Source organism: Mytilus trossulus, chromosome 3 (genome assembly GCF_036588685.1).
Source record: "Mytilus trossulus isolate FHL-02 chromosome 3, PNRI_Mtr1.1.1.hap1, whole genome shotgun sequence".
In the NCBI taxonomy this organism is placed as follows: Eukaryota; Metazoa; Mollusca; class Bivalvia; order Mytilida; family Mytilidae; genus Mytilus; species Mytilus trossulus.
The window spans coordinates 75,939,782-76,059,370 of record NC_086375.1 but is presented as its reverse complement, the minus strand read 5'-3'; the positions used below and the strand labels follow the sequence as shown (position 1 = coordinate 76,059,370).

General features: G+C 32.2%; 3 protein-coding genes and 1 long non-coding RNA gene across 4 annotated transcripts; 3 read left to right on the top strand and 1 right to left on the bottom strand.

The window, feature by feature from the left end:
* Positions 1 to 1,748: 1,748 nt before the first annotated feature.
* Positions 1,749 to 21,034, bottom strand: LOC134709731 (acid-sensing ion channel 1C-like). Its single transcript, XM_063569877.1, has 8 exons — positions 20,844 to 21,034; positions 12,081 to 12,633; positions 9,957 to 10,055; positions 8,785 to 8,935; positions 7,934 to 7,990; positions 4,345 to 4,495; positions 3,552 to 3,646; positions 1,749 to 1,982 (listed from the first exon to the last, which is right to left on the bottom strand). The coding sequence occupies exons 1-8, from the start codon at positions 20,969 to 20,971 to the stop codon at positions 1,807 to 1,809; spliced, it is 1,410 nt and encodes a 469-aa protein (XP_063425947.1). The 5' UTR covers positions 20,972 to 21,034; the 3' UTR covers positions 1,749 to 1,806.
* Positions 21,035 to 30,310: 9,276 nt separating this feature from the next.
* On the top strand, positions 30,311 to 33,985 carry LOC134709730 (uncharacterized). The gene is made up of 2 exons (XM_063569876.1): positions 30,311 to 30,410; positions 32,790 to 33,985. The coding sequence occupies exons 1-2, from the start codon at positions 30,323 to 30,325 to the stop codon at positions 33,137 to 33,139; spliced, it is 438 nt and encodes a 145-aa protein (XP_063425946.1). The 5' UTR covers positions 30,311 to 30,322; the 3' UTR covers positions 33,140 to 33,985.
* A 9,130-nt stretch (positions 33,986 to 43,115) lies between these two features.
* On the top strand, positions 43,116 to 62,301 carry LOC134709729 (trafficking protein particle complex subunit 1-like). The gene is made up of 4 exons (XM_063569875.1): positions 43,116 to 43,242; positions 48,275 to 48,345; positions 49,456 to 49,594; positions 61,665 to 62,301. The coding sequence occupies exons 1-4, from the start codon at positions 43,144 to 43,146 to the stop codon at positions 61,791 to 61,793; spliced, it is 438 nt and encodes a 145-aa protein (XP_063425945.1). The 5' UTR covers positions 43,116 to 43,143; the 3' UTR covers positions 61,794 to 62,301.
* Positions 62,302 to 111,108: 48,807 nt separating this feature from the next.
* LOC134712443 (uncharacterized) lies at positions 111,109 to 113,572 on the top strand. The gene is made up of 3 exons (XR_010106285.1): positions 111,109 to 111,352; positions 111,896 to 112,030; positions 112,513 to 113,572. It is a non-coding gene; the product is annotated as an uncharacterized LOC134712443 (long non-coding RNA).
* Positions 113,573 to 119,589: the final 6,017 nt, after the last annotated feature.

Genomic DNA, 119,589 nt, shown 5'->3' with positions numbered 1-119,589 from the left:
TATTTGTTAAATGGTCAAAATGATATATCACCCATTTTCACCATTTTCCCGCAAAAATTTGGGTTTTAAGGCAAAATATTTTTTTTCCTCATCGTGACCTATATTTTTTATTGGCTCATTCTTTGAAGCTTTAGTCCAGCTTTTCATATTACAGTTTTGGACCAATTGTCATAAAACGTTTTTTTTTTATATTCCGATAAAAATACGTCAACACCTCTATTTTCCCTATCATTTCATTGAACAATGGTCCCTTTCACATACCTGTTTAAAAGTAAAATTTTGAGCTTAAATGGTCTGTGACCCCCAATTTTGTTTAGACCAATTTGATTCATTTTCTTTTAAGAATAAAATAACCAAAAATACGGCACTTCTGATAGAAACTTCGAATAGGCCCGAGCCACCTTAAGTCATGCTAAATCTCTGAAATCTTCACAATTTTAGCATTTTAGTTAAATTTTAGACGGTTTTTGTCTTAAATGAAAGTGGCCGCATTCGTGTTCATTCATAATATTGAAATATAAGTTGTATTTGATAATAATACATAACATGTATAAAGGTTGAGGATGAATACGGATGCGGCCCTTTTATTTTTGACAAAAAACACCTGAAAATTGACATTTCTTGGCATATTTGACAGATTTGTCATATTTTAGCTTGAATCAGAGCGTTTTTAATAATTAAATCAGTTAAAATCTTACACAAGAACTAATCGAATCACTTGAAATAGACACTTAAGTGTTTAAAAAGTGTTCAAAATATTTCGTTAGATGAACCTGAAATTTGAGGCCAAAATTGGCCCTAACCGAACCTACTTCTTTGCTGAATCCTATCATACCAGTCGAAATATTTAGTGTACTTGTTGGTCTCATGAAAAACCATGAATTTCATAAGGTCACTGTAGATTATTTAGACCACCAATACTTATAAAACAACGATACAGGAATCCTTTTTATGCTTCAAGTTAATGCAATTGTTGTTGTTTTTTGTGGGATTTTGTCTGATGCTTGGTCCGTTTCTGTGTGTGTTACATTTTAGTGTTGTGTCATTGTTCTCCTCTTATATTTAATGCGTTTCCCTGGGTTTTCGTTTGTTACCCCGATTTTGTTTTTTGTTCATGGATTTATGAGTTTGAACAGCGGTATATACTACTGTTGCCTTAATTTAAACTAGACAAAGATGGTGTATCCGTTGGTATGGAACGCTAGCTATAATCTGTTATAGTGTAAATGTTTTTGTGTTTTATCGCTTTGTCTTTACGTCATGTCATTCCTTCTTTATATTAAATGTTATTTGTACCGACACTGCATCTCTGTGTTAATTACTTTTTTGTCAAACAATTATATGATATGTCATTGCTATATTTTGTTATGTGCAATATATAAAACATTATGTTGAATGTTCTTAAACGTTAAAAGTTTTGATACATCTTTGTTCTGTGAAAACCTCATTATATCATATTTTAATGGCTTTATGTTTTGTTTATACACATGTACCTTCTGTGAAAAATTATATGTCATGGTTTAGGATGTGTTAGCTGAACAAACCATACTATGTAGGACGGACGGGCGGACACGGTTTAACGATGTGCCAGACATTTGCAATAGGGGCATTCAAAAGATATTCGCCCAATGAGCAATACAATTTCATCAGAGAGAAACCGACAAGCATCCTTTGATTAATCTCAAGATTGACAACTTCGAACTCTGATTTATTGTTTTATCATAATTATGTAATATCAAGAAACTAATACATTCAATATGAACTATAACATACTAATTTAGACAAAGCATTTATATAAACATAATATTAGTTCTTCTGTTCTTGCTTTGATAGACATATTTTATTCCCATTGTAAACTACAACGTTTCGCTTAAACAGGTTGACTAAAAAGTACCACATGACAAACAACATGAACTCGCCTAGTTCAATAACTGTTAATATGCTAGCTCCAAGGAACAATCCAATCTGTCCGCCAACATTGGCTGAAAAAAAGAGTAATCTCTATAGATTAACATGGTAAACCACTCCATAGTTTGTAACATGTGCCTGCTCCCAGTCAGGAACCTATAATTCAGTGGCCTATATCGCTTATCGTTGTCTGTGATATCTTTTTTCGTGTATTGTTTGACCATAAATCAAACTGTTGTTTTTCTATAAAAGGAAATGTGTCAAAATTTGTCATATATTTGTTATAGCGTACTGAACGGTGAGAGTTTACTCGTTGTTGAAGGCTGTATATACGGTGAACTCACTAGCGGATAGTTGTCTCATTGACAATCAGACCACATTTTCTTTTTATATTGATTTTTGAAATGTACTCCTGGGAAAAAGAAATTGATATAAAAAATAAAGTGCGTTTTTATCTAAATGTGATCGCTGTCCAAAAAAACGAGTTCAACTTGTCTGCAGTGTTGATGCTAATATCAAAGATACCAGGATTATAATTTAGTACGCCAGACGCGCGTTTCGTCTTCATAAGACTCATCAGTGACACCATTATCATATATTTATAAAGCTAAACAAGTACGAAGTTGAAGAGCATTCAGAATCCAAAAAAATCAGGATCCAAAATTCCAAAAAGTTGTGCCAAATACGGCTAAGGTAGTCTATTCCTGGGATAAGAAAATCCTCAGTTTTTCGAAAAAAATAAAAGGTTTGTAAACATTATTATTTTTTAAATGACCACATAATTGATATTCATGTCAACACCGAAGTGCTGACTACTGGGCTGGTGATACCCTCAGGGAAGAAACGTCCACCAGCAGTGGCATCGACCCAGTGGTGTAAATAGCTAACAAAGGTACCAGGATTATAATTTAGTACGCTAGACAGGCGTTTCGTCTACACAAGACTCATCAGTGACGCTTATATAAAAATACCCTCTGGGACGAAACGTCCACCAGCAGAGAGAGATCGAGAGATCCTCGTAAATTCTTTAATTTGACAGATAGATAACCAGATGGCCACGTTTAGTGATAAATAATACATACATATATGCACTTAGTGTTCATAAAACAACATTAGTATAGTCCCTGTTAAATTCATTTTCATGTTTTTATTAATTAACATTGAGACATTTTGAGCATCACATGTAATATAGTCACCTGTCTATCGAAGACCATATGTTGACATGAAGTCTTTTACTTTTTGTGTCGATGGGAATCTTTTTCAACAATCTATGCCCACCACCACCCTTTATCCATGACAAGATAATAATATATTAATATCATCAGAATATATCATGCTTGTTTTTATCCAGTATGAACAGTATGGATATGGCATAAACTGTATGGTATGGATTTGCTTATTGTTGTAGACGGTACAATGACATAAACATGCCTTCATCCACTTCATGTTTCAGGAAAATTCAATTTCAATCAAGAGATTTTTTTGATTTAATAAGAGCTGACATTGCCGGTGATGCAACCAATACCACAAAACAGCCGAGGCAAGCAAATACCAATAGGTTATTATGGGTTTCGTCATATAATATCTACACACATATTGAAAAGTTAACAGAACAAAGATATGAGATACACTGAAATACTTACAAAATATATCTCCAGCATTTTCGTATTTAGGTTTTTGTTCAGTGATTGTTGTCTGCAAGTTTTTATAATATATTCTAAGACTTACATAATTTTTTCTGAAACAAAAGATGTTAATGATTTGCTTGATATTAAAGATATTAATAAAAAAAGGTTTTAAGCTTATTTTAATCATCTTTTTATATATATATAAAAGGATACTTTCCTAAAAATATATTTTCAGTTTATTGTTGGAAAAAAGGAACAATTACCCCGAAGAATTATCTGCAGCGATCAAAACTAGTGTGTGGAAACCAAATGGAGCAACATAGCACCAAACAACCTCATTTGAATTTGTATTCTTTGTTTCAAGCTTTAATCCGAGTAATGATGTTTGAACTGCTTTTGGTTTATTTTGTTTTTAATTTGAGTAGTTCGAACAAATGCTATGTAAATGAACTGGAATAATTTATATACATTGACGATAAACACTGTATTTATCTAATAGTATAGATGTATATCATCGAAAACTATAAAGTTTTTTTTCGAACGAGCTTTTCTGTTTGGTAGCAAGGACACATGACGTATATATTTTCCAACAATGCTCCTATACGATTTTTATTCTGCAAAGTAACATCAAGACGTTTTTTATATATTGCACACGTTCTAGAAAAAAAAACATGATTTCAATCGTAAATCTTGAAGCTTCGAGAATTAAGATCGTTTTTACCATGAAAGTATTATATTTTACTTCCATGTTCATACAAATATTTTGTGTTCATACAAATATTTTGATCACATAAATATTCATACATACTTGATGTGTTCCTCCGTCTCGTTCAGTAGTTTAACCAATGATTTTGACATAAAATCAGACGGAAATTTTCCAAATGATAATTTTGTATCATAAGTTGTACTCTGACATGCAAACGGACAAATACATTTACTACCTGTCTGCAGAATGTCCCCTGAAATATAGACAAATACGTGTACTACCTGTCTCCAGAATTGCCTCCGAAACATCAACAGGCAAATACGTGTACTACCTGTCTCCAGAATTGCCTCTGAAACATCAACAGACAAACACGTGTACTACCTGTCTCCAGAATTGCCTCTGAAATATAAACGGACAAATACGTGTATTACCTGTCTCCAGAATTGCCCCTGAAATATAAACGGACAAATACGTGTATTACCTGTCTCCAGAATTGCCCCTGAAATATAAACGGACAAATACGTGTACTACCTGTCTCCAGAATTGCCCCTGAAATATAAACGGACAAATACGTGTACTACCTGTCTCCAGAATTGCCCCGGAAATATAAACAGACAAATACGTGTACTACCTGTCTCCAGAATTGCCCCTGAAATATAAACAGACAAATACGTGTACTACCTGTCTCAAGAATTGCCCCTGAAATATAAACGGACAAAAACGTGTACTACCTGTCTCCAGAATTGCCCCTTAAATATAAACGGACAAATACGTGTACTACCTGTGTCCAGAATTGCCCCTGAAATATAAACAGACAAATACGTGTACTACCTGTCTCCAGAATTGCCCCTGAAATATAAACTGAAAAATAGGTGTAATACCTGTCTGCAGGATCTATCCTGAAATATAAACAGAAAAATACGTGTAATACCTGTCTGCAGGATCTATCCTGAAATATAAACAGAAAAATACGTGTAATACCTGTCTGCAGGATCTAACCTGAAATATAAACAGAAAAATACGTGTAATACCTGTCTGCAGGATCTATCCTGAAATGTAAACGGGCGAATACATGTCATACTTGTCTGCATAATCCCCCCTGATATTTAAAGAACACATTCATGTCCTACTTGTCTCCAGAATTGCCCCTGAAATATAAACAGACAAATTCATGTCATATCTGTTTGCAGAATCTTCCATGAAATGTAAACGGGCGAATGCATTTCATATCTGTTTGCAGAATTTCCAATGAGATATGAAAGGACAAATACATGTTATACATGTCTGCAAAATCTCCCATGAAATATGAAAGGACAAATACATGTCATACCTGTCTGCAGACTATCCCCTGAAAGGTGAAAGGACAAATGCATGTAATACCTGTCTGCAGTATCTCCCCTGACATTTGAAAGGTCAAATACATGTCATACCTATCTGCCAAATCTCCCATGAAATGTTAAAGGACAAATACATGTCATACCTATCTGCAAAATGTTTAAGGACAAAAACATGTCATACCTATCTGCAAAATCTCCCATGAAATGTTAAAGGACAAAAACAGGTCGAATCTGTCTGCAAAATATCCCCTGAAAGGTTAAAGGACAAATGCATGTCATACCTGTCTCCTGAATCTCCCCTTTTAAAAGGACAAATGCATGTTATACCTGTCTGCAGAATCTTCTCTGAAATGTAAAATGACAAATACATGTCATACCTGTCTGCAGAATCTCCCCTAAAATGTTAACAAACAAATACATGTCATACCTGTCTGCAGTATCTCCCCTGAAATGTGAACGACCAAATACATGCCATACATATCTGCAAAATCTCCCATGAAATGTTAAAGGACAAATACATGTCAAACCTGTCTGGATAATCTCTACTGTAATGTTAAAGGACAAATACATGTCAAACCTATCTGCAGAATCTCTCCTGAAATGTGTAAGGACAAATACATGTCTTACCTGTCTGCAGAATATCGCCTAATATGAAAATGGGAAAATTTATGTCATACCTGATGTGTTAATAGAAAAATACATGTCAAACCTGTCTACAGAATCTCCCCTGCAATGTGTAAGAACAAATACATGTCATATCTGTCAGCAGAATTTCTCATGAAATATAAACAGACAAATACATGTCAAACCTGTACGCAGAATTTCTACTGAAATGTAGACAGACAAATACATGTCATACCTGTCTGCAGAATATCCCCTAAAAATGTTAACGGAAAAATACATGTCATACCTATCTGCAAAATTTCCCCTGACTGTCTGCAGAGTTTCCCCTGACATGTAAAAGGACAAATACAATTCATACCCTGCCTGCAGGATATCTCCTGAAATGTTAAAGGACAAATTCATGTCATTCCTGTCTGTAGAATGTCACCTGAAATGTGAAAGGACAAATGGTCTGGGACCACAATTGTCGTACCTTGATTTTCGTTGTTCACAAATATAGTCCCTAGTTTTGACAGTGGGTTACTTGCCATTAATTTTTATACCCCTTCCAAATATATTTCTCTATGTTTAATACCTCAAATTGCAAGTAGGGGGTGAAATTACACTGTAAAAAAAGTTGGGTCCAGAATTTTAAAGGAAAGTAGTGATTTGGTCCAGCTGAAAAAGGTTTAAAATTAGCACTTCAAAATGCTGTCAAAAGATTTCAAGACGACCTAAACATAAACTTGTCCATATTTTGAGTTAGAGACGATGAAGTTTTCTATAATTTTGATATAATTTGTCCCAAAAGTAGTTACTTTTACACACTGTAAAAGTTTCTTTGAGAAAGCGCAGGTGGGATTTTTTTTTAATTTTCTTTTATGTTTTAAAAGAAATGCGCTACGAAAAAATTATGGTTTCTTACCAAATTGTACCACATGTCATATCTGTCTGCAGAATCTCCCATAAAATGTAAAAGGACAAATACATGGCATAACTGATTGCAGAATCTCTCCGATACATTTGTTTTGCCCCTGAGATTTCATGATACAAATCTTAGTTTTTGATATATAATCAATATGTTTATTTCTTTTAATGAAATTCATGATTAGACATTGGGATTATTTTTGGGGAAAACTAAAACTTTATCCTATAATCTCCGGATATAGGATATCTGAAAAAAAAATAATGGGTCTACTGAAAATGACTAAATATTATTACCAAAGAGAAGTATTTTGAGGGAAAAACTACGAATTATCATTGAAATCTCTGAAAATAGGAAACCGGAAAATTTATCAAATGTAACTCTATTTTAATCATAACAAATAAAACTGAATACGGAAACTGACCAAATTTCCTTGAAAGAAATAAACTATATTGATAAAATATCAAAAATTAAGATTTTTTATCATGATATCTCAGAAAAAAACCATTTGTATCGGAGACGGTGTCATAGGCAACGCTGAAAATTTAAATGTTTTAAATAAAATACCCGAATCTGTTCAATGAAGGTACAGTACAATTACAACCAATGGCAATCCAATGTTCGTCGTTGAAAGGTTAGCTACTTAATACAAACCCTTTATAAAAAAGAAGTTACAAACCCAAATGAAAACAAGGAATACCAGGTGTGTAATACTTGTTGGTGATGAAAAGTGCTGAATTATGTGCTTGCAGATTGACGAATATATTGTGGTATCATACTTTTCAGTTATGTTGCTGATGTAGTTTTATTTTTTTCATTCACTTACAAATAGCTGGACCAACACACTCTGCATATCTTTCTTTTGAGCAATATTTTCCTGTGGCTGAAAAAGAATTGAAATTCTTAACAATGATATAATCCTTTGTGTCATATATAAATCAGCGATTCTTGTTGTTTTCTAAAATTTTCATTCAAAACTCCCTACCACACCAAGTAGGGAATTGATTTATTAAATGTTGACAATCTGTTGGTTTTTGAAGCTCATTTTCTAATATTTAAGCGGACAGTATTTGTCGAATGTAAGATGAACTAAATACAACACAAAGAATGTGTGCTTTGTTATTACTTTATTGTTGTTTAGTCTGTAGATTTTTATGCTGGGTCTTGGTTACTATTATTTGTCTGTTTATCTTTTTCTTTTTAATCCATGGCTTTGTCATTTTCGATTTAAATTTTCCTCGGATTTCAGTATTTTTGTAATTTTACTTTTTAAATGCTGATGTTTATTATTAATAAGAGGCTTCGTTGGGCAAACGACAGACGCAGCGCTGTTACACACTTTAAGAACATTTATGTACGTTGGTTCCATAAAGAGACAAGAAAGATAATTTTAAAAGGTTGATATTTCTAAAGAAGAAAAAACCCAGATCTATGATTGGTCAGTATTTCTTAATCAAGAGTAGCTTGTTTCTATGTGAATTGCCACAAAATATTCCATAGTTAGCAGTTTATTTAATGTGATCTATCACAAAACCTTTAGTTTTAGTGGCTTTTTCTGCGAAGACAAGTATTGTGTGATTACTATATGGCGTTTTCTAAAACAACTTTATTAATTTTGGTGTGAATATAATTACAGCACACATTTTTTAAACCGTTGACGTATTGTACATAACTTACGACTTTCGAACATAAAATCAACACAGCCACATTTCTGCATGATTGAATCTCGTAAACAGTCATGTCTACATTTAGATTCACTATAATGGGATGCACTCTCTTCACAGATGTTATTCTCAAAAGCTTTGTATGGTGATGGTAAGTATTTATTCTGCACAACAAACAATAGTAGAACATAAATAAGATTAATTTCAAACTATCAAAAAGTAGAGTAACAAACAAATACCAAACACCAAGGAAGATTGAAAAAGAACGTCCTTTATCAAATCCGAAAATCAAACTGTGAGTTATATGAATTTCGGATCATCATTGTACTGTGGATTATAAAAACTTCGTGCACCGTTAAAACGTTCACCCGGTGAACCTTGAACAACAAAACTAGACAAATGATGAACTGTTTTTTATATCATTTATATAAATATATTGCTTGTTTAAATTGTATCTGAAAATAATAATAATAATAATAATAATAATAATAATAATAATAATAATAATAATAATATTTTTTTTATCTAGCTACAAAGTTTGTAATAAATTTTTCTGATGGCATCGATTTTTTTTTTAAATAAGATTAAAAATTTAATTTGTAAAGAAAGGTTTACGTCCTTCTCATTCATTCACTATACTTGTAGTAACAAATCAGGAATATGACAGTTCTTGTCCATTCGTTTTTTATGTGTTTTGTTATTTGATTTTGCCATGTGGTTATGGAGTATCCGAATTGATTTTCCTCTAAGTTCAGTATTTTTGTGATTTTACTTTTTAGATGGGTTTGGCTTTTATTCTAAGGTATACTATGATCATATATAGTTTTTCACGTGTTTCGGTTCGTATACGTCCTTGGATTTTAAAAAGTTTGCTTAGAAGGTTTTTAATTCATAAAAGTGTTTCGGACGCATACAATTTTTTACAGTTTCGTTCTGAAGTTGAAAATGAATTTCATTGGATATTGACAACATCTTTTAAAACAACTCACCAACGAAACCTGGGTGATATAAAAGAGAATTGATCTATTTTTGTATGTGATCTTATCTGACTGTACAACGAGACTATTTCTAAGTATCAAGATAGATTGCTTATTCATTAGAATTCGTTAATGGTTAGAAGCACTTTTTGTTTAATTGTCCGGAAAATTTCGGATAAGGAACATCAATTAATAAAGGTCTGCATACCTGCTTTCTAGTAATTTCTACGGAAGCTTCAGATGCAGGTGGGACAAGGAACCCGTTATTTACCATTAGTACATCCTCGTTTTGGTCGTGCACAGCAACCTGGATAAGTAGTAAATTTATCAAAACTGGATCTCAACACTGAAGTGGTTGATTATTAAGTCAAATTTGTCACGAAAAATGTGTATTAAATCAGGATTCTGTCACCTGTCTCATTGGTCTGACGAATATATAAACAGAAACAGTTTACTCGATAATAACAATCTTAAAGTTATCCAGACTGATGGTTTGAATCAATCCTTGTTTGGGTTCGTTTTGATCATTTTTAAATTTTCCATTTTGAATTTTGTAGACTGATTTGTGTCTTTTCGTCGTTATTCGTGCTTTGTTTCCCTTAATTATCTTCCGTTTCTCTCTTCTCTATCAAGCAAGATTTTCTGAATGTTCAGAGTTCATCCACTTTGTTAATCAGTTAATAAAGGATTCATAAGATAGACCATGATTAGCCGATAGTTATAATGAAATACATATCGATGAACAAATGCATCGGCTACTTTCTAGTATTGTCTTATTTCCTATTATTAATTTTCCTGTACTTGATGGCGATTTTAAATGGAATAAATTTCATTGCGGAAAGATATGATTTTTTTTTAATGTGCAGACTAATGTTTTTAAAACTTTATTCTAATAAATACCAGACACAATGACTGATCAGCAACGTTATTAGTTTACCTATATACACAGGAACCACCAATCGTCTTAGAAAAAAAGAATGCAGAAAAGTAAAGTCGGTCGAACAAATGTCAATATTTTAGTAACGTAGAACAGTTTTTCGAGAATTTAAATTGAAAATTTATATACATGTATATAATTTCTTGCATTATTCATATGCAATTGTTCATGCTCTTGTGCATGCAAATTTGTATAAAAATTGGAATAAGGTAAAACCTTTAAATACACAGAAAGCTTTAAGGATAATTCTTTAACTTGTAGCGTTTAAATTTTATAAACTTACTGTTGAAAAAATTGTGAATCATTCGAAATACTAAGAATTTTCTTGTCCCAGGCATAGATTACCTTAGTCGTATTTGGCACAACTCTATGATGATTTGGGTCATCAAAGCTCTTCATATTTGTACTTGTTTGGCTTTGACTATTTTGATCTTCAACTTCGTACTTGGTTGGCTTTATAAATATTTTGATATGAGCGTCACTGATGAGTCTTATGTAGACGAAACGCGCATCTGCATGGCGTACTAAATTATAAACCTGGTACCTTTGATAACTATTGATCTAAGCGTCACTGATGAGTCTTATGTAGATGAAACGCGCGTATGTCATATCAAACTCTACCTGGTAACTTTGATAACAAATAAGAACAGAATTTGATTATCAAATAGTTTGTGATGGAAATATGTCACTGAAAGATAATAAGGGTAGAAATGCGAATCCGGTGCAGTTAAATTGGTCCCGCTTATGTTATTACGAATATATCTATTACAACCATGAAGATGTGAAATTTTTTTCAATGAATTTATTTCAGATTGAACAATGGTGTTTAAAAAAATAACTCTGACGTTCATCCACTGATTACAGAGTATTCGGAAGTGTTTTTTTTTTTACCAAAGTGTTAGTACATATAGCTTATTTACACTATCTGCAATAATTTTTTGCTAGGTAATGAATGGTTTTTACTGATGTGCACTATCGCGATATATTTTTAATCGCTTTATATGCCTGTGCAGTAGAGTTATGTGCTTTTTTTGCATTGTATTTTTAGTATCTTTATTATTTAAATTGTACAGACTAGTTAAAACGGGGAGAATTGAGATTGCATCAACTAGTTTAACCCCTCAACATTACATATGCCCGTTACATGTTAAACAGCCATTTGCTACGATTATATCGCATTCAACATATTGGGGAATTATGTCTTGCCCTTAGGAAATTGGTAGTCTCTATTAAATTTATAAACTACATGTTTTTAAAATCATAAAGAATTTTGGAGCTTGAAATATTCAATAGACACATAATTATCTAGTGTTTAAAGGTATGAAACTTTTTAATGTCTTTATTTCATAAAATGAGTAGGAAATGTTTATTCGACGATTGTATATCTAATTTTACCTTTAATCCAGATGAAAGATAGTTTTCAGGATAGTAATCATCATCAAGAAGAAGATCTATATACACATGTAGATTATAAAGTCCTCCAAACATGGGAGTGGTAACAGGGCTACCACCATTGAATCTTACACACAGTCCAAGGTCTGTTGCAACTGGTGTGTAATTCAGATAATTAGCTTTCAAATCAAATTCATGGAACTCTATAAACTGAGATAATTGTTTAGATTCATTGTAAAGATCTTCAATTGTCTGTTCATCAAAAAAGCCTTCTGTAGAATAAAATGGATCACTCCAATTAACAGGTGTTTTTTCAGCAGGTTTTGGTATACGAGTTATTCCATAGTAATAATGCTCTGTGCGGTTATCGTCTCCAAACGTGCTTCTGTTCTTTGTGGAAAGGTTACAGATCGTAATGGCGGGAAATTGTAGTTCCTCGGCATGCCTCATAGACACTGTTGTGAATGTAGGATTGCTGTAGTATGATGATAACTCGGTAGTTACGATATATATCAAGTAAGTAGCTGACGCCAACCATAAAACAATCCAAAAAACTCTGTAACAAAGTAGAATATATTATAACAGAATATTGTTCTAACACAAATATAGTTTTATTAGTTATTTACCAATTTATTTTATTTTATTTTATTTTACCTTATCTTATTATATTTTTATTTTATTTTGTTTGTATGTTCTTAGAAATGGTTTTGATAACTGCTCCAGTTATCAAAAACATTAACTGATGAGTCTTATGTAGACGAAACGCGCGTCTGGCGTATAAAATTATAATCCTGGTACTTTTGATAACTATTTACACCACTGGGTCGATGCCACTGCTGGTGGACGTTTCGTCCCCGAGGGTATCACCAGCCCAGTAGTCAGCACTTCGGTGTTGACATGAATATCAATTATATGGTCATTTTTATAAATTTTCTGTTTACAAAACTTTGAATTTTTCGAAAAAAAACTTAGGATTTTCTTTCCCCAGGAGTAGATTACCTTAACCATATTGGCACAACTTTTTGGAATTTTGGATCCTCAATGCTCTACAACTTTGTATTTATTTGGCTTTTTAACTATTTTGATCTGAGCGTCACTGATGAGTCTTATGTAGACGAAACGCGCGTCTGACGTATAAAATTATAATCCTGGTACTTTTGATAACTATTTACACCACTGGGTCGATGCCACTGCTGTTGGACGTTTCGTCCCCGAGGGTATCACTAGCCCAGTAGTCAGCACTTCGGTGTTGACATGAATATCAATTATATGGTCATTTTTATAAATTTTCTGTTTACCAAACTCTGAATTTTTCGAAAAAAAATAAGGATTTTCTTACCCCAGGAGTAGATTACCTTAGCCATATTGGCACAACTTTTTGGAATTTTGGATCCTCAATGCTCTACAACTTTGTATTTATTTGGCTTTTTAACTATTTTGATCTGAGCGTCACTGATGAGTCTTATGTAGACGAAACGCGCGTCTGGCGTATAAAATTATAATCCTGATACTTTTGATAACTATTTACACCACTGGGTCGATGCCACTGCTGGTGGACGTTTCGTCCCCGAGGGTATCACCAGCCCAGTAGTCAGCACTTCGGTGTTGACATGAATATCAATTATATGGTCATTTTTATAAATTTTCTGTTTACAAAACTTTGAATTTTTCGAAAAAAACTAAGGATTTTCTTACCCCAGAAGTAGATTACCTTAGCCATATTGACACAACTTTTTGGAATTTTGGATCCTCAATGCTCTACAACTTTGTATATATTTGGCTTTTTAACTATTTTGATCTGAGCGTCACTGATGAGTCTTATGTAGACGAAACGCGCGTCTGGCGTATAAAGTTATAATCCTGGTACTTTTGATAACTATTTACACCACTGGGTCGATGCCACTGCTGATGGACGTTTCGTCCCCGAGGGTATCACCAGCCCAGTAGTCAGCACTTCGGTGTTGACATGAATATCAATTATATGGTCATTTTTATAAATTTTCTGTTTACAAAACTTTGAATTTTTCGAAAAAAACTAAGGATTTTCTTACCCCAGGAGTAGATTACCTTAGCCATATTGGCACAACTTTTTGGAATTTTGGATCCTCAATTCTCTACAACTTTGTATTTATTTGGCTTTTTAACCATTTTGATCTGAGCGTCACTGATGAGTCTTATGTAGACGAAACGCGCGTCTGGCGTATAAAATTATAATCCTGGTACTTTTGATAACTACTCCAAACGATATCTAACAAAAGACTTAACCTTTAAGTGCTGTAAAAAGTGTTGCAATTTCCAGCATTGCAAAACATAATTATTCTAATTGTATAAGATTGAATTGTCGGTTCAGTGTATCTTCTTATAAGCTTATATATTAAAATAAAATCGGTCTTTCTGTCATTTTGAAAAGCTATAGTGTTCATTTTGATTTTTTTTTATGATTTCGATTTTAAGGAAGAACAAGGACACACGAAAGTAATTTTTACTCTTATAACGTTATTTTGTAGGATATAACATTTTTATATAACTCTTGATATATTAAAATGCAATCTTAAAAATATACCAGAATTTGATATTTACAAACCAAAATTTTCATCAGAAAAGAGAGGCAGAAGAAATGTAAAGGGATAATCAAACTCTCAGGTCGAAAACAAACCGAACTATGCCATGACAAATCAAAATAAAAAACTACCAAAACGTAGCATATAAAACTAAAGTCCGAGCAACACGCGAACCCTATCGGAAAACTGGGGGACGATGTTATGATGATTGAAGCCTTCGAAAAAGTATAACATTTTTATTATTAACAATAGATCTAATCAGCATAACATGATAGTTTTAATATTTATTGTTAAAATGAATTTCAGTGTCGTTTTAATATTTGAGAATGTTTTGAACATCGTTTTTTGCTTCTGCTGTTGAATCTCGGTTTTTGTACAAGTCTTTTAAATTTTAGTAAAATTTTAAGATTGTCATTTTGAAGACGTGGATTGTCAGGTATTGTTATTATGGAGACACACACATTCAATTAGAACTAATCGTTTCCAGAGTAAACTTCCTCAGAAATGATCAAGACAAAAGTGTTTTTCGATTTTAACTTTTGATGGAACAATCTATCGTCAACTTTTCCTTGAAAAATTGAAAAGGAAAATTCCAGTCCTACATTTAATTTAATTGACAGAAAAAAAGAAGGAAACATATAGGCAACATTAGTATATACTGGTGTTTAAAAGTCGTAAATCGATTGAGAGAAAACAAATCCGGGTTATAAACTAAAACCAAGGGAACATCAACTATAAGAGGAAACAACAGGAACACTAAATTCAACAAAAACAAACGCCTACTTACATAGAAACAAACTATTTGATAGTAACTCCAATTTTCCTAATTTGGTACAGGACATTTAAAGAAAATGGTGGGTTGCACCTGGTTTTACGGCTAGCCAAACCTCCCTCTTAAAAGACAATGTTTAAATATATCGTTAAAATGACAACACTACAGGACAGAAATACAACACAAGCACACGAAAGAACAATCATCATAGAGAAACTTATTAATATATAAAATAATAGTCACAAAACAACATGCAAACTGGTGTACACATGCGAAAATCGTCCATTAAAAACAGACACGAAATCACAAACAGAGACTCATTTACATTATGAACATGCAAACCCGAACTTTATATAATTTATTTTCACAAAATAACCTGTCCAAACAATTTTCATGACAATGATGATAGTATAAGTCAATTTGACAATAATTTGGACGACAAACGATAAGATACGACCAATATACAAGTGAAACAATAACAGAAATAACAAAAATGAATACATGAATGTTTGATGTGCAAAATACCGAGACACGTTGTATAACAACTTGGTATAACAGTCATATTTAGGTTACAGATTTGGTATCTTTTGTTACATATTCTGTCATCGTAATTGGACTTCTTTTGAACCGAGTTTGTGCGTATTTCTGTGTGTTTGTTGTCTCCTCATTGGTTGAAAAAAGGAGATATAAAAAATCATGTTTAACCCCGCCGCAGTGTTTGGGCCTCACCAAAGTCAGGAGCCTCTGGTGTATGCTAGTCTTTTATGATTTTCACTTTTAGTTTCTTTTATATATTTTAGTTTAATATGACGTCCATTATCACTAAACTAGTACACATTTTTGTTTTTTGGCAAGTTGAAGCACGCCTCCTGGTGCAGGATCTAAACGCTGTATAGAAAGCCCTTTGGTGGCCTTCGACTGTTTTCCGCCTAATTGTTTGGTTTTTTATCCCTTTGATCCATTCCCGAATTCCATTCTCAATTTTATTTACGTTCGGTACTTAGCACACAGACGTCATAGATATTTAAAAAATGCAATCTAAGACATGGTAAAAATGTCATTAGTTAATTTAGACACAGACGCATCGTAAAAATCAGCCTATTCGTGATGGTGTCTATAAGATTTAAGGAGAGTTTTTGCCACCTTTGATAACTAATTGATCTTTCCTCCTCAACATTGATGGATCAGTTTCTGTGTAAGTATAAAACTTCTATATATTATTTCAGCATAGTGTGAACATGCAGGAGCATAACGGCAAATGTGATATACAAACACTATACGACGGTGCAGAGGGTATGTAACTGTTGAGGAAATTGATAATTGGGAAGTTTGAATCATCACGTTTGTCATAGATTTTAGTTTGAAGTCGTCCATCTGTGTTAATATTGAGAAAAAGAAGATCAAAGTATGAATTAGTCGTATTTGTATCAGTAGTATTCTTAATTTCAAGTTGACTGAGATATATGTGATGCAAGTACTCACTGAAAAATGGGTTATTCAGTGATAGGACATTATCAATATACCTTAAAGTAGAATTTAAATTTTTGCAAATTGCTTTTTCTTTTTGTATTCTAGAAGATTTAGAATGAATTCTGCTTTATACTAGTACAAGTCCATCAGAGGGATGCACACTTAGTACCCTTTATTACCGACTGTCTGTTGGAATATCAATCCTCCAAACTCAATACATATATTGTCGATTAAAAGTCAAGCATTTTGATAGTATTATCTTCACTGTGTTTTATGATAGAACCAGTGCGGTTCTTCACAAAATACCAATATTTATAACTCAAAACAAGAAATGTTTACCTTCGATTCCCATTTATATAGAAAAAGCTCTGTTTAATGAGATTGTGAAGTCGACAACTTTTTGGAATTTTTGGTCGTCAATGCTCTTCAGCGTTGTACTTATTTGGCTTTTTAACTATTTCATCTGAACGTCACTGATAAGTCTATGCAAATTTTTTGTTCCCCCCTCGCCGGGATTCGATCTCATGCTAATAAGATATCGTGACACCAAATCGCCTGAACTGTGTCCGACGAGCTAGACCACTCGACCACTCGACCACCTTGGCTTCACAAAAACAAAGCTTCCTGTGGCCGGGTGTTACCTTTCATGGTCAGTTTTTATCTAGCGTCGTAAGACAGTACATGATATAATAAAATCAACGGTACCAATTTGTTACACAGGATGCGCATTTCGACAATACATGTCTCTTCAGTGATGCTCGTGGCCAAAATATTTGAAATCCAAAGCATATATAAAAGATGAAGAGCTATAATCCAAAAGGTCCAAAAGTATTACCAAATTCGTGAAAGGAATCAGAGCTTTGCGTGAGGGAGATACATTCCTTAATTTTAAATATTTTTTAATATTTTGTAACAGCAAATTTTAATAACACAAAAAATCCGTATTTTCATGCCAGTACCGAAGTACTGGCTACTGGGCTGGTGATACCCTCGGGGCCTAATAGTCCACCAGCAGAGGCATCGACCCAGTGGTAGTAATAAAATCAACGGTACCAATTTTGTTGCACCAGATGCGCATTTCGACAATACATGTCTCTTCAGTGATGCTCGTGGCCAAAATATTTGAAATCCAAAGCATATATAAAAGATGAAGAGCTATAATCCAAAAGGTCCAAAAAGTATTACCAAATTCGTGAAAGGAATCAGAGCTTTGCGTGAGGGAGATACATTCCTTAATTTTAAATAATTTTTAATATTTTGTAACAGCAAATTTTAATAACACAAAAAATCCGTATTTTCATGCCAGTACCGAAGTACTGGCTACTGGGCTGGTGATACCCTCGGGGACTAATAGTCCACCAGCAGAGGCATCGACCCAGTGGTAAAAAGTAAAATCACAAAAATACTGAACTCAGAGGAAAATCAATTTGGAAAGTCCATAATCACATGGCAAAATCAAAAAACAAAACGCATCAAAAACGAATGGACAAGAACTGTCATATTCCTGACTTGGTACAGGCATTTTCAAATGTAGAAAATGGTGGATTAAACCTGGTTCTATAGCGCTAACCCTCTCACTTTAATAACAGTCTCATCAAATTCCGTTACATTTACATGATGCGTTAAATAAACAGTCACAATCAATAAAATAGTCAAAATATGGGAACATCAGTCATCATCGTATAACAATTTAACAGGACACAACAACATCTACTATCTACGAACACATGGATTGATTTGAGTGTCTGACGTCAGAAAAATTATATACGTCACATAAATTTGTCGTTTAAAACAGGCATGAAGATGGAATTGTTACAGATAAGCTGAAATATATATACTTAGTATATATAAAATTCCTGGTTTGCTTCTTCTCAACAGCCTAGTAGTCAGTGCTTCAATGTTAACATGAACTGCCATTTGTATGGTCATAGTCATAAATTAACTGTTTGATTTTTTTTAAATACTAAGGCTTTTCTACCTTAGAAAGATATTACCTAAGATGTATTTGGCAAAAACTTTTTGGAATGTTTTATCCTTAATGTTCTTCACTTCGTACTTTATATGGCCTTTTATTTTTTTTAACTCTTTGAACTCGAAACTGATGAGTCTTTTGTAGACGAAACGCGCGTTTGGCCCAAACATTAAATTTCAATCCTGGATTTCTATGGTGTGTTTATTTTCTACTTGTCAATGTTCATTATTTGATTCAGATCTTTTTGCCAATTTCATGGATTAGTAAAATATTAATGGTATACCCATAGATAACCCCAAATCGATGTTATCTTCAAAATAAGAAAAGTTTTTACTTCCTCTAGTCAAATTAACCTTAAATGTATTTGGTCATATATATCCTTTTTATCATACAGCTCTTAACGTTTCCAAGAGTACTTACTTTTCTGAAATTATCCGTTGATTAATTATGAAACTATTAAAAAACGAATGTTCAAAATTCTTCAGGCAAAATTAACCTTAGAAACTTTTAAACCGATGCATGCATTCCAGAACGTTAATTGAGAACAATTAAAAAGATGGTGGGATTTCAGATGTATGTGTGCATAAATAAACTATGACAATTGAAATCTTATCAGTCAATGCACACTTGTGTTATGTTGATTAAATATTTAAATTTTCATTACAGAAGACAAAAAAAAAGCACCATGCAAAAATCCTAAATTGTTGAACAAAATATCAACTCAAAGATTACTAGTTTTCAATCAACAAAACAGTAGGAAAGATATAATCATCTGATGTCATTATATGTTTCCTTTTATTCTTTAGTTTCACAGTTCACATGAGGTCATGTTAACAGAAACCAGGTAACGTACGCTGTAACTTCACGAGAAAATTATAGGACTTGAATGTTTTACATTTGTTTAAGCTGCATCTGTATTAACATGTATTTATTTTCGCGGAAAAATACATACCGCGACATTCGCGAAAACAAACACATCGCGGAAAAATTCACACACAGTTTATGAAAGTTGATGGGGTAAGGTTGAAACCCCTATTGTTTTTTTAATAATTTGTCAATATAGTTTACATCATGCTTTTATCAAAGCAAATAACGTGACTCACCGGACTTAATTGTTATGCAACATGTTGTTATAGATTATGCATTGGCTATTTACAAATCCAATTTTGTGGGATACAAAAAACCCATCCCACCATATACTTTAAAGACATGCTCTTATAACATGCTTTCAGATGAGGAAAAAAGAAACATGGGGTCACTGGACTTTGTCACCTAATCAGTGCTTTGTTTTTTTTTATAATTGAGAGATGTCTCAAATAAAGGCAACAGTAGTATACTGCTGTTCAAAAATCATAAATTCATGAACAAAAAACAAAATCGGGGTAACAAACTAAAACAGAGGGAAACGCATTAAATATAAGAGGAGAACAACGACACAACACCGAAACGCAACACACACAGAAACGGACCAAGCAACAGACAAAACACCACGAGAATAACAAATATAACATCAAAACCAAATACATGAATTTGGGATAGACAAGTACCGTGCCACGTCTTATCTCAATATCTCAAAAATAAGAGAAAACCAAACGACTCAACGTTAAAATGCAACACACACAGAAACGAACAATATTATAACAATGGCTATCTTCCTGACTTGGTACTTGGTACTTGGTAAACTATAATAGAACCATAACATTATATTTTGTATGTATCATGTTAAAACTACCATCTCAAATTATTTGATAATAAAATTTTGAAACATGTCAGAAAAGGCGAATTATTGTAACTATCGAGGAAGCAAATAAGGATGTGTTTCTGATCTATGGTTTTCATTTGTTAAATAGTGAAAACCTGGAGAAGCCAGTAAGCTGATATGACGTCATGTATATAATGAATAGAGTACCAACCTTAATTTATGTTTGAATTATTCTTACCATCAGACTGTATTATGAATGTGTCTTTCACTATATAACTGACTAACTTACGTTCTTGCAAGTGGATGCTTCCGTCCAAAATTTATTTTATTCACTGCATGGAATCCGGTTGATTCTATATAATCATCCCAAATATTAGCAAACGTCAGTCTTTTGGGCTTTTCAGATTTGTCTGACATTTTTGTATTTACTGATATTTTATGAACAATATGTTAAACTTTTGAATTTTTTGTATCTGTATCTTGTTTTAATCCACTATCCCGTAATTCCTCAAGTGTACAATGCCTTTTGATAGACTTGTTGATAGTTAATGACATTTTAAAAGTTACAATGGAATCAACCAATTCACACTAATGGCTCTTCTATTCGTCAGTTAAACAACTATTGATGAGTTTTAATTATCATTCAGATCAACTATCATGAAATCCATATTTATTTTAGAAAAAGCAAATACCTTGTTCTTCCGAAGCAAACAACATTTGAGTAAAGAGAGAAGTTGATGCAATGTACTTGCAACCAAAAAAAGGTAAACAGATAACACTTTGATAAGGATTTAACACAGTTAGAAAATTCAATCAACATTATATCAGAATTGACTGTTTTATATGACGTTAAAAAATTCAAATCACAATATATAAATAGATATCAAAGGTACCAGGATTATAATTTAGTACGCCAGACGCGCGTTTCGTCTATATTAGACGCATTTGTGACGCACATATTAAAATAGTTATATCGCCAAACAAGTTCAAAGTTGAATAGCATTTAGGATAATTCCAAAATTCCAAAAAATTGTGGCAAATCCGGCTAAGGTAGTCTTACATAGATACAAATATCTTGTCTTAAAGAGGGATACATCCTACTTTGTAAAGGATCACTCAGATTCAAAAAATATTCTCTGAAACTGATATTATCAAGATGCTTGATTTCTTGATTGACAACATATTTGTTACGTTCGGAGATAGAAATCGTCGGTATTCCAATGAGAAAAAACTGTGCCCCTCTACTTGCCGACTTGTTTCGTTATTATTATGAGGCTGAATTCATGCAGGAACTTCTTATGAAGAAAGACAAGAAGTTAGCAATATCCTTTCACTCTACTTTCCGCTATATAGATGATGTTCTTTCACTAAATAATTCAAAAATTGGTGACTATGTGGAACGCATCTATCCCATCGAACTAGAGATTAAGTATACTACAGATACAGTTAAGTCGGCCTCATATCTTGCATACATCTAGAAATTGACTTTGAGGGTCGGTTGAAAACAAAACTTTACGACAAAAGAGATAATTTCAGCTTTCCAATTGTGAACTTTCCATTTAGTTCTAAGTAGCAACTTTCCAGCAGCACCTGCATACGGGGTATATATCTCCCAATTGATACGATATTCCCGTGCTTGTATTTCCTATCATGATTTTCATGAGAGAGGGTTGCTGCTCACAATGAAGCTATTAAACCAAGAGTTTCATATGTTGAAGTTGAAATCATCCCTTCGTAAATTTTACGGACGCCATCACGAGTTGGTTGACCGTTATGGAATAACCGTTTCACAAATGATATCGGATATGTTCCTTACGTCGTAACTACAATCCCCTTCCCTTTCATGAATGTGACCTACCGAATTAGACTATTTACCGGAATTGTATTCATATAAGAAACACGACGGGTGCCACATGTGGAACAAGATCAGCTTACCCTTCCGGAGCACCTGAGATCACCTCAGTTTTTGGTGGGGTTCGTGTTGTTTATTCTTTAATTTTCTATGTTGTGTCATGTGTACTATCGTTTGTCTTTTTCATTTTTAGCCATGGCATTGTCAGTTTGTTTTAAAATTTATGAGTTTGACTGTCCCTTTGGTATCTTTCGTCCCTCTTCTACACCTGGGATTAGAAAATCCTTAGTTTTTCAAAAAAATCAAAGTTTTGTAAACAGGAAATTTATAAAAATGACCTCATAATTGATATTCATGTCAACACCGGAGTGCTGACTACTGAGCTGATGATATCCGCGGGGACGAAACGTCCAACAGCAGTGGCATCGACAAGACACTGATAACTCCAAGGTAAACAAAAGGACAAATACAAAAAAAGACATTCCCGATAACAAAACATATACATATATATAAATTTGAATATATAATACGTTTTGGTTTTGATGTATTGTTATATATATATTTTTCTCTAATTCTATGGAAATTTATCGCTTTCCGAAACCATTGTATAACAAAAAATTTAATCAACGTGTGGTTGCCGGTGATCTCAGAACATCATTGGATGATTTTAAGGGTCATGACCTTTTCAGCTAACTGGATGAATCAAAATATATGCTAACAGGTGTTAATGTAATCGACAACTTCGTGCAATGTCGGGCAATCGAAGGGGATTTTCGGTTAACTAAAAAAGAAAATTTTTTTTTTTAATCATTAGAGAAACAGATTCTTTCATAGTTACTCGTGAATTATCGGATTTATCCAATCTCGATAGTTAAATTATAAATTTTAAAGTCCTCGCCGAAGCGGCTCGGACTTTAAAATTGATAATTTAACTATCTCGATTGGATAAATCCGATAATCCACTGGTACCAATGTAAGAATCCAATGTAAGAATCTATATATATATGGATCTTCTGTTTTCTTTGTTCATATTTTTGAAATAGCATCCGTTGATATAGTGTATCACCCGTTTGTCCTACATATATATTTTTTTTCACATTTTGTACAATTAATTGCAAATACTACGCCTACAGTTTTACAATATATATAAAACAATACATCAAAACCAAAATGTGTTAATAAACACCAACACACCCACACAAACAAACAGACACATATAAAACCTTTTCTTACAGAATCTATAGAATCCCCCCCCCCCCCCCCCCCAAAAAAAAAACAATCACAAAGAAACAACAATAAGAAATGATAATTGAAATATAGAAGAAAAGATAATGACAAGAGTAGAATGATTAAAAGACACAAAGTGAATCATTATATGGAGTTGAATTTACTATAATCGCACCCTTGATGGTTTATGCATTTCATTTCGTTTACACAAGTGGTTATGTTTTAATCTATTTAATAGCTTGCTTCTAGTCTTTTTGTCTAATCATCTTTGAAGAGTGAATATATAGAACATGAAATAAAATGGAACGATTCTAATCGTTATATTGGTAAGTATTTCAACAAAAGAAAAAGAATATGAGAAAAGATGATAAAAAATGTCGCATTCTAATTTAAATTATATCTGTTTCACTCCGCTCTGTTGAATTCATTTTATCAGTGAGGTAAGATCTGACCATGTACTTGTTTAAGCAGACTGAGGGAAATTTATCATTATTTGGATTGCATAACGTAGAATTATGAATTCTAATCAAACATGGAAATCCCACAAATACACCTTCAACATTCACGAACGATTTTAAAAATCACAAATTCATCCTTTTCTCGTTTGGTATGTTAACATAAGAGGAGTTCTCTCTTCTTTATACAGGCTAACAAAATTGCACCAAAAACGCCTACACATGAACAGTAGAATCAGCATATTTCTTAAGTTTTCAACACCATTCTTTCTTTAGGAAACTATTGTTATGGTCTGTTCAAACAGTGGTGTCAATTTAATATGTGGATACTCAAAACTTCAAAAATACATTATTCCAAGATATTCAGTCACATTCATTACAATTTTTAAGTCATCAAAATCATTGATTTTATTAGGCCATTTATCGATGATAAAATTACTTATTCTCAAAATAAAAAGCAGCACTATTTATGAAGATTCAAATCGAGATAAAAATAAAACATCCGAGGGAATCGCATGAACTCTTAAAATAGCCATAATTGATTAGTTTGTAGGGTAATCTTCTTCTAAAATGCGTGCTTCGGTTCCATGTTAATTCAAATTTTAGAGGTCTATCCAAATCTTGGTTGAAGTTGACAGATATCACGCAACAGCAGTCCTATACACTCTCTAAAAATATAATTGCATATGTATTTGCTGCAACTCATGCACAGCCCTCCTCCTGAATGACTTGAATTGCGTTATTATAGACTTCTTTAATGCTTTCAAAGTACTGTACTCAACTTCGAACCATAAACCATGGAATTGTAGAATAAAAGCCACAAAAAATACTAGATGGATCTTTAGTTTTCAAAAGGAGAAACAACCATCAAAAGTGGTTAAAGGAGTAATATATGGCTTCAAATATGTTTAATCAGGTGTACCACAGGGTTCAAGCCTCTGTCCCACTCTTCTCGTTTACAAAACCATGAACATGCAAGAAGGAGTTCAACCCGTAACAAATATATTAATAAGCTAGCAGACTGTGTACATCGATGGCTCATAAAGATCAACCAAGATAAATACAATGTGATGACAATTGGCAAAGAAGAAAAAAATCCCATTATGAAAGATTGCATCCTACATGTCCATGTTATTGAGAAAGTATAAGCTGCAAACTATCTAGGGGTAACTATCAGCTCAGACCTAAATTGGAGTACCCATGTATATAACATCTGTCAAAAAGCAAAAAAACAACTGCTGTTTATGTTCCATCATCACAACAATAAGAAAGAGGGGCTAAGTATGTCATATCGTAGTAAATCATGAATAGACGCCATGCTCGAGTCGCAAAAATAAGACGAGATAATGGCATCAAAATTATGTGCATGATGTATAAAATCACAATTGGTCCCAGCATTATAGATGCAACACCTAGGTTTATTCAAAGAAACCGGTCACCAAGAACAGCTTGTACTGGACTGGTTCCCCTATGTAGAACTAACATAAGGAAAACGTCGTTCTATCTTATGTGATAACAAATCCGGTAAATAGTCTAATTCGGTAGGTCACACTCAAAACAATCACTGTTTTAAAAGAATTTAAAGTATCTCAAAACGGTATATATTTCAATTTTTTTGGCATTCATGCGCAACACAGTGGCAGAATAAACATACAGCTGATTTTGATCGCTTACTATAAAAAAAAGAGATTCACTAACTGGTGATATAATGAGATAACTAAGCTAATTTCATGTCAAAGGAGTTGGCAATAATAGCGCATCTTGAATAGGAGACTTGATTCTGTATTGTAATGAATCACAGTTCTAGGCAAAATTCAGTAAAACTCTGTTGTTAATTAGTTCCACTTCATAGAAAAATTAAATAACAATGATATCTTGATGATAAATCGGCTTTGATAAATCAAGATCTATGTTGAACTGACTTTAAATTTAAATAAATCTATTAATAATACACAAAGCAAAAAAAGTCAAAAAAATAATGGTATTTCAGATATCCAACTCGTTTGCTATACCGTCTATGTGGGAACTATTTAGATTTCAATGCCCGTAATCTATGTTTATTCGGAAAACTATTAAGTCAAGGAGTGTGTTACCACCAATTACTTAAAACTTTTTTTTTAGATGTTATGATTTGTTTTTTAAGTTTGACTGTACCTAGAGATACATAATTACAACAGTTCGTACTACTAAAAAAACTGCATTGGTGAATATAAACTCGAACCGATAATATTCCTGTTTCACTAGTGTCATCTCGTATGTATCTCAACGGCATTACTATGAAAGGAAGACGGAATTATGACTAAGACACATTTAAAGAATTTCTCGCTACATTGAAGACCTGTTGGTGACCTTCTGCTGTTGTTTTTTTATTTGGTCGGGTTGTTGTCTCTTTGACACATTCTCCATTTCCATTCTCAATTTTATTTGACAAATATATTCCATTCTGGTCCTTCAAATTATGATGGCGCCAGCAAAAATTATAAAGAGATGACTTAAACTTTACTCTTGAGAATCCTTGGTTCAAACGCTACATGTTAAGCAACAAGGCATCGGTAAATGTGTTTCACTCCCCAATTATGCCAATTTCTACTCTTTGTTCGGGTCGAATTCTCTTGACAAATTACCCTTTTTCATTCTAAATTTCATACTCAAATGTATTATCTGATTCAGCTCAGTAGCCAGTGCTTCGATAATGATATGCATTAATGATGCTCTTTTTAAAATTCCCCGTCGATAAATTGTCAAATATTATGAAACTTAGGTTCCAAATGTCTATTAATTTTTCCATAATGTATCGGCTACCATAATTATTATAAACAAAAATCTCAATTTCCTTTCTTTAAGTATGTATTAAACTCATCATAGACGCCAGGATTAAAATTTTGTACTTCAGACGCGCGTTTTTGTCTTCCAAAATCTCATCAGTGACGCTTGAATAAAAAAAAATTAAAAGACCAAATGAAATACGACGTTGAAAAGCATTGACGACTCAAAATACAGAACGGTTTTGCCAAATTCAGTTAAGGTAATCTTCCTGGTGTAGAAAATCCTAAGTATTTTGAAAACTTTTGTAAACAGAACGGTTAAGAAGTTTATAATTATAACCATTTCAATGATAGTTTTATTCAAGTTAATTATGAACATTTAACTTTGTAACGAAACACAAATCAAGCATATGTTCGTGACAATTGATACTGTGATTAATTTCCTTTATGAATATCAAAATACACTGATACACTGCAATGTTATGAGTAATAGTGCATTCATTGAAATCCACTTACTTCCTGATGTGTTACAGGTAAATACGTTGTTAAGATAAAACTACCTTATTTGATATCACAACATTAGTCGGTACTGAGGTTTTTCAAAATCAACACTTCTATAAATTCTGTCTAAATGTAGATAGATACTCAGAAAAAGTCCGCTTGGGTCACATTCTTTGTTGTACATTAGAGTTTTAAAAAGATAGGGTTCCCCCAAATTTATGCTTTCCTATCTCAATTGATAAACCTGATTTTAACCGTAATATTAAGCTGTACTAAAAAATAGTAATGGATAATTATTTACCACTTTTCAAAACCGACAGAAACAAATATTTCCATCAATGGATCCAAAAACATCATATGAGCAAACATAAAGTTGCAATTGTACTGCTAACATTGTCAGCTTTCTCTCTTCTTGTTGGATGCCTAATCCTGTTGCTCGAAATCCAAGGGTACACACCTGAAACTGATGGTCAAGTCGAACAAATGATGAACAGTATAATAATTCTGCCTTGCAATGACAGCAAATTACAAATGTGTATGAAAAAAATGTTTCCTGCTATTTCTTTGTTATTGCAGTTGGTAAGTACTTCAAATTTTTATGATTAGGAGTATTTTTATTATTTAACTCACTCTATAATGCATTTTTTTTAATATTGATTTCAAGATATTGAAATGGCTATAACGTTTGGGAAAACACATATATTGTATTAAATAATCTGAAATAAGGCCTCTTCTCCTAAAACTGATTTTTATCTATAGAATACAATTTGGAATCTATATATAAAATAATATAAGATAAGCAATTTTCACATTTGTAATGTTATAATTATTTTTGCTTATCAGCTTTTTTCACTGACTTAAATAAAAACAATCAACTTATTCATTTAAAGTCATACCATTTAGTTACAAAGAAAGTTACGCCGGTGCTAACATCAAATATAAATGTCACGACGCCAAACTGTGACATATCGTGAAAATTCGACTGTTTTTTTGTATGATTTGAACTATTTGATTCGAAAATTAGTACATGGAACCCCCTTCATTGAAGTGGCATTAGGTCTGATAACATATGAAGATTATTTGCAACAATTTTAATGAAAAAGTCAATACTGATTTTTTATTTATTTTGTAAATATACCTCAAAATCCCGAGTTTGTTAAAAATCACTTATTTCCAAAGAATTGTGAAACATATTTTTTACAGAAAATTTTCATAAAGGTTTTACAAATATCCGCTTTATTTGTTGAACTAAAAAAGTAAAGTGTGTCTATCCAATAGATAGAAATGTAAAACAAAACCGACATTTTTAGTTAATGTCTATAACCCCTTTAATCCCTAAAAGTAGCACATAAAGGTATATTTTTATTATCCCAGGCAAAGATTACCTTAGCCGTATTTGGCACAACTTTTTGGAATTTTGGATCCTCAATGCTCTTCAAGTTTGTAATTGTTTGGGTTTATAAATATTTTTGATTTGAGCGTCACTGATGAGTCTTATGTAGACGAAACGCGCGTCTGGCGTTTGATAACTATTTATTAAATAATTGAAATGTAAAGGTTAGAAATAGCATGTATGCAAAAAATATCATTGTAAGATCGGAACTGTATCGTATGCACTTAACAACTGACCAATTTCTGAACACTTTTCCACGATAAGGCCTTAGGCTTAGAAGTGCTTGATTGTTTTTTTACATAGGAAAGTTTAATATGTCTGCTATGAAATGCCTCTCAAAACTTTTGGTCATGGGAAATCATGAAGAGAACACATGTCGTGAGCAAAGAAATTATATCGGTACTCTTTTTTTTTAATAATTTTAATTCTCATCGTGGCTAATTATCATGATGAAATTCTCTCCTCCTACAGTTATTAATTTCAATAAAAGAAGTTCATTTTCCTTTTATTCTGATTACGAAACTTTTTCGACATCTATATTAATTTGTATTATCAGCATATCTTGTTTTAAACCCATTTTAGATCCTGGAAATTTGACCCCTATCCCAAAATGACAATAAAGTATGTTACATTTGATATTTTGTCGTCAAGATTTTGAATTATTAACCGGGAGTTGACGACAAGATTTTTCAAAGTAAGTTCATGGTAATAGTTTTCTAATCCTTCCAATTTTACTTAATATTTGATTTTGAATGATCGGGAAATTATATCTTATTCCTGTTATTTTGTCTTCCTAACAAAATAGACGGAATACGATAATGTTTAAAGTGTACATCTACTGTATTTTCAATGATTGTGGAATTATGCTTTATTGAATTCCAAACAGAGCAACTCGACGCAAAGTATACCCTGCATGTACAACTTTACTTGCTTCGTTTAGCCTTTTTCTGTTTTGACGAACAATGACTTCTATTTTATACTTTTAATTTGCTTATCCTTCTGAAATCTACCCTCTGTTTTAAGGGGGTTCGTGTTGCTCAGTCTTTAGTTTTCTATGTTGTGTTTTGCAAACTGTTCTTTGTCTTTACGTCGTTTTCGTTTTCGATCGTTTGTTTTATCATTTTAATAAGATTTAATGTGGTATCTTTTACTTCACTTTTCAGATCATCAGGAAAATGGCAGTTGTTATCAAATAGTTCGTTTGTATGTATGTAACAGCGGTTTACTACTGTTACATTTATTTATGGCATTGAGTGGATCATAAACTATTGTCGTGAATCTGAAATTACAATTATCGGGGGTTTTTATTTGAAGGAGGAATATTTTGCTGAAAATTTTCTTTTTTTTTAAATTTTCAAACAACACAACATGTCTTGTTTCATTTTCAGTTTTTATCGCGAATTACACAACTTTAAGCATGCAGGTAATTTGAACAATGATTTCGTTGTTTGAATAATGATTTCGTAATGCAGGTTATTTTTTGAGGAAGTTTTTTCTTTATTAGTTTTTAAAGTATTGTTATTAGTTTATTTATTTTTATCAACATGTGATCACGTTTAAAATGTTTATTTTTAGATGTCATTTGAATTCCATAGGAACAATTCCACCATAGATAAATCAGATAGAAGTGGAACTTGTTACCTGAATCCTAGATCCATAAAAGGTATGGTTTGATAATTTGAATTTCATGAAATTAAGAACAAGTAACAGGCTTTCCTTATTTCTGTTTCCAAAACATACTAATCATACGTTTTTTGATTGAGTTAAGTCTGCCAATTGATATTTTACCGTATGTTTTTCTATGTTGTGATGTTATGCTATTGTTTCAGAAAAAGGGAGAAGGTTTGGGCCCATTAAAACGTTTAATCCCGCTGCAAATGTTTGCACCTGTCCTAAGTCAGAAATCTGATGTACAGTAGTTGTCGTTTGTTTATGTAATATATACGTGTTTCTCGTTTCTCGTTTTGTTTATATAGATTAGACCGTTGGTTTTCCCGTTTGAATGGTTTTACACTAGTAATTTTGGGGCCCTTTATAGCTTGTTGTTCGGTGTGAGCCAAGGCTCCGTGTTGAAGGCCGTACTTTAACCTATAATGGTTTAATTTTTAAATTGTTATTTTGATGGAGAGTTGTCTCATTGGCACTCACACCACATCTTCCTATATCTAGTGATTCATTGGCTGATACACCGTATTGTCCGTCAGTTTAGAATTTCTGGTAAAATGTCAATATTATGAATCCTTTCTGTGTTTTAGGACAATATATATTCATTTCGTTATTTTGTCATATCAAGTTGGTACTATGAAGCAACACAAAATTTTAAAACTTAATATTGGTGTTTCTTTTTAAGTCAATCTATTAATATAGAATGAAAAAATAATGGTGGTTATGAGTTACTTTGACAAAGAAATATTTGTTTCTGCTTGAAGAAATTCTTTCTGAAAAAATGTTATAAACATAACTATATTAGTAATATATTTTCATGTTGGAACAAATAATCCTTATCCTAAACAAATACTGTAATTTTCTTAGATTGGAAATAATATTCCACAATAGTGCATCTGATTGGAATAAAAGATTTGATATTCCAGAACAGCTGTATATATTACCAACATATTTGGTATCAGACAGTAGTGAAAAAAATGACATGTATAACAAGATTATATTCAGTAATTGTGTTTACATTTTCCCCTTATGTTGTTTTGTATACTGTATGTAACGTATATTTGATTTATTTTGAGGACCATCAAGAAAACTAGCACTGACTGGTATATGATGCATGGATATAAAGGTGAATTGATGCAATTTGCGGACGTGTAGTTCATCAAATTAGTACAAGAACATTGTCATTATTATAACGTATACATCTTGGTGATTATTTTGTTAAAAACAACATACACGACATTGTTAGAAGTGATTTTCTATCTATATGTGTGTATATATGTAACACTCAGAAACGTGTCCTTTCCCCCAAACGTGTCCGATTCCCTCAAACATGTCTAGTTGAAAACTGCGCCAAAGCGTGTCATTTGTTAAAATTAACTGTTTGCAATAGTGTGAATTGTTTTATATAATATGAATGTTCTTATCCTGTGCATACAAACAATGCCGTATTTGGCAAAACCTTTTCAACTTTTGATCTTCAGTGCTGTACAATTTTGTATTTTTTTCGTCACTGGTGAGTCTCGTGTGGACTAGACGCGTTTTTGGCGTATTGAATTTTAAACCTGATGCTTTTTGTTATCTATTGATCATGCTTTTCTTTGTCTAATATGTTCTGCTTTTTATTTGTATTGTAGTCCTGTAATTTTTTGTTTTCATTTTAATGTTATATTTAACTGTGCCATTAAAGTGCGAGGTTTGGCATGCCTTAAAACCAGGTTTAACCCACCACTTTTATTTCCCTTTAAAAGTGTCCTGTACCAAGTCAGGAAGATGGCCATTGTTATAATATTGTTCGTTTCTGTGTGTGTGTTGCATTTTAACGTTGAGTCGTTTCTGTTTTCTCTTATTTTTGAGATAAGACGTGGCACGGTACTTGTCTATCCCATATTCATGTATTTGGTTTTGATGTTATATTTGTTATTCTCGTGGTGTATTGTCTGTTGCTTGGTCCGTTTCTGTGTGCTGTTGCGTTTCGGTGTTGTGTCGTTGTTCTCCTCTTATATTTAATGCGTTTCCCTCGGTTTTGGTTTGTTGCCCCGATTTTGTTTTTTGTCCATGGTTTTATGAGTTTTGAACAGCGGTATACTACTGTTGCCTTTATTCATGAGATTATCCTCTTGAAATAATAAAAATGTTTTATGTAAACCTTTATTGTATGCTGACCTATCCATGTCTTTTTGGTGTTTGTGTTGTTGTGTTTCTGTATCATTGCCGTCAACAGAAAAATCCTGATGTTTCGTGAGGTTCTTACGATTTTAGATACTCATAGAAACAAAGAGAGAGAAAAAAAACACTAATCAAAACACAGTGTTAATAATATAAATGTCTTTGATAGAAACTCGGATAAGATAAACTGAATTATTGTCTGTTATTTTAGGTGACCATTTAAGATGGAAAAGCAATACCGGAGATATCATATGTGATCAAACTAATGGATTAAGTATTCCTTCTACAGGAATAATGTTAATATTCAACATATTACAAATGAAATCCAACCATAAAACGTTTGACGATTGTATAATACACACAATGAAAAGAGGAAACACAACTTTATTTACCAAAAGGGTGAATTTTAAGCACAAACAGAAGGAGGTTTTCGAGAGTAGTTATTTTTTCATGGCTGTGAGACTTGAGAAATACCAGACTATTGAGGCTTCACTGTCAGATGTGTCACTGTTATATCCAATGAAGAAAACAAACGTGCTTGGATTTTACAGCATAAGTTAAAAATAACTTCTGGAATATCAGCTGATAACCTGACACGAACATTATTAGTGGTAAAATCACCGTTCATAGCATAGCAGCATAATTGGTTTATGGAACTAGAGTTTTTAATCGATTTGTAAACCAGTTACTGGTATATGATGCATGGATATAAAAGTGAATTGATGCAATTTGCGATCGTATAGTTCATCAAATTAGTACAATGTCATTATTATAACGTATACATCTTAGCGATTATTTTGTTAAAAACAACATACACGACAGTATTAGAACTTATTTCCTATATATATGTGTGTATATATATGTTATTTAGTTTGTTAAGAACAACTAGTTATAGGTAGCGCGGAAGTATACGAAATGTGACCACAATCTTAATTGGAAAAACTGCAACCCAAAATGGAACTACCTCAGATATAAAAATGGCTTTTTAAACTTATTTTCTATTTACAAAAAAAGTTTGATAAATTCCCTTCTCAGGAGGGATAACTCAGGCTACCGCCAAACAATTGTGCTTGTTAATTTCCATTTTCAATTGGAGAATTGGCCATCTTTTTCTATTTATTTTTTCAAAAATTGTTGATAATTCAATTCCCACATATATAACTTCAAAGTTGTATGATGTTGTATTTGTTCTGTTCACATTCGTTTCTATATACAATCCTTATAAAACGAATAACCTCCGTCCTAGAACATTGTGATTCGTTTGTTAAATGAACATATGTAGTGTTAATATACATTTCATTTTGGATATATATACATAAAAAAACGAGTAATGATATTTCTGTCTATAGTCCAATACTACAACAATACCTCTTTGGTTAAGCTCTTTAATGTAAGCAGCATGTTTTACTTCGCCTTTATTGTTGTTTTTGTGTTCTAATAAATCTTTGATATCTATTTTTTTATTGTTTAAGAATTCAATCTATCTTGTTTTATACATATTTTTGACAGTTTTGCACATTATTTCAAATCTCTTTTAAAAAAAGTATTACAAAAATACCAAACTCCATGGAAATTCAAAAAGGGGAAGTCTATATAAACTTACAAAATCAAACGTTTTCTATCAACGGAAAAAGTGGAAAACATTTTTCAAGGAAAGTGGTATAACTTGTATGTTTATAGGTTCAGTACATTGACCACATTGGGCGGTAGGTCATTTTCACAATAATTTGGAGACAGCAGCCCAAACTATGCAATAATTCATTACACACATAACATAGAACAAACATGTCTAAACAAATCAGCAAACAAATAATAAACTCATCAAAGATACCAAGATTGAAATTTTGAATTTGCGCCAGACGCTGATTTCGTCTACAAAAGACTCACCACTGCCGTTGAAATAAAACAAAAGATTAATATGGCGAATAAATAACAAAGTTGATGAGCACTGAAGACCACAAATTCCAAAAGGTTTTGCGGAATACAGTTATCTATTCCTGATGTAGAAAAGCCTTCAAGACAAATTATTCAAATAAAGACATCAGCAAAAAGTTGTAGTATATAGATAGTTGATTTGACTATGACGTCAACAAAAAAATGTTGGCGTTCATAAAACATACCGCATACTGTACAAACTCTCCCGATAGAGCAAAAAGTACATACATATAAATACAAGAGTAACAAAATAGAAAAAAATATGTAAAAATCCTTTGTGTCCGATTCACAGATCAGTACCAGCATGTTGCCTATTGTGTCTGTTTGTTTTGTTTACGCATCGTTGTCAATATAATGGAATGTGATGAGACTGTCGTACAAGTGAGAGGTAAGGAGCTAAAAACAAAAAAAAAGGTTCAATCCACCATTTCCTACATTTGAAAATACCTTTACCAAGTCAGGAACATGACAGTTGTTGTCCATTCGTTTGATGAGTTTTATCATTTGATTTTGCCATTAGATTAGGGGCTTTTATTTGATTTTTCCTCGGAGTTCAGTATTTTGGTGATTTTACTCTTTGCAGGTTTGACTGGAGTTTAAAGTTAAAACACCCAATGGATTATGCATGTATACCCAGTCACGTCAAAAGATATAACATCAAATAAACATAATTATAGCACGATGACTAAAGTAAAATAAAAAGAAACCCCATCATCTTGTATCTATAACTCAAGAGCATTTTGTATTATTTGTGAAGTGGACACTGAATATAAGTCTATTAGGTCTAGGTCACGCCTTTTTCCCCCCAATATTTGTCAAATACAAAAGGCCTAATTGACATCAATCAAAACATTCAAGCATAATATGAATGGAAAACTTTGAAACGGAATCATGATTTTATCATTTGATAAACAGACAATATTACAACATAAGTCAAGTCTATAGCAAATTGAATTTCAAAATATTGTTGGTCTTGTTTGAAGAATGTTAGTACAACAGTTTTATGTGAAAGAAGAGAACATTTTCTGCCTTTGAAAAATGTCATAAAATATGAAAATAAACTCATAGCAGATGCCAGGACTAAATTTAGTATATACGCCAGACGAGCGTTTCGTCTACAAAAGACTCATCAGTGACGCTCGAATCCAAAAAAGTTCAAAAGGCCAAATAAAGTACGAAGTTGAAGAGCATTGAGGACCAAAATTCCTAAAAGTTTTGCCAAATACAGCTAAGGTAATATATGCCTGAGGTAGAAAACAAATGTTCTAAACATGAAGGAAAAGAACATATGTGCTATAAAATTAGCGACAACAGAATCAAATTTCATTAACCTATTAAGAAGATTAGAAAAATCCTACAAAAAAAGGAATCGCATGAACAACAGACAGAGTTTGACATCGTCAAGTTTGTCATAGGTTCTAGTTTAAAATCGCTCATCTGTGTCAACAAATAAAGGATCAAGATTTAAAGCCGACTTGCTAGTAGATCACGTTTACTGGCATATTCAAAATACAACCACTCACTTACATGTGGGACATATTGACTATCAAAACATAATCAATATATCTGATTATAGTTATCAAAGGTACCAGGATTATAACTTAATATTTCAGACGCGCGTTTCGTCTACATACGACTCATCATAGATGCTCAGATCAAAAAAGTTTTAAAGCCAAACGAGTACAACGTTGAAGAGCATTAAGGACCCAAATTCCAAGAAGTTGTGCCAAATACGACTAAGGTAGTCTCAGGAATAAGAAAATCCTTAGTTTTTCAAATTTTTGTAACAGGAAATTTATAAAAATGACCTTATAATGATATTCTGAAACTGAAATAGAACTTTGCGAAATACTTTGTCATATTATCTTTGAATAAGTACAGTTTTTGTTTAATATGAGGGTGAAAAAACACTACAAGTTAGCCAGTAGGGACACACCAGTAATGTCATTGGAATACCAACTGTCTGTTAGAATATCAACCAACCTCAGTCAAAAAAATAAGCTATCCTCTAAAAAGTCTTGAATTTTCATGATATCCTCTTCACCGATTTTTTTTAAAGCTACAAAACCAGGTATAATCCACCATTTTCTACATAAGAAAATGCATGTACCAAGTCAGAAATATGACAGTTGTTATCCATTTGTTTGATGACCTTTTGATTTTGCCAATACTGAGGGAATCTGGAGCCTTTTAGAGTAGATCTTTAGAATTGTTCATAATCCACATGTTGATAACGCCACTGGTTGAATACATCACATCACAATATTTCTGAAGGCAATGTTTACTAACATGAAAAAAATCCAAGTCTGCTATACAAGAAAGAAGAATATATTTGTTACACATGATATGAATTTGATGCCATTTAGATACATTGCTGGTATCATTAATACTTTTGAAGCAGGGTATCTATAATCTCAGTTACAAACTCGTTTTAATTGCATGGTCAGAAGTAAGACGTGTGATATCACTGCATGAAATCAAAACATTATCTTTATCATGATCTGGAAGGAAAGACAAATTCAATGCTAGATATTTTTCTTATTGGTCTGTTATGATCGTTTTTGATATATTCTATTTAAAATCAATGCTACAATAACTCGGTTACACGTTGTTTACAATTCGTATCCATAATGAGCATGATTAAGGATGTTTGCTAGTCATGTTTTGGAATTTTTGTCACATTTTCGAAATCCTCTGGTTAAATCCATTTGAATGGCTTAAGAAATTTGCCCATAGACCCCCATTTTTCTTTTTATATATTTTTTACGTGTATAATTATAAGTCATTTGTAAAAGTCTTATAAAATTTTACTTATTTTTTAATAGTTTTTGAAAACTTTAACTGGTCAATGATAAAGCTATGAAAAGACAAGAGAGAACATTTTCCCGCCAAAATTCCAATGGCTTATATCTCAAAAACAAGCACATTGATCCCTATAGTTTTTTGCTTTTTTATGCCCCTCTACCACCTACGATAGTAGAGGGGCATTATGTTTTCTGGTCTGTGCGTCCGTTCGTCCGTTGTGCCGTCCGTTCGTCCGTCCGTTCGTTCGTTCGTCTGTCCCACTTCAGGTTAAAGTTTTTGGTCGATGTAGTTTTTGGTGAAGTTGAAGTCCAAGCAACCTGAAACTTAGTATACATGTTTCTTATGATATGATCTTTCTAATGTTAATGCCGAATTAGAGTTCTGACCCCAAATTATACGGTCCACTGAACATAGAAAATGATAGTGCGAGTGGGGCATCCGTGTACTGGGGACACATTCTTGTTTATTTCTTAATTGATACTCTATCAATTCATTTTTAATTATTTATTTATATAAGTTTGAATTTTTCATTATTAATTAATCATTTTGAAATTTAGCTTAATCTTACTTTTCATTAATTTGTTTGAAATCCGTGATAAAAGAATTATGTTTTATTATTTGAAAGTGACTTATAGACCCAATGGGTCGGGTGTATTTTATTGTGTATGTAATATATTTGTACTTTATTGAAATGTGATTACACAGGTCACTATAATAAACATTTACTTACTTACTTACTTACTATCATTACTAGTACTATGTACTAGTGTTATGGAAAGCTATTTATTTTGAAACTGAAAATCGAACTTGCTTAAAACAAGTTCTCGATAAAAGTCATACAAGTTTAGTTCGTTATTTTTGAGACTGCAATCTGTGTTTTTTTAAAGGCACCAAAGATACCAGGGAAGTGCTTATTATTTCGCAGATTGATCCACATTTGACTCGTCAGTGGCGTTCGAATCAATACAGTTGGGAGAACAAATCAATTGTGAAAGTGAGAGCAATGAAACACATTTTTTTTTTAAATGTGCCTAATCAGAAAAATCAGAGGATAACATGACGGTTTGTCGATGTTTCAATCTCGTAAATACATTAAATAAATACTGTGATGTTATGCTATTGTTTCAGAAAAAGGGAGAAGGTTTGGATCCATTAAAACGTTTAATCCCGCTGCAAATGTTTGCACCTGTCCTAAGTCAGGAATCTGATGTACAGTAGTTGTCGTTTGTTTATGTAATTTATACATGTTTCTCGTTTCTCGTTTTTTTTTTATAGATTATAGACCGTTGATTTTCCCGTTTGAATGGTTTTACACTAGTAATTTTGGGGCCCTTTATAGCTTGTTGTTCAGTGTACTTTTTAAATTGTTATTTGGATGGAGAGTTGTCTCATTGGCAATCACACCACATCTTCCTATATCTATCTAAAGTAAAAACAATTGAAGTAATCATATGGACAAGGGGCTTTGTCTATTTTTAAATGCAATACCGTGACCTATAGCTTTTTTCCCTTTATGTCATTTTGTTTCTGATAGAGAAATGTCTCAAAGGCAATTATACCACATCTTCTTATTTTTATATCCAAAATTAAGTTAGTAGATATAGGAAGATGTGGTATGAGTGCCAATGAGTCAACTCTCCATTCAAGTAACAGTTTATAAAAGTAAACCATTAGCTATGGAAAGTCACTAAGATTAGCATCCTCTGCTATACATGTATTAACCTGTCGGGCGATAAAATAGTCATGGTAGAAAATATGATATAATCAATTTTGCAGATGAGACGATTATTCTGATGTATTAATGTCTCGTGAGTTATGGCTGGTGACCGTATAACGTATTTGAATGCAGATTGTAGTCATTCCATGTGTGATCATGCAGAAGCACGCGCATTTCTTATCAACTGATATGTATATATATATAAATATAAACGCCATACTATGTGACAGAAGGTATGCAACTACAAAGAAACGGAAAGTTGATAATAGGGCACCTGAACTCGTCCCGTTTGTCAAAGATCTTTTTATATAGTTTTACGTAGTTAGCTATGTCAGTTTCACGAAAAAAGGTCCAGATATGAATCAGACCATCTAGTTTCAGTGGTATCCTAAATGCCAGGTTAAATGTAACATAGTTAAGAGATGCTAATACTCGCTTAACTTACATAAATTCTATTTTCATCGGTCATTTTATATTTTACATCCCATTCCTGTAATAACAATGGTATTTCGTTTTAACAGAGGAAACGACAAGCAAGAAAATCGTTTATATCTAGTCGTCTGTCCAACCGTACAAAGCATTGTTAACTTTAACGCAAAGAAAAAATGCAAAACTAATAAAACAAAACAAAATCGTTAAATCAAAAGTTAAAAGCTTCTGGTCGTGAATACTTTAATGCAGCACTGTATGATAGCAATCCTGTATTGACTTTTTTTCTATCGCATCTTTCGAAGCATTGAAAGCAGTCCGTCAGATACTCCCAAGCCATTTCAAAACAAAAAACAAACACGTAGTCGAAGAGCTGGAACGCAGAATCTTATGAAGATCTTTGAAGCATGTATGAGTGGTTACAATTCTACAGGATGTATTTATATTTCACGACTTTGATTGTAAATATGAACAGAGATTCAGAACACTTGTAAAATTTCTTTGATAATAGATTTTAATATTACGGCGAAGTTGTTTTTTTTTAGGAGAGAGTTTTATTCATATTTGAAGGCCTCCGCAAACGTGAGCCAATAGTTACTTTTCATTATCAAAAAAATCCGTTTGAATGCTATCCTTATCACCATTCTTTTCTGTGGCTCACGTTGGCGGAGACCTTTAAAAACTAAGAATTTCAGTCCAAAAATCAACATTTTCCTATCTTTTGACGAAATTAGAGAACTTAAGCAACCCACCAAAATCAGGTTTCTGCTTTACCCAAAATTAAAATCCGCATGAGCTACTAAAGAACAGATGTGTGCAAATTATTTCTGATTATAATTTCGTTTATTTCCTGAAAAAAAATGACAAAAAAAGAGGGTCAACTACGGCCTTTAGTGTACCTTGTCCTTTAATGTTCATGCAGAAGATAAGATTCGGAAATCTAACAATTTAAATAAGGTAGTGAAAAAAACATAATATATGAAAAAAATGCGAAAATAAGTCGACCAAGTGGTGCATTCATCATATCGTTCATATTTAGGCTAAGATTGAAAATAAGTAAGGCGACATTAGTTTTCAAACATTCAATCTCACAAATCGATTAAGAAGACAAATCAAAGTAAAAAAAAACACAGATGGGTTAACAGACTAAACGTCACCGATTTTGCATGAAAAGCCCGCCATGCGAATCTACATACAGTCAAAAAGAATTGTGAATTTAATAAGTTTCAGGTGGAAATTTACGGTTACAGATATCATTTTATTGTATCATTCTTTGGGGGGGGGGGGGGGGGGGAGGACCAAGAACTAATTTTGTTTTGAACAATTTTTTTTTCTTCATAATTTTGAAATATTAAGATGTGGACAGATTAAAATTTTTATATGATTATAAATGTAGACTTCCCTAAACTAAATCCTCTAGAATGAATAACTGTTCATGTTATACTAACATCTATGCACAAGGAAAATAAATATCAATTCAAATATTATTGGTTCGTGAATTGAATGCTGAATCCATTTTTGTAATCAAGAAGTACTTGTGTGTTTTAACGTCTAGGATAAATAAGAATTGGTGTTTTATCCTGGTAGGCGAAGTTTTTTTTTTTACCAGAACTTACAATATCAGCAGCAAATGACAAAGAGCAAGGACAATCGTGAATTAATTTTCCAACTTAGTAGATCTGAATTTTGGTGCATTGGTTGTGCATTTCCAAAGTTATATTTTTAATCTCCATTGTACATCATAATATGTATGAATTATAATAAAGAAATTACATAAACGGTACCAACGTTTCTACACTAGATGCGCATTTTCGACAATCAATGTCTTTTCAAGTTCAGTGTTGCTCGAGACAAAAAATATTTAAAAAAAACCAAAAGCTTATCAAAAGGATGAAGAGATATAAACTTAAAAGGATAAAACAGGTTAGCCAAAGTCGTGCAAGGAATCCGAGCTTTGCATTAGGAAGATGTATTCTTTACTTTTAAACTTTATGTTCAAGAACGAAGATTCTAATTTATTATAGGATTAAACACATTTTTTTCTAGAAGTTATTGATGTGATTAACTCACAAACTAAATAAGACTTTTATGATGAGTTTGTGAGTAAGAGCCCCGGTTTACACATAAATAACCTCTAGAAAAAATGTGTTTAATCTTTATAATTCTTCAGCCAAACATTTGGAATATTTAACAAACATTTTTTTTGTTGATGGCTACTAAATATATTTACCATCAAAAGCACAATGGCAAGTCGTAACAAGGAGTACGCCGCCTTCTTGACTTTCTAAAAAACATAAATGTCCGATAAACACTACGGAATCTTAAATGAAATAGCACTACCTAAAAAACTTTATTTTAATTAAATGTTATCCGAATTTGAAGCGTACACGTAACGAAATAATCTTTCCATTAAAAATGTCCATTTGTATGACGTCGTGTTTTGCCATGACGTAAATTCGACAAACGCGGAATTTCATTTAATTTTATTTTTATACATTTTCGAAGCTTTAGTACATTAAATGTATTGCGTTGTTTGTTATATATGCACTAGAATAGTCATAACTGTTATGCAATTGTTTTTAAATCTCAATTTGCTGAAAATCCGGGATCACTGCAAGTGCAAGCTTGTTGTATCGCGCATGAATAGATTACAAAAGTAGTTTCGGAAACATGGTTTATCGAAGTGTAAAGTGTAAACTTAGAGAAAAATTCTAATTGACCAATCCAATTCAAGTATTTATAGATATGCAAATCATATAAGAATTATTAGATTGTGACAAATGCATTTCTGGACTTGAAATGTTTCCTTTCTAAATTTTATCTTAAAGGTGATTTGTTCTTTGGTAGATATCCTTATAAGTCTGGTTTTGCGACCTGTTTTTGTTTAACCAGTTATCTTTAAACTTTCCAGTAACGTCAATATAACACATTTTATACCCAAATGAATTTGGCGACTACTTATGAATCAAGAGAAGGGTTTAAAGATCATTTCAAAGAATGAAATACATTATGAAAAAGTCAAGAACAAATTGTCACGGTAAATCAAACCGTGAGTTTTAGTCAGAGCATAAGAATCTACTAAACATTTTGGATCCCACGAAAACCGATGAGAATAGGCACCACAATCCCACATCTAATTATATTATAATGAAGCATATAATAATTACATTATCATTAAAATAAAATTATTAACCAGTTTATTCCGTTTTTTAGTTTCTTTTTGGTTTCTCCTTTATAAATTTTCAGATCATATAGTAATTACTTTCAGACGTTAAAAGTTGTCTGGATTGAGTTGAAAAATCTCTGTATTGTGATACCTTAAATTCAAGTTTGTTACATAAGTGACTCATAAGTAACAACACACATAAGTATTGACCCATCTAATGATCGACTTTACTGAGAAAAGAAACAGCTTACTGTACAGAGTTATTAGTAGCGTACTTTTGTAAACGATACTCCCTAAGCCCATGGTGCAACTATTCATAAATGGTTTAATTTTCAAGAAGTAAAGTGAGCAAGTATTGTCTCAAATAAATGGAATGGAGCGAAGCAGCAAGTCCACAGCTTTTTACAAAGCTTAAACTTTTTGGCACCTTACATCCGTATTTCAAGTTAGGCCTAAACCTACTTTGTTTCTATTCTAGTAATTTTTGTGTATTTCCGGTTTAAACTATCAAAAATGACAATTTATAATTTACATATATTTGACAGAAATGGGACATGTTTGTATTATGTAGAATGGAACAGAAGAAAATCTGCAGGGATGAGCCAGTCAGAGGTAAATATGTGTGTATTTCACGCAACACTAACGTTCTTTATAGGTTGTGCAGCAACATCACTGTCCTTTTTGACTGTGACTTTTTATCCTGTGACTTTCTATCCTATATTCGTGAATCGTCCCAGGTCAGGAGAGGGTTGAGTGCTCACAAATATGTTAATCTCTGTACCTATCTCAACAGCCTGTTGATCAGTAGATGTCGTTGGTTCATGTCTGTCATATTTATTTTTCATAATTGTAATAAAGTAGGGTGTAATAATTTTCATTTTTTTCATGTCAGTGCCTGTTAGTGTTATAGCCGTTAACTGACAATAAGATATCGTTTTTCTCATTGTTGAAGGTCTGACAGTTGCGTATAATTGCTTACACCAACTTCATTTGAACTTTGGATAGTTGTCTCATACATACATGACATAGTTTCTGGAATCAACGTCTTTCAGCTGAAAAGGACGTCAATTTTGCACGCCTGTATGACGTCATTTACAAGACAGAAATCGTGCCTGTATCTCTGCTCTATTAAAATTTTCCAGCACTTTCATAATAGTCATTCTGTTTGGTAGTAGAAATAATCTATGTTCCGCAAGTGTTTAATCTTGATTCATGTACGATAGACATGATAGAAGGAGGGTGACATCTTATTAATTAAATCTTGAAATATTTTTAGCAGTTTTCAATGAAACTTTTCACCCATTTGCTCAACATGTGTTGGTAGTGACAATGCTTACATTTGGGTCTTGTCATGCTAGTGGTGATGGAAGTCTGTTAGTCACATGACAGATTCAAGGAAAAACCTTATCCTGGAAGTTGGAACATACATGTATATGTACAGGCATTTTATGTACTACATGTACATCTCCTTATTTATCATGTTTATATATATCTATTTTTTTGTTTACCACTTTATGGTTATAGTATAAATCCGATCAGGCTGTTAATTTTGAAATGTTTCACATATACATTTTGTCAGCTTAGGCCACAATTAAAAGAATGTATGTTTCCCCAAACCCCTACCCACATTTTTGTAGGTGGGTAGGTAGGTAGGGTTTTTTTTTTTTTTTTTAATGTCTTGATATTTTTTTTTTATATCCAACAGAGCAAAACAAATCGATTATGTGTATGTCTGGCATATATAGCCATCTGTAGCAACTTAAATGTACGTGTTAAATTGTCTAAATGTTTGTAGCTCTCTGTGTCAGGTGTCAACTTGACATTAATTTTATTTGATTTTATTTGGATTTGTATCTCAGAATTGTTCATGACTGATTTTTTTCCCTCTTTGACAGTGAGTCTGACTACTAAGTAGCAAACTGTTTTAAATATATATATGCATGTACTGTAGTTGTTCAACCTGAAGAATGTTCCATCAAACAATTTACCCTCTGACAGCTCAGCACTCAGATTTTGCTTCTGACATTGAGGAAATCACCAATATTAATAAAAATCAAATTTTCTTGCTTTCCTCTGAATTTCTTATTGTGACATCTAAAACAACGACAACCATGCCCAATGTCTTTACATAGAAAGAAAACATCTTTTTGGAGATCATTGGAAAAGATGCATATTGTCTACATTTGAGAAACAGATTCCAGTGTTCTCCCCAGGATTTTTGGATAGCGCTGTGGTAAGCGCGTGATTTTCCACAATTCTCAGTAACTTTGTCGCGTCGCGCGGTTGGTTTGTTATTGATTTTTAGAGGTTGTGTTTGATAATTCTATAAACAATTGAATACGTGCCACCAGATAAGTTCTTCAATCTTCAATCTTTGTCGTGATGACAGAGTAATCTCTCTTGTAAATTATCCTCTCTTGTAAAATAATGAACACAAATGTAGTTTCTCCTTTGTACTTATATATTGTAGGTGGCGCTTTAAAAATATTATAGAATTATTGTATGAAGTGAAATAAATTTAAAAAATGGTTTATTAGGTTATTGAAATGGCATGAAAAATTAAAAAAATATAAAAAATTTAAAGAAATTTGTATCAAATTATCCACTAAAACGGTTTGTTTCCTCTATGTACTCCGCTTATAGTTGATTGATTTTTTCTGCATTTGGCAAATTGATTGTTAATAAATTATCTAGATCTGTTGGAATTTGTCCTGTTATGAAGTATATTTGATGAAATAATTTGTCTCGGGCATCTGAATACATGTCACATTCAAAAAGGTAGTGTTGTACATTTTCTTTTTGTTTTTTGAAGATTTGACAATACTTCTTTTAGGTCTTTCCCTCCCAAATTATCTCCCTTACTGGCTGACATAACTTCCTGTTTACATTTGTGGCCTTTTTAGCATTAAATACTATTCCTAATCCAAGCCATCCTCTGTTTACATTAAATTTAAAGCAATATTTAAACAATATATATTGATGATTGGTTGACAAATATCGATATTTCATATATATCTACACAAAATTTTCGTTTTGTCTTATTCCCTTCTCCATTTGAAAAAGAGCCACGGATGGACGAGTAATCGTAATATACGGGCTTATAATGAATCTCTTGATAACAGGGTTGCCTCCTTCAAACAATGCAGGTTTGACAGTTCGGTAGTAAACGCGAAAAAGTAATGATATAGTCATAGATGGTTCAATCAATGGTCGAGACCACGTTGTCAGAGAAGGGGGTAACACTTCCCTTATATTTTTTTAGAAATGAACTTTTCAGCACCTGAGACATGCATTAAATGTCTCTGTCCATTCCTTTCTTAAGTTTCGGTATCTTTTAAAAGCGAAAAATTGGAGGAAGGAAATGTTAATTTGCACAGGCACTTGTTTCTGTCAATATGGGGTTTACTATCAATACCAGTATAAAAAAAACACAAGGTAGCTAACGGGAATTTTCAATGTGTTCGCTTCAACCAATATTTTATTACTTTCCCTTGCCCCTTTCACGAATAAAAGTACACCAGTCTTTCGGTAATTGATTTATCTTTACAATGAAACAACTCTCACGTACCTTGAGAATACCCCTCAAACAGAATAACACACTTGAGATGAGAATTATTGACCTTTTTCCAGACCATTGAATTTGGAAGGACTAAACTTCCGGTTTACTTAGGAAGTTAATATAACACAGCAATCTGATTGGTCGAATTCATCTGGTTACCTGTTTATTTATATTAGTTACCAGAAACCAGAAAAATGTGACCAATCAGATTACACAGTTTTATTAACTTCCTAAGTAAACCGGAAGTTTAGTACTTCCAAATTCAATGGTCTGGAAAAAGGTCAATAATTCTCATCTCAAGTGTGTTATTCTGTTTGAGGGGTATTCTCAAGGTACGTGAGAGTTGTTTCATTGTAAAGATAAATCAATTACCGAAAGACTGGTGTATTTTTATTCGTGAAAGGGGCAAGGGAAAGTAATAAAATATTGGTTGAAGCGAACACATTGAAAATTCCCGTTAGCTACCTTGTGTTTTTTTTATACTGGTATTGATAGTAAACCCCATATTGACAGAAACAAGTGCCTGTGTTAATTTGGCAGTAAAAGTTTTGCAAATGGCGCCATTTTGATCATTTATTGAACTGGTCCCTACGATATTTGACATGGGTGAATTAACGATCTCTCGGATAAATAAACCAGTCGATCACGTGATCGGAATGTGTTCAAAATAATACAGGATGTTTGAAATTCAAAAACAATACCGCTGATTTTTGGTCACCATAAAATGATCATCGGCACTGGAAACAACCCCGAAAAATTTCCGGAAATAAAAAAAAAATGTTGCAAAAAAACGGAATAAAAACTTTTGAGTCGGCGGGATTTCTCTGAGTCGGTCGGGCGAGGGGAAACAAACCATATTTTTATTTTGGCCTTATTGTCATTTTATATTTTGTTACTATTCAGTATGGATTTCCTCATTGTTCATGTTGTTGAAGCCTGAACAGTGACCTGTAATTAGGTTCTGTTAACATGGTTAACATTTAAACATTATCTGACTGAAGTTTGTATTTTTTTTTAGGGTTGATGGTACATACATTCCAAATAATGACATCTTCAATTAAATTTCAATTTTTGCTGTGACTTCTTACTGCCAATTAGTTAGGTTGGTGGTTAAAGGGGAATACAACTTTTGTTTATTAATGCCATGGACCACAGGAGGTTATTATTGATTAAAATAATTAAAATGTACATATTTTCATTTTTATGAGGAGAAAAGAGTAAGGATACAAATGGCATGTGATTTATTTGCTTTACCATGTTGACAGTGGATCTTTTATAATTTTGAGATAGAAACTTTTCATCTCGGTACTGATCAGCAATTTCAAGGTTTTCTACATGTAATGTGTAATGGGCTCTGATGGCCAAAAAGTCCTAAAAACACTATGAGGGGATTTAAGAGGCCCATTAATATCATTATGTGTTGTTGTCAACCATCCAGTATAAATTCAGTACATTGTATAAGGTAAAAAACAGTTTGATTAAATGCAGCTATGAAGTGAACTATTAGATATAGATACAATGTATTGAAAATTAGATTTCATATTTTTGCTGAACATTGAAATGTGATATATGTAACTACGTGCCAGCAGGGCATGATTGTACATGTACATATATTCTTATTTGAATAATTTTTAATTAATTATTAACTGCAGTCTAAAACTTTGCAAACATATATATTGAAGAAGTCGCCTTTATAATGTTAAATGCATTTGTATGATGAAAAAAAATGTACATCATGTACTGTTACGTACATGTAGTATAGAAAAGTGTTTATCGCTATTTTGTGCATTTTTCCTTTGATCTTTTTTTGTGATAATTTTCATATCATGCTACTCGCTTGATATGGAAAAATTATTGCTAGAAACTAAGGAGGTCACATGGCGTTGCTAACGAAATTGACATTTAAATTGACAACGTCTCATATATAGGTAAAATGGCGATAAACAGATTATCATTGGTCATCTCAACTCGATTCCTTTTCTCACTTTCGCTGTTCCAGCTCAAGCGAGAAAATCAATCTCGTTGAGATAATCAACGATAATCTATAATTATTGCACAAAATGTAATGATATATATATTTTGCAGGAGTTTAAATTGATGTATGGTATGATACATTCCATCAAGTCGTTTGTCAGTAGGATATCACCAGCAGATTTGTATCCTTATAGAATTCAGGAAAATTACTTTATCATTTAAATGTTCAATGATTCTTTATTAAACTAACCCCAACATGTATCACTATGCAAGAAGGCAAGACTTTTAAATATACATCAAATGCCAGTATTTCAATTTAAAAAACCTTACATGTACAATGAATGAACATATTCTTCTTTAAGGTGGTACCCAACACTTTCACTAAAATTAATTTGGCTTGTTTAATTTTCATAAAATTTGGTCAAATTATTTACTTTGACCCTTTAACGAAAATATAAAAATTTATGAACCAACCGTTTTGTCAGAAAAATTACACTGTTTATATAGCAGTTTGACAAACACCAATTTTGATCATTGAGAAGCTTAATATTCCTTTTACAACACAATGTAATTAAAACGTTTAGCTGACTTTACAGAGTTATCTCCCTGTAGGGTTAGGTACCACCTTAAAGTCCTATATTATATAGCTAGCTATCCTTGAATAATTGAAGATTATTAACATACTCCGAGAGCGTTGTCTCTTAATTTGATTTTACAATTTATAAAATACCATCCCAATTGAAAAAAATATATTCAAAAAACAAAACAATATACTATAGAAATATTCTTGAAATTTTACTATGGAGCTCAGATTTGTTATGATTAACAGTCAACAATTATAGACATGAAAATAATATATTAGGTATGATTGCCAATGATACAACTTTCCACCAAAGACCAAAGGAACTATAGTTCACAATAGTGCATTCAACAATTAGCAAAACCCATACTAACTGCATAGTTTGTTATACAAGCTTGACATGGCATGACAAATACAGCTGCCCAGACCTCCCTCACTAATGACACAACATTTATTGTTAAATGGTTAATTCATTCTTTTTACCTGTTTCACTGAAAATGTTGGTTAAGTTTTATATTCTGGATCCACTTTTGAAATGTTAATTGCAAACAATTCAAAACCAAAAAACAAATAGCCTGATTTATGTAAAAAAAAATAAACATCAAGCACTTTTCTTAAAAACAACCCCAAATTTAGAAAAAAAACAAATTTTATTAATAATGTGTCATGTCTTTTATATATTGTATACTTGATTTCCTTGACTTATAACTAGAAAAGATGGATTTTTGAATTTTAAGACAAACAAATACAAACTCCATTTTTATGAAACCCCATCTGGACTGAAGATCGTGATAAATACAGACCTTGGTGTTGGAAATATTAGGGACACTCTTCATCAGATATACAGTAATGTAAGTATCACTATCGGGCTTCTGATTAGGGACACTCTTCATCAGATATACAGTAATGTAAGTCTCACTATGGGGCTTCTGATTAGGGACACTCTTCATCAGATATACAGTAATGTAAGTATCACTATCGGGCTTCTGATTAGGGACACTCTTCATCAGATATACAGTAATGTAAGTATCATGCTTCTGATTAGGGACACTCTTCATCAGATATACAGTAATGTAAGTATCATGCTTCTGATTAGGGACACTCTTCATCAGATATACAGTAATGTAAGTATCATGCTTCTGATTAGGGACACTCTTCATCAGATATACAGTAATGTAAGTATCACTATAGGGCTTCTGATTAGGGACACTCTTCATCAGATATACAGTAATGTAAGTATCACTATAGGGCTTCTGATTAGGGACACTCTTCATCAGATATACAGTAATGTAAGTATCACTATCGGGCTTCTGATTAGGGACACTCTTCATCAGATATACAGTAATGTAAGTATCACTATCGGGCTTCTGATTAGGGACACTCTTCATCAGATATACAGTAATGTAAGTATCACTATCGGGCTTCTGATTAGGGACACTCTTCATCAGATATACAGTAATGTAAGTATCACTATAGGACTTCTGATTAGGGACACTCTTCATCAGATATACAGTAATGTAAGTATCACTATCGGGCTTCTGATTAGGGACACTCTTCATCAGATATACAGTAATGTAAGTATCACTATAGGGCTTCTGATTAGGGACACTCTTCATCAGATATACAGTAATGTAAGTATCACTATAGGGCTTCTGATTAGGGACACTCTTCATCAGATATACAGTAATGTAAGTATCACTATCGGGCTTCTGATTAGGGACACTCTTCATCAGATATACAGTAATGTAAGTATCACTATCGGGCTTCTGATTAGGGACACTCTTCATCAGATATACAGTAATGTAAGTATCACTATCGGGCTTCTGATTAGGGACACTCTTCATCAGATATACAGTAATGTAAGTATCACTATGGGACACTCTTCATCAGATATACAGTAATGTAAGTATCACTATCGGGCTTCTGATTAGGGACACTCTTCATCAGATATACAGTAATGTAAGTATCACTATGGGACACTCTTCATCAGATATACAGTAATGTAAGTATCACTATGGGACACTCTTCATCAGATATACAGTAATGTAAGTATCACTATAGGGCTTCTGATTAGGGACACTCTTCATCAGATATACAGTAATGTAAGTATCACTATAGGGCTTCTGATTAGGGACACTCTTCATCAGATATACAGTAATGTAAGTATCACTATAGGACTTCTGATTAGGGACACTCTTCATCAGATATACAGTAATGTAAGTATCACTATAGGGCTTCTGATTAGGGACACTCTTCATCAGATATACAGTAATGTAAGTATCACTATAGGACTTCTGATTAGGGACACTCTTCATCAGATATACAGTAATGTAAGTATCACTATGGGACACTCTTCATCAGATATACAGTAATGTAAGTATCACTATCGGGCTTCTGATTAGGGACACTCTTCATCAGATATACAGTAATGTAAGTATCACTATCGGGCTTCTGATTAGGGACACTCTTCATCAGATATACAGTAATGTAAGTATCACTATCGGGCTTCTGATTAGGGACACTCTTCATCAGATATACAGTAATGTAAGTATCACTATCGGGCTTCTGATTAGGGACACTCTTCATCAGATATACAGTAATGTAAGTATCACTATCGGGCTTCTGATTAGGGACACTCTTCATCAGATATACAGTAATGTAAGTATCACTATCGGGCTTCTGATTAGGGACACTCTTCATCAGATATACAGTAATGTAAGTATCACTATCGGGCTTCTGATTAGGGACACTCTTCATCAGATATACAGTAATGTAAGTATCACTATCGGGCTTCTGATTAGGGACACTCTTCATCAGATATACAGTAATGTAAGTATCACTATAGGGCTTCTGATTAGGGACACTCTTCATCAGATATACAGTAATGTAAGTATCACTATCGGGCTTCTGATTAGGGACACTCTTCATCAGATATACAGTAATGTAAGTATCACTATCGGGCTTCTGATTAGGGACACTCTTCATCAGATATACAGTAATGTAAGTATCACTATCGGGCTTCTGATTAGGGACACTCTTCATCAGATATACAGTAATGTAAGTATCACTATAGGGCTTCTGATTAGGGACACTCTTCATCAGATATACAGTAATGTAAGTATCACTATCGGGCTTCTGATAAGGGACACTCTTCATCAGATATACAGTAATGTAAGTATCACTATAGGGCTTCTGATTAGGGACACTCTTCATCAGATATACAGTAATGTAAGTATCACTATCGGGCTTCTGATTAGGGACACTCTTCATCAGATATACAGTAATGTAAGTATCACTATCGGGCTTCTGATTAGGGACACTCTTCATCAGATATACAGTAATGTAAGTATCACTATCGGGCTTCTGATTAGGGACACTCTTCATCAGATATACAGTAATGTAAGTATCACTATAGGGCTTCTGATTAGGGACACTCTTCATCAGATATACAGTAATGTAAGTATCACTATCGGGCTTCTGATTAGGGACACTCTTCATCAGATATACAGTAATGTAAGTATCACTATCGGGCTTCTGATTAGGGACACTCTTCATCAGATATACAGTAATGTAAGTATCACTATCGGGCTTCTGATTAGGGACACTCTTCATCAGATATACAGTAATGTAAGTATCACTATAGGGCTTCTGATTAGGGACACTCTTCATCAGATATACAGTAATGTAAGTATCACTATCGGGCTTCTGATTAGGGACACTCTTCATCAGATATACAGTAATGTAAGTATCACTATAGGGCTTCTGATTAGGGACACTCTTCATCAGATATACAGTAATGTAAGTATCACTATAGGGCTTCTGATTAGGGACACTCTTCATCAGATATACAGTAATGTAAGTATCACTATCGGGCTTCTGATTAGGGACACTCTTCATCAGATATACAGTAATGTAAGTATCACTATCGGGCTTCTGATTAGGGACACTCTTCATCAGATATACAGTAATGTAAGTATCACTATAGGGCTTCTGATTAGGGACACTCTTCATCAGATATACAGTAATGTAAGTATCACTATAGGGCTTCTGATTAGGGACACTCTTCATCAGATATACAGTAATGTAAGTATCACTATCGGGCTTCTGATTAGGGACACTCTTCATCAGATATACAGTAATGTAAGTATCACTATAGGGCTTCTGATTAGGGACACTCTTCATCAGATATACAGTAATGTAAGTATCACTATAGGGCTTCTGATTAGGGACACTCTTCATCAGATATACAGTAATGTAAGTATCACTATAGGGCTTCTGATTAGGGACACTCTTCATCAGATATACAGTAATGTAAGTATCACTATAGGGCTTCTGATTAGGGACACTCTTCATCAGATATACAGTAATGTAAGTATCACTATAGGGCTTCTGATTAGGGACACTCTTCATCAGATATACAGTAATGTAAGTATCACTATAGGGCTTCTGATTAGGGACACTCTTCATCAGATATACAGTAATGTAAGTATCACTATAAGGCTTCTGATTAGGGACACTCTTCATCAGATATACAGTAATGTAAGTATCACTATCGGGCTTCTGATTAGGGACACTCTTCATCAGATATACAGTAATGTAAGTATCACTATCGGGCTTCTGATTAGGGACACTCTTCATCAGATATACAGTAATGTAAGTATCACTATAGGGCTTCTGATTAGGGACACTCTTCATCAGATATACAGTAATGTAAGTATCACTATAGGGCTTCTGATTAGGGACACTCTTCATCAGATATACAGTAATGTAAGTATCACTATAAGGCTTCTGATTAGGGACACTCTTCATCAGATATACAGTAATGTAAGTATCACTATCGGGCTTCTGATTAGGGACACTCTTCATCAGATATACAGTAATGTAAGTATCACTATAGGGCTTCTGATTAGGGACACTCTTCATCAGATATACAGTAATGTAAGTATCACTATAGGGCTTCTGATTAGGGACACTCTTCATCAGATATACAGTAATGTAAGTATCACTATAGGGCTTCTGATTAGGGACACTCTTCATCAGATATACAGTAATGTAAGTATCACTATAGGGCTTCTGATTAGGGACACTCTTCATCAGATATACAGTAATGTAAGTATCACTATAGGACTTCTGATTAGGGACACTCTTCATCAGATATACAGTAATGTAAGTATCACTATCGGGCTTCTGATTAGGGACACTCTTCATCAGATATACAGTAATGTAAGTATCACTATAGGACTTCTGATTAGGGACACTCTTCATCAGATATACAGTAATGTAAGTATCACTATAGGGCTTCTGATTAGGGACACTCTTCATCAGATATACAGTAATGTAAGTATCACTATAGGGCTTCTGATTAGGGACACTCTTCATCAGATATACAGTAATGTAAGTATCACTATAGGGCTTCTGATTAGGGACACTCTTCATCAGATATACAGTAATGTAAGTATCACTATCGGGCTTCTGATTAGGGACACTCTTCATCAGATATACAGTAATGTAAGTATCACTATCGGGCTTCTGATTAGGGACACTCTTCATCAGATATACAGTAATGTAAGTATCACTATCGGGCTTCTGATTAGGGACACTCTTCATCAGATATACAGTAATGTAAGTATCACTATAGGGCTTCTGATTAGGGACACTCTTCATCAGATATACAGTAATGTAAGTATCACTATCGGGCTTCTGATTAGGGACACTCTTCATCAGATATACAGTAATGTAAGTATCACTATCGGGCTTCTGATTAGGGACACTCTTCATCAGATATACAGTAATGTAAGTATCACTATAGGGCTTCTAATTAGGGACACTCTTCATCAGATATACAGTAATGTAAGTATCACTATAGGGCTTCTGATTAGGGACACTCTTCATCAGATATACAGTAATGTAAGTATCACTATCGGGCTTCTGATTAGGGACACTCTTCATCAGATATACAGTAATGTAAGTATCACTATCGGGCTTCTGATTAGGGACACTCTTCATCAGATATACAGTAATGTAAGTATCACTATAGGGCTTCTGATTAGGGACACTCTTCATCAGATATACAGTAATGTAAGTATCACTATCGGGCTTCTGATTAGGGACACTCTTCATAAGATATACAGTAATGTAAGTATCACTATCGGGCTTCTGATTAGGGACACTCTTCATCAGATATACAGTAATGTAAGTATCACTATAGGGCTTCTGATTAGGGACACTCTTCATCAGATATACAGTAATGTAAGTATCACTATCGGGCTTCTGATTAGGGACACTCTTCATCAGATATACAGTAATGTAAGTATCACTATCGGGCTTCTGATTAGGGACACTCTTCATCAGATATACAGTAATGTAAGTATCACTATAGGGCTTCTGATTAGGGACACTCTTCATCAGATATACAGTAATGTAAGTATCACTATAGGGCTTCTGATTAGGGACACTCTTCATCAGATATACAGTAATGTAAGTATCACTATAGGGCTTCTGATTAGGGACACTCTTCATCAGATATACAGTAATGTAAGTATAGGGCTTCTGATTAGGGACACTCTTCATCAGATATACAGTAATGTAAGTATCACTATAGGGCTTCTGATTAGGGACACTCTTCATCAGATATACAGTAATGTAAGTATCACTATCGGGCTTCTGATTAGGGACACTCTTCATCAGATATACAGTAATGTAAGTATCACTATAGGGCTTCTGATTAGGGACACTCTTCATCAGATATACAGTAATGTAAGTATCACTATAGGGCTTCTGATTAGGGACACTCTTCGTCAGATATACAGTAATGTAAGTATCACTATAGGGCTTCTGATTAGGGACACTCTTCATCAGATATACAGTAATGTAAGTATCACTATAGGGCTTCTGATTAGGGACACTCTTCATCAGATATACAGTAATGTAAGTATCACTATAGGGCTTCTGATTAGGGACACTCTTCATCAGATATACAGTAATGTAAGTATCACTATAAGGCTTCTGATTAGGGACACTCTTCATCAGATATACAGTAATGTAAGTATCACTATAGGGCTTCTGATTAGGGACACTCTTCATCAGATATACAGTAATGTAAGTATCACTATAGGGCTTCTGATTAGGGACACTCTTCATTAGATATACAGTAATGTAAGTATCACTATAGGGCTTCTGATTAGGGACACTCTTCATCAGATATACAGTAATGTAAGTATCACTATAGGGCTTCTGATTAGGGACACTCTTCATCAGATATACAGTAATGTAAGTATCACTATCGGGCTTCTGATTAGGGACACTCTTCATCAGATATACAGTAATGTAAGTATCACTATAGGACTTCTGATTAGGGACACTCTTCATCAGATATACAGTAATGTAAGTATCACTATGGGACACTCTTCATCAGATATACAGTAATGTAAGTATCACTATAGGGCTTCTGATTAGGGACACTCTTCATCAGATATACAGTAATGTAAGTATCACTATAGGGCTTCTGATTAGGGACACTCTTCATCAGATATACAGTAATGTAAGTATCATGCTTCTGATTAATGGGAGAAAAAAACCAAAACATGTGCCTAATGATTTCTTTTAACAAATAAAGCTATATCTGCACTTTTATGCATGATTTCTACATTAGCAGATTATTTTAAACACTTGCTTTCAGTAACTTAGAACATTCTGTGATATGATATGGGTTATTATAGGTTTACTTGCAGGTGTGTTAAGGTGGATCGTGGGTACAAAAATTTTAGCAAAAAATTAAACCTTAATTTTTTCATTACAAATTTTATTTGTTACACTATTAGTTGTTACTTTATGATATGGTACAAAAAACAACCCAACAAAATTATTTGGTTTGGCCCCAGATGACTTTAAAAATTGAAAAAGCTCCAAATTATCTCCCTTTGGTGCAAAAATTCCATTTTTTGGCCTTAAATTTGAAATATCTTTTTTAACTCATCGGTGACCTATATTTTTTATTATTGTTTTCAAATAAGCTGTACATAAACTAAATAATTGTAAAATTTAAGCGATTTCTTATATTAGGTTATTTTTTTATTTTTTTATTTCCTCTTTTTCTCCTATTAGTTCAACAGAAAAAAAGGACATTAACAAAAATGTATGCTTCTCCCAGAGGCAGATTTTAGCTTAAATGAACGGTGACCCCATTTTTTTATTTCATTTTTCGTTTAAGTATATGATAAAGTTCATTTATGAAAAAATATAGCTAAATCCTATATTAGAAAAAAAAATTCATTTATACCCAGGAGCCCCCTTAAGGTCATCTGTAGTTCGAATATTAATGTGTTTAAAATATTTTAATGTGCATTTTGTTATTTTACCAATCATGCTAATAGAACAATTGGTTAAACCAATCAATAATACAGTGCATTTCCTGGCCCCCCTTTTGTTGGAAAAAAAGTTGGTTGGTTATATAGGGAATTGCTGAAGCATGACTGGCCCCCCATGTAGGTCAGTCAGTCAGTCAACTAAGAATTTAGTTTTAACCATACTAACAGGAAGGATGTATTAAAGGTCCTTTACATATATGTATAAACTTTCTAGCCTTCTAGTCGGTGGAAAAGTGCCAAATGCAATTTGGACTTCTCATTGAATAATTTGTCTAAAAGCTTGAGGTCATTTATTAAAAGAACAAAGCTGTCTAAAGTTGAATAAGAAAGAATTTATCTTCTATGGAGTAAAAAGGGGCCAATTGGTTTTTATACGACCGCAAAATTTGAAAAAAATTTCGTCGTATATTGCTATCACGTCGGCGTCGTTGTCTGCGTCGTCGTCGTCCGAATACTTTTAGTTTTCGCACTCTAACTTTAGTAAAAGTGAATAGAAATCTATGAAATTTTAACACAAGGTTTATGACCACAAAAGGAAGGTTGGTATTGATTTTGGGAGTTTTGGTCCCAACATTATAGGAATTAGGGGCCAAAAAGGGCCCAAATAAGCATTTTCTTGGTTTTCGCACTATAACATTAGTTTAAGTTAAAAGAAATCTATGAAATTTTGACACAAGGTTTATGACCACAAAAGAAATGTTGGGAATGATTTTGGGAGTTTTGGTTTCAACAGTTTAGGAATAAGGGGCCAAAAAAGGGCCCAAATAAGCATTATTCTTGGTTTTTGCACAATAACTTTAGTTTTAAGTTAATAGAAATCTATGAAATTTAGACACAATGTTTATGACCACAAAAGGAAGGTTGGTATTGATTTTGGGAGTTAAGGTCCCATTTGTTTAGGAATAAGGGGCCAAAAAGGGACCCAAATAAGCATTTTTCTTGGTTTTTGCACCATAACGTTAGTATAAGTAAATAGAAATCTATGAAATTTAAACACAAGGTTTATGACCATAAAAGGAAGGTTGATATTGATTTTGGGAGTTTTGGTTCCAACCGTTTAGGAATGAGGGGCCCAAAGGGTCCAAAATTAAACTTTGTTTGATTTCATCAAAATTGAATAATTGGGGTTCTTTGATATGCCGAATCTAACTGTGTATGTAGATTCTTAACTTTTGGTCCCGTTTTCAAATTGGTCTACATTTAGGTCCAAAGGGTCCAAAATTAAACTTAGTTTGATTTTGACAAAAAATGAATCGGTTGGGTTCTTTGATATGCTGTATCTAAAAATGTACTTAGATTCTTGATTATTGGCCCAGTTTTCAAGTTGGTCCAAATCGGGGTCCAAAATTAACCTTTGTTTGATTTCATCAAAAATTGAATAAATGGGGTTCTTTGATATGCCAAATCTAACTGTGTACCGGTATGTAAATTCTTCATTTTTATACGACCGCAAATTTTAAAAAAATTTTCGTCGTATATTGCTATCACGTTGGCGTCGTCGTCGTCGTCGTCGTCGTCGTCGTCGTCGTCGTCGTCCGAATACTTTTAGTTTTCGCACTCTAACTTTAGTAAAAGTGAATAGAAATCTATGAAATTTTAACACAAGGTTTATGACCATAAAAGGAAGGCTGGTATTGATTTTGGGAGTTTTGGTCCCAACATTTTAGGAATTAGGGGCCAAAAAGGGCCCAAATAAGCATTTTCTTGGTTTTCGCACTATAACTTAAGTTTAAGTTAATAGAAATCTATGAAATTTTGACACAAGGTTTATGACCACAAAAGAAAGGTTGGGATTGATTTTGGGAGTTTTGGTTTCAACAGTTTAGGAATTAGGGGCCAAAAAAGGGCCCAAATAAGCATTATTCTTGGTTTTCGCACAATAACTTAAGTTAAAGTAAATAGAAATTTATGAAATTTAAACACAATGTTTATGATTACAAAAGGAAGGTTGGTATTGATTTTGGGAGTTTCGGTCCCAACAGTTTAGGAATTAGGGGCCAAAAAGGGACCCAAATAAGCATTTTTCTTGGTTTTCTCACCATAGCGTTAGTATAAGTAAATAGAAATCTATGAAATTTAAACACAAGGTTTATGACTATTAAAGGAAGGTTGGTATTGATTTTGGGAGTTTTGGTCCCAACAGTTAAGGAAAAAGGGGCCCAAAGGGTCCAAAATTAAATTTTGTTTGATTTCATCAAAATTGAATAATTGGGGTTCTTTAATATGCCGAATCTAACTGTGTATGTAGATTCTTAATTTTTGGTCCCGTTTTCAAATTGGTCTACATTAAGGTCCAAAGGGTCCAAAATTAAACTTAGTTTGATTTTAACAAAAATTAAAACCTTTGAGTTCTTTGATATGCTGAATCTAAAAATGTACTAAGATTTTTGATTATTGGCCCAGTTTTCAAGTTGGTCCATATTGAGGTCCAAAATTAAACATTGTTTGATTTCATCAAAAATTGAATAATTGGGGTTCTTTGATATGCCAAATCTAACTGTGTATGTAGATTCTTAATTTTTGGTCCAGTTTTAAAATTGGTCTAAATTAAAGTGCAAAGGGTCCAAAATTAAACTAAGTTTGATTTTAACAAAAATTAAATTCTTGGGCCTCTTTGATATGCTGAATCTAAACATGTACTTAGATTTTTGATTATGGGCCCAGTTTTCAAATTGGTCCAAATCAGGATCTAAAATTATTATATTAAGTTTTGTGCAATAGCAAGTCTTTTCAATTGCACAGTATTGTGCAATGGCAAGAAATATCTAATTTCACAATATTGTGAAATAGCAAAATTTTTTTTAATTAAGAGTTATCTTTCTTTGTCCAGTATAGTAAGCAAGAAATATCTGCAAGATTTTTTTTTAATTGGAGTTATCTTTCTTTGTCCAGAATCAACTTAAATCTTTGTTATATACAATATACAATGTATATTCACTTTTTACTACCAACTGATAAATTTAAATAATCTTTACCATTCAGTGATAACAAGCAGTTTTTTTACATCTTAATATTTTATGATGTATTTAAATGAGTAGTAATTGTTGCAAACTCCATTAGAATATTTTAATTGAAATTAGTTTTGGAATAAGGGAAAGGGGGATGTGATTAAAAAATTGGGTTCAATTTTTCTCATTTGAAATTTCATAAATAAAAAGAAAATTTCTTCAAACATTTTTTTGAGAGGATTAATATTCAACAGCATAGTGAATTGCTCTAAGAGAAAACAAAAATTTTAAGTTCATTTGAATACATTCATTCTGTGTCAGAAACCTATGCTGTGTCAACTATTTAATCACAATCCAAATTTAGAGCTGAATCCAGCTTGAATGTTGTGTCCATACTTGCCCCAACCGTTCAGGGTTCAACCTCTGCGGTCGTATAAAGCTACGCCCTGCGGAGCATCTGGTTGGTCCTGTTTTCAAATTGGCCTACATTAAAGTCCAAAGGGTCCAAAATTAAATCTAAGTTTGATTTTAACAAAAATTTAAAGTTGGGGTTCTTTGATATGCTGAATCCAAACATGTACTTAGATTTTTGATTATGGGCCCAGTTTTCAAGTTGGTTCAAATCAGGATCTGAAATTAATATATTAAGTATTGTGCAATGTGCAATAGCAAGTCTTTTCAATTGCACAGTATTGCGCAATGGCAAGAAATATCTAATTGCACAATATTGTGAAATAGCAATTTTTTTTTTAATTAGAGTTATCTTTCTTTGTCCAGAATAGTAAGCAAGAAATATCTAATTTCAAGATTTGTTTTATTTGGAGTTATCTTTCTTTGTCCAGAATCAACTTAAATCTTTGTTATATACAATATACAATGTATATTCACTTTTTACTACCATCTGATAAATTAAAATAATCTTTACCATTCAGTGATATTAAACAAGCAGTTTTTTTACATCTTAATATTTTATGATGTATTTGAATGAGTAGTTGTTGTTGCAAACTCCATTAGAAATTTTGATTGAGATTAGTTTTAGAATAAGGGAAAGGGGGATGTGATTAAAAAAATTGGGTTCAATTTTCTCATTTGAAATTTCATAAATAAATAGAAAATTTCTTTAAACATTTTTTTGAGAGGATTAATATTCAACACCATAGTGAATTGCTCTAAGAGAAAACAAAAATTTTAAGTTCATTAGAACACATTCATTCTGTGTCAGAAACCTATGCTGTGTCAACTATTTAATCACAATCCAAATTAAGAGCTGAATCCAGCTTGAATGTTGTGTCCATAATTGCCCCAACCGTTCAGGGTTCAACCCTGCAGTCGTATAAAGCTACGCCCTGCGGAGCATCTGGTTCTAAAATGGACAGGGTGTCGAGAAATAATAGCAGATCGCCATACCACACTGAATCATCCTGTAAGAAACACTAGGGGGTAAACTTGCAAGGTGAATGATACATGAGTATCATCTATGCTTTAGCAAAATTTCTAGATGTTTTAATCTTTGAAATTTTGAGCAAATATACTGCTTAGATAAAAAATTAAACAATTATTATTCAATGTATACTAACTGCACTTATTTTCTCTATTGTCTATTTCAGATATATGTGGAATATGTTGTACGGAATCCAGTATGTGACTTAGATAAACCAATAACAAGTGAACTATTTCAAACAAAACTTGATGAATTTATAAGAGGACTACCATTTTTTCCAAGTAGAATAAACTAGTGAACTTATTTACCTAATAGCTAATTGATTTTTTGATGTGCAATAAACTGTTATATATAAATTGTCATATGAAATCTTGTATTTATTTAAAACTAGTGGTTCAGATTTGTGGAAATAAGATGTTCACATAAAACACAACATTATCAAAAGGCTCAACAGACAATATTCTGTTTTCCAGACAATTAAACCAATTAATGAGCAGGCAGGTCATCAATTTATACATTACATGTAGCTACACATATTTTCATTTAGATTTCACTGGGAAGTAACTATTTATGATCAACTACTTTTGAATGAAATGTATTGTAGCTTAACAATCAAATTTATTTACTAATTACAAATTTATAACTACATATGTATTTAATTTATTATTTATCAAACATGTAAACATGCTGAATATACAAAACATACTAGGTAGGGATTTACATGAATTTGTGGATAAAGGAAATATTGTTTTAATGGCTACTTGTTGTTGTGGGTGGGACAAATCCTGCATATGCATATAGGTTAATGGGAAATTTGTTCTTCTTGAAAGATTTGAATTTGTGGTTCATTTAATTTTATACTTACAAAATCCATGAAATCTAGTACCAAAAGAAAAATAATGAATCCACAATATCTATCTTATCTTACATGTATGTATAGCTGGTTTGCCCAAACACCAAGTGTAAAAAAGTTTCATCACCAAAAGACTCATCAGTAATGCTAGAATTTAAAAAAAAAACAGTTAAAAGGCCAAGTAAAATACAAATGTACAAACTTGAGGAGCGTTGAGAACCCAAATTCCTATAAGGTCAACATCTATCATAGTTGTACATTAATTTTTACATCAATCTCCTCTGAAACTACAGAGCGAAATAAAAAGCATACTTAGCCACTATCATCCTAAGGGGTGGGTATCTCTGTTATCTGTTCAGTTATCCAGGACTACTGTGTCAACAAACATAAACTTGTGGATGGAAATGGGGACTGTGTCAACAAAATAATAACCCGAATAAAAGGCAATAAACAGACAAAAGAATGGACGTCATATTAAACTCCAAACTATAAATGAACTAAAATTAAAAAAAAATAAGACTAAAATAGGCCAGAGACTTGGGACATGCGCTCAAATCTGGTGGTGTTAAACTGGAGATCTCAACCCTACCCCTATACTTAGCATATGTACAATCCACAAACAATACACAAAGTTTAATTCAGATCAAATGAAGTCGATAGTCTGATGTCAGAATAGGTAACAAACGAAATTAAGTTGAAAAGACAATGATACATACATTAATATTTACAACGGACGCCTAGCAGTTACTGACATGCCAGCTCCAGTCCTCAATTAAACTAATTAAAGATTCTGTCTATTAATTTATTGAAAATCAAGCATCCCCCCGTAAGTGGTTTTGTGATTTATTATTACAAATGGTGTATTTGAATCGATTTAGTAATTTTGTGAGTGCGGACAAGATTGTGATATCGAATACCCTGGTTTGATTATTTTTCAGTAATACAGCGATTACTGTAGCTTAAATCAAATACTTTATTACATACACAAGCAAATCGAACATATCGACATAAATAAATAATTGACAATCAAAATGTTTAGATTCAGCATATCAAAGAACCACAAGAACTCATCATGCCAACGTTTAAAATCAAACAATTATAATTTGGACCTTTTGTGGCCCAATTTGAAGACCAGGCCCATAATTTACGTTCTTGAAATAATTTGAATGACTGGTGAACAGTGGCGTGACGTCTTGAAATAATTACAAGACTATTATTCTTACCACAGATTTTTAAAAATCGTATTTAAAAAAAACACCATAAGAGTTAAATATATTAAACTCATTGGCTTTAAATATAGCTGGTATACTTCCTTTAAAAATCTCAAAACAAAGTTAAAAGTCAACTGTTAAAGAACCTCAATCATTTTTGATAAAAACGGACAAAAGTTTAGTATAAGACCCTTTGCACGTTACTTTGAACCTATTTGAAAACGGGGGCCCCAACTATAAAATCTTTTACAACGGTAATTATCCACAATCATCAATTTTTTTTATGAATTAACGAAGGCAGCAGTATTATACCGGTGTTCAAAAGTCGTCAATCGATTGAGAGACAACAAACCCGGGTTATAGACTAAAACCGAGGGGAAAACTTCAAATATAAGACGAAAACAAAGAAACAAAAGTAACACTGGAGTGCAACAAAACAAACGCCAACATACATAGAAACGAACTATTTGATAGCAACTGCCTTACTCCTGATTTAGTACAGGTCGTTTTAACAAAAGAAGTGATGAGTTGAACCTGGTTTAATGGGTAGCCAAACCTCCCACTTTATGACAATGTTTAAAGAATATGACCACACTACGTGACAGGAATACAGAACAAATACAAGCAAGAACATTCATTACAGAGGAACGCACCAAAAGAATAATATAGTATTCGACTCAACATACAAACCGTAGAACAACAACGAACATATTACATCACAGACAGACACCACAGAATCACAAACAGTAACGCACCTACGTATCTTACATGTTATCTTAAACATTATAAAATTATTTTAACATTACTCGCGCAAATTGTGTTCATGGCAATGGTGGCATTGAATATCAATTATATGGTTATGTTCATAAATTTCCAAATTTCCAAAACTATGATATATTCGAAAAACTAAGGATTTCTTATCCCATGAATAGATTACCTTAACTGTATTTGGCACAACTTTTTTGGAATTTTGAATGCTCAATGCTATTCAACTTTTGACTTGTTTGTTTTATAACTATTTTGATCTGAGCGTCACTGATAAGTCTTATGTAGGCAAACACGCGTCTGGCGTATTAGATTATAATCCTGGTAACTTTGATATCTATTGAAAGACAATTTTAAAATAAGCAAATGCCTGTACCAAGTCAGGACTATGCAGTTATAACTACATAATGTATTCGAACTACAAACGATAAGACATATTACATTATCTAAACTAACCCATAACAGAAACATTAAAAAATAAATAAATAAATATTTGATGTACAAAATACAGAGACACGTCGTATAACAATGAAAAAGCACACTCGGTATAACAATCATATTAGGGAATAGGTTATGTTTAGTACTTAGCTGACAGATGACAAAGATGTTAAACAACAAAAAACGTGGTAAAAGTTTCATTATTTTGTTAGTTTAGACACAGACATATCGTATAGATCACCGAATGCATAATAGCCCCCCCCCCTTTTTTTGGGGAAAAAATTGGTTGCTTATATAGGGAATCACTGAAGCGTGACTGGAGCGGGCCCGCTCTTAGGTCAGTCAGTGGGACCCACTTATGAAAATTTATGGATCCGCCACTGTATACTGAATCTATTGTCCGGAAACCAGAAACCTTGTTTTTGGTCGTTTATTAATAATTCCTTCACGGTTAGAACAATAACAAAACCAAAAAAAAAAACACAACCTGAACCTTCCTTTTGTGGCATAAAACTTGTGATATAATGTCAAAGGGGTCTATACACTTATACAAATAAAAAAAATCCGACGACGTTGGCGGCGACATAGACGTGCCATTATACAGCCATATAAAACCACTTGTGTTTGACCTTTTAACTTGCCAATTTTTCCTTTTCGAATTTCTATTAGAGTTCAATATTTATGTTATTTTCATTTTAATTTACAGTGTTGATTTCCTTCTTTAACTTTGTAAAATGTATTAACTAGTTTTAGGTTATATTTTGGCAAGCATCTTATGAAATACAATTTGTTTAATTCCAATTTCATACAAAACAAAAAGACATTCTATTCAAGGCTCAGTGATTCCTGACATAGTCTCTTTAATACTTATGACTTTATAAAGGAAGTATATTTTTACCAGCTATATGTATAGCCAATGAGACGTGAATGTATTGGAGTTATATTTAACTATTATGTTTATAAAAAAATACGATTTTTAAAAAATCTTTGGAATGGATAATTAACCTGTAATTATTTAAAAACGTCACGTCACTATTGAAATTATTTTGAATTCATGTGTCGTTAAAAAAATCCAACTAACAAACAATTACAAATACAAGTTATATTTAATATTTATGCAACTAGTACTATTCTAAAATGGGAACTACCAGTAATTGAATAAACAAAATTCCAATTTAATTTTAAAAAGTATGCAACAATTTTGGTTTATAAAAGACTACAATCGGAAAGACAAATATCCTTTTTGAAAAGATGGGAAAGAAGAGACCTCAGAGCAAAAAGCCTAATTCGTCACAGATTAGCACAAACCAAGCAAATGGGCAAGTGAAAAATGGAAAGAAACAAGTAAAAAATGACAAGAAGCAAGAAACAAATTGCAAAAAGCAAGTAACAAATGACAAGACGCAAGCAACAAATGACAAACAAACAGACGGGAAGATTTCTCAGAAAAGAGAGAACGATGTTAGCGAAGATTATGTTATGAAAGCAGTTTCTAAACTTGGACTATCAAGTGTTCAGTGCTTTGGATACCGATATTTTATACGGATCTTTCTTGGATATTTTTGCGATATCTTGGCGTTTACAGTTACCGAAACTACTGAAAGAAATGATGCTTCTACATGTCAATCTATGCAAATGTTTCTGCAAATTGTGATGATAGGTCATTTGACTATTTCCCTTTTAAAATTATTCGGAAAATCTGTCAAATACGAGGATGCAAGAGAATGGATGACTTTTTTTAAGTGTGTTACCATATTAAACTGTGTCCGAATCTTATTGTTTGGGGAATTTCATCTAATTATCATTTTATATGTAGTTGACGTTATCTGGAATCTTTATCACTGTACAAAACATTGCATCGGAATTCTATAATTCAAAAGAATATTTTGAATTCAAGTAAAATGATCATGTTTACAGTCACGTCAAAGCGCAAGTATACTATAACAAAATAACACAATTTCAGTCGTTCTTCTGGATTTACTGTAACTGGAGATTTGTCAGATAAAAGAATTGTAGTCTTGTTAGATTCCAATGTAGTTTAATTGAACGGAAATTTCTTCATATTTATTTCAAAAATGGGAAAACTGATGTCAGTTTACTTGAGAACTGGGGGTATATATTCTTAAATTAAAACGTATAGTTACTTTTTTCTATTATTCTGTTTTTTTAAGCTATTTCCACAATATTGCAACACAAAATCATACTACCTGCTAAACCAATTATTTATCATGTCCTAAAGATGAATTACATTTTACATTATGTAAATAGCATTTAATGTGTTGCTGATATTTTAACCAGTATTGCTTACCGCAAACGTAGTTGTTTATTCAGACGGATTGAACTTTAAAAAAACCACAGTTTTACAATAGTTGAATAAGATATCTTTTCATAAGAGATATATGATAGAACCATACATTATATTCAGCATATACTCATTGCCAGATTTTTCTTCTAAGTATTGGTCCTAAACAGAAGTTCAATATTCTTCTAAATAAAGTAAAATATAAAAAAAAACACCGAATTCCCAGGAAAATACAAAACGAGAAATCCGTTATCAAATGGCAAAAATCCATAAGCTCAAACGCATCATATGGATGGAAAATAACTATCATATCTCTGATTTTGTACAGGCACTACGTTCATCAATGCGGTATTGGATGAAGAAATGGCTTTTCTATCATTTGACAATTAATTAACTATTTGTGGAATTAACTATTTGTGGATTCCTATTAATTCTATATATAACTTTTGGACTAGTTTAAATCTCAGTCTATTTCTGTAATCTATTCTTACATACTTTTGATTTTTAAACCTGTATGCTAACATTACCTATGTAAATTTTAAAATTGTTTGTAAGCACATTGAACGACAAATATTTGTACGTATAAAACTTTCTGACGTCAGACACTCAAGTCAATGAATGTGTTTGTAGATAGTAGTTGTTTTTGTGTTCTGTTAAATTGTCCCTTTTACAAGGTTAAATTGTTATACGATGATGACTGATGTACCCATATTTTGACTATTTGATCTATTGTATGTGTTTATTTAACGCATCAATGTAAATATAACGGAATTTATGAGACTGTCATTAAAGTGAGAGGGTTAGCGCTATAAAACCAGGTTTAATCCAACATTTTCTACATTTGAAAATGCCTGTACCAAGTCAGGAATATGACAGTTCTCGTCCATTCGTTTTTGATGCGTTTTGTTATTTGATTTTGCCATGTGATTATGGACTTTCCGAATTGATTTTCCTCTAAGTTCAGTATTTTTGTGATTTTTCTTTTTATCGAGCGACATTATTTTAATTTAAAAAAAGGATTTGTTTTTCTGGTAGTTTCTATTACTTGAAGACCAGATTGCACGGTGTTTCATGACTTGAAATTTTCCCCTCTTTGTTTCATTTCCCTTCTTCATCTACAAGGATATCTAGGGATCTCAATGTTCTCATCAGAATTCCTCACTTCTTATAAACAGTTAGTTATGAAAACTCATACAATTGATTTGTCTGGTATCTGCAAATTGAGGACAATGATCACAGTCGCTATCTGTCCTTGATCTATATACTAGTATATGTTTATGGGATACCTGCTTGATTACGTCACATTCCATAGATTGAAATTGACCAAGACTTATGTGAAGCATACACAGCACCTGTAAACATTATATTTCTTTTCATGAATTTCTTCAACTTCAATCAAATACAATTAAATATCCGGAGAGTGGAGAAAATTAAAAAAAAATCAAAGATTTACCATTTGGTTTGTTTAAACTTTCAGTAGATATAAACAAATAGAGTTTGATTGTACCTGCAGACACTGTAGACAACTTATTTCAAAAGGGTAAGAAAATCCGAACCTTTTGGATTATAGCTCTTCATCTTTTATATAAGCTTTGGACTTCAAATATTTTGGCCACGAGCATCACTGAAGAGACATGTTTTGTCGAAATGCGCATCTGGTGCAATAAATTGGTACCGTTGATTTTATTACTACCACTGGGTCAATGCCTCTGCTGGTGGACTATTAGTCCCCGAGGGTATCACCAGCCCAGTAGCCAGTACTTCGGTACCTGCATGAAAATACGGATTTTTTGTGTTATTAAAATTTACTGTTACAAAGTATTAAAAATTATTATAAATAAAGGAATGTATCTCCCTCATGCAAAGCTTTGATTCTTTTCACGAATTTGGCTATACTTTTTGGACCTTTTGGATTATAGCTCTTCATCTTTTATATAAGCTTTGGACTTCAAATATTTTGGCCACGAGCATCACTGAAGAGACATGTTTTGTCGAAATGCGCATCATGTGCAACAAAATTGGTACCGTTGATTTTATTAACGGAGAAGGTGTTTACCGAGCCTGGAAATTTAGAAACGATCCGGGAAACTTATCGATTCGTTAAATAAACTTGTTCTAAAAGATTACCAATTCAAGACTGTAATTTATAGATCTTTGATTAATGTTTCCATTATATCAATGTTGTTATCAGTAAATTAAAATCAAACTAGAATATTATTGTAATATACATATGCACATCATGGCTCTACAATCTGTCGATAACTCTGACTGTTTATGATTCAAGTCTTAACACTGACTCCATTGGATGTTTGTTAATTTATTTGTTGATGCAGCGTTTGTTTTATTTGTTGTTATTGTTTTTGAACTTACTGTGATAAATTGCGAGTAATTGGGTTCTTATGAAAACAAGCCGTTAGTTTTCTTGTTTAAATTGTTTTACCATAAAAAAAACCACTAAAATTCTTGCAATACGAAATATTGCAAAAATCAGACAGAATATATATAATTTCAAAAATTACTGTTGGTCATTAAGACACATTTATACAAACTTCATTACATTTTCTGAAAAAAAGGCAAAGAACTGATACATTTAAAAGATGTAATTGAATACGTTGTTGCAGATTACTAAGAACCAATAATAATAAATTTTGTTGATTGCTTTATAAATTAAAAAAAAAAGCCCCATTATAATACGGGATTTCCTCAAGAAATAAAGACAATGTGTCGTAAATATAAACCGCAGAATACAAAATTTCATTAATTCATAAATAGTGATGTGTCATAAATTTTGATTTAGAAAGAGACTATTGAACTGTGTATCTAAAATAATTTACTGTTCGAATAATCTTTTCTTAATTTCAGGGCAAATAACACGTCAAAAGTTGGTAGCTCATGATTGAAGTCATTATTTATTTTTACTGGACTGCTTCGTATTTGTTAAGAGCTTTTCATTTTTTGGAACAACATAGATTTACATCATACGCATTTAAGTTTATGTTGCAAGTGAGTCGGTAGATACACACTAAAATGAAAATAAGCTCTATATTTCTCTACGGTACATATATATACACAATAACTGAACATTAGTTCAAATTTCCCTTACAATTACAGTGAAATAACTCACTAACAAACCCACTCAGTATGTTCTAAATTAAACCAACAATACATAAAAATAGAAGGTACAAAAGACAGATAAAGTGAGAAATAAAATACTTTATACAAACCACACTGTGCAGGAGGGTGTAACAATGCTAAAAATTGCACGTAAAAGGTTTTAACTTAACCTGGATTAAAATATTTTTTAGAAATTATTCGAATCTATTCATGTTTTCAGAAGATAAAAGATTTTAGGAAATGCAATATCATGGTCCTTATAAAAAACTGAAAAGAAAAGTATGTTTTGAAAAGAAGTATATGTCGCATGGAAAGATCTTTTAGATATACAATACAAATCTCAAATTAAAACATGATATATATATAAGAATTATCAAATAAGATTGGTTATCAATCAATTCTATTTACGATTGGACAACAAAGGGCTCGACTAATTAATGTGTTAGTAGACGGATGTGGAAATTTCAGTACTTTTGATAACTTAAAAATGTATACAGTATTAAAACTTATTCCTCAACAGAGACATATATGTTTCTTTCCTTAAATATCAAGACTAAATTTCTGCAATAAAAGGTATTTAGAAATATTATATATGTCCCAATGATTTAGTGAAAGAAAACGATCCAGTTTTTGCCTTCAGTCAAAAAAAATTTCTTTAAATCCCAGAGAGGTTAAAAGATATGTAAAATGGCTCTTCAACTTCGTACTTTATTTGGCCTTTAACATGTTTTTTTTTCGAGCGTCACTGGTGAGTCTTTTGTAGACGAAACTCGCGTTTGGCGCAAATCAAATTTCAATCCTGGTATCTTTGATAAGTTTATTTACAACCATCCGGGTCGATGCCACTGCAGGTTTTGTTTTTATTTTCCGAGGATATCATCAGCCCAGTAGTCAGCATTTCTGTGTTGACATGATTTAACATTACTATGGTCATAATAATAATAACATATTTACACCTTTGTGTTTGTTGCATTGTCTTTGGTTGGTTTTTTTTTTGCACTTTAGTGTTTCTGTTGTTTCGTTGTTTTCCTCTTATATCTGATGTGTTAACCTCAGTTTTTGTTTGTAAACCGGTTTTGTTTTCTCTCAATCGAGTTATGACTTTCGAATAATGGTATAATACTGTTTTTTTTTTTTTTTAACAACATAATAATATTTATTCATCTAATCTTGCTTGTTACAAGTTTCACCAAGAGTCCAAGCTTCTCTTGATTTACCCTGTTACACTCCACTGATTATCCAGGGAAATAAACAGCTGATCCAACTTATTAAGTAATAAAAAATAATATAAAGTTGTATAGTTGTCTCATGCAGAGATTTATCAATGCTAAAAATTCTTTTTAATTGACAATAATATTGGACATCTTGATTTATATGCATCTAATCTTTTATTAAATTCATTTTCAAAAATGCTAAAGACATCAACAGTTTTTGTTCTCTGCTCGGATACATAGTATGACTTATATATAGAAAAACTTAATACTGTTAGTATATAATTCAGAAAATAATAATTACTGTCTGTGATTTTATATCCAAATACCAGATGTTGCAATTTAATATCAAAATCTATTTTACTTCTTCTAAAGAGTTCATAGATTTTTTGCCAAAATTTATTCAAATATCTACACTTCAAAAAATAGTGAGCATAATCTTCTTCTTGCTTACAAAAATTACATTTATCTGTCTTAGTTACTTTCCACTGCAATAACAGTTTTTTAGTTGGAACAATATAATGTAATAATTTCCATCTAAATATTTTTAATTTATTTTCAGTCATACATGTATATTCAAAAATAAATTTGTACAATGAATTCATATTAAGAGTTTCTTGTATTGGTAGGATTTTAAGCCATCTGTTTATCCCTATTGACGACTCTAGTTTTGTATTTACCAAAGAGTTGTATAACATTTTATTTGTTAATAATGTAGTCTCAATAAAATTATTTTTCCATACGATTTTATTTCTCTGAATATTAATTGTAGTTTTGACAGAATTCTCTTTTTGAACAATTTGAATCCATTCTGCTGGTATAGATTTTTTTAATTTTTGAAATTCGGTGATCCAGTTTATTTTGAACTTTAATTTGTTAAGAATGTAGATTTCTGATAATGACATTTTATCATTTAAGATATCATTTATGTAAATTAGATCACTCCTAATCCAGTTCTCAAATATAATAGGTTTATTATCAAATTTTATAGATTTATTTCCCCATATTACTTGCTTTCTAATATCAAAAAATGTGTCTGGTTGTTTTGTTTGCCCCCCGCCAGTCAAATTCCAAGACTTTATTACTTCTTTATAAAACACAGGAATATCTTTAAGATATCTTAAAGATTTGATATCACTAAAATTCATATTAAATATTGACAAAATATTGTTTGAGACATTTAAGTATTTAAATGGTATAAGCTTCCAAGTCTCAAGTTTACCATTTACCAATCTATTTACCCATGATGCTTTTAAAGCCACAAAATAACTTTTAAAGTCTACCATTTTAAGACCCCCCTTCTCATATGGACCAATCATCATGTTTCTTTTAATCTTGTCTGGTTTTCCATCCCAAATATATTTATAGCTACTGTTTTCTATTTCTTTTATATAATTTTCTGGGGTTAGACATACGCTTCCCAAGAAAGTAAACAAAGGCAATATTAAAGTCTTTATAATTAGGATTTTTCCTAAAATAGAAAGATTTCGTTTTTTCCATATCATAAATAATTTATTCATCTTTTCTATTTTACTATTCCAGTTTAAATTTTTGCATTCTTCTTTGTCATGTCCGAAAAACACCCCTAAAGCTTTAATAGGTTTATCTCCCCACTTAATCCCAACAATTTTATCTTTACAAGATTTCAATTTTCCAATCCATAATCCCTCTGTTTTATTTCTATTTAGTAGTAAACCTGAAAAGGAACCAAAAATTTCTATTTCGTTCATTGCAGCTACCACATCGTTTTTATCCTTGCAAAATAGTGTTGTGTCGTCTGCTAATTGTGAAATCTTGATACTATGACTTTTCCCATCTAATTTTATATTAATTCCTTTTACATTTTTATTATTTCTTAATCTCTGGGCCATAATTTCAACAGCCAAAACAAATAAAAGAGCCGATAAAGGACAGCCTTGTCTTATTCCACGTGAATTTTTGAAAGTTTCTGATACCCACCCATTGTTCATAACACATGTTTGTATATCTGTGTACATTGCTTTAACCCAGTTAATAAATGAATCGTTAAAACCAAAATGTTTCAATGTTCCAAACATAAAATCCCATTCCAATGAATCGAACGCTTTTGTAAAATCTACAAAAACTAATGCCCCCTTAATATTGTATGTGTCTGCGTAGTCTATTACATCTTGAATTTGTCTCAAATTAAAACCAATAAATCTATTTTTAACATAACCAGTTTGGTCTTCATTTATAATTTTTGGCAGTACCTTTTTTAATCTTTGAGCTAGAACATATGACAAAAGTTTAAAATCTACATTTAGAAGTGAAATTGGACGGTAGTTTTCCAAAAGTAAAGGATCTCCTTTTTTAAATATTAAAGTTAATATACTGGTACGTTGTGAGTATGATAAACTTTGTTTATCGTAGCCTGTATTTAGAACATCCACAACTAAAAATTTAAGTTTATCCCAAAATTGTCTATAAAATTCAACCGTTAGACCATCAAGCCCTGGTGATTTATTTAGTTTCATTTTATAAATGCCTTGCGTGCATTCCTCTACTGTAACTTTTCCATCGCATATCAGTTTATCCTTTTCGTCTACTCGATTTTCTAGTTTTGTGTCATTGATATATTTTTCAGTTAAATTTTTATTTGCAGATTTTACATTATACAAGTTTTCATAGAATTTTTTTATTTCATGGAGTAAATTTTCTTGATTAGTAATTAATTCCCCATCCTCTCCTTTTAGTTTGCTTATTGATTTTTTCACTTGCCTCTTCTTTTCTAGACCGAGGAAGTAGGAATTGTTCTTTTCCCCAAACTCAACCCATTTTTCTCTAGATCTAATTTGTGCCCCTCTTGCCTTTTCGTCATAAATGTTACTTAATTCTTTTTCTATATCTTTAATTTCTTTTTCCAAATTTTGATTTTCATCATTATTTCTCTCATCTATAAGTTCCATCTTTTGTTCCAGATCTTTTTCTAAACTACGCCTTCGCTCTCTTGTTAACTTCGCTTTATTTCTACAGTAAGTTGTAGTTACTTCCCTTACCTCGATTTTAAATCCATCCCATAAAAGCCTACAATCTATTGAGTCTTTTTTAAATGTATATTTATCAATTAAACATTTTATACATTCTTGATAATCTTTATTTTGTAATACTGAGTTATTTATTTTCCAATACCCATTTCCCCTTTCTGATAACCCTGGCTTAAAATTTAAAAATACACTTTGGTGATCAGTTGACTGTATAACAGCCGGTTTAATTTTACACCATTCTATAAGAGGTAAAAATTCTGACCCAATAAAAATCATGTCTATTCTACTAGCTTGTGATTTATCCTTTCTTCTCCATGTAAATTGCTGTTTATTTGTGTTTAAATTTCTCCAAACATCCGTTAATTTGTTAGTTTTTATTAATTGCTTTATTTAATCCGTTAACAGGTTGAATAAATTTACCAGGACATAAAGACTTTCTATCGATTGGTTTAAGTGCATCATTAAAATCTCCCCCTAGTATATGTATACCAAGACTGTATTCTTTCAAATTATCGCTTACTTTTTTAAAAAAAGAATTTCTTGAAGTTTTACAGTTCGGTGCATATATGCTGGAAAATGTGAAAATAGTATTATTTAATTGCACATTAATAAGTACAAATCTCCCTTCACTATCACTAAATTTATTTATAAATTCAAAGCTCAGTGACTTTTTAATTAAAATAGCTACACCCCTACTAGCTGTTGTACCGTTACTGCAAAAAGTTTCATATTCTGTTTTATTTTTAATTTCTCTTTCAATATTTTCGTCAAAATGTGTTTCTTGTAAAAATGTAATTTGACTTTTCTGTGCTTTTATCCATTCTACTACTCTATTCCTTTTTCCTCTAGAACCGATGCCGTTTACATTGAGACTACATAAATTAATTGTATGTGCTAAAGCCATTATTAAAGTTACAAATTAATGATCTTATTAGCTTTGATATATTAACTATAGCATGTATAGTACTGCTCATATTTACTATAAGATTGACATAAATATACATCATTTTAATAAAGTCATATTTATAACACAATTTTCTATAAAATAAAAACATATAATATTTACCAGTAGGTATACCCTGGTGTGACCTCCACATAATTATTGATACGCTACTAAACCACGGGTCTATCGTGTGCCCTTTAATACATGTTGATACATACCAATAAAGATAATTGGCTAAGTTCGGAAAAAAGACATACATAAATTTTATACATTCCCTGTGTGAACTATGTGCTTTCGATTGTGTATACCATCTATTTGATATTTTATTTATCCACGCATTATGTATTCGATTAAGTTGTGTAATGGAATATCTTTGTGAAAGTTCGAAACAAAAAGATTCTTCCGCTTCGTGTGTGCATGATGATGTAATTGTATTTACAAGTCTGCCAATTTTATAAGACAAAATTTCAACCGGGATTAAAGTTATTTGTGTATTATACACTTCTACACTGCTTTGCATCTTTAGCTCAAAAAAATGAATCTGAAGTTTATCAAGTGTTGGATTGTATAAATATGTGTGCGGTTTTTCAATCAATTGTTTTGGATTATGTAACCATGAGTGGTTCATGTGACCATATCTATATTTTGCAGGTAAGTAACTATTTTTTATAAACATTTTATTATCGTATGTTTTATTGAATTTCAGGTGTTGTTGAGAAAATGTTGTACTGAGACTAACGAATCTCGTGTATGGCTTAGCGTTGATTGACACTGCGTGTTGTGTTACTAAAAATAGCATAGGTAAAAACCCAAATAGTCTACTTGTTTTGATAATATTGAACAGCTGATTTCTAAAAGTTTGTTCTATACAAGATTGTTCTATGCGAGAGTCATTACTATAACTTTCAATAGTTTTGTAGCAATTTGTACATATTGATTTTACTACTAAGTCGTTAATCTGTCTAAAGATTGTTATACCCGTACATAGAAGGCATATAGTATTTTAACAACTTTTAACACATTCAATTTCATCACATTCAATTTGTTACATTTGTTATACACTTTTCTACAACATGATTGAACTCTTTCAAAGAGCTTAAAACTTTTATATACTTTTATTAATTTTTTTTTCATGTATTTGATATAAAATAAAATTTCAGCAAAACAAAAAAGTAAGCTGAGACATATAAAACATTCACTAATGTTTTTTATGTATGATTGGTTAAATCTTAATCTGAGCTTGAATTTGTTGTACATATTTTAAATATTTTTGTAGTTTAATTTATATGATAAAACTATAATACAATCTTTAAATGTCATTAAGATATTAATTTGAACATTTGATTATGCTTTAGTCTTTTTAGTTCCATGAACTCCAGTAGTTTTCTCATGTAGAGCTTCAGTTGGTGTTGGTGGTGTTCTGTCTCCTGCATTAACTGTTCTTCTATGTGGTGTTCTGACAAACCTCTCCATAGATGGTTGTGTTTTGTCTGTGCTACCACTATTGCCAAGATTGGTTTTTTGTTGTCCTGACTTGTTTGCATGTTTCTTGCTACCACCTTTTGTGTTTTCAGATGTTTTTGAAGAAGGAGATTTTGTTGGAATATTTGTAAGTTCTACACTCTCCTCCTGTACATTGTCATCAACAGCCTCAATGCAATTCTGCTCTAATTGCTGATTATTCTCATCTTTGTCCTGGAAGTTTTTTTGACAGTCAATCATTTTGTGTCCACTCTCTTTGCAAATTTTACAAGCCCAATCATTAGGGCACTGGAACAGCATATGTCCCGGTTGAAGGCATTTGTGACAAATTCTTTCTTCTGAATTGTTATTTCTGTTTTCGAATTCAGGTTGGCCCGAATGGAAAATTCTGCCCATGTATTTTCCAATTTGCAAATTTCTAGGTATAGGTTTATCTAGTGTCTTGCTAATCACTAGTCTATCACCAGTCTCACAGTTGGTTACTTTTCCGTCTATGCGCAAACGCTCCCTAAACAATCCCTGAATTTTACAGCCTTGAAGGGATAGGGCTCGATGTATTTGCCCATCGTCCGCAGAAAGGGGGATGTTCTTCACCTTTATGCGGATTGTGTCACTTTGTAACGTAGATGGATTGTGAGGGTTTTGTGAGAGAAGGGGTACTTGCCTGCCACGTAAGTTTAACCCCTGTACTAACAAAGACAGTCTGTCACCCTCATTGTCCATGTATATACGCCACATCTCTCTTATTCTCTGTATCCCCTTAATGCACTCTTCTGGGACTTTAGCACCAATTGACTTGTATATTTCGACATTTGTGAGCCATTGGGCGCGAGGAGGTTTGACCGAGCCGTGAACATCTTGATCTTTCAAGAAAATAGGTTTTACAAAATCGCCCGGGTCACTTTGTTCTCTTGGTGCTTTATATTGAGTATTGTTCTCTGTATATGATTGATCAGATTGAATGTTACTTTGATTTTTGTGAATATCTGAAACTGCCTCGGCGTACGTCGCCATTTTGTCATTGTTTACATCTGAACTGACCGTCGCTTCATTTTGTAATGTAAATGTATCAGTACCCTGTAGTCCTTCTATAAGCCTTTGAAGGCGATCCTGAGTAATTTTTCTGCATAATGCTTCTACTTCTGCATTCATTTTCAGCTTTTTCCAACTAGTTAAATCACTTTTTGTATGGAGTATTGTACGATACGTCTTAACATATCAAGGGACGTTACTCAAAATACTGTTGACTCTATTTAAAAACTTTGAATTTTTTAAATACTATATAAGACGTTACTAATTCAGGAATAGATTACCTTAGCTGTATTTGGCAAAACTTTTAGGTATTTTTGGTCCTTAATGCTCTTCAACTTCGTACTTTTATTTTGGTGTTTAATATTTTTTGTTTTGATCGTTACTGATTGGTCTTTTGTAGATGAAACGCGCGTCTGGAGCAAGTATAAAATTTCAATCCTGTTATCTTTGATGAAAAAGTAAAATCTCAAAAATACTGAACTCGGAGGAAAATCAATTGGAAAGTCCATAATCACATGGCATAATCAAATGACAAAACACATAAAAAATGAATGGACAAGAACTGTCATATTCCTGACTTGGTGCAGGCATTTTCAAATGTAGAAAATGGTGGATACAACCTAGGTTTTTAGCGTTAAAACTCTCACTTTGTTAACAGTCTCATCAAATTCCATTATATATACAATGATGCGTGAACTAAACAGACATAATAGACAATATAGTCAAAATATGGGTACAGCAGTCATCATCGTGTAACAATTTCAAAAAGATCAATAAACAGAACACAAAAAACATCTATCTACAAACAAATTCATTGATTCCCGTGGCTGACGTCAGAAAATTTTATACGTCACAAATTTTTGTCGTTCAATGGTTATATAAACAATTTTAAAATTTCGCATTTATTCTATTTATTCAAATAGCAAAAAGTCAAACATTAAACAAAAGAATGTGATAACCAATTTCTCAGTACAGATAACAATTCGAAAAATAGTGGTTTCGACACAGAATAATATATCGAATTTCAGGTACGAATGAACCTCTCTTCAAATAGAAGTGAAAGGTACAAAGAAGTACAGTTGTGTGTGTGGAGGCTTGCGAAAATAGAACATACATTCAGTACTTGAACGTATGGGATATTTTAAAAGACAGAAAGAGCTCGCACTTACAATAAAGATTTGATTATATCTTTTTATGATAAAAATGACATAAGAAACTTAATAATTCTATATATATTCATAGAAACAGTTTATCATTGAAACAAACCAATATAAAAGCGTTAACATTAATTTAAAGGAAAATTTATAATAGAAAAATGCATATATCTTAAAAATAAAAGACTCAGTAGTCAAAAAACTGCTGCAACAGAAGATATACAACAGATATCCATTTTGAATGAATCAAAAATATGTAGTATCTATCCAATCAGCCTTTGTAATATCATAATATTCTGCAATGCATTTAACTATTGGCTGTGTTTATTCAACATAACTTTCTTAAATAAATGAATAGATGGTTGTCTATTAAAAATCGTTGTATATATTTTGCTATCTATTAGATTATACATCAAAAGTGTATAGTTTAAGATTATGGTCATGTGCAAATAAAGAGAAACTCTTTATAAAAAAAGAAGATGATCATTAAAAATGTGACAAGGCATAGTGCATTCTTAATACATGTATGAACTTAAACATGAGAATGGTTAAAACTAAATAATAAAATGAACAAAACGTTGACAAGAGCATGCATTTAAAAAAGCCAAGATGGCTCTGAAACTACAGAGCCAAATCTAACAACACTTGACTACAATCATTATTAAGGTATCTAGATTATAAAATCTTAACCTCGCCTTCCAACCAAAATGACCAACATGGCTTAAAATCGAACAAGAGGGGTAAAATGCAAGGTTGTCTATTAATTTTAAAACTGTAATAAATATGTTGAAAATTTTATTCGAATGGTCTTTATCGTCAGTCGACTCCTCATGAGAGTAATTGCCCTTTGATGACGTTGTTTTACCATATTATTGTGTTTGTGCCTCATATCTTTAAAATTGAAAAAGATTGATAGAAACATAAATCAGGAAAAATGATCAGCAACACACTGTGGATGACATAGTTTGACGACTCTTAATTGGAGTAATTGACCTTAATGACGATTTTTACCATCTACAATAGTGATTTTTTTTTCAATATTGTCAGTGACTGTCACTCTGGTTTTTTTTTTAGGATTGTCGTTAAATGTCGAATTAACGAAGGCATAGGAATATAATGTGTGATTTCCAATGTGACAATTTTTTAACAGAGACCAAATAAAATGAAAGTTTACAATTTCATGTCACCGTTAAGCCTGCAACAATTACCAATACAAAATAACAAACGTAAAACAATTCTGAGGAATAACAAAAACGTTTAATTTGTGTTCTAGCAATAATCAAACCAAAAAGATATGCAGCAACAAACGACAACCGCTTAATTACATGACTAGGGGTATAACTGTACTTTATAAGAACAAATTATAAAAATCAGTTGAAAAATATTAACTTATCAGATCGATACAAAGTACATAAAACCATCAAAAGAATACAAAACCACAAAGAACAAGTCTGAGTGTCGGAAAGATTATCCAGGTCTTCTTTCTCTTGTTTAATCCATTGTCTTGCATAATCTTCGACTGACTCCATTTGTAATTAAGGACTGTGATTCAAATTTATGAAGTATTTTGTCATTGGTTAACATATTTCAAAAAGAGAAGTGTTCTCGACAATGGTCTTTTCACAAGTATTTGATAAGTTGTTTTCAAGATAAAAGACAATGTTTGATTTTTCTATTTTTAAGGTCTATGTTTTTAGATTTATAAGTTTGACTGTCCCTTTGGTATCATTCGTCCCTCTTTTAAGCAAGTACAGCTATACTTGATGCCATAAGGATTATTCAGGTCAATCTACAAATTGTTTCAGAGGATGTTTGAAACGACGACGACGGTATCGAAGTGATGGCAATTGCTACAAATTATTATTATAAAGAAATCTTCAAAGAACAATTTCTTTTTCTAAATGTTGTGCTTGCATTTATTATAAAGTAAAATCAAAAAAATACTGAACTCAGAGGAAAATCAATTTGGAAAGTCCATAATCACATGGCAAAATCAAAAAACAAAAAACAAAAAACAAAACGCATCAAAAACGAATGGACAAGAACTGTCATATTCCTGACTTGGTACAGGCATTTTCAAAGGTAGAAAATGGTGGATTAAACCTGGTTCTATAGCGCTAACCCTCTCACTTTAATAACAGTCTCATCAAATTCCGTTACATTTACATGATGCGTTAAATAAACAGTCACAATCAATAAAATAGTCAAAATATGGGAACATCAGTCATCATCGTATAACAATTTAACAGGACACAACAACATCTACTATCTACGAAGTATTTTGTGTTTGTATTTGAATACCCTTCACCTATAGAAAAACATATGTTGCTGAATAGTCTTAAACCCAATCTAATGACGTAAGCATAGTTTTTACATTAGCATCTGTTATTTGCTTGGTTTTGCAATATTGAAGAGGATCCGATTTAGGTCGTCAATCTGAAGAAACTTAAATCGTGTAATTGAAATATTTAGCTACTTATGTGGTATGTGGATCATAGTAGCAACCAAGATTTTTTTTAATGATTTTTCCATTTAATTTTTAAAGACATTTAATATTGATTTGTGATTAGTATCTGGTATATTGACAAAAAAAAGAGAAATAATGTATTCCATTATTATTGAGTAATGGAGCGTATCACCCCGATAGTTTCAAATATTTACCGAGTGATAATCGTTGTACAGTATACAACTAGAATTTAATCGCTGGACTTTGTTAAATTACTTCCTATTATTTAAAAATGGATTTAACAAAAACATTTTTAATTATTCTGTATCAGATTCTGTTGTGCGATGGAAGCTACAGATACTGGAGTCCTGATGGTGTTAAAGATCTTTTGTGTCAGGAAAATTGCTTTTCTGAACCGACAACAATTAGAACGAATCAGTGTTGTGCGTGTACAGCAAAGCCTATTTGGGAATTATCCTTCACAAATGGGTCATACCACCAACTTGATTTAGAAATATTTGATGTGCAATTCCACAGAACAAAACTTTTAAGTGACAACAATTCTACATATTTTAGTTTTGAGTTTGTAGCTGGGAAACTGGAAAAATTTCCGGAGAATTGCTGTGACTTCAACATAGTCAAGATAAATGTCACAAGTAACAAATTTAGGGAGATTGTTAATTTGAATTGTTTATTAAATCTTGACACTTTGATTATGGCAAAAAATATCATAACGCATTTATCTAATTATAGCTTTGTCGGGATGGACAAACTGAGAGTGTTGGATTTATCATTCAACCGCATTCAAACAATGGATTTAAATATCTTGACTAGTAATGGTGTGCTCAGTTATAATTTTGAATCCAATGAGTTTCTTGAAATTGATACATCTAATATTGTAGCTCCTAACAAAACAATGTGCAAGGTTATATATAGAAACAATAAAGTGCAAGATGTAGAAGTTACTAATAACTTAAACTATAAACTTGAAACAGGAACAATATGTAATGATGTTGACTTTTCCGGAATGAATCCTTCCCCGAACGTTCTAATAGGTGCAAGGGGTGACATTGAAACGAACCAGATGTTAAAGCATGTACCATGTGGTACATATATGTATAGAGGATCCGGGGCCATATGTGACTGTGAATTTGTAGAGTTTTTTGCACTTTCGTTTTCTGACATTATTAGACTTTATAATAAATCACTATCTGAATATTATTGCCAGACTCCCATAAGTTTATTTAATATAAGCATTGACGTGGTGTATTCAAATAAGAACCTTATCGATCAGATGACATGTGATATAAAGGACTTCTGTCACAGTATTGAATCCGTTTGTGAATGCACTTGTATTTCTCAACCAAGTCAAAAACGATTAGTAGTAGACTGCTCGAATCAGTCTTGTACTGATTTGCCACAGAAGGTACCAGTTACTAGATACGGCATAATTTTGAAAATGAACAAAAACAGCGTTCAATTTTTAAATGCGAAAGATTATTTTCACAGAATCACACTTTTAGACCTTACTGAGAATCCTGTGAAAATTATCAATTCTGATATAGCTAGTTTGAGTAATAATCCTGAAGTTATTGTCACACTTTATGATCATGACTTACAAACCTTACCAAAATCAATTCAGAAATTACATCCAGATATGTTTCGTTTTGGAACCAATGGTATTATATGCGACTGTGGAAACATATGGATTGGAGAGTGGAGAAAATTCAAAAAGGCTAAAAAGATGTATCCTTTGGTGTGTTCAAATTACAACAATGCATTGATAGAAGACATGGTTGATCAGATGAAAGGATGCAAAGATGAGGAATTCGATAATTTTTCGAAAATTGTGCTGCCACTTTTTCTTCCTGTTGTGATTATCGGAATCATTGTTTTCTTTCTCTTTCGATTTTTTGTATATCACATATTACTTCTAAAAAGAAAAATTACAAAACAAAAAAGACAGAATCCGAATTTCTGGGAATTCGACGTATACCTTTCGTTTGATGACGACAATGATAACGTAAGAGTGTTCATTCTTCAGACATTAGAACCTATGTTAAGAAAACATAAATTAAAAACATACTGTCCTTGTCGGGATGACTTAATTGGTTCTCATACCGAAGAAAATGTCATATCAAATATCAGAAAATGTAAATATGCACTTATTGTTCAGTCGAATGATATGTACAATTCTGATGTTAGAAGTTCTACTTTCATCACCAATCGATTAGAGTACAAATTGGCGTGGCATTTTTTTATCGATGAAAAAATTGAAAAAATTCTCGTTGTAAGCTTTGACAGTCCCGATTTTGACAAATTTCAATATAAAAAATCTAAAGCTCTGAATCGTTTCGGAATGGGATTTATCCTAACTAATCGAAAGCTTTCATTCAAACAAAAATTATTAGATACATTCAATAAACCTTTATTAAACAATAGGAAAAAAAGAAAAGTCAGGAGAAAATAAGAAAAACTTCATTGCAAATAAGATATTTATACCCACATAAATGTGTCAAAATATATATTACTATTAACATATACGAACAAAAATAAGTTACTACGACGCATACAAAAAAACCTACAATGCCTAAAAAAAGTTTCATTATGTCGAAAATAAAATTTCCAACAAATATTGTTTTGCTTTTTTTTTCTGTGCCACAACATGTAGAAAAAATCTAGAGAAATTTTTTTTAAATCCCTATATAAAATTGAGAAAGGAAATGTGCCACAGCGACAACAACCTGACCATAGAGCAGACAACATTATATTCGTTACATATCTGAACTCTGTCCACTGAAGGAGTTTGTTAAATTGAGGGTACTTTCCAATCTGTATCAAACAGTAAAATAAAAAAAATACCAAAGTCTGAGGAAAAATTACCTCCGCTAACAATGGGTTATGATCCACTTCCGTCCTCTCCACCCTTGACAAATTAATCCAACATTTGTGATAACAATGTTGCGCCATCTATTGATAGATTAAAGTCACGCCCATTCCGAATACATTATGGTTGACCAATAGATGTACTCTTCAATTTGGAGGTAAAACATGGTAGCGTCCAGATTCTACACACTTGGTAAAGCAGAAGACGGAAATATACGTTGACATTCATGCATTATAGATAAAACGCGAAAAATCTGACAAAAAATCTTTGGACATTTTTTTAGTTCAGTAATGAACATAGTTGATATACTTATTCAACATTTTCAGGAACATTTTACTATTAACAACAACAACAATAAACCTATTTCTCGTATCAAACATAAACTAAAAGAACTAGCCAAGGACTTTGATTTTGTCCCGCTCGATAAGTCAGCTAATAATATTATTATTGTTTGACGTTCATTTTACATTGAGGTTCTGAAAAAGAAATCACCAATTCACCAACATTCCAACTGACTTCATTTTCAGAAAACGACATCTGTATTATTTTGATATGAGCGTCACTGGTGAGTCTTATGTAGACGAAACGCGCGTCTGGCGTACGAAATTATAATCCTGGTAGCTTTCTTAACTCCTGAAACAAACATAAGCTTTTAGCTTCCTCTTTACAAGCAGAACCAAATACAATGAAAGTCTCAACTATATATTGGCTTCCGAAGCTACACAAAACACCTTACAAATATTTTTTTTGGTCTTCAAGCCATTGTTTCACTACTTAATTGGCTATTATTCTTAACAGTACACTTGGTACAATGAAAAACTTGATAATAAATTGTTCAAATAAAGCCTTTAAAAATAGTGGAATTAATTACTTTTGGAGTGTTAAAAACTCGTTGGAGGTACTTGATAAATTGCATGCTTATATTGGTGATTTTGAATTTGTTCAAAGTTTTGATATTTCTATCCTATATACTTCATTGCCTCACATTTTTATTAAGAAAACAATCGTACACTTAATTAAATGGGCATTTGAAAAGTCAGAATGTGAATATATATGTTCAAACTCTTTTAGGTCATTTTTTAGCAGCAATAAACAAAATAACTATGTCAATTGGCCATGCCTTGATAATATATCTGCCCTTGAATTTTTACTAGATAACATTTTTGTTCGCTTTGGATATTCCGTATATCGCAAGGTTATTGGAATTCCAATGGGAAATAACTGTGCACCACTTATTGTGGGCCTGTTTTTGTGTTGTTATGAGTTACAATTTAATACAAAAATCAGCAAAGACCCACCGAGACAACATTTGATACAAAAATTTAATAACACTTTTAGATATCTGGATGATATATTGGCTCTCAATAATGACAACATCAGTATGCAAACTAAAGAAATGTATCCTGTTGATCGAACTTACTTTAAATAAAGCTAATACCAATTCTAATGACCACTGCCCTTTCCTCGATCTTGATATCTTTATCATTAACATGGAAGCTTAACACTAAATATGGTAAAAGAGATGATTTTTTATTTCATATCGTAAATTATCCATTTTTAGATAGTGACGTTCCCTTGTCACTATATCGGTGTTTAGATATCCCAACTTGTACGATTGTTTATAGTATTTCCTTTCTATTTTTGCAGAGTGTCACCATTGCATCCCTCATCTTTTTCCCGTCCAAGTTTAATTCACCATTTTCTACATACAAATATGGCTTGTATCAAGTCAGAAATATGACAGTTGTTATCTATTCGTTTGATGTGTTTGAGCTTTTGATTTTGCCATATGCTTATGAACTTTTCGTTTAGAAAGGTCCTCAGAGTTCGGCATTTTCGCTATTTAACTTTTTGATAACTACAACCTTTAACGAACAAAACAAATTGAAACAAGATATCCTGCTTTATTTTGTTTCTTTAAAACAAAATGAGTATATATAATCCCTACTGTGGACAGTTTGTCACTTGCCATTTTTCTAATACCTCTTACAAATGTATTTCTTCATGTTGTATGCTTCAAGTAGCAAGAAGGGGGTGCAAGTGTACTGTAAAAGAATTGGGTCATAAATTATAAAGTAGTGATTTGGTTTAGATGAAAAAGGCTTAAAATTAGCACTTTGGAAGCTGTAAAAAGATTTCAAGACCTCCTTAGCATGAAATTGTCTATATTTTTGATATGATTCGTCCCAAAATTAGTACAACATACTGTAAAAATATTATTGAGAAAGCAGGTGGTTTTATTTTATTTTCATGTTTTGTCTAAAAGAAATGCACTAAGAGATAACTGTGTATTCGGACCATCTATCTAAGATTATGTAGTCATATTTCTGTGTGTTATCCCCAGATAAAATAGGGTGGAGAGTTATTCATCAAACAATTAGATTGCCACAGAAGAAATAAAGTTTTGTATCAGTTTTCTAGTTGTTTTTTTACAGGAGGGTTGCGGGACAGTTATAAGATTTCATAATGTTCTAATCAGTTTTCTGTTTGTTTTCTTACAGGTGCAAGACAGCTAAATGAGTACAATTTTGTCAAACCATAAGGTACCAGGGTTGTGATTTAATACGCCAGATGCGCGTGTCGTCGACATAAGACTCACCAGTGACGCTCATATCAACATAGTTTTAAAAGAAAAAAAACAAGTACAAAGTTGAAGAGCATTGAACATTAAACATTTAAAATTTGACAATCATTACATCAAATTTCATAAGAATATAGTTACACAAGTTATTCTGATTCTGTATATCGGCTGTTAAAATATCGATTGCATAAAATGTACCTGCTATTCTTAATCTCAAGTTCAAGCAAAATGAGTAGAGGTGGAGTCGTAAATATGCGCTGAAGGGTAAGGTAGAACTGAATATGCGAGATAAAAATATATGAACACTTTTGCCCAGTAGGATCTTCTTTATCCCTTGCCTCAAATCTAACAATGAACATTTAATTAAGAACAACAAAAAAAAAGATTTTACTTTACAAATATTTTTGTTTTCATTTCTTTATAATACTTTATAAAAATACTTATATATTGCATTACGATCGAGTACAGTTGACAAGATAATTATACTACAAAATAAAATATGTCGAATCAAACGACTGTCGAATTAGACCAGCGGTAGAATCCAAAAATATTTTTTTTAGTGCACCCACCGAACACACGGCTAAATTATATATCATTGAAAAGATAAAATTGTTAACTTTAATATTAATGATGCCGTAAGCATGAGAAGTGGTCGGAATTTTGCATAATTGAGATCAAAGGTCAACAATTGAATATTACAAAATTTTGTCTTTACTGTCTGTTTTGGGCTACATTTAGGATCATAAAACATATTAAACAATCAGGGGACAATATTTCATTCAACATATATGAAACCTGTAGTGAATACCAATTTTTTTCTAAACACGTCATTTTTAACGTTAAAATTGACGTTTTTCGTTATATGATACATTTTGTTTATATATGACTTCATTTAGTTTTCATACAAGGATGACCTTGAAATTTGGTAATATTTTTTTTCGATAAAAATGAAGTCTGAAGACGACTTGCTACTATACAAAAGGTTAAAGTCAGGTAAAGAAGGGATAAAAGTTAATTTCATTAATTTCAGTTTCAATGGTCATGATGGTTATTTTCGTAAAATGTTTACATTTTTTTTTCAAATAAAGGCTGCCATATATATTTTTGCTGTAAAATCAAAATGTATTCAAATAAGGTTTATAAAATATGTTGGCATCATATCAACGTTTTTTGACGTTTTTTAACATTCGGAATGCCCGATCGTCCTTCCATAATAAACGGAAATAGCTTCAGTGTCAAAGTTAACTAAACGTATATTAAATCATTCTGTTTTTACTTTTTGGGGTGTTTTCAGCAGATATTTAGTTATACAGGCCGAATGATAAAGGTCATTTCAGGAAAATTTTCATGTAAAACCGTTGACTCAATTTCATGATCCGATTTTTTTCTAGCTGCCTCAAGTATATTCTTAATTCTGTCTTCTGATTTCACTTTGTGCAATTTAGCATCTTTTTTTGTAAGTTTTGTTCTTACAAAAAATACAGGAATACCACTCTAATCGAGTTGTGATTCTAGATGTGCTTGCAGCAGGTGAACAAATGCTAGCACCACCTATATTCTCCTCCGTTTCCATAAATTCTTGTTTATAACAAGATAGATTCTGCTTACTGGTGTAAGATTTACAACAAGATCTATGATATTTAACATCAACATTTTCCGAAAAAAAAATGATTAATAGAAGACAACTCTTCTACAATCTTCAAATAGATCTCATCTTTCCGTATTTTAGTAGCTTCAATAAAACTAACTTTGCCTTTCTCAGTGAAAATATATATTTTTTCCGGGCTTTTAATCTGACAAATAATGCATTCCAGCCAATCTAAGGAAGACTTCCCTCTCTTGGCACCTGTTGGGGTAAGTTTTAAAGGACTACCGAACTGTGACATTATCTGGAAAATTTTCACAACAGATCCGGAATATTTTTTAAGCGATTACTTAACACAATGTAAACAATGATAAAAAAAAACCAATATATTACCACTCTGGGTATTCAAAATAACAAAAAAACAATGAAATCAAAAACAAAGCAAATATAAAACTAGTGTAAAGACAAATATAAAACCTAAAATTGATATTAATTAAACAATTTCAATGTGAAATGTAATCGACATTTGGCTTGTGCAGTGATAGAACTGAATGGAGTGAGGATTAAACAAAAAATAACGTCCCGGACGGTAATTCCAGATTTAGATAAATTGTGTAACAGATTGATGTGTTATATTCAAATTAAAAATTTCTTGTAAATCGAATAAGAAATGTTCCAAACGAAAGTTGTTTTGTATAAAGTAAATATCGAAGTGTATATTTATGCCAAATAAACACAAATGAAGTGTTTTATAATTATCCTGTTATTAACGGAAACCGGTAAGAATCGTTTTAACCACAACTACTGAAGTAAAACGGTTTTTAAAATGTTGATTGTAAATATTTTAAAAACAATTATTGACTAGTTTTATCGTCATTTATATATTATTACATTATAAAATTAAAAAATAGCCGTAATATTGTAATTTGTAATAATAATTTACATTTTAGTGTATCAGTGAATTTTTTTTTATACACTACATAACGCTCTAAAAAGCCATTTTTACGGAAATTCGACCATACGATTTTCTTACGGCATGTTTAAAATACAAGTTTAACATGTATTCTTTCATTTAAAAAAAATCCAGGTGTGTGTTCTTTGGGTGCATTAAACTCCTTAACTAAGCGTCTTTTCAGATTTCGCCGCTGCACTAAATACTGTACCATACTCATACATTGAAGTAGTTTAAAATCTTTATACGGTCATTTCATCATTGAGGAATACATCGCTTTGTGAATAAAATGCCTATGTATCTACAGAAATTCCAAGATTTTTTATTTTATCAAATTGTTCAGTGTTTCTATGATTTCAAATGGAGTTTAATTTACATTTACAAATGTGTGCTGCAAGGCAATTAATTAAAACGCATTAGAAATTTTCGAATTTTAAGTTATTGCCCTTTGACAACCAGTTTTCCAGTGAACACATTATTTTAAGTGATTGTCGCATCGAATAATTAAAAATTGCCGTCTTTCATAATCGATCGATTGTGTACAATTGCCTTGCAGACCTTAAAAAATTATAGATTATGATATTCATTTTCTTTTTTCGCGATTCGTTTAATTTTTAAAATCATAGCTATAATTTCAGCTATACTTGAATTGCATAGGTATATATTTTAGGGGGGTGATTTTAGGTTAAAAGAAGCTTCAGAGAGGAACCTTCTTTCAAATAAGGGTCTATTTGTGGGCGCTTTCGAAATTCTTAATATACTACAGTAAATACCTAGTTAAGGAGCAAAATGAAACAACTCGCTATCTATTTCCTTCATCCATTGTAGATATTTTTTGTTTGTAGCACTGCTATTTTTTCTTTTTTCGATTAATTATAATTGCTGCTAAACACGTATTGTTTATGCATAATACGTAAGTGAGTAAATAAACTCGTTAGTTATTTCAACTTGGCATATATAATATGTACAATCAAAATGAAACATAAGTTCTTGATTGATTTTTATTGAAAAAATATTCTGCGGTACAGTAATCATGTTCTTGCATTATGAAGATCTTTGCTAGAAACCTTGACACAGAACACGCAATAAAACAAGATTGATATACATCAGTGTTCTTTACACCATGGCTATGTCTTAAATAAAGAGTGATGCAAATATACAGATCTAAAATTGAAGCTTTAGAAATAATTCAGAAATTCAAACTGTACTAGGTTTTTTTTGCTGGTTATGTTCTAGTTTTCAAATTCTAAAAATCACAATGACTCATTCATCATTAATTAATCAAAAATACACTCCTTGTTGACTAATTATGAAGTGGCAGTTTAGCTCATTACTACATAAAAGGGGTTGATATTATATTTTCCTGTTAATTTTGTGTTTATACGAATTTCATCAGAAATTAACCATCCTTCGAAATTAAGAAGGAAACTCTTGATTAAAAAAAACATAATAATAATACATTACACCACTTTCTATAATTCTTAGCCAATTGAATATTATTTTTCATAAACGTATGGTTCGATTAATCTCAGTTCTTCATTGGTCATAATTGAAATATGACCGTCACATGCTCTTGCTTTCATCTTCTTGAGCTATTGTGACGTCATGAAAAAGGTGACTCCGATACATAGAACGATATCATTGCAGAACATTGGAAAATAAGATAAAGTTTGCCTTCATTGCTTAAAATTAATTAGAGATTATACCTCAGTAAGGCATGCATATTAGATATTTATAGATCGTGAAGTTATAAACATTACATGATTCAACTGCAATCATTTCTTCTTGGAATGAACACAAAAAAAGAAAAAAAAGAAGCACATGTAAAATGTTAATCACGACTCCTGATTTCACAAATAACTTGACATGAAATTATTATATTTAATCTCTTGAACCCTTGACTGTTCAACAGACAATGCCGTTTACGAGACTTGGTGAATCTCAACAAACTGAAAGAATAAATCAACACCTTATGAACATAATAAAGATCCGCAATTCAGGGTTATTTATAACCATTTAAAACCATGATCCTAGAGCAAATGTATCATCACAACAAAATCCTTATACTAAGTACTCCTTTCTGAGAAGATAGAGACAATTTTTGAATAAGGGAACAAGTAAATGCAATTTTATATAGTTGAACTGATAACATCAGAGAAGAAGCAAATTTGTCAAGTCCAGCTTGCAGTGATCTAAATGTATGGGCTTTTGTAATACTATTTCAAAACACAAACGAACGTAAACATATATAGAAACATTACCTTTGTCTAATGAAAAAAAAAGTCTTCAAAATCTAGACCGCCCTCTAGGAGCTTTGATTATCTTATTTTACATCTAAATCATTCGAATCGGTTGCATTACATTGGAATTTTTTACAGCCTGTTTAATTTCTAAAATATTTGAGGGAATATACACTTGACAAAGGAAGCATAAATACATTTTCTTAAATATACAGAATGGTCAGTATAATTTGTAATGTAGCTCTTTTATGTCTTTTAAACGAGGGAGAGAGGACATGCCTTTCTGATCAGTTTACCAATCAAGGAATTGACGCAATCAACATCAGCAACGTTCTACATCACAATGAGGAAACATCTAGAACTCCACTTTATTATTAAAATGAGTCTATTTCTATTAAATATTACAATTACACCAAAACGGTTGCACTTAAAATATATAGCTATAAGCAGGTATTGCGGGACCTTGATTTAGAGCAATACATAAAAAAAACTATATGATATGGGACTGTTCCCACTTACTTTATATTTACAGTACATCTGGCAATGTTATTACTGGGATCTAAACATGATTCAACATGAACTTTTCTAAAAGGTGATATCGTATGGTTTTTAATTAATAAGTGAATCCAAACACATCATTTTCATTTTTAAACATATTTTATAAGAAGCTTTTAATACAGTTCTATGAAGGTTGTAACGAAAAAATATTATTTCTTTTTATGTGGCCGTCATACCAAACTTTGATAGTTGAATATTTTACTGAGGACTATAAACGTTACCAAAATAACTCATTGAAACACAATTTCCTGCTTATGATTTTTTGAAACAAAAATGGTCATCTATTACACAGATTATTGTTGATTATCATGGACATCTATTTAAGTATATTAAATCATATATCTGTGTGTAATCAAATATTTTGTTCATTTATCCAAGGCTTTAAAGGACAGAGTGTTTTTTACACACTAGCAATCAAACAATAAGATTGGAGGATACTTGCATCAGAATGAATAATGTTTTATATCCACTTATATTAATGGAAAGATGGGGTATGATTGCAAATGGGACAATTCTTCGCAAGATACAAAATGACATAGATATTATCAACTACAGATCACCGTACCGCCTTCAACAATGAGAAAAGCCTATACTGCATAGTCCATAGTCAGCTTTAACAGTCCCCGAAATGACAAATGTAAAACAATTCGAACGAGAAAACTAACGGCTCATTAATGTACAAAAATTGAATGAAAAACAAATATGTAACACATCAACAAACGACAACCAATGAGTTACAGGCTCCTGACTTGGGACAGGCACACATGTAGAGAATGTGGCGGGGTTTAACATATAAAAAGGATCCCAACCGTCCACATAACCTGGTACAGTGGTGAAACAGTACAACATAACTCTATTACAAAATTGAGAAGGAAAATGGGGATTGTGTCAAAGGGACGACAACTTGACTAAACAAAACAAAAAGCATACAACAGATCAAGATTACAAGCGAGAAAATGTCACACTCAGAGACGGGCTTCCGTTTGCTTCTGAACAAAAGTGGGTATGAATTCAGCCTAATATGAGTAAAGGAACTATTCGGCACGAAGAGGCGCAGTTGGTTCCAATGGGAAAGCCGATTGTTCGTTAAAGAACGAATAATAAGTATCTGGTCAAACAAGAAATCAAGCATCTTGGTGATGTCAGTTTCAAAAAAAGGAGACAAATCACCGGTATTTAAGCAGAAAAAAATTATGCTACATCATCACTTTTTTGTCTAAACATTATTATATTTATTAATAATCATGAAATCCTTTCTTTTGTCTTTTACTTTCTGTTATGCCCGCGTCACACTGTCCCGATTTTTACGCCGATGGCAAAACGATTATAGAAATTTTCAAAATCGGGACTGATCGTAATAGATCGGACTATTCGTAGTGCCATCTGTAACAATCATAGAACCATCGGCCACTTTTTCTAGCCTTCGGGGACAACTTCGGGAAGGGTTCTAAATTTTTTAACATGTTAAAAAATCCCCGAAGGTGCGTCCGATGTTGAGGGTTCGTATTGAGTTCGTATCACCATCCTCACCATCGTAATATCACCGGGAATGCATCCTTGAACATCGTATTGCATTCGTGTTTCCATCGTTTCCATCGGGCAATTTTGACATTACGATGTCTACACGAATGAATCACGAAGCTACCCGATGGCAACACGACTTCGTGAAGACCTCATAATCCCATCGTGTTGCCATCGAATAAAAGTACGAAGGCGACAATATGGAACTACGACGGCAATAAATCCAACTAAATTTAAGTTAACTTTCGCGCTAAAATACATTTAAAGTACCATGCGCGATATGCAATGGTCAGTCTAATACGACAGTTAAGAAAGAGCTAGGAGCTCATATCATATGATTCTATGAGAACAAGAAAGGCGATAGCGTTGTTTCTATTAATTCAAATGGAACAAAAAGAGCAGCTATTACAGACTCAGGATTTACTTTTACAAGTAAAATATTATTTTTTGTTATTTTTTCATATCAAGTAACATAATGAAAATAACGCGCCTCGTACACCAACACTGCAGGTACACGTACATAGGGAAACCAACTTTTTCTTCATTATTCTGATTTTTTTATGTATCGTCTAGTTGTTGTCACACGAATGTTTACTCCATAACCATTTTGTTTTCTATATGTCATATTTTGCCGCATTTGTTGATTTCCCCACATCCTCCTTTTGTCTATTTTATAATGATATTCTCCTGGAAAGAGCTCTTTTTGAATAAAAGGGATCAACGAACCCATTACCTTACCGTTAAGATAGATCAGTAAACATGGGCATAATTATGGGTGATTATTTAGACACACATTTTACAGTTCAAACAAGGCAATGCCGAGCGTGGCATCCCCTCGTATGTAACATATTGGGGACAAATATGGACACTAAAGACACACTATATTTGTAATTTAGTAATTGAATATGCATTTTTGATACATAAACTATTTTTTTAGAAATCAACCAAAACATTCAGTAGAACCAGCAGGTAAAAAAATGAGCAACCAATTTCCTGTGTATTATGCTATTTCAAGGAGAAAAAAACAAGTCCATCTCCATGACCTTGACCTTTGGCCTTGAACGTAAAAAATATCAGATCAGTACCAAGAGGAACAAAATACCAAATGTGGTTAAAATCTTTTGAAGCATATTGGTTTTAGAGTGTCCACAATGGTGATATTGCCTTGTATTACAACTGCCACTGTGACCTTGACCTTTGAACTTGCGCTTTTAAAAGATATTCTTAACGAGTAACACCATACCAAGTTTTGAGCACTTTGGTTCTAGAGTGTCCATAACAATTTTATCTACAAGCAACTTACATGTAGTAGGCGAGGGGATAATAAACTAAGTTTTATAAGAATTAGACAAAAAGATCGATTTGCCGCGATGCATGGCAGACTTATAGAGAAACGATTTGTTGTCGAAATTCTGTTCGTATCGTAAAAAAGTCCAAAACAGGTAGAACGCTTTTGTAGATCGTTTGTATTTTCTTACAATAAAATCTATATTCAATATTGATCAAACAATTCAAAACGCGTGATGCCTTCGGTATATAATTAAAATGCATCGTAAGATGACGACGTCTTTTAGACATCGTATGGCCATCGCGCCATCATCGTAATCCATCGTGTAGCCTTCGTAATCCATCGTGTAGCCTTCGTGATCCATCGTGCAGGCTTCGGCTGAGATATGAAGCTCAAATACCCGTTTTCGGGTAACATTCGTCTGTCCATCTTTTGCTATCGTATATAATTTCGGCACCATCTTGTAGACTTCCTTATTCATCGTACCTGCTTCGGTCACTTTTTTGTATTTTAACGAGATCACTTACAATTTTAGCATTCGGGTGTCCATCGTATATAAAAATCGGGACAGTGTGACGCGGGCATAAATGAAAGCTTTTCAATGCTGAACCGTGTCGGCTTCACTAATGTACTATGAAACTTAGAAAGACAGCTCAAGCAGTACCATCGGAGGACAAGTCGTAATATGTGAAAATATGATAATAGGTTAGAAAGAACTGATTCCATCTATATACCGACGAGCTAATAAATAAAATATGGACATTTCTGAACCAATAGGGACTTCTTTATTCTTGACTCAAATCTAACAATAACCACTGAGCTACGAACGAAATATAAACATTATGACAAGATTTGACTTTCCAAACAGATTGTTTTCTCATTTCTCAGTATGAGTACTAAAATACTTGCATATTTAAAAAATCTTTACACAGTCATTTCATCATTTGGGAAGACATCAATTAGCAGGTGCCAACAAATCTATAGAAATTCTTAGATGTTAACGTTTATCAAGTAAATATGATAGCAGATTGTTTAGTGGTTTTATGATTTCAAATGAAGTTTAATAGGTAATTGCAAATGTGTGGTACAAGGCAATCAAATATCAAATTAAAACAAATTGATTTTTTTTTTTTTTTAGTTATTGCCCTTTGACTACGCAATTTTTCAGTGAATAAAATTTTGTTTAAGTGATTATTGCATCGAAGAATTAAGATTCGTCGTATCTTAAAATCATTCGTATGTACACAACTGACTTGCAAAGACCTTAAAAAAATCATAGATAATGATATTCCTTAATTTTTTTCGCGATTTGTTTAATTTTTAAACATCGCCATAATTTCAGCTATCAAGCTTACATTGTAGAGGTAAGTATTCCAAGTAGGGAAATCTATCAGGTTGAGGTAAACTTGAGAGAAGAACTTTCTTTCAAATGAGGATCGATTTTTGAGCGCTTTCGACCTTCTTAATATACAGTAAATACCTGGTTAAGGAGCAAAATGAACCCAAACTCACTATTTCTTTCCCTCATTCACAGTACACATTTTTTGTTTGTAGAATTCCTATTTGCTTTAAACATTACTCTTGCTTGCCAATGCTTGCTTTATATACCTTAAACAAAGTGTGATGATAATATACAGTTATGATAGGAAAGCTTTAGAGCTTAGTTCCGAAATTCAGAAATTCAAATTGACTAGCTTCTTGTTGGTAAATTTCTATTTTTAAAATAAAACAAAATTAGAATGACTCATGCAGTATTTTCTAAAAAAAAATACACTCCATGTTGTCTAGTTATGAAGTGGTAGTATAGCTTAATACTACATAAAAGGAATTGATTACATTTTCCTGTTAATTTTGTGTTTATATGAATTTCATTAGAAATGAACAACCATCCTTCAAAATTTAGAAGGAAACTCTTGATTTAACAAAAAATAACAATCAAGTTATAGTTCTTTGTTTATTTGTTTTCAATTGGTTCAAATCATACATTATGTTTAAGTATTCATAATTCTGTGTATTGTCTTAAGTGTCCTTTAAGCACCTGCCCTTGGTGACTCCTAAGTATTAACAACTATACTATTTGTTCATATGCATCAGCCACGAGGAGGGACTTGACTAACAAAAAGCTATTTTTATAATGCATGTGAGGCTGCTCCTGGTGCATGGCCAATAAAAACTTAACATACTGGTTTACATTTATTATGATTTACTAACTCAGTTTAAATTTCATTTTTTTTTCTTTTTCTTTTCTATTCTTTTGTATTGTCTGTTGTAATTGTTTGATATAAAAAAAAATCAATATACTGACTACATATAAGCCTATAATGGGTAAATAAAATTTATCTTATCTTATTATAATCTTATATTAGGACCAATACAATATACCACATTCTCTAACTCCTAGCCGATCTGTAATTGCCCCGACCGGTTGAACTGTGTTTAATAATAAGCGTGTATCTCAGTTTTTCGTCTGTCTTGGTCGTCATCTTTTCTAGCTATTGTGTCGTCATGAAAAAGTTAAATCCGTTACATACCACAAATTAATAATTATTATAGGACATTGGAAAATAAGATAGAGTTTGTCTTCGCCCCTTAAATGTTATTATAGACCTAAGTAAGGCATGCGTTTAAAATAGGTATGCTCTCTATACCTCAAAGTTATAAGTGCGATCGCATCCAGTTTTTAGGTGGGGTTCGTGTTGCTTATTCTTGAGTTTTCTATGATGTGTCTTGTGTACTTTTATTTGTCTAATTGTCTTTTTCTTTTTTAGCCATGGCTTTGTCGGTTTTTTTATTTATGAGTTTGACTGTCTCTGGTAGGTATCATTCGGTCCTTTTTTTTATAAACGTTACAGTTACACCAAAACCATTGCACTTATATTTAACGATAAGCAAGCATTGCAGGACCTTGATTTACAACAATACCTAAACAAATCCTTCTGATATGTGACTGTTCTCACTTACTTTATATTGACAGACCATCTGGCCATGTTATTACTTGGGATCTTAACATAACTCAACATGAAAATCTCCGAAAAGTGATATATGATGGTCCTACGTTTATAGAACCTTAAAATTGAGAATGGAAATGGGGAATGTGTCAAAGAGACAACAGCCCGACCAAATAAAAAACAACAGCAGAAGGTTTTTTTTAACACATCAATTGGAACCATAACTTCAAAATAGTTAAGGGTTCCATCGAGGACTACGTTAACACATGGCTAAACGGGAAGAAGTTGAACTAGACACATTGTCTGAATGGGTCAAAACAATAAGATATCTGATAAAACGTCTTATTCATAAGTTGAAAAGCTGTGTGAATGATCAACCACAGTCCGTTTCAAAAGACAAATAGGCTATGAAATGTTTATCATCTCTTCGCGATAAGAAGGTTGTTGTTTCCAATAAATTGTATATGTAGGTAAATCTCGCATTACTACGAGTGTTTTCAAAAAGAATAAAGAATAAACAAACACTCAAGTAATTCCACATACAAATAAAGGCAACAGTAGTACACCGCTGTTCAAAATTCATAAAACGATAGAGAAAAACAAATCCGGCTTACAAAACATATCATTTTATAAAGATGAGATTTTAGCGAATTCCTTCATGACTCCAATGAACATTGCATTGAACATCAAATCACACTACTTACCTTGTTTGTATCGGATACCATCATAAAATTCTTTAAATTATGGTACATTGCCTGCTCATCTGCATGACAAAAGAATTGTCTTTTAGATTGACAAAAATTCTGACCGCAGTAAAAGATGGTCTTCAGAAATACTGTGAAACTGTTAACTCGCGAAGAGGTATTAACTGTATGTGGATTCTAAAAAAAATGTAAAGTACTTTTGGATTATTTTAAATGGAGATCTTTCTGAAATAATTTCGAATATTTTTTTTTAATTTTTCGACCTTGTATGCCACCATTCCCCATGTGAAATTAAAAAATCGTTTAAAAGAAATAATATACAATTCTTTTTAACATAAAAATGGTAGCATACGCTATAAATGTCTTACTTTTAAATACCAAACGGCATATTTTGTTAAAAATGAACGAAAAGTAAAACATGCCACACAGAGGAACAAGTGATCGGTATGCTGGATTTTCTCATTGACAACATGTTTAATTTGGAGACTTTTCAACAAATTATCGGCATTCCTATGGGAACGAACTGTGTACCTTCCTTGTTGAGCTCTTCTTAATTTCATATGAGACGGAGTTTTTTCAGACACTTGCCAAAACCAAGAAGATCATAGAAGGCAGATAATTTAATTAAATGATATACCTCAAATTTGACAAATGCGGTCATCTCAGTACCAGAGTCTATGACAAAAGAGACGATTTTTAATTTTGAAATTATCAAATTATTCTAACTTAGTAGTAATAATGTGGATTTGATGTCATTATAACAGAATTGTGTGTGACTGTCATACAAGTGAGAGGTTATGCTAAATATAAACCAGATTTAATCCACCCTTGTCTGCATAAGAAAACGCATGTACCAAGTTTTGTCATTTGAATTTCCTAGAAAATCGGGTTTTTTTGTGATTTTATTTTTTTTAATATTTTTCGTTGGATGACAATTTTCGTGTACTTACTTGTTACACAAGTTTTCCTCAATCCATGCAAATTGGTACCAACGAACATAAATGAATACACAGTATGCCATTTCACCTGCGTATATCGGGTATATTTCCCAACTCATTTTTGGTATTTAAAAGAGCTTGCAGCTGCTACTCAGACTTTGACAAAAAGTCACCAGTGTCTGAACAGAGAGTTGATGAACCATTGTTATATCAAAGATTGTCATCAGAAGATACCAAGATATTGTTGATAAATATTCCGTATCAATTTCCCAAATAATACACAATGGTCTAGTATAGATTCCAGGTACTGACGTTGTTTATTATCTTAATAATGTGTTATAGTATTCTTTTACTGTTTAGTCTATGTTTTGTAAAATCCAAATGACTTAATACTTATACATCCCGTCATTGTGTTATTGAGCTATTCTAATATGTTGCATCCTCGTCTTTTGTTTTTGCTAATGTGAATGTGCAGCTGTCTATTTTTTTGTAATCCATTTGAAATGGCTCAATATTTATACATCCCGTCATTGTGTTATTGAGGTATGGTATTTTTTTGTATTCTCGTCTTTTGTTTTTGCTAATGTGCTAGATGACATTTTGCCTTTTTGCTTTTCTTTGTTGACATTTTTCTGATTTTATATTGTTAAAGTTATTTACACAATGTTGACTGGTGTTCCCCTATTTTTGACATTTAAACTATTATGTCTGTTTTGTGCACACATAATTGCCAATATAAATGAATTGTATGCGACTATCATGCAAATGAGAGGTTCGGCCAGATATTGAACCAGGTTTAATTCACTACTTTTACATCAGTAAATGCCTGTATCCAGTCAGGAATATGACAGTTGTTATTTATTTGTTTGATGTGTTTGAGCTTTTGATATTGCCATTTGCTTAAGGACTTTCCGTTTAGAATTTTCCTCGGAGATGTTTTTTTTTTTAAATTTGATATAAATTGCAAAAGTTTGGATATCATTTTCATTTATTGATTTTTTTATTTTGCTTCTTTGGTCTTCTTTCAATAATTTGTGAATATAAACAGCCATTATATATGTAAACGCCTCAATGGACATACATGCAAGCCGCGGATGTAGAAATTGCACCATGTATCCCAGTAAGGCATCACACTCTCGTTGACTTCAACCGCGTGAATGATATGGTAAATATGCGTGGATGACACAAGATTCTGGATAAAAGAACTAAATCTTCGTCCTTCAGAAAGAAACAGTGGAGTCTTTTAATGGAGATATTTCAACTATTATTATTATGGCTGAATATAATTGTGTGTAAGATTTTTTTTTTACGTACGCTAAACTTTTACGGTGTTTTATGTATATAGTTCCTTTTAAATGGTGATATAAATATATAAGTTTAAATGTCATAAATTACAAAATTATGAAAGTAGAGTGATTGGAATGCTGAGATTTGGTTTATAAGCTTGAAAATCTTTGGGTCAGTTTTGTGTAATCCTTATTACCATGTCATATTTGATAAATCATCGGTTTAAACCATCAAGACACAAGTCAGTACGTCCGAGAGTTACAACACAACATCATTCCAATCCTCAGATTGCGCGCGATCTATCCAGAACAAATTATGAATAGTAACTGTTGTCCTTACTGTCCAAATACAATTCTTAGCAGGTATAGTTGCTGCATTTGAAATCTATACATCTTGTTCTTCTTATATCAATTTGACTAGACAATTGGTGTCGATGTCATATACGTTTGAATGCCCTCAAATTTAATACTGTTTGCTTTTCAGATAAATTCACTTATATTAAGCAAGAATGGCATCGGTTTCATGTACTGATGTAGAGCTAAACGAAGACGTTAACGTAAATAATCATTTTGGAGTGAGACCCATGATGCTTTGGACATGAATTTATATGAAGGGTCATAATTAGGTCTTTCCACTTTTCGTGGAAAGACCTTTTGTTTTTCTTCTGATTATATTTTTTTGTTTTCGTTTGTCTTACAACATATCGAATGGATTTTTGGCAAATGATGTTGTACAGTAATGCTTCAAAACCCACCCTGTGTGACCGAACACTTATTCTTATAGGAGTTATCTCCCCGCGTCCCCTTTTTCTTGTTATCGCTATATCTCTAAAACCGTAAAAGATTTTGGCAAACTGTTTTCATCTAATTGTTGGTCTACTCTTAAGAATGATTTACTTATTTTGACTTGAGTGATCGGAAGACATCTTATTGAAGTTATTTCCCTTAGAAAATATAAGATAGGCGATTTTGTTGGATAAATTCATACGTTATAAATCGTAGAGGCATACAGTCTTTTGATATGAAGTCCATGGTCCATATGAAGAAAATTGAGGTCAAGGTCAGAAGTCAAAGTTAAAAATTTTGATTTTTGCTTGTTATCGTTATTCCAAAGAAACTGTGACAGTAAATGATATAATGTGTTTGTTGACAAATAACTGTTTGCAAAAAAGGCGCAAACTTCAACCTATTTAAGTCGAAGAGTTTTGGTTAACCCTTATAGGAGTTTCCCCGTTGTGTATTTGAAATCAGTATTACTCCACAACCATACAAGTGATTGACCTGGGGTCTTTTGATTTGAAATTTGAGATCACTGACCTATGACCTCGAAATTGAGTCAAGGTCAAAGGTAAATTTGACGTTCTTGATTTTGACCTTTGCGTAAAATTCTTTCTGGTTCATTATAAAACAATGATGTCTTCTGCATAAACCTATTATACTTTGATTTACCACATTACATCAACGCGGAGTGACATTTTCTAACATCATTTTTTTTAAATTTCATTCTTATTGTCGAGGTGGAAAGAGCTTAAATTGTTCTTTGAAGAATTGGTTTATGATATATATTTGTATTAATAACACACAGACCCTTCAAACACCTGGTAAAACCAAAATCAAAAAAAATCACATTGATTTCTATAGATTTTATAACCTTACATTCCACATAATGGCAGTCATGAAAAAAGCTAAAATAATACAATTTTTATATTTGTTAATCATTTACATTGCATGTCAAGTCTACTCCTGTACTGTGGACAATATATGCAATTTATTCATGCAGATAGATCTTTAACTTCACCGATTTTATCTGGGTTAATTGAACTTTTTTTACTTAGTTTTTCTTTCTCTGTTTTCCTTCAACTTTCCAATTAATTAGGTCAATGACTGCAATTATATTGAGCTATTTTACCTATTCAATATAAACACGCAACATTTTAATTCATGAAACTTTTCAAAATATGGAAGTCCAAAATTGGGTGTATAATTATTTGTTACGTACCACTGATCTTACTAAGGTGTAAAATATCAATGAAAATAACTTTTATTTAAACATATATCATTTGCTCTGAAACTGAACCACTCTGTCCATCTGTATATGAATGCTGCACTTGGAGTTTCTCAAGATAAATTGATATACATACCTCGGTGCCCCAGTGGTCTTATAGTAGTTCATCTAATAATACGAGGTAGACTAGCTTGTTACACCTATGCGAGATCATTTTTTATAACATTGAAAACTGCATTAATTGTGTAAGTTTTGTGTTGAATAAAAGTGCACATGCTTAGTTCATTATTGACTAAAGTGTGATGGAGGTTTACAGTTATTTGATATGGGTTTCAATAGCCGAGGATATATAAAGTGCTATGAAAGCCTACATTAACATATTTCATTTAAAAAAAATACGAATTTATCATGAAAATATTATTCATGTCTTTACCATTAAACTGTATATATGTATTCCTACTGTTCATATAAAGAAATGTTCAAGGTTTATTGATCGCATACTAGATCATATTGAATTTGATCTGAACATTAAAACTATATATATACAATCGATCCTTTAAGTTATTTTGTGATCCAAATATATTGAAAGGTTAAAAAACTACTTTATGGTATTATTTCATAAATGCTGAAAGTTTTACTAATTTTAAATTTGTGACCATTAAACTTATTAATGTATATATCACCGTATAATGTATTTCAAAAATGGAGAAAAAAATATCACATATTTTTGAACTAGGAGACTTTCATCCGTTCGTTTAACAAACGATTTTGGTTATATTTTCCACGAGAGATGTTTTAAAACTTTTCAGGAGATAATATCAACTTGTGAAAGTGAATGAAGGTGTCATTGCATTCAATATTTTAAATTGCTGATTTGATGATAAATTATGTATCGAATCATTGTTTTGTGAATATTCTTGTGTTATGTAATTGTTGTGTATAAATTTTAAATATTTGAATTAAACTGAAAGAAGTTGTTTTTCGAATCCCGCACAAGGCTGGTGCGTTCTATCCACTTTTCTTTAGCTAGGATTGTCAGATATTCTGCACAAGGTTGGTGGTTCTCCCCCGGACACTCGGGCTTTCTCCACCAATAAAAACTGACTTCCACGATATAGAAATTAGAGCTGATAAGGCATTTAAAACCTACAACCATAGACGTATTGCATCTATGCAACAAGCAGTCAAACAATCCGTAGTTCTTGAAAGTCAAAGTCAGTCGTTATGTAAAACTCGTCTGAGATTTACCTTTATATTTTAGTAAGCCAGGTGTAAATTTCATTAACACAAGATGTATCATGGTGACACTCGAATCCAAGCAGTTAGTTTGTCATTCAAATACGAAATTGAAGAGCACTTCAACTAAAAGGCCAACAAGTTTGGCCAAATGTGGCCAAGGTAATCTATGCATAGGGTAAAAACCCTTAGCGTTCCGAATAATTTGTCGTTTTATAAACAGCACAAAAATGAAATGACAATAATTTGTCCCAGTGTCAACACAGTGTTGACTAGTGGGCTGGTGATACCATCGAAGACGAACCGTCCAACACAATTAATTATAAAAATTCATATAAGATATATCAGTGCTTATATCTTAGTATTTGAGCTTGATGTATGTGTGTTGTAACAAGACATGAACAAATGTATAATATCTGTTATTATAAAAATTATTAGATTAGATCTACGATTGGTAGTTTCATTTAATGACTGACTTGTAGACAAAGTTTACATAACAGTGCTTGTCTTTAGTTATATCTTATATTTATTTCTCATTAAGAGAATTGGTGTTGATGGTGAATCTTCGACTGTCCTATTTTGATATATTCACACTTGGGGCGTCACTTATTTATTGTTAAATACTGTATGTAGATACCTAAATGTCCTTTGATTGTTATATGTTATTTCTCATTGGCGTATACCACACATCTCCTATTATTTACTTAAGTAACTTTTACAGCGGTGTAAGTATGATCGAGTATGTTCAACATTTCGCCGAGGCCATGTTTCATCCAATATGGCAAACATTCTGGCCAAACAGTGATTTTGTATATAACTCGAAACTATCCATAACATGTTTTTTTGCCTTTCTCGTCATCTTAAATTAACACATATTACAAAATTAATAGTGAAAATAGAAGCGCTCAAAGTAATTTCCTCGAGTTCAGAGGAACTCAAGGTTAAAATAACCTCTCCGCACTGATTAACTAACCTTCATATATGTCGTCAAATTTGTTTACCGTGATTTAGTACTCTGAACAGAATAAACTTTCAAAATCAGCATATGAAAATTAATATAATCGTATGCCGATAGCCCATTCGGTCTAATACGTATGCTAATTTATACTTCGTAGGCCATAAAATCAAGTAATCGTGCGATTAGACAAATCATTCATTACCATTGACGTTGTTAGTGATACACCTCAGAAATAGATATTACGTACATCCAAAATTAATCTTAAATCTAAAAAAATATAAACTTTTAAAAATGAATTCACTCAGTACGGTTAGCATTTCTCTATGAACTCTAAAAGTGAGAAAAAAAATATGTATGAGTCATTTAAATTATAATAATAACCCTGAACATGTCGGTTAAAGCTGATGGACTCTTATGATTTGAAAATTTGGAGATGTTAGAATATACGAATATCAGATATCGGAGAGGTTTGCATTGTGTGTGATGTAAAATGTTGACTAGTCAAATATCTTCAAGGCCGCCTTGTTTTGTTAGGCTATGTGAGACGAGTTATACGCAATCAATGTTTGGTTGGATTTATTCATATTTTTCGAAAAACTCACGAATACAATTCGTGTACATGTGTCATTATGATATTAAAGGGGTATTCTACTTAAAAGACGATTTTCAATTTTACAAGCAATATCAACAGTACTATAAAGTACTGTAGAGATGTGAAATTAACAATAGTATAGTAGAATCAGGCCCGTAGCCATGAATTTCCAAGGGAAAAGGAGAGAGGGGTATTTGGACTCACGTACTCAACTTTAACAGTCACAACTTTAACAGTGCTTATTTGTTTTCAAAGGGGGGGGGGGGTCGTACGCCTCCCTCCTGGCTACGAATATGAGAATAAAATAAAATATTTTATTTTCCAAATTACAGGGCTAATAAACAGCTTATGAAATCAAGTTCAATGATTCAAGTAGTATACATAGACTGCAAAGATAAACACATGCAAATAAATTCAAACAAATTACAAATCACTTCTTTTTCTCTCTATATAATTTCTACATTCAAGGAAATTAAAATGCACCATCTATGGACATTAGAAAGCTTACATGCAACTGGTCATCTAGGATATCATAACAGATTCATCGTTTTTTGAAAGACGATCAAACTCGACAATTAGAAACATGCGTTCTCAGCAAAATTTGGTATTTCAAATTACCAATAAGCAACGTACCAGCAAAACGTTATTTAATGTTAAGACCAAATACTTTGTTTCGTATGTAAAATTAAAAAAAAAACGTATTAAAAAATGTAGAAGGAAAGCTGATTTCCTGTAATGACTAGACTTGTGTTTATTAAAATATATTTGTGAGTAGCTTATGGTTAGGGAAAAAAACAATCCCTCATTGTAACAAATATTTTAAAAGACAAATCATCATTCCATCCATCCTTCCTTGTAAAATCAACAGTTTATTTCTTCCTCTAAAATGACTAACACATCTATTTTCGTTTCGGTGAATTAATTGCCTTATATGATTATCGTAAACGTAGATCTAAAATATGAATAACTTATAATAATATAATAATTATCATATTATGTAGGTGTTTGAGTAATGTTTTAACGAGAAAAGGTGTACTTTTACATCAGCAAAATAAAATGAAAATCATTGATAAAACGGATATCATAAATCTTGAATAGTACATCTTATACTGCAACCGTTAAGTCCTTTAACCGGCACAAGTCGTGATTTCACTCTCATATATTAAAGTTTAAATGAAACGCTTTTCTCATATTTTGACCATCTACTTTTTTTTTTTATATAATTCAATATAATACCGCTATTGCCTTCGGAATAATTTAAAGCTAGTCGAGTCAGCAAATCTGAATTTCATAACCGATTCCTATCAAGTATCTTATATATCTTCAGGCTATATGGTTTAATAGTTATTTTAAAGTGTTTGATCTTTTTAATTCTTATTTGTAATTTATAGGTGAGGTGACCGTTTAAACACCTGTATTATGTTAAAAGTCAAAGTTTCTATAAATCTTTATTCGACATATTCGAACGATATTTTCAAGATCATACAATTACTGTCAACAGTGTGGCCTTGTACATTTTATTTACGTCAATTGTTATACTTGTTTATTTCAATAAACAGATATAAACAACTGCATGTGAACCCACGTATACCCTTTGTTTATCAAAGATTTTGTTGATAGCATACCAAGTAGAACTGACGTGATTTTGGTTTAGTTTAAAATCGCATGTTATAAGAAATCCGAGGTTATTTTAATTTTGTTCCATACAAAAACATAAAGAATAAAATTTCAACTGAACATACTCTACAAAACTGTATATATTTAATTAAACTTTAATTCATCTTTTGTTAATTAACACATTTAAAAAAGAAATGACGATAGAAACTATTGCAAATTACCTGTCTAGAAAGCAAAGAAACTTGAGCTCCCCTACAAAGAGTGTGGTTGAGGTTTACTTTGGTGCGGCATGTTTTATCATTTTACTTACATTTGTGCTGAAAGGCCGACAATACATTATCTATTGAACCTCATTTTAGTTCCATTTTCCAAAAACCATTTCGAGCCATTTCCTTCATTTGGCACATGTCCGTCGTCCGTTAACTTTAACAGAATAAAAAGCTACAACCAAGCTTGGCCATAGTAATCTTTATGATATCAATTTTTGAGTTGTGTTTGATAAACCCACCTAACCAACAGCCGTTATAGACCTGATAGGACAACAGTATTTGGAATGGTAAGATCTATCTACTGTGTGTTTTAACCCAAGGAAAAAGCAAAACGTATACTAGTATAAAAAAAGTTTATCTTGATCTACAAATAGTTCAATAAAATTGAAATTGGCAATAGAATCCAGTTGTTGTTGTTCTTTTCATAATGGCTTGTTATTTGAACATCTTCAAGGACAGTCAATTCTCTGACCGTCCAAATTATCAGAAAAGATTTTGGTCAGAATTCCTATTGCATTGTACAAGTTTTATGATCTTTTATGCTAAATTGTCAGGTGTGCGATAGATGCTCCGTAAGCTGTCGTTATAGCATTTTATTTTATGCATATGACTACCCCTTTAATAAACGTCTTAGGTTATACTTTATTATATATCTGCATTTTTAAGTGCGTGCATGTGCACTGAACGATTAGCCGGGTATTTTTTCAGATCTCTAAATATTTTATGAAGGATTTCCATTTATATATCTGATACTTTATTTCAATAAAATTTAAATTAAGTTCTAAATACATTTATCATTACAGAGAGACTTCTTAAACAAACATATTTACCTCAGTAATTGACAATTTATTTGTTCAATATATTATTTTTCATGCCTTTATTTTCATAATTGTGTTCCCGTTTCAAAGCCAAGTGTCGTGCTTTCGCACTGAAATTGTTGTTCGTATTTTTAATTTTTAGATTGACTGTAAAATAATTTATTTGATAAAATTGTTAATTAAACGACTGAATAAAACAGCAACTAAACATCATAAAATCAACAAGATAGCACTAAAAGTGGTCCTGAACTAGGATAAGTTGTATATTTTTTGTATTATCGATATTACATTTCTTCTCTGTCAAAATAGTATACGAATTTCATCATAAATACAACTTTGATACTATAAACTAAATTGTTTTCAAAAGAAGGCAACAAACGGGAGACATGTCCATAATGCATTGATTAAAACTATTGTGCAGCTACCCCGTGATGCATATTTGGTGTGGAAACAATATTCAAGAAAGATAGAACTTAAACTGCTGAGTACCGGAATTAATTATTTCACTGACAATTTTCGAAGAAATCTATTTTAGGTTACGTGAAATAAAAGAATTTCTCACAAACAGCGGTTGTAATCTGTTTATATTTCGAATTAAAGTTTCACTCACGAAAAGCACAGTTGTAATTCATTTATAAAGGGTTTAATCTTAACCAGTTTCATCTACCTTTAACCAGTTGCATTTCAATTACTGACATAACTCAAGACTGCGATTTTTTATAGTGATAACTTGTCTAATAAGAGCTAAATATATCACTTAAAGATCTTTGTTTTAGTCAAATACGTGTGGTATTGTTACGTTATTTGCTAATCTTATAATAACAAATGCACATCACATAATGTCGTTTCCATATTGTTTCAACGCACATCATATAATGACAACTGCACATCATATGACAACTGCACATAATATAATGTCTTTTCCATGCACATCATAATTTTATGTGCATATGATATAATATCGTTTCAATGCATAGCATATAATGACAAATGCACATTATATAATGGAATATGCACGTCATATAATGACATATGCATATCATATAATGACAAATGTACATCATATAATATCATGTCCATGCACATATGTCAAGTGCACATCATATAACATCATAGAATGATAAGTGCATATCATATACTATCGTTTCAATGCACATAATATAATGACAAATGCACATCATATAATGACATGTGCATATCATATAATGACAAATGTACATCACATAATGATAAATGCGTATCATATAATGACAAATGCACATCATATAAGGACACGTGCACATTATATAATGAAAAGCACACATCATATAATATCGTTTACATGCACATCATATGACATCGTTTCCATGCACATCATAATAATGACAAATTCACATCATATAATGACAAATTCACATCATATAATGACAAAAGCACATTATACAATGTCGTTTCCAGGCACTAACTGTAAAGGAAAAGTTACATCATTTATTTGGATCATAACATCTTATAGTCGAAATGCGACACTGGATATGATAAGGTACTTCTGGCGTAATGCAATACTAAGTCTTCGATATGTACCATGCGCCCAAATCTGCATTGCTATAAGCATAGACGAAGAAGATGCGGAAGATAAAAAGGAACGTTCGAACCTCGTTAGTTAAATGGAAGCTTTAAACGACGAAACGACGATAGCCCACAAAACACTACATAGAAAACTAAATACTGAGCAAAACGTCCGCCAACAAAATTCGGGGTGAGATCATTTACTCCAGAAGGATAAGCAGTTCCTGCACCACACATGGCACCCGTTGTGTTTCTCGTGCAAGTACATATGTGGTGATAAGTCTTATGTGATGTCACAATGGACAAAAATAGGCCCGGATTGTGGTTATGACAATTTGCACGTATCCGTAGGCATATTCTACATAAATATGTCATAACGGTCATTTAACTCGTGATGGCTTCCGTAAAACAAAGGTATTGACAATATGTTTCTATCAAAAATCTACCATCAACAGAAAATTTAAATGGATAAAACACTAATTAACCGGCGCATCAACAAGTGGCGGAGTCGAACTAGTGTTGTTGATTTGTTTGATGGTAGACAAGCATTGCGTGTATTAAAATGGGACAAATTAAACAACAAAACACGGATATAGAATAAGCAACTGAACCAGTTTCTATCTATTAAAAATGTTCTATCAAAACTTTTATTCGGAGTTTTACATATGTCAGTAATGCCGAGCACTGAATATTAAATGCAAGAAAGTGTGATCAAAAGTAAATGCTCATTATACATTTTATATATACTTTAGAAATTTATGTCTGCGTTCTGCATACCTTGAACTGAAACCCAGTTTCCGGGTGCATGCACATTTGAAATAAAACATGAATGAAAAAAGTAAGTGATACTTTAATTTAAATGAGTCTATATCGTAAACTGTTCGGTAAATACAAGTATAATGGTTAATGTCACTAACTTTTCATCCTTGAATAAATTTTGAAAGGTGAAAAAGGTATTTTTTGACATTTTCTTTACATAATGTAAAGTTAAACAGCTGTTTCGGACAGCAATCAGCTGATTGCCGCGGGTGTGTTCATTACCATTGTGAATAAACCAATCAAATTAAAGAAGGCTCATATATGGGCAAACATTAAAAGTTAATTCGGCGTAGTAAGTTTTAAAATTGTCAGCGTTTTGATTACAATGGAAAGGTGTGCGACTATGATTGACTACCCATCGACGGACCTCACTGTGGTTAACCTCGTGGCCCGGCTTCGTAGTATATAAGCCATGTGGTTTCAGAAACAGCTGATCCGGCCAAGAACTAGCTGATCCAATGCGAAACGACAGCTCGCATATAAAACAAAAGGACTTACAATTTAATGAACTGTTTGAATTAAATTATACAAAAAGTGATTAAACATAAAAGGTATGTACATATTGTTTTAGATTTAGATTTTGTCCGAAATTTGATGCCGGTAATTATATATTATTCTTCGATTTCTATATTTCCAAAGTATTTCTTGGTTGATTTAAATCAGTTGTTAGATACTTTCAAAGCTACTGTCTGTTTTTCAATGATGTACATCTTTAACTTTACTCAAAATATGACGTTTTAAGAATGAATAATTTAAAAGATACGAGCTTTTATTTTTTTTATGTTATTTGAATTCATTCATATTCGTTGAGGTACCAAGAAGTTCCTCTATTTACATATTACATTTATATTACACTGAACAATAATGTATTAAAACAATTCAATGCGCTTGCCATAAGTAATGCTTAAACGCCGGGTCGGACCGTCCGTGCTATAGTACTTCTTCAGACATTTACCGATAGTTGGAATGGGAATTATTTACGCAATTCATGCTTGCTATACCATATCTATTACCTTTTAGCTTTATAATATACGTAGTCTTCTATATTTAGCTGCATTGTCTTAATTTTATATATTATTTTTTTTCAACTTCAGAAATGGAACTTATCAAATTTGTAACATGTTGCTGTCTTGCTTCCATCTTATTGACAGATGTCATACTGGCATCTCCAACTAGATCACGTGACATAATTTCTGAAGCTGAACGTCTAGAATATGCAATTGAAGAAGGTAAATAATCTTTATATGTTATTTCATTATAGTACTATTTAAAAAAGTTGCAATAGAATTTTATTTCTCTTGAATAAAGACGGAAATAACCTAATTGATCATTGGCGTATGTCATGCAACGTATTGTTACTGAAAAAAAACAAAAGATGTAACATGCATTTGTCAATGAGATAGCAACCAAAATATTTTATAAAACTAAATACATCTACTTTACTAGTATGTTCTTTGTGTACTGCTTGTTGCCCGTAAGTCGTTTACCGTGTTTTGCCACGGCATTGCCATTTGTGTTCGACTTTGAGTTAGAATATCCTATGGTTACATTCGCCTCTCTTTAAAACCAATCGTGATGCCAATTTTTATTTAATTAAAACATTACATATCAGTACGATTAAATATGATTATAGGCAATTCAATGCCCATTTAGAATAACGCAAGCAAAAATTCCGTCTATCAATCTTTATTTATATACATTTTGTTTTTAGGTTTATCAGTATATAGGACTGAAAAGAAAAGACGACGACGACACCGTCGCAGAACGAATTTACTCATTGAAGCAATGCGAATGTGCCGTAATTTCCGACATTACCCACGAGAAAGAATACCTGAGCGATGCAGGGACATGATTTTTAGGCAAGACGACCGTCGGAGGGGTCACAATGGACCAACAATTGTCATTATAGAAAAATAGATAAATGCACTGACACTTTTTGGAATAAACTCAGGAATATTATACCAAGTCGGTAAAAAGGAACAAACATCAAACAGTCGAAGATTTTGCATCGGAATATTACAATGAGAAAAAGTGCGAATAAAGCTGTATTATAACAATGATATATAGAACAAAACGTGGCAAAGGAACAATACATTTGTTTCAGTTCCTCTTGCTTGCATGCCTGTATGTATGAATGTATTTTTTACGAATGACTGCAGGATCGAGATTTCTCTATTTTCTAATGTCCTCTTGTCGGACTTACTTTTGGGCCCAAAGTAAGTTCAATTAAAAATTCACCAAGTGATGAAAGAGTCTCGATCAATGTATGAATGGGTTTGAGTTGTTATTTATTAAGGAGCAGAGTTGATACGAGCATGTTAGTATAATGTTTCAGGAGTTGGTACAAGAGATGTAGTGGTATGATGCATGAAATTGATACAAAGATTTGGTACAAAAATGTTTGGAATATTATACATTATTCCTTTAACGTAAAATAAGTTAACCTAAAAATCATGACTTTTAATTGCTGATCTCAATCAATTTGAATGAAAGAGAAGATAAAATGGTCAGATTTCAAGGATTGAGAATATTATCTGGTAGTTGGTGCAAATACGCACATCATTTTATATTCATAAACTTTCTGTCTCTCTAATGCATTTTACATCAAACATTTGTGCAATATTTTTCTCATGTAAACTTTTGAGGAGTGTATTATATAATTATGATTTCTGCAATATTTGCAGTGATAAAATGGCCAAATTTTATAGATTATTGATATTTTGATATCAAAAATCATATTTAATTTATTAATAAAAGTTTTTTGAAAACTGCTCTTGTGATTGTATTATTCCATTTAAACAAGCATCATTTCGACAATGAGTAAACAGCAACAGCAAATTGCAATATCTTATTCAATATAAATATAAGCAGATATATCTCACAATGAGACAGCTGTCAATCAGAGACCAGATGATTAGAATGTTACAATTATGGGTCAGGCTACAGATTTCAATTTTGAGCAAAACCATCACCGTAGAGAAAACTATGAAATTTTCCCGGATAACAAATATCAACAAAGTTTACAGAGAAAGACAACGGCTTTATTAATGCTAAAAGAAAACGTATTGACTAACGACAACCACAGGCTACTGATTGGCACCTGACCTTAAACATTCTGCGGAAAATAAGACTCAGTTCTTTAATACATGGAATAAAAATACAACATAATAACTAAAAGAATCTGTTGGAAAACGAAAAAAAAACCCACAAAAATCTTTTCTTATTTTATACATTTATCGCAAACGCTCAAATACAAATTTACGGAAAACCAGGGATGTATAAATACTCAACGAACACTCAACTATACCAACCAAAAGGGACATAAAAAGGCGAATGTGTGTGCTAGGAGCAATAGAAATGACACCAACGTTCAAAAAATACTTAGCTTCTATAGGGGGTCCATCCTGGATCCCGCTTACTGTTTTGTCAGATTCCCGTATCCCGCTTACACTATATATGTAAGCAATTCTCCTTTTTTTGTCATTTCCCGGGTCCCGCTAGACCTCATTTCCCGTTTTCACGACACAATCATTTGACTTTCACGTGTCACGTTTACAAAAAAGCGGCAATCCCGCTTCACGCTAAGACCCCAATGCGACCCACTCTTTATATATGAATGTATACAAGGCAGGTGTGGTGTAATAAGACGATACCCTAAACGAAACAAAAAAAAAGATATCTAGAAGTCAGCATATGATCTTGAACTCTAAATGTCTCCATTGAACCATCAAGGTTCTACAATAAAATTAAACAAAAAATAAAAATTATATTTACTTATATACTATATATATTAAGAAAGAGAGAGATATTGTGTATATATACATTCCGCATACATTTAAGCACCAGAAAATGAATTTGGAACGAAATAATTTGCAATGTGTCATGCAAACGTTTGAAAGTTACCTACAATGTGTTTGTAAGTCTACTCAGCCATTTCAGTAACATACCATTGGACACAAGGGTGAGGGGTGTTACAACGAAGCCATATCTACCAGTTTTTGTAATTTATTTTTGTTTCATTATACAGTTATGTATGTACAACAACTTTGTCATATCATTTCTATTCGACAAGAAGATATATTATCATGGTATACTAGGACTACATGTACATATGTCCAGGTTTGGACTTCTATACGGTACCCCGGTACTAGTGTCTTCATTATTATGTAAATCAAACAATTAATAGTACCCCCATTCCGGTATGGTGTCTGTGACAGCAACACACATGAAATCTGAACATACATGTAAGTTTCAAAGGCCATGATCTTTTTGGGCGAAATAGAAGATGCACAATTTCATTAAATGCTAAAAGTGTTTCTGAAAGTTTTTTTGAAAACAAGTTCATTAGTTTCATTAGCTTCCAAAAAGCAATTCGGACGCACGAAATTTACAAAGTGTTTATATTCAATTAGAGGAGATAACAAAACACAGTATATGGACGGGTGACAGAGCGATCACTGACGGATCAAACTGATGGAAATAATATAACTATAAAGTATTCAAGTAACAATAATTTGTTGATTTAATATGCAATAAAACCCTCGACTCTGATATCAGTTTGCGTCATAAGAACTGCCTATAAACCAGGTCAGATGGTTCAAGTTCTTGGTTATTAATTTTAGATTAAATTTGTTACTCTATTTGAGAATTTAAAGAGGCTTAAAGTCAACGCATTAGCTTATTTTTTGTTTAATTACTAGATTTCAGGTGAGAGAAAAAGAATATGGCCCATACCTTAAATGGAGATTAAAGAATTTATTTCAGATTAGAAGTGTCTTGAAATAAGACCATAATATAATTGTTCTCGCGATGGCAGAGACGATTTGCAATATAATGACATTTACATATATTAAAAATAAGTTTAAGCTTTTCATACAACCATACGAATTCCTTGGCAAATAACATTTTATAATGTTGCTCTGGAGGTCAATTAAGTTGAAAGAAACCTAGCCGTTTTAGGTCGCATATGATTCTGTATAAACCTGATAGCCGATTTTACCCCGCTCACGATATAAGCGATGCTAAACACTAATTGCCTTCTTATTTTTTTGGTTAGCTTGTACTTGAGACAAGTGTGATGAAATATTTAAGTTCATTTAATAAATTGAAAACTTCAAAATATCGGCAAACAGAAAATATAAGAGTCTGGAAGGTTCAGTTACAACTCATCACTGCAAGGCTGCTGAACAAGGACGGTGTCATTCTGTTAGTAGTACCTGAGTAAAATAGGCAGAATTTAGTCGTTGGACAGACAAGGAACAGGCCATATAGCCAACATTTGACAGTGGATGTATATTTATATTGGAAACGAGATGCGGAAGAAACAAAATGGATACTCCAACTCATAAGTGGAAAACAAACTGACAACGCCAGGCAAAAAAGAAAAACAATCAAAATACAAACAACAGACAACAAAACTCAAGCAAACATGAACCCATGGGGCGACATTTAGTGCTCCGTAAGAAAGTTAGGCTATGCATTCTTAGGATACACATTAATTCGTGTTAGCTAGCGATGTCCTTCGACAAAAAGTGTGACAAAAACTTGTAAAATCTGTAATTTTGTATAAAATGTCTTAAACTACAACTTATAGCAGTGAATATCTATTCTATTTTTATAGAAACGTGTTAAACGTGTAAATCTAATCTGTATAACACTTATTTCAATCACATGATATAAACTCTCTTAATTTGTATCAAACGTTCTTTTGTATTGAAAATGTATAACGGATATTCTTAATAATAATTGAAAATGTTCCTTATTTTATATTTTCATATCTGAAATCAACGAAATTACCGAAGAAAGATTTTCTAATAAAGTCTAGTAGGATAAGTACATTAGAGCAATAGACAGACCTTAAAATTAGAGAATTTTCGTCGCTTAAATGAACCTAAAAACTTTTTTTTTTTTTTGCACTTTGTCAGTTTAAAATGTATATTTACCCTTTTCTCTGCTAAAGGTTGATTATTGATTTGTGAAACATTTAAAGACATTGAAGATGAATAGAAGTAGTTGTAGGTTGGTTACGGGGGTTATCTTTTTTCTGTAACTAACTACATGCATAAAAAAAGAGGCGGTACCAAAGGGACATTCTAGCACAAAACTACATAAGACGCATGCCGTCTTTTATTAGTTGTTATTGATCTGAACTAGCTACAAGTACTCTCGGAGCTGTACTTTTAAGGTGTCTTTTTGTTGTAGGGATGTATAAGTACCCATCCACGTCCACTTTGTGTGGTTATGTTTTTAGATGTATTTCTTTGTGTATCTATCTATTGAGTTTTACGCCTTTTTTAACTGATGTTTATAGTTTAAAATTGTTGTTATGCTGTACTGTTACGCCACTGACCCATGTTTGGGGAGTGTTGCCGCCTTCAAGTACTTTAACCCCGATACAGTGTAGATTCAGATTCAAAGATTCAATAGTTTATTATAGTCTCACCACATACATACAAGTATAAACACAATATAATAATATTTAATACACAATACAAAAATTAAGAATGCATGTGCCATTCTTAAAAGAACTATGAAAGTCTGTTATATACAATTATAAAACATCCGAATAAATCATAGTTTTGTTATATATACACAAAACATAAAAGTGGAATTTCACCATGCACATTCAAGGATAAAATTGATACATGTACATTATAAAAAACGTTTTCAACAGAATAAGATACTATTTCGTCGCAATAATTATATGGCAGGTTTTGGCAACAGAATTACAAACATTTTCATTTTTGAACAACTTTTTTTTTTTCATCATCTGATAAATTTCAAAAACATATTATATCAATAAATAAAGACTGTTTTAGATCTTCAAATAATTGACATGATAGCAGTACATATGCAATAACGTTGCGAAAAGGAATGCATAATACTGGAAGCAGTTGATAATGTTAACATCAAACCGTTAAGTAGATATAGGAAGATGTGGTGTGAGTGCCAATGAGACAACTCTCCATCCAATAACAATTTAAAAATTAAACCATTATAGGTTAAAGTACGGCCTTCAACACGGAGCCTTGGCTCACACCGAACAACAAGCTATAAAGGGTCCCAAAATTACTAGTGTAAAACCATTCAAACGGGAAAACCAACGGTCTAATCTATATAAACAAAACGAGAAACGAGAAACACGAATATATTACATAAACAAACGACAACTACTGTACATCAGATTCCTGACTTAGGACAGGTGCAAACATTTGCAGCGGGATTAAACGTTTTAATGGGCCCAAACCTTCTCCCTTTTTCTGAAACAATAGCATAACATCACAACATATAAAAACATACGATAAAATATCAATTGGCAGACTTAACTCAATCAAAAAACGTATGATTACACAATGAACGAATAAATTTGATCTGCGATATCTGAATACAAATGCACAGTTAATTAAATATTAGAGACAAACATTCATGACCAAAAGGCTAACAAACAAATTCAAACACACTGAGAAATATTTAACCAATCAATGTTCACTTTAGAAAAAAAACCGTTTTTTTATAATCTTGAAGTTTATACAAATGTTGTAAGAATAAGTGAAAAATTGAAGATATTACAAATAATCAAAGCTGGTATACAGCCAAGATCCATATAAATAAAAAATGACAAAAAAGCATTATAAACAGTATCAACAGGTCGAATTAACAAGAAAATACGATTTGAGAGTACTCGCAGTTACTGACAGCTAGTTAAAAGCCAAAACCAATTAATAGTAAAAAATCATGCATCAGAGACTAAAATCGACTAAAACACATCACAGAGATTTAGTATTTTAACGTCATTAATAGTCAAAGAAGACATGACTTGTGCAATGCCAAAAATAAATGTATCGACAGGTAGTAGTATAGTGAAGAGCGACTTCTATAGAAGTAAAAGTTAACGTGGCTGTGTCCCCTATACATCTCGCCTCAAAAGATAATGAAATTTAGTTATGTTTTAATTTGCTAATGACAAAATCAATATTAGTGCCAATGTGAACTATATTCAGAGATCTAATTACAATATTGGTACGATAACCCTTACTTATAAGTTTGTTTAAAGGTTCGATGAGTTTACAAGGATCACATAGTGATTTCCTCGCTTTAAGTACAATATTACCATAAAATTTAGGATGAGAAATACCATTTTTAATAAGCTTTCTACAGGTATAGCCAAATTTACTAATCAAATCTTTGTATCTATGAAAGAATTTAGTAAAAGTTTTAAGTAATTTATGGTATCGAAATCCCTGACACAACAATTTATCAGTGATGCATTGATTACGTTCGTTAAAATCTATGACATCAGAACACACACGGGCAAACCGAACGAGTTGCGATATATAAACACCGTATGATGGAGCCAAAGGCACATCGCCGTCTAAGAAAGGAAAATTTACAATAGGAAATGAAAAATCGTCTCTTTTGTCGTAAATTTTAGTGTGAAGTTTCACGTTTGAAATTGAAATGTCTAAATCTAGAAAAGGACAATTGCTGCTGTTTATGTTAGATTTAGTTAAAGTAAGTTCGTTTGGGTAAATTTCTGAAGTATATTTAGAGAACTCTGGATTATTCAACGAAAAAATATCATCCAGATAACGGTAGGTATTTTTGAATGTATCAACCAAATGTAACAATGATGGGTCTTTACTGAGTTTGGTCATAAACTGAGATTCATAGCAATATAGAAATAAATCTGCTATTAAAGGGGCACAGTTGGTGTCCATAGGAATACCTACTACCTGACGATACACTTTATCGCCGAAACGTACATAAATGTTATCAAGCAGAAAGTTTA

Excerpts from the sequence above, each read along its gene's own strand:
- LOC134709729 (XM_063569875.1), top strand. The coding sequence starts at position 43,144 with ATGACAATTTATAATTTACATATATTTGACAGAAATGGGACATGTTTG. Across the intron at positions 43,243-48,274 it reads CAGGGATGAGCCAGTCAGAG|GAGTTTAAATTGATGTATGG; the intron begins GTAAATATGTGT and ends TATATTTTGCAG. Across the intron at positions 48,346-49,455 it reads AGGATATCACCAGCAGATTT|AAAAGATGGATTTTTGAATT; the intron begins GTATCCTTATAG and ends ACTTATAACTAG.
- LOC134709730 (XM_063569876.1), top strand. The coding sequence starts at position 30,323 with ATGTCATTTGAATTCCATAGGAACAATTCCACCATAGATAAATCAGAT. Across the intron at positions 30,411-32,789 it reads GAATCCTAGATCCATAAAAG|GTGACCATTTAAGATGGAAA; the intron begins GTATGGTTTGAT and ends CTGTTATTTTAG.
- LOC134709731 (XM_063569877.1), bottom strand. The coding sequence starts at position 20,971 with ATGTCAGACAAATCTGAAAAGCCCAAAAGACTGACGTTTGCTAATATT. Across the intron at positions 12,634-20,843 it reads AAGCATCCACTTGCAAGAAC|AGTTTTTTGGATTGTTTTAT; the intron begins GTAAGTTAGTCA and ends ACTTTGTTACAG. Across the intron at positions 1,983-3,551 it reads AAATGCTGGAGATATATTTT|CCAATGTTGGCGGACAGATT; the intron begins GTAAGTATTTCA and ends TCTTTTTTTCAG.